General features: G+C 42.5%; 6 protein-coding genes and 1 long non-coding RNA gene across 17 annotated transcripts in view; 3 read left to right on the top strand and 4 right to left on the bottom strand.

Annotated features, from left to right (window-relative positions):
* Positions 1 to 1,353: 1,353 nt before the first annotated feature.
* On the bottom strand, positions 1,354 to 102,104 carry LOC111595977. 7 transcript variants are annotated; one of them, XM_030224839.1, is made up of 20 exons: positions 68,970 to 70,348; positions 57,232 to 57,646; positions 30,074 to 30,196; positions 23,278 to 23,448; positions 22,986 to 23,133; positions 21,735 to 21,862; positions 19,390 to 20,020; positions 18,332 to 18,432; positions 14,017 to 14,355; positions 11,072 to 11,127; positions 10,692 to 10,876; positions 10,394 to 10,606; positions 8,468 to 8,673; positions 8,180 to 8,388; positions 7,086 to 7,542; positions 5,384 to 5,448; positions 4,390 to 4,612; positions 3,878 to 4,005; positions 3,688 to 3,798; positions 1,354 to 3,588 (listed from the first exon to the last, which is right to left on the bottom strand). In XM_030224839.1, exons 2-20 carry the CDS (start codon positions 57,479 to 57,481, stop codon positions 3,331 to 3,333), a joined length of 4,002 nt encoding a protein of 1,333 aa, XP_030080699.1. In that variant the 5' UTR covers positions 57,482 to 57,646; positions 68,970 to 70,348; the 3' UTR covers positions 1,354 to 3,330. The 7 variants fall into 7 exon arrangements, with proteins under 7 accessions (XP_030080699.1, XP_030080697.1, XP_030080695.1 ...); XM_030224837.1 differs by lacking the exons at positions 14,017 to 14,355; positions 57,232 to 57,646; positions 68,970 to 70,348 and adding exons at positions 86,145 to 86,247; positions 101,480 to 102,104; XM_030224835.1 differs by lacking the exon at positions 14,017 to 14,355.
* LOC111595978 (trimethyllysine dioxygenase, mitochondrial) lies at positions 26,195 to 27,417 on the bottom strand. The gene is made up of 2 exons (XM_023309962.2): positions 27,181 to 27,417; positions 26,195 to 27,121 (listed from the first exon to the last, which is right to left on the bottom strand). The coding sequence occupies exons 1-2, from the start codon at positions 27,371 to 27,373 to the stop codon at positions 26,211 to 26,213; spliced, it is 1,104 nt and encodes a 367-aa protein (XP_023165730.2). The 5' UTR covers positions 27,374 to 27,417; the 3' UTR covers positions 26,195 to 26,210.
* On the top strand, positions 27,765 to 28,950 carry LOC111595025 (eukaryotic translation initiation factor 3 subunit G-2). Of its 2 annotated transcripts, none has more exons than XM_030224840.1 (2): positions 27,765 to 27,842; positions 27,902 to 28,950. In XM_030224840.1, the coding sequence occupies exon 2, from the start codon at positions 27,912 to 27,914 to the stop codon at positions 28,689 to 28,691; it is 780 nt and encodes a 259-aa protein (XP_030080700.1). In that variant the 5' UTR covers positions 27,765 to 27,842; positions 27,902 to 27,911; the 3' UTR covers positions 28,692 to 28,950. The 2 variants fall into 2 exon arrangements, with proteins under 2 accessions (XP_030080700.1, XP_030080701.1); XM_030224841.1 differs by having other exon boundaries at positions 27,899 to 28,950.
* LOC111595020 (serine/threonine-protein phosphatase 2A regulatory subunit B'' subunit gamma-like) lies at positions 30,316 to 32,475 on the top strand. Of its 2 annotated transcripts, XM_023308529.2 has the most exons (3): positions 30,320 to 31,413; positions 31,525 to 31,739; positions 31,823 to 32,475. In XM_023308529.2, the coding sequence occupies exons 1-3, from the start codon at positions 30,400 to 30,402 to the stop codon at positions 31,911 to 31,913; spliced, it is 1,320 nt and encodes a 439-aa protein (XP_023164297.1). In that variant the 5' UTR covers positions 30,320 to 30,399; the 3' UTR covers positions 31,914 to 32,475. The 2 variants fall into 2 exon arrangements, with proteins under 2 accessions (XP_023164298.1, XP_023164297.1); XM_023308530.2 differs by lacking the exon at positions 31,823 to 32,475 and having other exon boundaries at positions 30,316 to 31,415; positions 31,525 to 31,666.
* On the top strand, positions 65,465 to 67,257 carry LOC111595022. 2 transcript variants are annotated; one of them, XR_002751165.2, is made up of 3 exons: positions 65,465 to 65,612; positions 66,661 to 66,847; positions 66,904 to 67,257. It is a non-coding gene; the product is annotated as an uncharacterized LOC111595022 (long non-coding RNA). The 2 variants fall into 2 exon arrangements; XR_002751164.2 differs by lacking the exon at positions 65,465 to 65,612 and adding an exon at positions 65,756 to 66,588.
* Positions 102,105 to 118,373: 16,269 nt separating the features above from the next.
* Positions 118,374 to 119,017, bottom strand: LOC111595026. Of its 2 annotated transcripts, none has more exons than XR_002751166.2 (3): positions 118,817 to 119,017; positions 118,557 to 118,780; positions 118,374 to 118,498 (listed from the first exon to the last, which is right to left on the bottom strand). XR_002751166.2 is itself a non-coding variant. In XM_023308545.2 (3 exons), the coding sequence occupies exons 1-3, from the start codon at positions 118,896 to 118,898 to the stop codon at positions 118,460 to 118,462; spliced, it is 324 nt and encodes a 107-aa protein (XP_023164313.2). In that variant the 5' UTR covers positions 118,899 to 119,015; the 3' UTR covers positions 118,374 to 118,459. The 2 variants fall into 2 exon arrangements, 1 of the variants encoding a protein (XP_023164313.2); XM_023308545.2 differs by having other exon boundaries at positions 118,557 to 118,759; positions 118,817 to 119,015.
* Positions 119,018 to 120,959: 1,942 nt separating this feature from the next.
* Positions 120,960 to 121,896, bottom strand: part of LOC111595023 (sialin) — a 4,919-nt gene continuing 3,982 nt past the window's right edge. Inside the window, exons 5-6 of the mRNA XM_023308535.2 lie at positions 121,615 to 121,891; positions 120,960 to 121,551 (exon numbers count right to left, since the gene is read on the bottom strand). Of these exons, the coding sequence (XP_023164303.1) occupies positions 121,224 to 121,551; positions 121,615 to 121,891 (605 nt within the window). The 3' untranslated portion in view covers positions 120,960 to 121,223. The remainder of the gene's footprint in view (positions 121,552 to 121,614; positions 121,892 to 121,896) is intronic.

Genomic DNA, 121,896 nt, shown 5'->3' with positions numbered 1-121,896 from the left:
TGTCTTTTACAATGCTTTTTCATTATTCATTATAAATATGCCACGATGCGGTCTGCATAGCTGCTGGTTGCCTCACGGACTTCGGTTCACATAGTCTTATGTAAAGCCCGTGACATAGTAATACATCTATCTCTTACTTAAGTACTACATACCATAGCATATTTATCTATATTCTATATTGTGTTCCGTTTAGTTTGCTGTCGCTAGGCTTAACTTGAATTCCTCAACTTATTTGATATTCCTCATGCATATTTTATGTACTTTTTCCATTTATTTTATTTTCATTTTCTGTTCTCTTCTTCTTTTTTTCTTTTTGCTATTATTTAACATAGGGTTCTGCTACGTTTATCTATGTAGCTTCTTCCTTAACAGTATTGATCTAGCTGCGGTTTTCTAGACATTTTCTTTTCCATTGAACGGTACTTTACATTGTAGCTGCGCCTCGTGCTGTGCTGCCCCGAGAGCACAATGACAAAGTAAAAGGGACATAAACAATAATCGAATTGTTAAAGCGGTTAGATTTACATATATGCAGATATCAGAGGCTGCAATGCAGATTGGTTGTCTAAGTACTCTTTCTGCGACATTCGAAGTGGGCAAACAACTTCCTTAGAGATTGCAGCTAGGTACTTAGGATACTTATGCGAAAACTGTCTGACAACGGCTTTAAGCATTCTCTGCTTTGGGATTGATAATTAACTTTAAATTCGTCTAATATTAAATAGCTACAAGCTGTTCTATAAGCAGGTTCTCTCTTTAAAGGTCGCTTGCAATTTGGTGGCCTAGGGAACTATTCGAGTGCATTGTAATTTCCCGATAAATATATATATAGTGTATATATATCTATTTATTTAGGTATATTTATTTAGGATATATAATTCTCTCATATGTATCGTAATGTATTTGCATTTAATTGCTGCTTTTAGGTATTTAATTTTTGCTATAATAGTGTCAACAGTGGTATAACTAGTAAGCTAATCGATATTCGGTAATCGATAATCGATAATCGTTAATCGATAATCATATGAATTACCCAAGGTTGGTTTTATTTGTATTTGTTTTTTTTTTTTTTTGTGACTAGTATTCACTAACTGAAGCGTAGGCTAGGGTGCACCAATAGCGTTATAACATATAGTATAGTATAGGTATACGAGTATATTTAGGTATATCAAGTTAGCATGTACTATATATATATATGTAATATGTATATATATATATATATATATATGTATATATATAAATATGAATATGTAACACATACGTTATCTATATGCATTAAGGAAGACATTTTTTCATGATTGTGACCATTTCTTCAGCGCACTTTACACTCTACACTTGACACGTTCACGCTCATCAGATGCATATGTATTCGGGTGTGTGTGTCTGTGTGTGTGTTTGAAATAGCTTAACGTTTTGCTGCAATGGTCAAGCTTAGACTTTAAGTGTGTATGTTTGTGTGTGAGTGTGTTTGTGTGTATTACTGAGTGTCTCAGAAACACTCACTTAATATTCATAGAATTTACGCATTTATAATTTTCTATACGTACATATTCACAAAATCGAATAGTTTTTACATAGTTTATTAAGGCGCAACTGAAGTTCGGTTCAATGTACAATTATTTTCTTTATACTGTTGTTGCTGCTAGGGTAGATCATAATAGTTATTATTTATATATTTTTATTATTATTTCCTTTTAGTTTCGATTAGTTTTCATACTTAGACATATCGTTGTGTACATATGTATATAGAGGTATGTACAAAGGGTTAGTTTATACGACATTCTGTGTATATTTAGGTGTTCACATTGATATGTACTGTTAGTATTTGATAGAACGTAATTTATTCTTGATTTATTTACAGCTTGGGGAAGAGCCAACTCAAAGGATTGCATGATATGAAACCTCTTTAAATGAAGACACAGAACAAAATATCAGAGCAAACACATTTAATGTGCAGTAAGAATTAAGAACAATTACTTAAATACTCAGCCATGCAAAGTATAATTGGTAATGAAACCGTAATTCTCTTCATGCCACGAAACGCTGCATATTGTGTGGAAAAGTTTGAAATAAATTATCAATTATATTTCACATGTCCAAATTTAATTATCAGAAGCGGAAACGTATGTGCGCAAAAGATGTTCGCACCTCGAAAAAAGAAGAAAATAATTAAATAATAAAAAAGTGGAAAGCCCGTTTATTGTGTATACCCTAGCAATGAATGCTACGTCTGCTATCAGGAGATTGAAAAAATTGCCAAAAAAAGTTAAAGATATCCCTTTGAAATTGAATAAATCGAGGATAAGTCTGAAAGAATAGCTTAAAATATTTCAAAGATATTAAATATATTTTAGTATGATCAGTTACTATTCTCGAGCGAGTTGAGCAAGGGTATTTCAACTGCAGCATGCCAATGACAATATTTTGTGCTTGTTTTTAATTGTGTCAACAATAAAACAATAATGGGACATAAAGTGTAAAACTGCAATTAACTCTGGGCTGTGTGCTGTAGAGATGATAATGAATGTTGAATGCAAGTAAATATACAAATATATATATATATATATGTATATTATATACTCTTTATCGTATAAAACACTAGCTACGTCAAGTGTGCTCTCCATATATATGTGCCTTAAGCACATATCAAGTCTATTTACAAGTTTCTGTCAGATGTCTTTCATTATCATTGTGTATATAGTTTAAACTCTAGCATTAGTAATTGTAGATAATTTCCATTAATTTTAAGATAATTATTATTTAGACAGCAGTTTCATTCCCTCACTTTTTTGAGTATGTAAAGTTAATCGTTATCGTTATCGTTATCGTTAGTCGAATGGTGTATCAAGTACTTAATGCCTCACAGATGTAAGTACGTATCAAAAAGTAAGATCGCATCTTCAAGTTAACAACAAAGCGCACAAAATATCTGCTAACCCCTAAAAGTATACAACACATTTCGCTAATTCAATATATCATATGTATATGTATATGTATATGTTTATGATTATGTATATGTATTTGTAGATGCCTAACACTAAACTAACTCACATTTAATGCTGCTGAATATTTGAGTATTATGCTCGTATAGGTTTCACTTTTTCTTCTTTTTAATTTTGTAGACATTTAGACATCGCACAGACACATACATTCTTGTTCCTATGTAGTACTCTCTAAATATATTTATATATATGTTTTAGTATAGTATCGTATTTGGTGAGCACTGCTCATAGCTAGACCCCAGCCCTTCGCCCCTTCGCTCCTTACACCAGCTTACAAATAAACTACATACAGTTCGTGAGCGCTGCAGCTGCTGCTTTAACTGCCGTGTCATGTTGAGGCAGTGTGCCAGCTGCGCGCATCGGTCATACGCAGCGTGCCACGGACGGTTATTGCCAGCGAGAGCAGCAACAGGGAGAACAGGCGGCTGGCCGCTGTCTGGCCACTGCGAGCGGCGCTCGTGCTTTCCGGCCAGACGACATCGACTTCGGACATTTTAAAAATGCTCAATAGTCGGTGGGATTGTAGCTCATTGTGCTCGGTGTTGATATGATGACTGATGGTCTTCAGTATCGAGGTGCATTCGTCCTGCAAGTGGCCAGATAAGCAAAGGTATACGTTTGAGTATAAGTAGCACTCGTTCACACCTGTGGCTGCTTAATGGAATTATAAAATTGAGCTACAAACCTTTTCACGTCGCAGCAGATCGATGTCCTTCAATTTGCCATCGTGCGGCAGCCGCGCTGCTATGATGATGTTCTCCTCGGTCATATTGAACAGCGTCAAAGTGCAATGTGTCTGCGGGTCAACAGCAACAACATATTGCAATTACCATGCATGGAAGTTAAAGACTTAGACAGGTGTGCTGCAAGCTTACCTGATTGTTAATGTAGGTTGTCACGTATTGTTGCAAAGCGCGCACAGCATCCTGCACCCCTAGATTAGTATGGGGTCGCAGCAGTGCCTCATCTGCGGCACTATAGCCCAGCAGCAAGAAGACGCCTCCTGCAAGTAGCAGCATGCCATAAATCTCAAAAAATTATGGAACACTATTGATTTACACAAATGCGAGTGAGAAAGAGAAAGAGAGAGCGAGGCAAGCTTTTACGTGTCTCTCGACTCAAAGAGGAAACAAAGTGCAGCTGGCTGAGCATACGAGTAATGTCTTATATTTTCCTTTCTTAAAGGTATTGTTAAGGGTTACCGCCACAGGCACTGGCTGCAGAATGAAACATACTTGTCAGCCGCGCAGCGTCATTGCCTGTCGCGGACGATAATCGTAAAGTGCTCAAGAGGAAACAGAGACAACGCGAGTAGCAGCAATGGAAGTAGTGCAGAAGCCAAGTGGAAATGACGACGGATCAAGCGCAGTGGGCGGACTCTACTAACCTGGCAGAATGTAGTCCCCAAGCGGTGGCTTCATGCAGATGAAGCGTCCCGAGTAGCAGAGGCAACGGCCGCGGAACGCCTGATAAGCCGGCGAGGCGTGACTGTAGAATGCCAGCGCGGTCCGGCAGGGCGCAAAGGGCACGCAGAGAGCGTGGCAGGTGAGTGTAAGCGATTCGCCGCAGCTGCACAGCTCGCTGCACTCGGCATCGTCCAACGAGTAGATCTGTAAGTAAAGCCGACATCCTATGAAATCCGAGAAATATCTTGGCCCAGACCTGAACCTAATTAGGCAACAAGCATTACATTAAGCATACGCCCCGCATGCAGCTGCAAGTTGAAACAATGCGAACACTAATTGCATTGCCGCTTGCCATAAAATTGTTGTTGCTGCCGGCACGTAGAGGCCAAGTGAAAAGAAAAGTGGCCAAAGTGCATTCACGTCGCAATGTTGTTGTCTTTGTTTTTGTTTTTGTTGTTTTGTAAATTGTTTTCGTTATTTTTTCGATGTCGTACATGTTGTTGTTCGGTATGCGCTACCATTTTCATGGCGTTGTTAAATGTGGTAATATCTTTTCGTTGGGCACGTGCCGGCACGTAAGCCATCCACACACACACATACATACACACACACACACAGCTTCAACTTGTTGTGTGCTTGCAACAAAAAGTTGCTTCGTTTGTTTTGTTTCGTTGGCTGCCGCTTTGCAAACTTTTAGTTATGCAAATGCATTTTAATAACACTTTCTGAACTTCCGTTGTGTGTAAAAAAAAAGCAATACATAAATAAAACAAAATAAAAAGAAACGGAAGGTTATATAAATTTCGCGGTCGTCCTAGAAAAAAGCTTACGGCATATTTTATTCAAATGAAAAAATGTTAATTGCCGCAAATTGTTGACGATTTGTGGCAGATACATAAACGTGCTGTCATTTACATAAAATATTGACTTTATACTATTAAATTGATATTTTGAATTTCGGTGCATTTGACTTACCCGCTTACTGCTGCCCTCGCGTATGAGTTGATCGCTCTGATGGGGCCGCTGCACCACACAGTTTCCTAAACAAGAAAGTAAAAGGAGAAAATTGAATGAGCACAATAACATTTGATGACACAAGCCTTTGGGCTTTAGCAATAGAATGTTCGAGAGGTGCAAATACCCTCCGATGACTGTCGCTTGCTTTATTCATCCATTCATCATGTGGTTTCATTAAAAGGAGGTGAGCCGTTTGCTCGGAAACGTGCCAGAAAGTTGTGTGTGTCCCCTGACTGCTGCTGCAGAGTGTTATCTGTTGTTGGAGAGTGTGCTAATTGCTGTGCTGTAGGCAAGTGTGAAAGGTTGGCCAACAATAAAAACTAACGAACCAGAGCCAGAGCACATTTAGTAGCACCCAGGGCATTGCTCACCTGGTCCGAAAATCATTTAGAAAACTTTCTTAATAAATCAGCCAGAAAATCTTATTTACATTTTTAATTTTTAATAAACATGTGGCTCAAGTGGTGCACTTGATGGCATTAAATAAATATTTGAGCAGTGTTAACAAAACAATTTATTTCACTGAATACTTTAATGCGGAAGCTTCAAATTGTTAAATGCTGATGTCAAGCGATTGAAGGACTGACACGACCGTCGGCCCGTCTGCCCTCCCGCACGATTTAAATCAATTATGAATGAGACATGCAAGCTGCACAGCCCGACGCTGTCCGGTGACTAAACAACAACAATTCATACAAAATGCACACGCAAATGTCCCAACGGTCTGAATAATTACAGCTTATACACATGGCTTCTATCTGTCCATCTGTGTTTGTGCATGTGTGTGAATTATTTCGGCGATAGACGTGTGGCAAGCAAACAAACTCATTTACATATTTAATGCAATTTGCAGACAGGTTTGCCGCCCAGCTGGACAATATAACGGAAGCATTTCATAAATGCGTACAAAAGAATCTGAGCTGAGCCGAGCATATCAGAGCACTTTATACCTAAGCTACAGTAGTATTTTGTAAATCACAGAAAATATTTTTTATATATATCGAGCTCTTAATCTGATTTAATATAGTCGCTTTATAATTATAGCAAATATTTTCAAACTTACAAATAATTGTCATGCGAGCATACTCATTTCCGGTTACACACACAGAAACACACACAACCTGATATTCATGCCAAGCTATATTTAAAGTGAAACACAGACACTATATCGAAATTCACAAATATATATAATTCGTGCTGCAAAGAGCTTCCGTTTCAATTAGCCGCAGAGCCTCATTAACCACATCAATTAAATTGCAAATTAAAAGCGAAAAAAATAATATTAGGGACCACATTATGAGGTTTGGTCGAGTTGGTTGTCTGCTCCCTTGGCACACGAGCTAATTGTGACAAAGCTGCCAAAACTTGAAATGACAATGCATTAACCAAATTTGTGGAGCGAACAGTTGGATGTAAAAAAAACTCTTGAAAGGCTCTGCTCATAAATGTAATAGGCATTCAAGCCGGAAGCCTGCTTACATGGCCAATAATCTCATTCCTGTTGCTGTATTGGCCGAGTTATCAGCACTCAACAGTCTGCGGTAATACGCATAATAGGGAGCCACGCCCACACCCACGCTCCACACCCTCCACAGACACACGCACACGCACACGCACACGCACACGCACACAAAGGGATCGCCCACATGCATTTACTTACTTGGCGGCTGCGTTGTTGTTGTGGTTGCCATTGTTGTGGTCGCTGTGGTTGCCGGCTCTGTGTGGCTGATGCTGTGCACCAGCTCTGTTGTTTCCATTTGGTCAACAAAAATTACCGGATCATCGAAATCTACGCCCTGCCTGCCAAGGCCAGCGTTTTGACCATTGCCATTCTTCTTGCCCTGTCGCCGGTGGTCGCCCTTGCCATTTCCGTTACCATTCCCATTCCCATTCCCGTTGCCATTGCCATTGCCGTTGGTGTTGCCGTTACCATTACCGTTGCCATGCCCGTGGCCGTGTGTATGCCCCTTGCCGTGATTGTTGTCGTGTTCATTGCCGCCATGATAATCGTTATTTCCGCCATTTCCGCTGGCATCGTTTCCGCTGTGCAGCGGCACTGAGTCGGGCGGATCGAGATAATTGTGTTCCACCGATGCCGGCTCCGATTTCTCCTTTGCCTGTTCGGGTTGTCAAGCGATTGGGTTGTTATTTTATTTATATTTTTTGCGTGCGATTTATTATTTATTTTTATTTTTTAATTTTGTTGCACAGTTATTCGGGTTTTTTCATTTTTTATTTATTTGCAGTTGTTTTTTATTGTGGTTTTGCGATTGTTGTTCACAATTGTTGTTGTTCGTATGGTTGGCAACATGAAAAGAAAATGTTTTTAAAGGTTTCAATGCAAACTCGAATATTTTTGTGCACTGCATTTAATCTGTTAGCTGCAGCTGCAGCTGCAGCAGCTGCAGCAGCAGCAACATCAGCAGAAGGGCAGAAATTGATTGCTTTGTCGGTTTGAATTCATAGTCGATACTCCGATACTCGAACGCTGGGTTTATATTGTGCGCTTGGCTTTTCAACTCTGTGCAGCCACTGATTGAGTGCTGATTGGAAAACAGACGGATTGAAGGATAACTGAATGAAGGGACGGTGGCCAGGCGACTGTTGTTGAAGCTTGTTAATCGGATTGGCTACCAGATTGGCCCGGTGCGCCTGACCACTGCACAGTTGTTGCACCACAATTAGTGCCGTTAATGCTTTGACCCCTAACGTAAGCATCCGGTGCTGGTGCACTCATAGGCGCACGCTACTTACCTTGAAGATATGCGTTGCGGGCTTTCTTGGCGTTTGCTTCGGCTGTAAACTGGTTGTTGTTGTCGTAGTGGTCGGTGGCGGCGGCGGTGGGGGCGGCGGTGCACGAGTAGTAGTCGTCGTAGTTGTCGTGGTTGTCGTCGTCGTTGTAGTCGTCGTCAGAAAGCCCAATTCAGCCAGCCGCTTCATATGAAAGTCCTTTTGTGCCTCGACTGCAAAGTGCATAAGATTTTTGTTGCATTCCCCCATGCAATTATCCAGTAGTCGCAGTCGCACTCGCAGTCTACTCACCCACACATGGATTCATCCAGAGCAGACGACGCCAGCCTACGCACTGGTATAGATGCTGTGGATCTGTGCCCTGACAGGCGCATGTGGTTCGCAACATGGTGCCAAGGATGCCAATCATTGCTGTGCGACAACCACTTGGCCGGCCGGCACACTTCTTGGTCACGCTGTCCACGGCACAGGCCTGCTCATAATACTCCAGCTTGAGTCTGTCAAGGTTTGGGTTGAGGAATAAAAAAACAGACATCAGAGTATTAACATGTGTGTGCCGGCAGCAAGCTCGGCAGCTCGTCAGCTCGTCACCTCGTCAGTTTGTAGCTGCAGTTAAAGTCTGTCTAGCTGTCTGAATACCTGCCTGCCTGTTCGTAAGTGTCCCGTTACATGCAACCACTGTAGCTAGCTTCAGTCTGAGATTGATGTCTAGCCATTTATGTTGGAATTACACTTGGTATTCTGCTGCATTTGATGGTTCTGCAGTTGTTTCTACCACCACAAATTTGCTACACAATTTATTGCAGCAGGTTTACGACACTGCCGTAAAATCCGAGCTCACTTGCTGCAGCTTTATGTGCCATGTGGCGTATGCGTGAGAGGCAAACAGCGCAGACAAGTGTAGACTACTCTCTTGCCGTCGGCATTTCAATCATTTCAATCAGCTGCAACTTTACCGCCAAATAGTAGCCAAATGAGCCCGATTAGACATGCATTCAATCTCAACATCTACTTAGCATTTATGGCGTCTTGAGGCAATGAGGTGTACACTTCTGCAGCTGAACTATAATTCAACCAAAACAGCTAACAATTGCATAATTTGCAGCATTTATTGTTCATTCAATTGATAATAGATAATCATGTTGATTGCATAAATTAAGCCTGACTTTGTTTGTGCCCCTTGGCCGGTTTTGGTTATATAAGGGCAGGCATTGCAATTGAGAGGCTGTGGCACGTGGCACATGGAAGCAGCCATCTAAGAGTTAATAAAACAATCTGCCACCCCGAGGGCCAGGCAGCCAAACAAATGCACCACGCCTGACGTCTAACAATGTACAATGCACGTGCTTGAATGCAACGCGTCGTATACGTAATAAGTCAACATAAGCACTCGAATAGCAAGACGCAAACTCCGAGCGCACAGACACACGCTCGAAGAGTTGTGTGTAGGCAGCGCAGCATAGAAAATGAGCGTCATTAGTCCAATTTAGTTGTTTACTAAAGCAAGTGAGATTCACTTAAAAGGCAATTAATTTTCACAGCCACAACTAGAGCCACGTTCGCCGCGGTTGTTCAGCTGTAACGTGACAACAAACACACCACACCCTCCCTCCTCGCACACACAAACACACCCACACACACAGGCTGACATACACGCGCTGCAAGCAAGCCATGGCTGCATCGTATTTATCACTTAACTTTGTGTTTGACACATTCGCGGCCTGGCTTGAAGTCTACCAGCCGAGTAAAGTGCAGCCTGGCTCTGCGGTATGCTACCCGCTGCCGTGTTTAATGAAGAACAGCGCACAAAGTGGTAATTTAACGCCCGGTTTGACAGTGACGCGGATTTTTGGCATCAAAGCCAAACAACTTGAGCTGTTGCCTGTCGGCTATGAATTTGGCCTGTTGTCAGCTTAATGACTTTGGCAAAAATGCCATCAAAGTTGTGGCCGTCTTAGGATCGAGCTAAACATGTGTAATTCAATAAGCACATGAAATTCAATTTGCTTTAATTGAATTTTAGTTCAAAAACACTTGCTCCGCACACACACACACACACACACACACACACACACGGAGAGGGAGTTTAAAACGAGCTGCGGATTTACATGCGATGCGCATATTTCCGCTTCCGCTTAGCAAGCATTTGAATTATGGACAGAACGCGTCGCCCTGGGTCATGGGGACATGGCTGCCATGGCTACATATTTAACCCACCTGCACTCGCGAAACTCTTTGCAGCTGTCGGCCACAACATGGCAAGCGGGCGGCGGATGGTAGTAAATGCCATTGGAGCTGCCTGGATTATTGTTATCGGGCGGCCTCTGAGCGCAGACGGGATGCAGTTTTTCCTGTGCAATCATGCACATGTCGGGGCGATTGCCGTTCTGCTGGCTGGGACTGTTGTTGCTGTTGCTGTTGCCCGATTTTCTGTTGGGCCAGGAGAGAAGGAGCAGATGGAGTGGTATTTGTAGTTTGCTGTTGCAGTAGTTGACCAACAACTGCTGCCACTTACTTGCATAGACAAAAGGCAATGTCCAGATTCAAGTCCTCGTGCGGTCCTTTGTAGAAGGACTGCAATGATGTCATGCACGCATTGCGATTGCACCGATGCAGCTCGCAATGCGTCAGCATTGGCTGCAGCGATGATGAGCAGGCTGGATCCTCCCGGCAACTATCCAGTGCTGTGTGGCAGGTACTCTGCACAGTTGAAAGGCGAAAGGAGAGAAGAAAAAGTGCATTGTTGTACACGCAAAATGTAAAAGGTGCTGCAACATATTCAGAATACTTTTTGCATTTGTCGTTTCCCCCGGGAGACGGGAGGAGGTGGGAGCAACTGCAGTGCGGTGCAAATGATGCATAGCCCTAACCACGCCCACTCCAGGTCGAACTTACCTGAAAATGTTGCTTGATTATTTCCGTTGAGAGGTCAACTTCAACGTCCTGACCACCTGCAACCGGAGCAGCAGCAGCAGCAGGAGCATCAGCAGACGTGCCCAAGTGACCATCGCATTGGCGTCGAGTTACAGTTGAGTTTTGCCGAACGAAATCACGAGAGTATTCAGTGCCGGGGCAACATCGTTTGTCATAATTGTGAACGTAGTAGAAGTGTAGAAGAATGTTGTAAATGTGTCCATTAGTTATCGGCTTAGATAATTGTGTAACACTTGAAAATATTTCAGAGCACTTCAAAGCACTTTCGATAGCTACGCAGAGTGCGTCCGCCAACATGAACGAATCACTTCGGAGGGGACAGGTTTCTAATTCAATGCATATGAAATTGTTTAATAAACATTTTTGAAATGCTTTCATTAATTGAAATTGTATTGCGCTTTTTTTGTCTGCGCAAAAAATGTTGCATATTTGGCGGAATGTAATAAATGCATTACTTTTTTACCTCTGCATATTTATTCATTGCATTTATTGCTAACTAATTAACAAATGAATATGCATATTTCATATTTGTAGCTCGAGCTTATCACAAAAGCTTCCATAACTCGATTACGTCGAGGGATTGATGGCAAATAATCCTAATTAGAAATGATTATCAACGCGCGCTCCCTGCTGAGCGCGCGTTTGGTGATGGGGACGGGGCGGGGCGGGGCGTCTATTTCGCATCATGTTGGGGAGCGACAACAGCTGGTGCCTATTATAGATTACATTTTAATTAACCAACTTGTTGTTGGTTCTCGTTTCTATCCAATGCCATGGTTAAGTCCATTGTGACCCGGCACAGATCCACCCATAAATAATCCAAAATAATCGAATAATAAAAACGAAAGGCATAAATAATGAAATTAAAAGCAAATATATTTATATATATATATTTATATATAAATTTATATTTTATTCCAAATTTGTTGCCTATAACTTGAAATGGGGGGTTGGGCACGTTCAATGGGGAATCGATTCTCAACTGCGGGAGGAGCAGGGAGGGAGCGTAGACTTTTTGTTGATATATTTGAGTGAGCAGCAGGGCTACGGGTGCAGCGGGGCTGCGGGGGCGTATCAAACACAACTAAATACTATGTATATAGTCTTACGCATAAAGTATAGATTAAATATTTCAATAGACTTGTCGGCCTTTTAAACTACAACCTACTCATCAAAATACTTATTTCGGGTAGCGCCAGGAGCGACGCTTAACTAACAATGAAATTCTGTTTAATGTGTCTTCAGATGTGTGTGTGTCTGCTTGTGTGTGTATGTGTGGGTGTCTATGCTCTGATTTGGCAACACTTGTGCGCCCGAGTCAATGGAAATGTTGTTTTATATGAGAACTGAGTGTAGTTTAATCTGACTATTAAATATTTCATGTTGTTTGTCTTGTATTAAAAGAAAATGAATTTAAAAACCTTTGAATGCACGTAGTAAAGTAAATTAAAATAATATAAATTATTTGAAATGTTCCTGAAGTGGAGAAAACAGAAAAGCAATTTCAAATCGGAACTGAAAGCATAAATCAACTCTAAGCAGCTGCAATGCAAAATGAACAATTTTATAGTATAATTGTTTTTCTTTTGTGTGTTTTGATTAGAGCTGAATCTTCAAAATATCAAAATGATTTTCCAGTTGAGCTGAGTCTGTTGAGTAATGGTTGGGCTTGTATGAAATGTTGTTCGTTCTAAGACTTTAGCTTTTCATATGTTTATGTAAAATTTGTAATCAATACCAATTTCGGTATGGATGGCAAAGTGAGTGAATGTTTCAACTGCTTGATTTTTATTTTCGAGTATATATTCAGTTTTCTTGTTGGCATGATAGTGTTGTTGTTGTTGTTGTTATGGTTGTTGTTGTTATTTAACTTGAACACGCAACATATGAAACATATTGGTAAAAAAATTTGCATTTGAACAAAATGTTTGAGTTGAAAAAGAAATGTATGTAACGCATGTTGTTTGTACTTAGTATTTGAATTATTTGTGATCGTAACTGTTTATTGTTCTTGTTTCAAAAAACGGGTGCATCGAAGAATTTTGTAAAAAAGTGTGCTTGAATTAAATGTAACAAAAATGTATTTTTAGCTTTTTTGTTTTTAATGAATTTTGTTTAAAAGTTGTAGCACAAATTTTACAATTATATTTGTTTTTATATTAATGTCGTTATTAACAATTTTTACAGCTCTCTCATCCGTCATTATACTTTTCGGCTTTGGTATATAAACAAAATGGCAAACAAAATTCATTATTAGAAATTTTCATAACGAAGTTGAAGCAATTTGTTTCTTAAAAATTTTTAGAAAATTTCCAAAACATTTGAAAAACAAGTGGCAAGCTACATAAGGAAAAAGAAATTTAACTAAAAAGAAATAGTAAAATATTACAGTATTCATATAATATATATTTTGAGATATATGTATATATATACGAGTATGTCGGCAGTTTTTGTTGTTACTGTTTGATATTTATAAAAGTTGAGCGAATGCTAAAAATTATGCACAAAGCCAAGACGAGCTCGGGGCGCGCCAGTATTTATTTATTTTGTTTTCTTTGTTTTGCTTTGTTGCTTGTCAACATTTAAATCAAAAGTCGAACAGTAAAAATTTGTTACTTAAAAACTGACCTGCAACGGGGTGTGTTAGTTACAGGGGACGACACAACACGCGCAATAATATTTGTTTATTCAAACGAAAAGAAGGTAAACAAGGTATATAAATAATTACAAGAAAGCGCTACCTGTCGGGTGAAAAGAAACAGAAACCGTGTGCCTAGCAGCTTGTTCTCTTCTCTGTTTTATTCTGCTGATCATATTTATTATATTTGTTTGCTATTTTGGCTTGCCTAGTTTGTGGTCTGTTATTTATTTATTGATTACGTTCATGCTAATACATGTACACATACTTTGATAGTAAACACCGGCATTTCCGTTTCCGTTGCCGTTGCCATTGCCATTGCCATTGCCATTGCCATTGCCGGCGTAGCCATAGCCCGTATCAACAATATCGAATGGCGATTCATTTCCGGCGCCTGTCGCCGATGCACCCGCTGCCATGTGGCGCTGATGAAAGCCGCTTATATTGAACGGATAGCTGAGCACGCCGTGCAGCGAGTTGGACACCGAGCCCGGATAATTATAGCTGCTCGCCGAGCCGCCCGTCGCTATTAACGGCGTATCAATAACCGCCAAATTATCATCGAAGATTCTCTGATGCAATTTCTCGTCCATGCCCAATATTCTTACTGGAATTTTAAGTAGCAAGAAGAGAGAGGGTAGAATGGTTGTTGTAGTTGTACAGTGGCTGTTACGTATGTTGTTGTTGTTGTTGTTGTTATTGTTGTAGATACGAGTAGCTGTTGTTGTTGTTGTTGTTTAACTATAACTGTTGCAGTTGCTGGCAACTTGCAACACATCAACATTTTGGCCATCCAATCAATTTGCACAATTTATAATCAGTTCAGTATTTTTTTTAAATCTTGGCGTAAATTTTTTTATATTGTGTAAAAGAAAATTAGGTTTATATATGTATGTGTGTGCCCATTGAATAGCATGGGTTAATACTTTTTGAAAGTCTTTTCTATAAACTCAACTTAGATTAATTAAACCAAAACAAGTTAAGACCTTAGAAAATAAGAAAACTTTAAATATACATGGACAGTTTGGGAAAATTGTGCATTCTATAGGTGCTGCTAGTACACAACATTTCAGGGCGTGAGTGTGTGCGTGTGTTTGGATTGGTGAAACAGAGCTTAAATAGTCATACTTAATATAATAGTTTAGCTTATGTGCAGATTAAACAAAGCAAGTTTTGAACGGTAACAACAGCAATCGGCTATAAAAGCAATCGAATACATTTAGCCTGTGGCCGTAATGTGCTTGAAAGCTTAACAGCATTGCGTATACTCAAATAAATATATGGAAATAAGCAAAAAAAAAAGCAATCGAGTGTTTAGCTTAGATGCACACCTAGCGAAGAACTAAGAACATTTACAACGTTTCGATGAATCGATGAATCGAATACTTAAGCGCACCTTGAAGCAAGTGTCATTGCTACTATAGCGACATGGCTCGGGCTCGGATATTCAGTGTGATTTAGCCAATTGCTTATTGTGTGGCTCGCCACGCACCAATTGCCACTGCAGAGCTGCCGTTGCCGTTTCCGCTATCAATGTCAATAGCAGGGCAAAAGCACAAACACAAGCTCAATGCTAACAGAGACGTGCTGTGCGCCAGTAGTCTGTGTGTGTGTGCGTGTGTGTTTGTGTGTGGGTGTTTGTGTCTAACTTTGTGTATCTTTCAAATGTCATGCGCTGTTAGAGCGAGCAAATGGTAAACGATTCAATGGAGACGCTTCGCAACCACAGCAGCATTTGCTTATCTCGCCCAGCGCACGCCAAAGTGCGCTTCATTTGAGGCGTCTGCTCAAAGGATGCGAGACCCCTCTGAGCTTAAGCTTCGCCTTCGCCTTCAGCTCCAGCACCAGCACCAGCACCAGCACTAGCACCAGCTTCCGTAGCAGGCAGACGGTCAATGCGGGGCGCCAAATGGCAGGAAAATGCCATGGATTTGCCATGCCTGCCGCTTGCCACTTGCCGCTTGCTGGCAGCTGCCTGCCGCCTGCGAAACGTATTTATGCTTGTCGCTTATTTTGCCAAACAAATATTTGCACAACAAACTGTTGGGGGCAACAGAATTGGCGGAATTCGAAACGGAATCGGAATCGCAATCGTAATCCCAACTGCCTGTACAGCGAGGGGCGGCTAGCACTGAGATTAGCGCTGTTTGCCAAGTGTTATCGCCCATGTAAACAGTTGTCGACGAGTGGATCTGTCGCCGTCAAAGTCTGGCAATTGTTGCGTATACGCCAAGGAGTCAGCATCAGCTCAGAATAACTTTAATTATTGAAGCACAATTGCATTTGGGGCAGTTAATGCTTGCTAGAAAACTACATTAGCACAGTGCGTATCAGCTGCATACGTGTGCTGTCTAAATTGAAACACACACGAACAGGCATTGGTGGCATGCAACACAAAGCGGATTTTACAATACTGCAATAATATTTATTGCACGCAAACCAAACGCCAGGCCCATATACCTGGCGCAAGCATGGTCTATGGGCTCAATTTGTTGTTGGCGCATTGCTGAAAAATCGCTTTAATTGTTTTACTCGTGCTTAATTAAATTTGCAACGAAAGGCGCACATATCATTATGACTCTAACTGCGCAACTTTGTAATTGGCCTAAAAATGTGTTATGAGCCAAATGCTAAGCAATTGGCTTACGAATATTATTATTATTCAAATTGTGGGTTATTGGGTTACCAGTTTAACTCACATTAATTATCAGTATCGGATAAATTACTAATGTTGTTATTGCCGTTGTTGTGTGCTGTCTTGCAACAGCGTGTGATTACAATTTGTTATTGCTGCCGCCGAATTGGCTGCAAATAATTCGATGTGTGTGTGAGTCAATGCATGTGACATGCATAAATATCTGCCAATATTTGCGCAAATTCACAATAGCTGCATGTCTGTGTGTGTGTGTGTGTGCGTGTCCCATAGCTGCACTGGCAAATGAAGTCGCCGAGCCCTGAGCACAATGCGAACAGATTCAAATTTATAACCATCAGCAGATGGCCAACGGGTGCCGCAGCGCATGCAAAAACAACAACAAAAGGATCAGCATCGATGATAGTAATGATGATGATATTGTTGATGATGATGATGATGATGATGATGATGATGGACGACCAATGACAATGGCTAATGAAATTTGTGGCAATGTGCACGAGAGGCAAGTGCATAAAATGCGTAACAATCAAAATGCCAAGCATTCGGTGCGAGGGGCGATCGATCGATTAACATAATGCGTCATGCAGCAAGTGTGTGTGTGTGTGTGAGTGAGTGATAGAGATGAAGAGTGTTTAAGCGGGAGCTAAAGATAAGGCCGCATGTGCCGCTGACTGTGTTATTGTATGTGTGTGTGTGCGTGTGTGTGAGCATGTGTAGGTCTCTGTCTGTGTGTGAGTGAGACTGAGAGCTGTAAATAAGCAGCAACCGAATATAATACACATAATGGATGCCAATTCAAGCCAAGGGCCACTGCAAGGGGGAGGGAGCATTGTGCACTTCATATCAATAATTTACTTAGTTAAGTTTGTTTGGCGCAGATCTGGTTTGGGGGCTGGTTCGGTATTTGGCGCTGGGGCACAGAGCTAACAAACAAAATGCTTATTTATGGCACTTCTGTGCATTCCAAGTGAACGAGCGTGTCTGAGTGTGTGCGTGCGAGTGTGCGTGTGTGCGAGTGTGCGTGTGTGGCATTACTTTAACTGCAAGTGATTGCAGTGGCAGATAGCCATAACTATACCCCAATAGCCAAATGCCAAGTATAGTACAAGACAGCAAGTGGCAAGCAGACGGCCGGGCAACAACAAGGCGCAGGATACACAGGATTCAGGATATAGTTGCACTCAACGCTATTTGCCCGCCGCTTGTTTGTCTAATACAGTGCCACAAAAGGATGCAATTATTGGGAGCGCAAGAGATAGATAGCTAAATAGAGCGGGACGCTGTGAGTTACTGTCAGCGAGTGCCTTTGGTGCAGTGGTGCAGTGGTGCGGTGGTTCAGTGGTGCAATGTGTGTGCTTCAATTGTCTAATGTGCTCTTACATTACCGCGAAGCTCGCATGGCTTAATTTATTACCTGAACTTGTTCACAGTTCTACCTAAGTTTATTTACACAGCTTAGACTATGGACAACACTGAGAAAAATAAGTTTGTCCTTAAGTAAAATAATAGAATAAAGTGTTTTAGCTTCGCTTTCCTTTTAGATGAAAAAAAAAACCCAATGTAAATAAAAATACCACAAATCTTAGCGATTTCAACAGATTGAATATAAATCTTATAAAGTTCCCCCATCCTTATTTATATCCTCATATTTTAGCAGAATAAAATTAAATAAAAATATACAAAATAATAAAAATATATATATATATTTAAAATAAATAAATATATATTTAAATAAATTGAAAATAAGTATTTCAATCCCATGTAGATAATTTCATCTCCAATACTCAATAACATAACATAAGAGAGAGAGAGAGAGAAAGAGATGAGAGACAAGTAAAGAAGGCGCTTCAATTGAAGCCCATTTAATTGAGTGCTGAATTTAAGTGCATTTGATTTATTGAATTAAATAAATAATTTATTTACTTACCCCTTTCGTCCATGCTGCCAGCGGAGTGGGTGCGGTGGGTAATATCGCTACCGGCGACTAAATCGCCCAGATGTGCTGTTTTGTGAATGTTGGTGCCGGTGCTAAATGAAGTTGCGAGCATTTGGAAAATTGCAAGTATTTGGAAATTAAGTGCAAGAAGTTATACAATACGAATTGTGAGGTGTTTGGGGTGAGGTGAATGGGCTAATTAGTTTGGCTCTGCATGGCACTGCCATGCATCGAGCCTGCAAGTCGAAATTCAAGTGCAGGTGCAGGTGCAGGTGCAGGTGCTGTTGCTGGTGCAGTTGTATGTGTGTGCTGTATGAGTTTGTTGCTGTGGTGTTGCATAAGGACGTTGTGCAAAGGACATCTGCAGCCGCTGTTCATTAATTTGGAAAATGACTTAATACGGCTACAAATCGGCTTAAAGTATTAACGGTCCAGGCCGGTTGACTTTTCACTTCCGCTGACAATTGTCAAAGCAGCCGGCATTATAAATGAATATTTAAGCAGACGCCAGGGAGCCAAAAACATAGAAATAGGCCTCGTTTCGGACGTCTCGCAAATCTATTTATGCTTGTTGCAGGCAACATTTGAATATTCAATAAGATGGCATGCATTAGGAGTCGATTAAGTATTTAAATGGCCTACAAGCGTACAGAGAGCGGCCCAGGAGCAATTGAAACCGACATGTTTCTATTTATTTCCTAGTTGCCCTATGCGTTTCTTGCTTTTGTTGCTGTTGTTGTTGTTAGCCTCATTCATTAGTTGACTACTGTTGGCTGTTAACCGGAAATTGTGGTATACCCAAGTGAGTCAATTATTTTAAAAGCTTTGCTGCATAAAGTTTTGAGCTGCAACCCCGTTGATGTGGTTAAAAGAGTTTTTGGTTGAGTTAATGAAAGACTTGATCCACCAGACGGAGAGCTGGGCTCAGAGAGGCACTGCAGCAGGCACTGCCCACTCGAGCAATCGTATGTGAAAGTTTGAACAAAGTTGGCGGCTTAAAGATGCCAACTTTAGCTCGGCCAGGCCGAGTCACACTCGCAACTGCATACTTAGGCGATATTGTTGAGCTGAAGCTGTTGCCTGCAATGGTTCCAGCGGTGGTCGGTGGCTCCATGCCATGCGCATAGTACGTGTGCGTGTGTGGATGCGTGTGCATATGCTGATGTGGCCCTGGGCCAGTATCGACCACGACCACAACATCGTCGACAACACTGCGCTCTAGGTCGTCCACATGGGGTGGTGGCGACTGTGGCTGCTTCTTGTGGCTATGGTGCGTAGTGGTGGGCACCTCGACGACCACATCGTCGTCCTCGGAGGTGTGCGGACTATGGGAAGCCAGCACCAACGGATTGTTAATGCCCCACGAGGGCGGATGCAAATAGTGCGGATAGTTTGAATAGATTTCAGCGCGTATGCGATCATCGTAGTCATCATCGTCGGAGTCCTCGTCATCTTCCGCCGGCTCCTCCCCAGCCTCATCCTCCTCCAACGGATGTTCCCGACCGGTGTTTGGCTCGTCGTGATAGTGGTACTCAATGTTGTTCGACAAGAGCTCCGTGCCATTAAAGGCGTGGCCGATGCGTTGGCCGAGCTTTTGTTTCTGCTTTCGCGTTGGTTTCGGCTTCGTTTTTGGCTTTGGTTTCAGCTTTGGCAAACCGTTGGGGAAAAATATTATTCTATCTGCAAAGAGCCAAAGAGTGGGAAAGCGGGACAAAGGGATCGCCGGGAAGTGGACGATGCGCAGGCATGCGTGAGGTGCAAATACAGTTTAGTGCCAAAAATGGTGCAAATTCGTTTCAGATGTGTGCGTGGGTGTTGCTGTGGGTGTGTGCTTGAGTGTAGTAGTGCGGGTACGCTTATTTAATTAGTGCTATTAGTGCCTGGGGTGCATTTAATCCAAAGGTGCGAACAGTGCTGTGGCTGGTGCAGCTGCTAGCGTGGTACGACTGTGACCCCACAGCGCCAGGTGAACGTGTACAGGGCTTGGCCCAAATTGAGTTGAGCTTGAGGTAGAATTTTAGCTGGAGAGTTTTACGGTTTTGCTTTTGGATGGGTTGAAAATGTGAAGATAATGGAGTTATTTTGGTATAGCGTTAACAAAAGCACGAACTAAGCTGACAGTCTATGTGATAGAGAAATTTAGGTGAAACCTAAGCAAGTGGCCCCGCTAAGCCTGGCCTAAGTCTCGTAAATTAATAGAGCTGTACAAATAGCTTACAGTAGAGAGACAGAAGCGAGAGCTAGATAATACAGCAACGATAACGATTACGATAACGATTACGATTACGATTAAATCAAAACTATATTTATTACAGTTACCAGCGTTTAATAGCATTAGTTGATAATAGTTCCAAAGGTGTTGTGTTTTGTACTTTGTGCAATCAATCAATCAATCAATCAATCATCAATCAATGGTAATGTCAATATAAGTCTATATGTAAAGCACAGTAACAGAACCGGTTAGCGTGTGACATATCAATTTGAATCGGCTAGCAGTTTGTGAGGGTATTCGGGTAACTCTTACTGCTAATTGTAATATATTGGATAGATAGTAAGGTCAATTGTACAGTACTTTGATAGTTGAATGGTGTGTGTGTGTGAGCGAGAGAGAAATATATAGAGAGAATAGGAATAGAGAGAGAGAAAGGGAGAGAGAGCGAGGGAGATAGAGCGGTGACAGTAAACACGGCAGCTTTACATATATATATTTATATATATAGTAGTTGTACGTATACGTGATATTTACGATATTACTGAGCATTGCTAATACGTATAGTATAACCATATATTCATAGACTGATATAGGCATTTAAATGCTAATAGGTTTACTGTTTACTGATCGCATGTCACGCAAATGTGGATATTTTTGTTTTTTTTTTTTACTAATTTGTTTATAAATTTTTATTGTTTTGGTTTTGATGCAAAAGCGTGCGATTTTAGTTTCAGGTTTTTTCATTGGTATTTAGATTACTTAAATTATTAGGCTAGTTTCAGTTTTGAGCGGTTCACAAAGTACCAAAAAGGAAAACAACAAAAGTACAAAATGGAAATCGAACTTGAAACGAAAAGTAGACAGAACTGAGGAGAACTTCATTTGTGTTGAGATAAGAACGTATAACATATAACAAGATAATAGGATAGGTACTCAGCATGGTTTAGCTGCTTTGCTCAACCACAAATAGAAGAAAGAAATTCACATTTAATGTTTCCAGAGATGAAATAAAAAAGTAATTTCCTTGCATTTCGACGAATGTTTCAGCACTTCAACGCGTTCTTTTTTTTCTTTTTTGTTTTTTTTTTTTCTTTGTCAGGATTTTGTGTTCTTGTTGTTGGCTGTTGTTGTAGTTGTAGCTGTTGTTGTGGTTTTGGCATCAGCTGTTGCTGGGAAACTTACCCACACACGGATTGTGATTAACAATATTAAAAATACGATCACAGCGCTTTTTCATATGATTATTCGGACAGATGCACCCGAACATGGGCGACAAGCGCAGGTTAGTCCAGGCATCATGACAGGCATCCCTGAAATGAAAATGTTCGCATTTAGCCAGTAGCAGGAGCAGCGGCACCTAAGCCGACCCACAAGCACCACAGCTAATTGAAATTATATTAAACCCAAGTGCCGACCCTTTACAAAAACGGTAAAGGCGAAACTCAGCGAACTAAACCCCTTAAACCCGACCCAAGACTCGACTTCCGCTCGACGCAGCAAACTTTAAAATTGGCAATTGCATCAAAAATGCATACATACGGCAGTTCAATTAATATTTTATCGCATAGGTGGCAGCAGTTGGGCTTTTCGTGGGGCAAGCGGCCCTTTGCCGCATGGGCTGTGCGTGTTCAAAGTTTAGACGGCGGCAGTGAAACTTTAAGCCAGGCCAAAGACCGCGCCGGGGCCGCCGCAAAAAGTCATTTCGAGTTATTAAAACATTCAGAACGTTTGTATTCGAGGGTATTGAGCCAGACGCCGCAAGCAACTGGCGTCAGCAAGGATATGTGAAGGCTGCAGGAAGCAGCAAGAACTCAACTAGCAGGAAATTTCATTTCGCTACTCTTAGTTGAAGTTGGGCGAACAGGCCACCCCCTCCTCGCTTCCTCTGGCCCTCACTCTATATCGAATATCGAAATTAAATGTTGCTTCTGCAGTTTGCGCAGCGTCGAAGTTTTTGTGGCAGCAAGCTAGGATACTCAAGTAAAATGCCATCACCAGCAACTAAATCCATTTTCTCATTAAGCCAAACAGTTTAATTGAATGATTTTATTATCCGCCCCATTTTTGCCAAGTTCGCAGACACTGTTGGTGCACTTTTTGTGCCGCTGCTCTAATTAGCATTCGTTTCACAATTTCCTCCAATTTGCAACATTTTGCGGCTATCGACAGGATGGAAGCGGCAAAGCGTAGAATATTAAGCGCGCTTGTTGCTTAATATGCAAACTGAATAATCAATAATTATAATTGATACGGTGGACGTTGCTCTTTTCACTTATCGATGGCGAAGCTGTTGAGTTGGCGGAATTCTAGGCAGGTTGAAAAAATTGCTGCTGGCTTCCTCAATTCTCTTCCTCAATAGTTCTCAGGTATCCCCGAGCTGCTTATCTGTACTTAACAGAGATTTCCCTTTTCTAATTTGCGCTATTCACTCACCTGTTTTCCATTTTGCACTTATTATCGCGCACCTTGCAGTGCGTCTTGAAGTCTTCAAAGAGCTTTAGGCATTTGCGTTCCTGCTGGCACACGGACAGCGCATGATTGCACGTGGGCAGAGCGTCAATCGGATAGGGATCCTTTTCGGCTGTGGGAAAGGATTAGTAAAAACAAAAAAAAAGGAAAAGGAAGCAAACGATTTAAGTAAGGTTATCACAAGTTTAAAGTGCCATCATAGCCCGTGGCATGCCGCACGCATTCCGTGTCACTGGCAGGTGGCACTTGCACTTACCTTTTTTGAGCACAAATCCGCACGGATGATCGAACAGAAAATCCCGAAAATGATTGCAATCGGGATCCATGCCGGGCTCCTTGCACAGGCAGGTGGGGCGAAAGAATTGAAATGCCTGCAGCGTGCGAAGTGCCGCTTGGCATTTTGTGACCGTCACAGTGCTGCAGGACACTGCAAGGACAATGAAAGAGACAAGCAGGCTATAAAAACGGCAAGCGACAGTTATGCTTAATGATCTCTAAATGGCAGCAGCGCTTAAGCTTTGACATTGCGCTGGACGTGTCCACGTCCGTGTAGCTGTCCAATTTGGAATCGCTGCTCACATCGATTATCCAAGTTGTAGCCAGTTGACAGTTGTTATAAATGGCAGGCAGGCGAGCAAGCAGGCGTCGCGTCGGCCCAAAAACAGACAACTACAAACCAAACACATGTCATAATACCCAACAATAAACAACGACACGAGCAACAACAACAGCAATAAGAACAACAACATTAACAACTATAGCTGCAGCAATATGAATAATTGAGTCCCCAACAAAATGGTCGATTTAAGCGGCCAATGAAGCGAGCAGGCAGCGTGCAGCCAGCGCTCGTGCTTGTTGCGAGAGAGATCCGATAATATTTTATAACATAATAAATTATGTTTCATATATGACAGCTTATTCGAGCATATGACAACTACTGCTATATATACGCCCGCACACACACGCACACACGCACACACACTCATTCGCACTCGGTGAATGAGTGGGGCGTGCGGGCTGTCGAAACAAACAAAAGGCCAACAAACATCTGTTGGCCATCCATTGTCCCTTTGACCATAAAACATAAGCCCTACTAATAAACTCGACTACGACTACACTTCACATACACACACACATACACACATCGAGGCGACTGTGGCTGGCCATAAGCCGTAAAATCGCCAAAAAAGCAAAGCGAACCAACTGCCGCAACGTCCGGACAATGGCCAATGGCCAGCATATGAGCTGGACGGCCCATTGCTCATGTCACTCATACGACCCGTTGGCCGCTCGACCCCGGACATGATTATTTGCTACTCGAACATAAAGTTGACCGCCCAGCCCCAGCCTCAGCCCGAGCCCCAGCCCCAGCCCCAGCCCTCGTGCAATTTGTGTGTGGGGCGTGATGCTCGAACTACGCAACAAGTGACATTTTTCGCAGGCATTCATCATATTTATGACATGGCCAACAGTTGACATGGCCGCATTTGTTGCTGTTGGCCAAAGCTCTGTGCTGTTTGGGCCACAGCCCCAATTAGAAGCCATTGGCAGCTTAAAGAGTAGGTGTTGGGGCCACATCTTTCGACTTGGCTTAAACGGGCTGCAACTCTTAAGCACTTTTAGTTTTGTGGCCTTTGATTTCATATGTGTGTGAGCTCATAAAAGTGGCGAGTGGGCTTTATGCCTCAACTGACGCCATTTGCAGTAACTGTTAAGCTCGCATTGCTGCTCGTTTTGTCGCTCTTTAACCGTCAACGTTAAGTCCTCAATTCGTTTTTATACGAAACGCGTTTCCGGTTGTTGAGTTGGTCGCTGAATTGGTTCAATGATTTCTTTGTTGTTTCCAATATGACCAAAAAGCGTGCACATGCACGTGTGTGTGTGTGTACAGTATATAATCATATTTTTGCTTGTCGCTTTGCTGCCACGAATTTGTGCGCTGGCTGAAATTTATATGGCATTTATTTAGTTTGCAATCGGACGGAAATTTGAACATGTTATAGAGCTGACGCTGTGCTGGCTCGCTGCGCATAAAATGTAATGGTTCTTATTTGCACAGCATCGGCGTGCAATTAATTAAATTAAGTAAACTTTTGTCTTTGCCTTGGCGCCTTTGTGGATGAAATTTTTACAATATTGATTGAGCGGCATGAGGGAGCCCGTGCAACACATGTCCTTTTGTCATCTGAAACGGGCGTGCCTTGAGTAAAAAGTGCGTGAGTGTGTGCGTGTGTAAGTGGGTGTAGGGGTGTGTGGGTAGCGCGTGGTTGTTTGCCTTGTGCGCAGTTGGCTGCTTGCTGATTTCATTGAACCATCGGCAATTGCACAAAGCGAACGCAAAAATGCGAGAGCAACCCACACACACGCATACTCGCACACACCACAAAAGCACACACACACACGCACACTCACAAACGCAAGCAAGCAGCTGGAGTTGGAGCGCATGAAAAGAACGTCAAAAAGTATGCTGCGACTGCAGCAGCTGAAAGCTGGACCCGCACCACAACGCGCCGTTGCTTGTCAAAATATTTATTGCCGTCAGAGAGATAGAGCAAAACAAGAGAGAGGGCGAATTGAATAGAGAGAGAGAGAGAGCGAGATGCTTTTAAAGGCTTCAATGCGGTCATGTCGCCGCATAAAGGCGGCAAGAGAAAAGGCAACAGACACGCTGCATAAAATGCAATTATCATAAATATTCAGGCCGCCTTGGAGCGTGTTGGCTTAAAGTGTTTTTTTCTTGCGTCGCTTTCACGTGTGCAATATATGTACATATTTTTTGAGGACATTTAAAGGACAATACGGCAGCCATTAAACTGCCCCGTCCCCTGGCCCGGCAACAACCAAAAAGTAATTTCAGTTTTTAAATGAAAAAGTTGAAAGTGCGTTTTACGTTTGTTTTGCTGACGCCAAATGCCATTTTGTTGGCTCTAAACACACACACAGACTGGCACACACACGTGCGCACACATACAAATCTACAGAGAGCAAGGTCTTATGAGACATTTGCCATAAAAACAAATGCCAAATAATATTTGTTGGCTTCTTGTTTCGACTTCGAATTAGACGTTGTCCAGCAATTGTAATCGTAATTTTTTATTACCATGTTCATTCACGACGCAATTGCAATTGTCCATTGGCTATTGGCCATTGGCTATTGGCATTTGACACTTGGGATCAGAGTGGCTGCAGCTATTCGATGAGGCCAAGTGTGCGTGCCTTGCTCTGAAAGTCGGTGCGCTGCACATAGGCGCCACTCATTGTGCGGCGACCCGTGTAGGCGTGGCGGCCATGCAGCACGCGCCAATTGTCAAAGATCACCAGGCTGCCCGGCTGCAACTTCAGCTGCCACTGCTGCTCCTCATCACGCACCAGCTGCAGCAGCTGACGGAAACTGCCATAGAAGCTGGCCATCTCACGCTGGGGCAGAGTGTTGAAGACAGCTCGATCGTAGACATTGAGGCGCAGCTGAACCAGCTCGCCGGTCAGCGGATCGATGCGTATAATAGGCGCTGTGTGGCAATGGTGCTCGCCCTGTTCGATGTACTCGGCGGGAACTGGCACACGGCAAAGCAGCTCGTAGGCAGCGGGAAAACGGCGTCGCAGCTCCTGCACCACGTGCAGCCCATCCACAAAGAAGTTCTCGCCGCCAGTGCCGTCGGCGGAGTGCTCGATGCAGTGCAGTGCCTGCAGGCCGGCTGCGTCGCAGAAGTAGGTGTTATCCGTATGTGAGCCTATATATAGCTGTGTATACGCCGTGTCCGCATGGTCCTGCTTGTCGCTGAATGTCCACATCTCACCGAAGAAGGTCTTCATCAGTGGAAAGCAGCGGCGCAGCGCCAGCTCAGTCATTGTGGGCGTGGCCGCCACGTCATCTATAAAGACAATGCCATAGCGCACGAGAGCGGCTATCAGCAGCTTGACCTGCCCATCGCTGGCAACAAGAGCGGGCAGCGAGAAGCGCAAGTGCCGCTCGTTCTGTAGCGCGATGCTGCGGTTCCAGGGCGTCAGCGAGGTGGACTTTGTACGCCGGCTTATCAGCTGCTCCAGCTGCGAGTCATAGATGAAAGCCCAGTCGTATGTCGAACGATGCCCATCGCTCCCTTCACGTAATGTAAACACGTATAAGCTTTGCAATTGACTGACATCCAGTGGTACTTACATTCCACCAAGAGCTGCTCCGCTGATTCCCAGCTGTGCCTTAGCGCGCGCACATCGGCTGGTAGCTCTAAGAGATCGTAACGCCGTTGATTTGTCTCCGTGTTGAGGCACTGCCCGCAGCGACAATGATCACGTAGCCAGAACTCATTCAGCTCTACCACTTGGCCACTCACAGCATGCTTCAGCCGTAACATCTTGATTATTGAGCAGACGAATACTCGACTGATTCTCAATGAAGTGAGTCGATCAACTGACTGCGTTACTGATAGATTAGCATTTGCTCCCTAACAAATAGAATGTTCTTATCAGTGCGAAGTGCTTGGTACGGCCTACACTTAAAAAAAAACTATCAATCTTAAAGGTTTTCTGTTGAGCTGCTCTTGAAACTATTGATGTCAAATCTTAAAGTTGTTCATGAAATCCATGCAATCTTTAAGCATATTTAGATTATTAATTTAACCATTGAGTACTTTTTGTCCATCTGCATGCATTTAGTCGAGCCGTATTTAGTTTAAAATAATAAATCCAAGTCATAGTAGCAGTGGAAAAGTATGCTAAGTGACCGTAAACAGAGGGCCAAAAATGTATTCACTAAGCAGAACTGGAGCAGTTCAAAGCTTAGATTTATTTGAGAGAATTTCAGAAACTTGATCAAATTTATAGGTGGGTAAAAGGCAATAGCATAACTTGTAGTCCGCTTTATTAATTTATGGACACAGCAGGAATTTAAGAATGAAAACCACAATCACATCATGGGCCGATGAGGTGGAGGCGGACTATGTGGATGGACTGCCGCCATCCAAGGAGCATTTGGATGGGGACTACAAACACGTAACCGAGTACAAGTTCAACGATGAGGGGAAGAAGGTCAAGGTGGTGCGCAGCTTTAAGATAGAGAAGAAGATTGTTTCGAGGGCAGTGGCAAAGCGCCGCAATTGGACCAAGTTTGGCGACTCCAAGCTAGACAAGCCCGGTCCCAATTCATACACCACCAAGGTGGCCGATGAGATCCTGATGAACTACATGGGCTCCAAGGACTTTGAGCACACACAGGATCCACTGGACGCCGGCAAACCCATTGCCAAGTGCCGCATATGCAACGGCGAGCATTGGTCAGTCAAATGTCCTTACAAGGGCACGTCCATGGACATTGAGAGCAAGGCGATTGCAGCGGCAACTGCAGCTGTAGGCGAAACCAGCAAGACGGGCAAGTATGTGCCGCCTTTCCTGAAGGAAGGCGCCAAAGGTCGTGAGCGCGACGATTCATCGGCTGTGCGCATTTCCAACCTATCCGAGTCGATGACAGAGGACGACCTCGAGGAGTTGGTCAAGAAAATTGGCCCGCACACCAAGATGTATTTGGCGCGCGAGAAGAACTCGGGCTTGTGTAAGGGATTCGCCTATGTGCACTTCAAATATCGCAAAGACGCAGCCGAAGCAATTGAAATACTCAACGGACATGGCTATGATCACTTAATCCTCAGCGTGGAGTGGTCCAAGCCGCAAAACTAAACACACATCTTGTCCGGTACCCTGCCGCATATGTGCGTTAAATGTGGCGAGTGCAAAGTTGCGAAAGAATTGAGGCAAAGTTAAAACAAACTAAAAAGTTTGAGTAAATCCGATAATGCCACGTTTTAAATGCGAATTTTTTACACGTGACAGCACAAAGAAATTCCCACACAAATGTACATACGTAAGCAGATACACACACACACAAACAGATACCCTCACATACGGACGTGAATACGGAAAGGAAAAGCCACTTAAATGAAAGACAGACGTGAAGAAGAAAAGCTGGCGAAACACCACTAGACTTTGGCTGACTGGAACATTAATAATTAAATTGAAGAAAAGAAAAGTCTTATGCACGGGCTCACAAGCCAGCTGAAAACTCCGCCCACACCATGCCCCACCACGCCCATTTAGCTCAATAGTGATGTGGCCTCTGGACAGCCCTGGCCTGCTGATGTTGGCGTTGGAATAGTGCACGGTGAAGTGAAGTTAAATACACTTTTAAATGCCTTGGCTTGGCTGTGCATGTGGATGCGGGGCATGCGGGGACAGATCAAAGTGAAACCCACATACATAAGAAATGTATACCTGCAGCTACGAGCTTTGTTCCTGTTGTGTGTGTGTGTGTGTGTTTATCGGGCTATGGGGTAGGGGCTGGCGACGAAAGCAAATTCTCAAACAAATTACTGAATAATTTATAAATTAACTTTTTCTTGGACTCGCTCGTTCATTCGCCTTTGTGCGCGACGACAATGGTGAAGGGAAGTTCGGGTCAGGCGGTCGGTGGGTCGGTGTGTGGTAGAATGGAGAACCTGCTGGCCGTTTGTTTGCTTTTTCTTGCACCTCCCACTTCAGTCTAACTATGTATGTATTCATAGTGGTGCGGCTGGCACGCACATTCGCCCGCTGGGCAGTAACCACAATGGCAGTTGGCTGCGCGGCTGGCGGCTGGCGGCTAGCGGCTAGCGGGTGGGTCAGTTCTCAGGGGCATTTGAATATTCAAATGGTATTTCGTGGCATTTGCTGATGTTGCTCCTGCTGCTGTTGCTATTGTTGTTTCTATATTGCGCTTTAAGCATATGACCGTTATTTACTGTTTTATTGCACGCGGGCGCACACAAAAATTGCTAAAATAATTACACAGTTGTCGGCACAGCAAATGGTTGGCGGGCGGGAGGCGTTCAGCCAGCCAGCGACCACGAAAGCAGCAACTAAATAAAATTAATCCTCAAATGGCCTCGAGCCCTCGCCCCAGCCAAAAAAGCCATACTTTATGAGCGCGTATTTGGCCAGCAGACTCATACGAACTATTGCTAAAAAGTTGGCCAACAAAACAAAACCACGTTTTAGCCATTAATTCGCTAAGCTCTAACGTTTACCTGGTATGGGTCCGCAGACGCGTGGTATTATTTCCAAAATAGCCGAGCACGAGGGATCCTCGAAGCATAGTTGACGAGCCAATATGCAATTCAATATCGCAACGGCTCCTTTAATGGTCGAACCTGCAAGGAGAGAAAGGGAAAAACATGGATTAGATTCTGATTGCAATAGTGCAACGTAAATGTTTAGTTGATATTTAAGACCAAATTTCCCTCTACAAACAATCGAATACATAGATCGTTTCATTCACATTCATGTTTTATATGTCGCTGTGATTTCAAAATATTCAGAATCAAATTATATTGGAAACATTCCAAGCGTTAACATGGAGTTGGATCCTGACTTTGTCAAAGAATTCGCTTGCCTCAAGATCTCCACACGCGACATAAGTGCCGAGGAGCTGGCCAAGTTCGATGCGAGTGTGCCAATTAAGCCACGCGCCCAGGTGAAGCATTCATCGTTTAAGCATGTGCCACAATTCTTTTATGTGCCGCCGCCACCGGATGATAAGCTGCGGCATTTGTTGCGACGGGAAGCGCAATCGCTATTCCTGCAGCAGAAGTCCGAGGAGCTGCTGGACAACAATGAGCTGCAGGAACTGTGGAGCCGCTTGGAGCAACACGTCACAGAGACAACCGCCAAGAAGCAGCAGCTGATCAGCTACGACGACTACTGCAAGCTGAGGGCTACGCTTAGCAAGAAGTGCCGCAAGTATCTCTCGACCCGTCTCTTTGCACAGCTGCTCAGTGATTCCCCTTACCTGGGCAGCGTGGAGATTGCCTCCGTGTTCAATTACACCATGCGCAAGGTGTGGCTAACGCAGTGTCGCATTGGACTCTCCTTTTACGATGACGTCGGCCAGGGCTACTTGCGTGAGTTCGACTTGGAGAACTACATTACGGACCTGATACCAACACTGGTGCAGATCCGCGATGGCATGGAGCCTGCATTCGAGAGGTTTTATGTGTGCACGGTGGTTAAGAGGTTTTACTTCTTCCTCGACCATTTGCGCACGGGGCGTATACGCATTCGCGATATGCTAGTCTCGGGCATGATTCACAAGTTGATGGAACTGCGCGACGAGCTAAAGCCCTCTGAGTCAGAGCCCATGCAGCTCAACTACTTTTCCATGCCCGCCGTTCTTGCGGTGTATGGCAACTACCTCAAGCTGGACCTGGATCACAATGGCCTGCTCAGCAAACAGGAGCTGAGAAGATATGGCTCAGGCACGCTTACATCAGCCTTTATGGATCGTGTCTTCGAGGAGTGCCACACATACGATGGCGAAATGGACTACAAAACATATTTGGGTTTTGTCCTTGCCCTGGAGAATCGACAGGTGTGAGTTTAAGCTGAATGTTTTTCTTTTCAAGAGACTTGGCTCCAGCAGCTGCCTTTGCATAGCAATTTGTAGCTTGTTTATTAATACCATTATCTGCCTCTCGCATAGACATCCTCCTCGTTGCACTACTTATTCCGAATGCTGGACGTGCAGCACGCTGGCTACCTGACGATGCAGACGCTTAATTACTTTTTCAAAGGGTTGGAAGAGCAGTTGGTGCTAAGTATCGATGCAGTCAGGTTCGAGGATTTCAGCAATGAGATATTCGACATGGTTAAGCCCAAGGATCCGTGCAAGATAACGCTAAAGGATCTGAGCAATTGGTAGGCTGAGCGCATTTCATTTTCTCTTTCTTTGTGTTTTTCACAAAAATTACCGTTTAACCGGCTACGTCCTTCGTGCGCAGCGGCCAGGCAGAGACTGTGGTATCCATATTAATTGAATTTCATAAATTCTTGGCTTACGAGAACCGCGACGACAATCCGCAGAATGCTTAATGGGCGCATGCCACACAGCGGTAGCGGTAGCAGCATCACCAGCACCAGCAACAGCAACCAAAGTAAATGCGGCAACAACATTAAGCGAAATTTAATTAAAATCCCGAACAGACAAATAACATCAGCATGCATACTCCTACGAAAGAGGCGTCAACCCTTTGTGTCTGGCCCCGACTTTGACTACAGAAAGACCCATCCAGACTAACTAAAATTGATGTGAAACTTCTTGTCCACTTTTTGATTCAGCCTTTGAGTAGTGCTCAACAGTGTTGCTCTCTTACTTCAGTCTTGCAGAATGATTCTTACCCATTATCAGCAAGCACTTTGGACCAGACATTTTAATTAACCCATCATATTTTTACTTTATAATTTTCTACAAAGTCCAGCAAAGTAAAAAAAAATTATCTTCATTTAGAGCACATTCTACAGCACTGCGGCTGAGTTGTGCAAATTTTTTATTTCCGTACCAAGACATTTACAGTATCAAACAACAATCATTTAATTATACACGTTCAGCTGATAATATAAATTATTTGTGCATTGACAGTTTGCGCTCATTAAATTCTCAGCAAACGAAAATATTTACTGAATTTGGCTGGGCTTTAAAGTAAAGTGATATTTGTTGCATCTGCCGTAATCTGGTGGTGGCAGAGAGGCAGCATGCGGTTGCTGCTGCCCCAGAGATTATAATAATTTTATGACTCTTGGCAGTTGTTAGAGCGGATATAATGCAGAAGCTCCTACTCTCTAACCGGGCAACGGTTTATAAAACATTCATTTCAATTTCATTTCATTACGTAGAAATAAACCAAGTCATTCAGGCAAGCAGGCAGCCTGGCAGGCAGCCTGGCAGGCAGGCAGTCAGGCAGTCTGACTGTGGGACAACCACATAGTTGAATAAAAGTCAGCGTGGGTGCATTGCTTGGCTGCTGTCCATCTCTATAGGATGCGCTGCGACCAGCGAACAGCCCATCCGGCGAATGCTCAGTAAAAGTTGTAGCTACTTCTGACCTGACTCCCTCTTGCTGCTGGGCGCTCATTAACGAAATGACCGCTTGCATATTGCAAGCAGATGCGGCTGTTTGAAGGCGTGGGGCAGGCACGAGAAATGCCTTCAAAAATTCAGGAATTGCATGCATCCCCGTTCGCAGGAAGTGGCCTACTGCCACTGGTAACTGTAACAACAATGGCTGCTAACTGTAGCAGTCAGTGGCAGTGGCAGTGGAAGTTGCACTTGCAGTTTGCAGTTTGCACCACCAGCACCACCAACACTACCGTCACCAACCGTGCCAAATGCCGCACAGTCAAAAGTTTTGTGGCAGTCGCGGCACTCGAATTGTTTGCGGAAATACAAATAAATAAAATGCTGAACGAAAATTGCGGCAACTGGCAACTTGCAACTAGCAACTTGCAACTTGCAACTTGCAACTTGCGACTTGGGGCGAAGTTGCCCAGTACCTAGAGTTTCGCCACGTGTGCGGGCGGTCTCTCCCTCTCTCTCTCTCTCTCTCTCGGCTTTGGTATGCAAAGTGTTTTATGGTTATTGGTCGCTTAGCAAAAGTAGTTCTACACAGCCATGCATCTGGACTGCCCAGGCTGTCCCGATGACAGCCTAGAAATTATCAACGCCAGCTAGCTGACTGGCTGCCCTGCACCTACCCAGCCACGCACACACAAACGAATAGTCGCCGACGGCCCGATTACCGAGCCCCATGCGACCCATTCGAAATCACTTAAAAACACAAATCAAGCAAAAGTTGAAAACACACAATAACAATTGTTTCGGGACACACCATAAATTTACATGCCAACTGCGGGGGCAGTCACCAGACGCTCACTGCTACGGCTACATAGAAAAAAAATAGGTACATAAATATAGCAGCTACTGCCGCTGCCGCTGCTGTGGCCGACGCCTACGCCTCCACCTCGAAAGACAGGACCAGCGACCAGCAACCAGAACAATTCGTTTCTGTCACAATCAGATTCGGATTGGGCACAAAAATTTGGAGTTCGCGTTCCCATTTCGTATTTCGTATTTCGCGTTTCACATTCGCGTTTCGCGTTCGCATGTTGCCGCCATGTTTCATGAATTATTTTCCTAGCCAAAAACTTTTCCAAACTTTTCACTGCACATAAACAGACCGAGAGGGACGGAGGGAGGGAGAGAGAGAGCGAGCGAGAGCGGACAACATAAGAAGTAGTAGGCAAGACATTCACTGCCTGCTGTCCCTTAGCCCGGCTCTCAGCTGCGTTTCTTTGGCTTGGCGCATATTTCGATTACCATTTTGCCGGCTCCCGGCTAGCGATCGAACTGCAGAAGGAGCTGAAAGTCTGTGCCAATGTTTCACATTTTCTGCAACTGCTGCTTAAATTTCAATTGTGTGGCATGGGCCATGGGCCATGGGCCGCTCGAGTCGAGAGCACTCTGGTGCAGGCTTTAATAAATTATGGCTACATTCCCACCAGTGGGGCGAGATGGGCTGTTTGGGTGGGCCGCTGCTACGACTAGCGCCTTGCCGTGCGCTGGCCGGTGCCATTCACGTCACTTGGAAAAAGTTAATACAACAAATGCGCTTCGCAACAACAGCAGCAACAACAATAACACTCAACGGGGCCAATAACAACGACAACAGCAGCAACAACAACGACAACAATGCTGTAAAACGACCGCATTACGAGCTCGCGAATTGTTGGCGCTTCACATTGGCCGTAAGCTAAAAGAGTCCGGCACTGAGTTGGGGAGTCAGACCAACCGCTGGCAGTGGCAACAGCAACAGTAACAGCAATAGTAACATCAACAACAACAACAACAAAAACGTGGCCAAGAAATGGCAGCTTTACAACTTCCGCCAAGCGACTGTGGCGAGCAGACATGGACGATGAGGACGATGAAGAAGAGAACTGGAACAGAAGTAGGAGTGCAGGCAGGAGACGTAGCTGGTAACTGTAAAATGTATGTTATAGTATTCCGCTTTACTTTTTTTTTGTTTTGGTGGTGAATGGTGGACTCATCTTATGTCATTCGGGATTATTTTGTGGGTTAAAAACTAATTTGCGGTCATGAAGTGGATTTGGTTGTTCGTGTGGGTCCTTTTCGTCCTTTTTGCTGTTGCCTGTTGGCTGTTGGCTGTTGGCTGTTGGCTGCTGTTGACATTGCGCCCAGTCCATTAATATGCAACAAAACTGGAAACTAACTAGCTTTGCCTCATGTTCGCCCGGCCCGTTGACAATTGGCCGCATTCGCCATGCACTTCATTAGCATACAAAAGCCGGTTAGATTTAAGGTACTTATCTTGTATATACACACACCCAAACAGTTTCAATTTGAAAGCTAATGTTTGGGTTCAAGTTCAGCAGAAACAATATTTACCCAGCTGCAGGGAGGCGAGGCAGTTGACCTGTTGAAAGTTCATGAGCAAATTACATTTGATTTCGTTTATGGGTCAGCATCTCGTGCTGGCAGTCGTGCGTTGACATTTCAATTTTAATGGTCGCATATAAATTGACACGAGGTGGCTGGAAAGCCTTCGATTCCGAGCAATCAACAACAGCAACAACGATAACAACGGCAAATTGTCGCCATGGGCATTTTAAATGTGAGATCCCTTGAATCGGATGCTGAGGCTGAGGCTGAGGCTGAAGCGCACTTGCCAGAAATCGAATGAAGGAGGAGGAGGCGAACTGTTGTTGCTGTGGATTATGGTCAATTAAGTGAAAATGGCATTATTGTTATTATCGTCACGACTGTTGTTGCTGTTGTCGTTGTCGTTGTCGTTGTTGTTATGCCTGTCCTTGTTATTGTGTTACTTAATTTTATTGGTTTCAATTCACTTTGCTGAGTGTTCTGAGAATTATTGATTGAATAATTTGCATATGCCAGTAAATTGATCCTAAAACAAACTATTCTGACTGAATCTTTATTAATTTGCTTTTTATTTGTTGTTTTTCAAAATTCTTTAATTTAATCTAAGCCAAGACAAACAAAAAGTAAATATAGTTATTCCATGACATATTTTGGAGTACTCACAGTAAAAGTGATTGTCAAAGAGGATGCCTAAAATTGTTAATTAATAAGCAAGTAATGAATTTTACAGAGCTCGTACCTTTGATCTTCACATTTAGCAGTACGGAAAGCTAAAACATTCTGAAGGCAGTACATTTTTTTAAAGTGTATATTTTTTCCTTTCAGTGAGATGTAGAATATTTATATTAAAAAGGCAAGCAAATAAACGTAATAAGAGAAATACATTGACAACTGTTCAATGTTGTTTGAGGCAATTATCGAAGGCAGAGCAGAATAAACACGTCAATAAACAGAGTTCACAATGATTTGATTACATTATTATAAAACAATTTGCATTCGATAAAAGCCAAAGACAGCAGCAGACGAAGTCATAAAAGTCGCGCCATGAAAATTGAGCGAGTTTTTCCCGTTGCCCCGCCACGGCTTGATGGGCCATTTTTGCTGGCTTTGAAAGCCTCACAAAGAAAATATGCAAAACGTGCATAAATCTCGCCGTTTGATGGGTGAAAATTCGAAGGGGACGAGGGCACAAGGCAAGGGGAAGCGAAGGCAGTCGGAAATCACAGAGTCCGCATTCAGAAAGTCTGCCGAAATCGAAACGCGTTAGTGGGGAAACAATTTGCAGAGCGCGCGGCAGCTGTCAGAGACGAGGCTCCGAGGCTGTGAGGCTGCGAGGCTGCGCATGCAGAATAAATGATTTTCTATTTGTTAAGTCAAAGTGAAAATTCTTGGCCTATGCGAGTGTGTGTGCGTGTGTCTGCGTGTGTCTGCGTGTGTGTTTGTAGGCTTTGAGTGTTGACATTTCTTTGAGCCGCCATCACTCACTGCAAATACAGACGAATCCGTTGCGAATGCAAAGAAAACATTTGAGCTTTTACATTTTCTCACTCGTCTGCCGAAATTGTGTTTTGGACTCGTCGCACCCCCGTGCCCAGCTATGAGTCCTATTGCGTCTCATTTACGAGCCGCACATATCATAGGCGTGTCGGGCTGACACTCCTGCACATCCCGAAAGAGGTCAAAAGCCGGCACATATGTCAAGTGTTGGCAGAGAACCGAACTGAGCTGAAAAGAGGCCAACATTTTGTGACCGTCCGTGCGACCAGGCGACCAGGCGACCAGGCGACCCTGTCGCATGCTGCACGCCTTGCCCCTGGCTGGCGTGCTTAGGAAATATAAATTTTTATTCTTATCTTTTGCATTCTTGCTCTCACTTTTGTTCCATTTTTATGCGATGCGATGCTGCTGCTGCTGCTGCTGCCTTATCCTTTTTTCTCTCGTCTTTTTTACGTGTGTTTCGTTCATTGTTGTAAATTATTTATGCCTGCGTAAAATATTCAAAGCTCGGCGCACTGACGCGAAATGTGAAAGAGAAAACGCACTACAGCAACTGGCAACTGGCAACTGGCGGCGGCGCAACGCGGGGGCAGCAGCAACAAAAAGCAGTCCAAGTTATTATTCATAACACAGCAGCATTAAAGTGTAAGGGAGTATGCGACAATTCCCACAACCATTTGTCCAACCGTACCGACTGCCGCCTACAGCCTACCGCCTACCGCCTACCGCCTACCGCCTGCCGCCTGCCGAGGACGGGTATGGAAATGGGCGGCTGCTGAGCTGAATGACTGGCTGGCAAGTCACTGGCATAAATCATTTACAAGCTTCACGGCGCCAGCAACAACAACAACAGAAAGAAAAACAAAATTTGACAATAATACCGAACCATCTAATTCCGGACTTTGTTTGCCGTTTCGATTTCCCGACCCGGTTGGTGCGAGAGCCGAAAAAGGATTTGTTGCGTTCGCTGTTTATTTTGACAACTTTTCAGGGACGTTTTTTAATTAATTAAAGTGCTTTGCTCGGCTTATTTTCGGGCAGTTTGTACACCTTGCAATTAGCATTGCGTCAGCGAATATTGTTTCTGGGCCCCGTTATCAACCAGGCAGCAGGCCGTAATGCTGATTTAATCAAATTTTCAGCCTGGCAGCTGGCTTAAAGTCCAGCCTAAAGTCTTAAAGAACGCGGCTCCAGTTGCTCGAGTTGCTCTCACCTTAAAAATATCAAGCGAAATAGGTCATTAGAGCAGGGCGCAGAGTTGTCCGTACAAAAACTTACATTACAAATTGAAAAATTCTACACGTGCGCAAAACCTTTCGCCACTGCAATGGCAACTGTTGAAAGTTAAAAGTCGACACCAAAGTCAGGTCTTTGTATTAACTTAACATTTTGACACCCGGCGCACAGCCCGCAACACCCACGCAGCCACACTCGAAGATACACTCGCCCACACAAGTGGTGCCTGGTTCAAGAGCGTAGCCATAAGGTTTTAAGTGGCAATCGGTTTCGGCTTGGGCTATCAAGCGTACCTCCACAGCTACATACACACACACACGCACAAACACACAAATACATCTACAACTGGCGTTTCTTGTAGCATTTCTCAGTTTTTGTTCCGCAACAATGGGAGCAAGCGCTTTGCTTTTCTTTTACCGTTGCCAAAGGTGTTCGCGTTGAATTCAACACCGAGCATCCATCCAGAGGCAGCATTGAGTTGGCAGTCGGCAGTCGGCAGTCGGCAGTCGGCCACATTATGCTCCATGCTGTTACCGGGTATATTAGCTGTATACAATTAACTTGATTTCTATTCAAATAATTAGGTAACAATAGCCATTATATTCCTGTAAATATTAAGTTGTAAAACATTTATTTACACTCCACTAAATTCAGTTTTAATCAAAGAATAGACTCATCTTATACAGAGTAGAAATTGCAGAGTGTCTCGGCGTGAGTGGATGCTGCGTTAGTAGCTACTGTTGCCGTTGCCTACTTACAAGTGTTGGCTGCCTCAAGAGCGACTGCCAGGGGCGACTGGCGGGCTGTGGGTGGGGCAAGTAGCTGAAAAATATTGTCGCGCATTTGTTCGCAGCTTACGAAAACATTTTTCTTAACACGCTCAGACATTTTTTGCACGCTGCTTGTAGTTTTTCGCAACTTTTGTTTGCCGCCCGCTTTAAGCGACGCGTTTTTCTTGCTCAACTTCAATTTGGACCGCAGAGTGCACAATTTAAAGCATTTACGAGCGCAATTTGTCTGCGGCGCCAAAGTCGCAGACCGCAGTCGCAGTCGCAGTCGCAGTCGCATCCAACTCTAGTTCCAGTTGAGTTTACATATATATATAATTTTCCCTCTTTTTTTTTACTTCTGCCCCGGTTACGTGTCCTGTGCAGGATGCAGGTCGGATAGCCGGGCTGACTCTCTGGCTGACATTTTTCTTGGCGTAAATCTGGCAGCAGCAACTTTAGCTGCTTTTTGCAGCTCATTGAATTTCGTGTACTTTTGTCTGCCATTGCCATAAAGGTATATGCACTAGCCCCAACTTCCCGGGCCGTTGCTTTGAGCCAACTTCGATGCAACTAAATGCCAAACAGAAACTGTTTTGCAGCATTTCCCTCGTCTGCAACCTGCGGGCTTTATCTGAAGTCCTCGAGTACTCTGCATATGCCTGACTCTATTTGGGAAGCAGTGCCAAACACTTTGCATTCCTCCCTCAGCCTTGCATCGCTCTGCTCGCTGCTGCAGCTTGCTGGCATTTATTGTCAATACGAAAGTTTTACACATTTTACCAACTTCTTTTCTTCCTAGCTTGTGCGTAAAATTGTGTAAGCGGATTTTTGCTGCATATCCTGCGGGCACGACTTGGCATGGGTTTGAGCATGTGTGGTGTCTGGTGTGTGGTTAGACAGAAGTCGAAGTCATCTGCAGCTTGTGCCACACGTGTGTGGGCTGTACTCCGATTTAAACGAGTTTAACAAAACGCTTGAGCGTTTAGTTTGTGTTAAAGTTTCATGGAACTGGTGTTGGCTGTGGCACTGGACCACGATTCCACACCCTCGCGCCCTCACGCCCACACGCTCAATCGCCTGACTCGGTGGCGTGTAATTTATGGCCCGTTGCCACACACAACTTTGTATGCAGCGCTAATCGCAGGTCAATTTCATAAACAAATAACACAGCTGCTATCTGACCATAAGTGCCACTCGTATACCCTTGCCCCATGCCGCTTGCACCCGCTCATGGTTTGTCTACGAGCCATGGTCATAATGTGAAGTTGCGGTGCACACACCGACTGTATCTTATCTTAATTATAGATCGATACACAAAGCTCTCATGTCCAGAGGTGTCTGCCCGTGTCTACCGGCGGTCGCCCGCCCACCTCGCTGCGTGTCAAAACTAATTCCTGCTGCCAAAGCCGTGTGGGCCGTCTGACTGCGGCTCGGTGCAGGGCCAGCAGTTCCCGTCCTGTCAAGAGCTGACATAATAATTTATACCGATTGTCTAGCTCCAGAGCTCCACTTATTGAGTGACTCCGTCTCTGCCTGTCTGTCTGCTCTTGTCAGTGCCCAAAGTATGACTCAATTTAAGCTCGCCAAGGCATTAGGCAAAATGTCAATGTCACCCAGATTGTGTATGTTTCTGTGTGTACTCAAGCAGATGTGAATCTGAACTAGGGCTCTACCAGCTGTCATACCAGTGCCAGAGATTTTTACCTTGAGGCAGTTCAATCTGCCGACAGTCAGCTGCCGAAGGCCAACAGTTTCATCAGCAGCCACTTTTCTAGCCCTCAACCAGCTTCTCTCTCTCTCGCTCTTCCTCCTCACTCTCACCTTCTCTCAAGTTATCCATCACCGTAATTGAGTGTAATTCCATGGTAATCAGAGCAAACATCTATAAGTGCAAGGTACGAAATATACAAATAGACCCAAAGCATACTCAATTGATTTTCCGAGTCACAAAATTATATCTGCTTAAGAGTTGGTCTAACATTCCATCCTTCCTCTTCTGCTCAATTGAATGCATGCACTTTGCATTTTATTACCGCTCTAATTAGAGTCTGACAGCAGCTAAGGTAGGGACTGAAATGATATTCGTAGCATTGATGTGTGCAAGGTGGAGCAGCACTCATTTGCTGGTATTTTCTCATGTGTGCGACAAGCTCAGACTGTTTGCCAGCTGCGTTGGATAGTTTCGGTATTATGGCAACGGCAACGACAACGACACCAAAACAAGGTGAGCCAAAATGTATGCAAGAGCCAGCAACGACCTAGTGGAACACAAAACACAAATGCCAACAGCAACTGCAACAACAACACGACCAACAATCGAGGTGGCAAGTCGACAGGAACCAACTGTTTTATAGTCAGCGGCTATGCAATGCTAAAGGCAACAAAAACTCACACTGAAAGAAAAAAGTGCCTATTCACTAGGAATTTCCAGCTGTAAAATGTTCTGTTGTCTATAAAGAAGCGAAATTGTATAGTAATAATAATAATAGTTTGGCAGTTAAATACTCAAAAGGCAGGCAATGTACACACCCCATATAATTTCTCTTTTCAGTTGTAAAGCGTGAAGTTAACTTGTTTTCCGTAAAGTGCAGGACCAAATCGCTAAAATTGCCCATAATCAAACCAAGCGGCAAGGTCCTTATTCATTGTATGTGTATTGGTTGGCTTGTTGGTATATGTATGTGTGCATGTGCGTATAGAATTCTTTACAAACCGAAACCCGAAAGCCACATTGAAACAATGCTGTAGAGAAATTGTCATGTAAGGTATCTGACTCTCTCTCTCTATCTCTCTTTCTCTCTCTCTCTCTCTCTTTTTCTCCGCCTCGCAATTGTGTTGTGGCAAGTGAAGCAAGACATTGAACGTTACTCATACGCATCGTGTCCGCTGATGAGTTGACCGATTGACCAAGGAGCGTCGCTAACGTCATCATTGCGAGTGTGGCGCCACTCGGTGGCACCATGACACATATCCAATGGCATTGGCCCCACTTTCGAAGTTGGTAAGCACGCATCGCCTGTCTGACAAGCCCAGTGCTGTTGTGCTTGAAGTTGACATGGTTTCTTTAAGCCAGTAAGCCGATTTGTAATTGCTTTAGCTGCACAGAAGTAGACGGATATAGCAAGCTAAACGCAGCTTAATATAGTTCAAGGCAGACTCAATACGTATATATATATTTACCTGGACTATCTAATCAACTGATAAATCAATCATAATTGTGGCATATCTGACAATCACCGCAAGGCAAACAATAGCCACAAGATAAACAATTAAATTAAGCCCAAACGAAGGCGAATTGCCAAAGGACTGTGTTCTGGATAATGATAGCCAAATCGCCAATGAGTCCCATTGCTTCGTCTGTATTCTGCTTGCCCAGCAGATTCATAGTCGCACTCACCCGAACGGCACAGGCAATGAATTTTTTTCGTACTCAATAAACGACGACTTCGAAGCCAAAATGGCAATAAAAACGGCAATTGATAAGCGCAGGCCCGCCAAATAAGCAAACAATCAAGTGAACTGCGAACGGCCAGGACAGCCAGAAAGCCGAAACCGAGACCCACACCGAAAGCGACCATGAAGGAGTGCACGAAGCATGGATTGGTGGGGGAGCTGGGCTGCTACGGCGGAGCCAACAAGCCAACAGGCAAACAAACAATCAAACGATAAACGGATGCCAAGTGGCAAGGGATAGGGGCCGAAGCAGGCCGAAAGCATTTCAACCTCAATTTGGCAAATTCTATTACGATAATAAGAGAATTGTGGGGGGAGGGTGGACAACGCCACCAATTCGTAGTGTATGGGTGGCAGCAAATAGCCGGAAAATGTTTTATGTGCTGGCAACAATAACAAGAACAACAAGAGCAGCAACAACAATAGCAACAAGAGGCAGTTAAAAGCAAAACAATGCATTGGCCACTTGAAGTGTATACAAAAATGAGTGAGATCCAATTTCAGTTCGATTGTTATCCAATTTCTGAGCAAATAAGTGAAAATGTTTTCATTCTCATGCCTTCGAGGCATATAACAATGAATTTACTGAGAGCTCGTTGCTGAGTTTCGGCTTCTATGTGTGTGTGAGTTAAGCATGTCAATAATTTGTCCGGAGCTCTGTCGCCAGAATAACCGAAGCCGAAGCCAAGTGTAAATAACAGGCGAGTCGAAATAGAAATGGTGCAAATATCAGCACATGAAATAAATGAAGCCAGCACAAAAGGATTGCGATACAGCTGCTGTGGAGGAGCAAGGAGCGCGGAGCGTTAAGCGGCTTACTAGCTAAGCTCTATGTCTATCTCAATCTCAAGCTCTATTGCTATCTTTATCGCTCTGCCTGTGTGTCTGTCTGTCGCCACACAGCATTGACGAAATCTAAGTCGAGACCATTTTCTGGCTCGTGCTTTTTTGTTGTTTTATTTGGCTTGTGAGCGTTAAGCATCTTTTGATTTTAAGCCCGATTAGGAGCATTAAAGCGACGCTTATCCAAGTGGAAAAGGCAACAACAATAAACAGCCACCAGTCGGAGCTATAAAAGTGGCAGCGTCTGATTTTCCACCCCCTTCCAGCCAAGTGCAAAGCATAAAATGCAAATCTGCGATTTGGTTTGTTAAACATTTGCTTAACCACAAAAATGAAAGCCAAGAAAAAAGGAAAAGAAAAACACACAAAAAGTGGCTCAAACACAAGTCGCTCGTTCTTGTCACACAGGGGGAGTGACAAAGTCATGACAACAACAACAACAACAATAATAACACCAGCAACAGTGGGAGAAAAACAAAAGCGGAAAAGCACATGGCGGAGGGAAATATGCCAGATTATGAGACAAGAGCAACATATGCCAAGCTGCAAAAGTCTTGAGAGAAATATATAGAGGAAGAGCAGGAAGGAAGTGAGGGGGGAGAGAGACACAAGGAGGAAAAATAAACTGGCCAGCAGGCGAGTCCATATTTGGCTGAGAAGTGCGTGGGGCGGGGCGGGGAGGAGCTAACGCAAATGAAGGCAAATTACGTTAAATAGAAAAGAAAACTTTTCCACTTTTTAACTTTGGCGTACGACTCGGAACTGGCAACCGGCAAGCGGCAACCAGCAAGTGGCAAGTGGCATATGGCAGCCAACGTGCAGCGTTGCGCGGTTGTTGAACATTTTACAAACAATTTAAGCGTCGCATTAAATTATTGTTACGCTTAGGCTTTAAGGCAGCTGCCAGTGCCAGGTCCAAATGTTTTCCATTTGCCTGATGCCTTGACTTTTATGGCCCAAGTCGCGCGCATTCTCTGCCTTTTCTCTAGCTAGCCAGCTCGCTCCGTCTTTGTCTAGCGCAGAGATGTGCGATAAGAGTGAAAAATGGTAAATTAAGCTAAAGAAAAGCGGCTTCATCTTGGAAACAAAACCAAAAGACTTTGTTGTTGTTGCCTTTGTTGCTTGTGTTGCGGCGTGCGTCAGACTAAATTAGAGCAAAAACTTAATTTGCCTTTTGGCTGCGCCCAAAAGCAGGCAACAGCAACAGCAACAGCAAGAGCAACGGCAATAGCAACGCGAACGCCGAATCAAAAGGGAAAATGGCGCAAAATAACAATTATGTTTTAAGGCAATTGTATTGCTTTGTTTTCTTGTTTTTTACCGCCCAGATTGCTGCTGTTGTTGTTGTTATTTCCTTTTTGGTTTTTTTACACTTGTAATTGAGAATGAAATAAGGTTAATTAGAGTAATGGCCACTTTGCTGCTACGACTCTTGCCTGCTCTGTTGCCCCCAGACTCGTAGTCGCCGAGTCAATGAAGACATTTCAATTTTGAAGCTGGCTTTTGGTCAAGGCTGCTGATTGTTGCACAAGGCATTTAAGCTAGTTCACTTATTTATGCCAGAAACTTTCGACCCACTCAGTTTGTTGACTTGCCGTCAGCCAACCGGAGCTATTCATGCGTAGAAGTTAGTTCTCTCTGGAGTAAGTAGCTTCACATAGTATTTAGGCAAACACTTTTGAACTATCAAACACTTGAACCCATTTACTCTACTGGTACCAGCTTCAAGCTCCAGTCTCCAGGCAGTTGATGTGAGTGAAACACGTGTCTCTTATACATACATGTTAAATGACTTTTAATTGGTGTTAGTGCATTATATCGTCAGAGCACTGCTTCCTTCTAGTTGTTGTTGTTGTTGTTGTGGTTAGTGCTGTTGTCGTCAACGTGTTAGCTTGTTGTGCAATAGTTTGCATGGCAATTCGGCCCAAAAACTTTGTGAGCAGTAAGTTTTTTGTTTTTACCTATTACATATGTAACCACACCACATGCCCAGCCTGGCAAAGAGTACGGCAAGAGACTCGGCGTCTCTTTTTTGAAGCAGCCCGTAAACTTTTCATACAATAATAATCACTTTGTGAAAGTTTTGCGTAAGCCGTCATAGCTACCAATTCGGTGACACCCAAACTTTGGCTCTAAGGCTGAAATTACGGTGCTCCTTCCACCCGAAGTCTAAGGGCAAACTTTTTGCCGACTATCTGTCGACCAGCAGCCAGGCAGTTTGCAGGCCAGTTAACAGAACTGACACGCGGCCCAGCCCATTCTCCATTCTCCCCATCCCCCATCCCCCATCGACCAGCACCAATTAATACATGTGTCGTAAAGTTGGCTGAGATTTTCGCATATGTCGCCTGCCAAATGTTTGTGTTTATTATGTCATATGCGACCCTAAGAGCTACATGAGAATGTCACTCCGCATAAATGGCTATATGAATGATTAAGGCTTACAATTTGTATACCCTAGCTGTTAGCCACGCACAATATAATTTGGACGCAAACTCACGAATTATTAAGCTTAGAAAATATCTTTTGTTAATATGAAGTTCTATTAGAATATCAACTATACAAGTTTTCCGTCAGATTTATTTCTTTAAGAATTATTATGACTTATATTTGTCTAGGGTATAAGCCCTTTTGTCAGCCTTTCTTTGAGCGGTAAAAAATTACATTTGCTTTACATGGCTGCGTCAATTGTCATTTGAGCATTTATTTATACGATTTTTACCCAGTTATTTTTTTGTTATTTATTTTGGCATGTTTAAAAATTTATGTACAAATTTGATGTGCAAATTTAAATTAAATTTTTGCTGTGTATGCTCACACACACATACATGCCATGACTTTGCGACAATTGAAAGGCACACACACACACACACAAATTCAAAGCCATGTGGCTGTGTTCATATGGCAAAAATAAAGCTACATATTTCATGGCGAACGGAAGCTCAAAAAACAAAGAAAAAAACAGGCAACAAAAGTCGACAAAAAAGGGTTGGCAACTACAACGCGAACATTTGGATGATGTGTAGACCTATTCAGAGGCAAAATGAAAAAATATGTTATATAAACAAACAAAAAAAAAAAGAGAAAAAAATAAAATAAACAGCAACACGCAATTTGTTGTAGTTGTTTTTGACATTTTCATTTCGAGAATGTGCATATGTGTGTGTGTGTGTTGTGCCTACGCACACATGCAATAGCGCTCATTACACACACACACACATACACCAGCGCACGTGTAGGATACGCCACTACTACAGAACGCACTCAATCATAAATGAACACACACACCCAACAGCACACACACACACACAGCAGCACACGCATGTGATAAGCCGGTCGAGTAGCATGTGACCAACCGTTGAACATTTACACAAAAAGGAAGTTGTTATTTCGGCTTCCGGTTAAGCGGAATTGTTATTATTTATAAGCGCACATGACTCAGGTATATAAACATGCTTGTGTGTGCTCACATATGTACAAGTATACAGTAGCAAGTGATTCACTTCAATTTCGTCAAAACCACTTCCTGTTTAATTATACCCAAAGCGCAACGCAAATACTGCAACTTATGTGCCTAGTCGATATTCTATCATAGATATTTAGCTAAGCTTACTAATTATTATATTACGGGGTATCAATTTTCTGATAAAGCTATATCGAAGCTAATCATAGCTCACATGGATATATACTAATCCAAGATCACTCTGTAGTCCTGTAACTATTTTTGTATAATGTAGCAATAATGTAAGCCCAAGTGTGTTGTCATTCAAGCTTTACTCAACACAATTTACTATTGTTACATTTGACATTTGCAACTATTGGCAATTTGCATTGAGAATCAATGACTTAGGCAGGCATTGGTCATTTTAGCCAGCTACCGAACAGGCCTAAATTGACTGCTACAGAGTAATTTGGGCTCTCATTGTCAGCTTATTTGTGGGACGCTGCTCTGGCAGCAATTGATGCTGGTATTTATTGGCTTGTTAACTGAAAGTTCCTGATGGGAGGGGAGCGGAAGGAAAGTACAATTACCTGAATATTAAATTCAATTTTTGCTTGTGTTGACCTGTCCAAATATTCAGCTGTTCACGTGTTCAGCAATTTGTTTATCAATTTGGCAATTGTTTGGTTATTTATGTGATTTTGTTGTTTGGCAATTGTGCGAAAGTATTCGGAATAAAAATAATTAAACTTTTATATGATAATAAGTGCATAGCGCATTTAAAAGTGTGCTTTAATTAACCGAATACTCAAAAACCAACAATAAAATATGTCAACAATGTCAATTACTGATCGGCTGGCAAATGGGCAAATGGGCGAAAGGGAGTTATGGCAAAATGAATGGGTTAAAAAAGGGAATATGCGATGTTAACACGTGTATTTAAATGACAAATAATTGCTTAAAAATAACTGCAAATAAATGGGAAATTTTGTAAGAGAAACATTTAAATTACAACAAACAGCGTTGGGTTTAAGAAATCATTATAGCATGCACATGAGGAAATGCTATGGGAATCAATGTTAAATCTGTTTTCACCAAATTGGCTTAAAAGTTCTGTGTGTGTTTGAAGATAGAATGCATCACAAAGATTACTTTGATGTGTCAACAAAGCGCTGAATGGAAAATGTGAACGCATCAAGCGGAAAAATGGCATAAAAATAGGATGCGACATGTCTGCAGAAATAAATGTTGCAAAATGTTTTCCCAACTCCAGAGACACGCGACTGGAGCAAAAATATGCAAAGCAGCTGCGCTGATTGCTCCACACGCAGCGGCAAGTGGCATGAGCCAGGCGGATGCAACCCAACAAGATGTCAACAAAAATCATCGACTTGCATGGCGCGGAAATGAAGCTGGAAACGAGTTCGAGCAACAGAAGCACAAGCAGCAGCAGCAGCAGCAGCCACTACAGTTGCATTGGCAAAATGAAGCAATAGGAAACTATCAGCTAACTCAGCAGATTTTCCATTAAAAAGCAGCACAGATTGTGCGAAAATTGAATGTTACCACCTGGTATAGCCACTGTCGCACTGTGGGGCTGAATGCATTCATTCTACAAGAAAACATAAATCTTTAGTTCTTTGTTTTATAAGCAAAGACACGCAGGTTTAATTAATACAAAATTTATATTCAACTTAAGATCTCTTGAGTAGATTCATAGATAAAGTGGAGTATTCAATAATTGCAAATAGGCTCTGCTCTTTTATTGCTTATTCGCCAGTTTCATGTTGAGTGCGAGAGCTTCAGTATTAGCTTTGACAAGGGAATTGTTAAATATTCTATGCTTTAACGCCTTGGGCGCTGCTCTGCTCAGCAATTAGTCACTCATTACAAACACTAGAGGAAATTGAATTTTTACAGTGGAATTAGCCGATGCTGATGCACTGTAAGTTGCCTGCCTGTAGATCGTTAGTGGCTCAAGCAATAAAAATGCGCTCAAGTGTCGCCTGCTTAAACGAATTGTGTTCATTTCGGTTGTTGTTGTTGTTGTTGTAGTTTGGCTTTTGCTGCTTTGTCATTACAAGAAATCCGTGCAATATTCAGCGAGGAGAATGCAGCACACACAACAAACAGCAACACAAGCCAGCAGCAGCAACAACAACTTATATATAAAGTTGCGCGCACGGAACACTTCCGCAGGCGAAGAGCTTTCCGCTTCCGGTTGTGTATGGCGTATGACGTGGTGTGGTAGCTGCTGTTGCTTCCTCTTCCTTCTGGCACAGCTGCAACTTTAAATATTAACAGCTAAGTGGCGTGTGTCGCGACTCGTAGGTGTTTGTCGAGTATGTGTGAGTGTTTGTGTTGGTGTTTGTGTTTGTGAGCGGTGGAGTCCTGCTTCGATTTTTCTTGCGCTTATCGCTGCCCGTCATCGACTGCGTGCAGTAACGGGAACAACCCGAACTATGAGACCAGCCAGGTAAGGACCCGCCCCCGCCCCGCCCCCGCCTTCGTCTATTGGCCCTGCCCTATGTCGCTATCGTAACCCACTGCCGTGCCCCTGTCAAAGTGTCATTTAGATCGTAATGGTTTGATAAGAGTGCGCGCAAACACATTAAAACTCTTGCGTTACACCAGCAACAATCAGGAGTATCGATATTTGGCATCGGTTGGCATAAGCTACTCATAAGCTGATTGCCAGCCATTTGTCCTACGCCACAAATTCACTTACTTATTGTACATCCGCATTGTTGTGCGAGTGTGTGCTCTGAAAATAGCTAGCAATTAATTGAAATCAACAAAAGGCTCATTGAAGTCAGGTTACGTATACGCAGTGTGCGCCACTTCATGAACATGATTCAGTAATTACATAAATAAGCCGCTTGGCCCCAGACATCATCGGTGAAATTGGGGTGTAGCTCTTACAGCTAAACAAAGCGCAAAAAATTGAGATAATTAATTGGATAAGGTATTCAAATTTGTGTCTCATACACGTGCGCTTTCAAAACCAGCGCCATATAAATAAAATAATAATGTAAGAGAAAGGAAAATCAAATGCCAAGCCGAAAGTTGGATGCGCAACAATTTTTTAATTTTATGCCCAACGATTCTGCAGCTTTGAGGCGGGCAACCAAAGTGACTTTCTAATTAGTTTGGTTTGTCAAGCGAGCAACCCCAAGACGAAGATGACACACTTGACTCAATTTACACACACACACGCACACATGCCTGTGCGTATGTGTGCATCAAAACTCATATTTGCCTTAGCTTTTGAATTTAAAGAATGCTTAGGAGAAATACACACGAAAATGTATAAAAGCAGAGCAATGGGAGGACATAAAAATATGTTACAATGCTTCATCGTTACCATATGAAAGAAATTATAAGGAAAAATTTGCCCTGTCTGTCTGAGTAGATATGTGTTTGTCCCTGTATGTGTGTGTATCTGTGTGAGATGGCAACGCGATGCCGCAATTTCCGCAATTAAATAAAAACGCAAACTTAAGCCGCGGGCGGCGAGTGGTGGCAAAATGAATGTCGAGGATGTCGCTGTGGCGAAATATTTACATATGTTGTTGCTGGCTGCGGTTGCTGTTGCTCACACAAACACAACCCAACACACCCACACACACCTACACACACACTGAGAGCGAAACACACCTACGCAACGACACGCAACGCGTTGACGCTTTTTGATTTGAGCCTCAGCACCTACCATCAAATTTGCCCTGTGCGTGTGTGTGTGCGCCTTTAGTTCATTTGAATATCACACACATGCAATGGGGGTGTAGATACACACGCATGTTAATAGCTATCAACACCGTTGGCCTCTGTTTATTTCTGGCACGTATATTTAATATTTCTTGCTGGCTTTTTGCCATTTGAAGTTAACTTTTTGCCGTTTGTCTTGCTGGCAGGGCTGAAGGCAAACAGCTAAGAAACGGATATTTTTGGCAGTCAAGCAACCAGCCCAAAAAATCAAATAACAGCACAAAAACGAAACTTTGCTCATTTGTTGCTAACTGCGTATGAAAGAGAAATGAAAGAGAGAGCGAGAGTCTGTGTGAGAGAGAGAGAGTTATAGAAGCAACGTAGGTTGTATCTTTGTACCTTTATACCCTGAACCCATTGAAAATGTTAAATCGAGGTATAATGGTTTCGTTCAAATGTATGTAACAGGCAGAAGAAGGCGTGGCAGACCCCATAAAGAATAATTCTTGATCAGGACGACAATCCGAGTCGATTTAAACCTGTCCGTCTGACAGAAAGAAAAAGCACATTTTGTTCACATATATATACATTATGTATAGCCTATATATTTTGGCGATCAGAATGACAAGTTGTGTGTATATAGCTAGCTCTGTCTGCTCGCCCTTCCTTCTGCTTCTAACTCACTTCAAAATGAGTGTAAGCTGTCACTCAAAAAGGCCCCAAGAGCTCTGGCGTTGTCTTTTGAGAGACTTTTGGGTATAAAAGGGCGCAGCAGCAGCTGTGGACGATCAGTCATGACCTGGACTAGGTCAGTCGCTGTGCAGTTCAGTGCAAATGGTGAATAACTTTAAGTTTTTTTTTTTGTTAAATTGTTTAAGTTAAATAATTTGTATTTCTTTAATAAATATATTGCTGTTTCTTTTGTTTAATAAGTATTTCAATATATATTTAAGTTTTTTTTTTTGTTTTTTAACATTGTCTATTTGTTTAATAAATATTTATTGCTTAAATGTTAAAAATATATAATAACTTTTAATTATTATTAATATATATCAATTGTTATTACAATAATGAAGTTCGTAGTAATGTTCGGTAATGATCATTCACAATAATAACCATTTATGTGAATGATTATTACTGGTAATTATCATTAGTGGTAAAGATCATTAGCAATGCTTTTTCATAAGTTTCGTATGCTAATTAAGTTAACAGTTGAATGCCCATGCTGCCTTGTTCTCTTCAACTCTCTTTAACGGTTAATTACTAAATTTGCTTGTCTTCTAAATTTAATCATATAAATAATATTTAATAGCATTTTATGTTATTTACCTCCTTGTGATATAGTTAATTTATTTGTAAAGTGTGCGTAGTGTTTGTCATAAGCAATATCTTCGGTTAATTTTCTAATGTATTAAATGTTTACAAAAACATATATTTATATAATATATTTATAAATAAAAAAAATTTAAAAACGAGAATATGTATATATATATATATATATATATATATATATATATATATATATATATATATTATATACAAACCTTTTTAATATATTAAATAACAATGGAAATAATAGTGACATATTTTTGCTAAATAATCTTTTTATGTATTACAAAATATTTATGACAATTTTCTATCTTTACAGTTTTTTTAGAAAAAAATTTCTAAAATAAATAAAAAAGCCAGAAAAAAATTGTAAAACAATTAATGTATTAATATTTATACCTGTACTTACTATGTAAATATATATAATATATATCTATATATGCATTTATATCTATATTTATATCTATATGTATACCTATATTTAATTTTCTACAATAATTATTTATTTATTTGGCAAAGCAGACGTGCATTGTGATGGCAATGTTTTTAAAGTTAGATACAAGCTATTGAAAATATTAAAAAACGCTGATAGGACTGGGATCAGGGTATCTCCTAGTCGGACTCCCAGACTAGAGTTTTGTTATTTGTCTTATCTTTGGGAGCTACCGCTGCCGCTGCCTCTGCTGTTGCTGGCAGTTAAAAGAAGTACAAATTACAAATATCAACAACAGCAGCAGCAACAATCTAAAGTAAACTCGTTGCCTTGCCGTTTGCCGCCTCAAAATATGCTTTTAATTTTATATGCATAACAAATTTACGCAAAGTGCGCTCTGCCAGCGATCGCCAGGTGTCTTCTCTGTAAGTGTGTGTGTGAAGGGGAGGGATGACAGCCTCATGAAATTATATAAAGATGCTTACTAGGTCGTTGATATGCCTTGTAACAAGAGGCGCCAAGAGGCGACAAGAGGGTCGGCCTATGCTTAGCCTGCCATTATATTAAAATTGCGACTACGTGCGGGTTAAAATTGATGCCAAACTGTTAGACTGTCAGGCTGTCAGACTGCCAGACTACCAGACTATCTGACAGTGTGCCAGACAGCTGAGTACTGCCTAGCCTAACTGCCGTCTGCTATGAAAAGTGAATTTTGATAGATGATGTGCGCTGTGCTCTTCATATGTGTAGTCCATAAATATGCTGCTTGCCACTGAGCGCTTTAAAATGTTGACTCCTGATTTATTTGGCGATGCGAGATGTGCAATTATTTTACAGTGCACACCAGTTACACTTTGCTGGCGCCTTTTTTAATTAAACGAAATGTGCTTACGGGTTACAGCTTACACGCCGTTGCCTGCCCGAGTGGCGACGTGATTACATATGTGCCACAAAACACGACCACAACGCACTTTGGTGGCCAAATAAAAACCATAAATCCCTCAAAAATTGATGCTAAGCTCAGGACTTAAAACGACACACGAAAACACACATACACACACAGACACACACATACATGCAGACAGACAGACACGCACGCATAAAGCACTTTTAAGCTCGCTTAATGTGATGCACAGCAGACGAAATCTGTGGTAGTCACCTCTACGCCGATATACGTGTTTAACCCAAAAGAAAAATAATAATATATGTTTACATATGTATGTTTTAGTATGCATATTTATAAAGAAATAAGAATAAAAATATAGCACTTAATTAGCAACCTTGACTTTCGCCGCTGACACGTCGTCGCTGCGTGCTGTTAAATTTAAAGCTGCTTCGAAACTGGCAGCTGGCTTTAAAGTGGCAACTGGCAACTGGCAACTGGCAACTGGCAACTGGCAGCTGTGGCAAGCGAGCTAGTTACCTCGGGCATGCCACCCGCTGCTTGGTGGCAGGTATTTTGCCTTTTGCTGCGCTGGAATTTTGTGCAAATAAACACACACAATTTTTAATTTACCTTTTGCGCGCTTCGCTTGGCGCATTTTTTCTCATTTGAAGCGAAATCGAGACAGCTAGAGACCCATAAGCAGCGGTTGCCCCACAGTTTTCGTGGTGCTACTGCTTGCTGACTGTGGCTACGACTGTAAATGTGGCTCCGTCTTCATCTCCCACTTCGTCTCTGGCTGAGGCTGCGGCTGCGGCTGCGGCTACTGCTAGCAGTCATTGGCATCGCTGCAGCTCTTTGTCTTGTGCTGAATTTTTAATTTGCCTGGCAACCATCGAAAGAACACGGCAGCAGCTACGAGTTACGAGCTTGGGTTAAGTGTCTGCTTTTACCTTTTCTACATTTGATGAAGGTCAGGCCCATGTGATTCAACAGCATCACCATCAACAGTAGCCGAAGGTTAAGTGCTCAGCTCTTCTACTTTGCTGCCTTATATGTATCTTGGCTCGAGTGCGCTACAAATTGAAATATTACGTTCTGCTACAGCGGCCGCTGCTGCATTTGTGCTCAGCCAAATGTGGCACATTCGTATGGACACACATGTGGCATAAAATTTACATTTACTTTTTCTTTGTGAAGCGTCGCATTGAATTTAATTACAATTTTAACAGCTATAAACGCACAATGCTCAACTATTGACACTGCCTGAGAAAATGGCATGCGATGAGCGCATGGCCAACGGCACGTATACGCAATAACGCGAAAGTGGCATACGCGCAGCACAAATATATGGCAACATTCAGTGGTGCACCAAACGTGTGGCAACGAGTGGAGCGAAGGAGTGGGCGCAGAGTTCACCAATGCAGGGGCAAGAAATGCTGACCCAGTTTGACTTTGGCTTCATAACTAATTCACATACACACACAAATACCCCCACTCACACACACACGTGCGCAGATCAGGAGCAGTACATAAAGCATCCCTGTAACACGGACCTTCTAGCACCTGTGCGCGTTGTGTACACACATCTGTCCAGGACTTGCAGTGGCGGGAGAGTGTGTTGGAGAGTCTGACCGGGTGTTGCAATATAATTAAGCTGAAATAACATAAGAGCATTGTGCGTGGAGACTCCACACAAGTCAGTGTGTCTGAAAAGTTTAAAACTGATGCGACTTATCCGCTAACGAACACTTTAAGATGAACTCAAATGTAAGTGAAAAAAAATGAGAAATTCTTAGATAAATATCACAAGACAAATACTCAAAGATGAGACTGACAAAAGGATATGAGGAAAAAATTAAGCATAAGTTTATTCTAGCCCCTGCCACAATCCCTCGATCAATTTTGCATCGAGCCAAGTGGACAAGTGCAAACGTAGAATGAAAATTTTATTCTGATTAAAATCATGCAGACCTGTACATATGTCATGCATAGTTCGACTGTCACAAGAAGCACAGGCAAACACTTGGGGTCAAAGGCTCCTTTTCTTGGCCACTAAAAGAAATTCCAATTCAAATGCGAATGCGAATGCGAATACGAATGCGAATGTGAATCCAAGCTAGTCATACATGTACATGTGTGCAAACTCAATCTAAATGCTATAAACTGCAAGACGTACTCAACGTTGTAGACGTCGTCTACGTCGTCGTTGAGCTTGTCATGTGACAGGACCAAGGACTTAGCCGGACTACGTTGTTGTACACTATGCCATATGTCGATAAAAAGGCATACGGAAATTTTTATGTCCCTCAACGTCAACCTCATTGCAAATTGTTATGTATGTCGCCCGCTCTCTGCAAGGGTGTGTGGCTGTGTGCTTGTGTGTAAAGTAATTGTTGTGTGTGTGTGTCCTTTTACGGCTTTGGCAATTTTCTTACCGGCTAAAACCAATCGATTTTATAGTGCCTGTCCAACAACGTCTTCGGGCCGAGCATTGAGTTCATTTTTTAATGACTAATTTTGCCAGCAAATTTAATTGGCCAGTGTCCGTTTGGCCTGGTCCCAATCAATCAATCAATCCATCAGTCAATCAATCACATGTATTTGTAGCCCACTAGTTGCAAGCATTTTGCATTTCTGATGACCATTTGATATTTTTATAGCGACATCGCGTACCGCATCGAAGCGGCCCGAGCAAACTGAGCTCGAGCCCCAAACGCAACGTAACGAATCGAATCGATATTTATGATTATTTAATAAACTCAATTATATGGCCAGCCGCTGCCATTGCGTGTCACCTCCTACCACTTCCACTCTCTCTCCCTCTGTCTGTGTAAGAGAGGTTATTGCGCTCGAAGTTTCTTTTGAATGATAGGCAGGTTGTAGACTCATTCAACTTGCAGGCAACTGGCATTTTTAATTTGTTGCTAATTTGACATTTAAATGTATACGAAAATGCAATGAAAGCCCCATTAACAGTGGCCACTCAATAAAATATTCACAATTCCATTTGCGTCCATTTTGTTTTTGTTTTTTTCCAGTTTTTTTTTTGAAGTTTCATTTCCTTTTTGCGTCTCAGAATTTTATGCACTTTAGCCAAACTTTTACAGTTTGCCATTTGGCATGGATAAATGGATAGCCTTTGGTTGAGCAGAGAGGGGTAATTTGGGGGATCATAGGTTGAGCGGAGATGGTAAATTGAAAAGGGAACAAGGAAGAGGCAAGGGCCAACTCCATGCCAATACATAGCTATTCGTTATGTGTGTGTGTGTAGTTGACCAGTTATTATCGATGATTTTCAAGATGAATTTTTAATTTGAATTTCGATGGTTGTTTGGCTTTTACTTTTTTATTTTTTCGTTGAAGTCTCGATGGACATGAAAAGCTCGTTAGCCGCTTAGAATTCATTTTCAATCCCACAATGCCACACAAATGTTCCAGCAAGTGCAACAAACCCAATGGAGTGGCATGTTTATTTACTGTGTCCCCGTGGCCAATTCTCAAAAAAAGAATTGCTGTTGTTCGCTATATCTATTCCTGTTTACGGCACGTAGCAACGCTCAGCAAACATTTAAAACAAGTCAAGCTGCCGTGCCAAGATAACAAACTTATTCACACAAACACATGCACACATAGACGCAGAGAGACACACCCACACATACACACCTCCGTGCTGTCTGCAACAGAATAAAATACAAAACAAAACCTCAATTCAAAGTGAATAAAAATTGTTTTACAGCTGACGTTTGCTTTGCATTTCAAATAGTTCAGAGACTCCGAGTCGACTCAGACAGCCATGCAGTCAATCCGAACCGCTCCTTCGAAATGGTATTCAGTGCATGTCAAACCTCTTGCAGGAAAACTTGTCCCCGACCCGATTCTTTATCCAGCTGCTCTTAACTAATTCCCGTCGCTGGTTTGAAAGGTCATTGTGTTAATTGGAGCGTAAGTGATGGCAACTGTCGCTATCTCCGTTCCACCCGATACATACGTATAGCCTGTGCATAGCCACATGTGGGCGCAGGCTGCTTGTGCAGCCAGTGAAGCGTTAAGTGTTGTTAACCAATACTGCATTCACTTAGCTGCAACTAATATATATTTAGATATACCCACTGTAAATAGCAAAGGTGTCCAAGACTCAGCTTTGAAAATGAAATCGAAGCATAACACAAATAGCTTTAAGTTTGCAGTTTAATTAATTAGGTAAGCTCACAATAAATCTGAAATAATTAATTATTTAATATGCTTATTAATTTCTGTCATGTTAGTTGACATCAAAGAGTGCTAGAGGCATTCGCGATTCATACAATTTAAGTTCACCCCAAGCTTTGGCTTTGGCTTTGGCTTTGGCTTTACTTACCCGAACGGCCAATGGTTAGATTCAGGTCTGTCTCCACTGCAGTTGTGGCCGAGGATAACGACTTGTCGGTGGGCAGGGCCGGCGGCGGCAATGGCAGCGGGCCCACTGTCGAGGTGGTTGTCAAATCGCAGCATTCGCGCTCCGGAAATTCACTGCAGCGTGCCAGATGAAGGGCGCCGCCAAAGAGCGTGACCCAAACACTGAGGCAGCAAGACAGAATTTTTAGATTTTTTATGCGAAAGCGGGTCATGTTGGCCGGTTTGTCGGGTCTCGCTTTGTTCCCGTGGACGGTGCTGGAGACGCAGGCGTTGCGCCCGACAGGTTGCTGATTTTAATATTTCTCCTACTTTTGCCAACACTTTGTGTTCTTCCTTTAATTTTGTTGCTCGCGAATCCCTTCGCACTTTATAAACATCTGTTTGTAAATGTATGAGTGCTTTTAATGTTCCATTTGTGTCAGCAATGGCATTATTGTTGCAATTTTTGCTGCTGCTGTAGCTGTTGCTGCTGACAACATTGACTTAATCCAGAACTGAGCTCGCTTCATTATGTATATTGTTTTGCTTTAGTTTGCACAGTGCTTAACATAAAAACGCTTTGTATTACACCTGCTTACAATATATTTTACTATGTTGTGTAATCAAGAGATCGCCATAAAATGGAAAGCATAAAAAATGAATATTTCAAGGTTCGTTTTCTGTTTTTTTTTCCATTGACTTTAAAGCATTGTCTAAATTGTTGAAAACGAAAATATCTTGAAATAGACAGCAACCAGAACGAGATAGAGCGACAGGCAGCCAGCCAGCCAGCCAGGCAGGCAGACAGACCGACTATGAACAGCATTTACAATTACTTTCGACAAAACTTCTATAGACAACAATAGACATAATGCAGCAATAAGGACAACAACACAAATACTCGTATCCATAGGCGGCCTTAAAACGGAAACGCACACACACAGCACGAGGCTCCAGAGACAGCGGGGCAGTAGGAGATAGAGGGAAGGGCGCCATGATGGAAGAGTCGCCCACAGCAAACGCTGAATAACATAAAAAACTTTTTCATTTACAATTTGCTCACTGGGTCTATGGCAATGCAGCCAAAGTAGCAGCAATCGCTACAACCACAATAACAGCAACAAAAACAACGACAACGACAACGACAACGGCAACAACTAACAAGAAATGTTGAAAAGTTTTAGCGAATGCGAAAAGTTGTTGTTGCTTCTGTTGCTGTTGCTGTTGCTGTTGCTGTTACTGTTGTCGCGACTTACTGCGGTTTTTGTGTTGTACCAACGTTTTAAAATTGTTGCTGCTGTTGTCGGCCCAGTCAGCTGACTGGGCAATGTAACTAGGATCGGGGACCATGGCGTATACGCAATATGCAACTGCGTTCAAGCTCAACTCACTTAAATTAATTCAGTTTGCTGCGCTTTTTATCGAAGAAATCGCTAGCAAATGTTGACAGAATCAATAAAAATATAATTTGCTGTGATTTGGCTCAAAGGAAAATGCCAACTCCTCCCGCCTGCCAAGCGCTAATGCACTCACAAGTGCCGGAAATCGTCAGCAGGGGAAAGCAAACACTTCTGTGCACAATCATGTAAACAAACAGGCGACAGCGCAGGGACGGACAGACAGCAGGCAAATGCCGCGTGCGTCTGCTAGAGCGTTAAAAAATTATTGCCAAACAACAACGACAACAACAACAACAACGTTGACAACAAACAGCGATGAACATACAGATACAGACATGTTGCAGTCAATCACCAGCGGGCGCGAGTGCACAGGCGACGAAAGTTGCTAGTCAACGAAGCGAACGTAGTCAAATACAGTGACACACACACATGCACACACACGCACACACACACATACATTAACAGCACATAGTTGAGAGGAAGGAAACTGCAAGGCGCGAAGGCGTTTTCTGCATTTCCCTTGTTGTTTCTGCTTGAAATGATTTTTTCGCTACTGCTGCTGTTGCTGCTGCCTGTCTATGCTGCCTCATGGAACATAACGAGCCGCACACCACGCAATAACATTTTTTTTTTAGTTTTTTATTCTTGCGTTTTTTTTTACATTTTGCAGCGCGTCGGCCGTTTGAGTTGTGCACGTTGTCAGCGTCAGCGTCGTTTGCTTTTGAGCCAAAAGTGTTGCCATAACGAGCGTAAAATGGCGGCAAAAGGACGATGACGAAGAGGAGGCTGCCAAAGACAACAAGCGGCGTGTTCTAAAACAAACACAGTGTGTGTAAGAGTATATATATATATATATGTAACTGTGTATGTTCATGAAAAAATAACGAAGTAAAAATTGAAACTAAAATAAAGCCATGTTTGCTTCACAAATTGTTACGTGTGCCTGCCTCTGCCTCTGCCCAGCTGCAGCAGCCACCACCTTTGGCTCGACTTTTGGATCGCACTGAAAATGTATTTATTTAAAGTTGCAAGTTGCAAGTTGTTGCATAAGTTAATGCAAGGCTGCAGCACCTGAACTGAAAGTCATTGCCAGAGCTCTGTTCGTTGTGGCCAGCAAATTTGTTGCTAAAACGTTATAAGCATATTAAAATATATATATATATATATATTTGATCCAGCTGGAAAATTGGCCAACACAAACTAAACTCCACTCAGCAGCTGTGCAAATAAGTGTGTCAATGGTCATGCTTTGAGTCTGGTCGGCTTAACAGCCCAACAATTCGAGCTCCAGCTGTAAATTTAAATAGTTCTGCCATGCTCTCTCTGTGCTTGTAGTTCAGCTGTCTCTGAATGTGTGTGTGGGTGTGTGTATGTAACTGACCAAACAAGCCAATAAATATACCACAAATTGTATGCAGCCAGTGTCAGACAGAGAATTAGCTCTGCATGAGACATTGTATTGACTTGGGCAAGTTTTTGGTGCAAAGATAAAATGCCCAACCGCATGCCATTCACATGCTGGCCAAAAGGCAATTTAAATTGAAATTCTTCAGTTGAAAATTCAATACTAATAAAGACACAAAGCAGACAAATCAACTCTGCCACAAGCACACTCGCACATTGACACACACACACAACAGAAGTACAATTCCATTCTCCATGCCACAGGAAGCTACTTAAGTGCATTTTCCATATAATTTACTAAGGTGTTTCATGTCGCTTGTAGTTTGTAGTTGGTAGATCTAATTAGGCCTCTGTCAACGTCTCATGAATGTTGCATTCTCGTTGACTGACTGCCGACAAATTGCAACAGACTTGGGAAGCTCAGATTGCACTGACTTTTATGTAATTAAGTGTGGTCTGCCAAACAGCCGCTGCCCCCCCGAACAACGACGGCAACTCCCGCGTGAATATGACTTGTTCTGGAGCTTACTTCAGTAACAATTGTCGTCTGTGCATTACAAATGCAATTTGACGACTCACAATTGCATTACAACAAACAATTAATGACCTTAAATTACATAATTTTATTATGTTCATGGCATTTATTATTTTAAATATAATAAAAGCATATTTCAGTTACATACAATGTGCGTCTTTAATTGATGCTGCTTTAATTGTAGCTTATTTAGGCAAATTAGGACTTCAACATGAGACTAAAACATTTGAGAGAATTGTAAACACTTCTTCAATTCAATTCAATCAATTAATCAATTTTCGTTATACTTAACTCTTCTTTAAGTATTTAAAGTATTTAAAGACGAAATGTGAAATAATAAAAAAACTGGAAATCATTTTAATAACTGCATAATTCTAGCTGAGCAACTACAGATTCAGAACATTTTATTTAGGACTCTTAGGAGCTTATATGTTGACTTTGGCTTAGGTAATGACACTTTTCAAAGGGATTTAATTACATTCGCAAACTCTAATGAATTCGTAATAATCTCCAAGTAAAACAAAAATATTTGCGTACTTCAGCTGCTGCTGCTGTCAGTATTTGGCTGTGAGTCGCCTCTGAAATTAAAGTGAATTGTGCGTACTTTTTGATAACAACAACAACATCAACAGTCACTGTAAGATTGTTGAACACGAGTTACTGGCAGGCAATGTTTCTGGCTGTCTGTCAAGGGGTCGGAAAATCTGTCTCATATATTATGCAGTGCGAGCTTTATTGTTTCTGAAAGTTGCAATGAGTCGGCTCATCCGATCGTGTTTCTCTGTGACCTTGTCCGATTGCTGTCAAGTGCTGGCATCCACCTGCCAGTCTCAGTCAGTATCTTAGCCTGTATGTCGTTTATTGCATCTGCTTACTTTAATGGAAATACACATCACAATTATAAGGCAGACAGACAGCAAAACCCCCTTCACCAAGCAGACTTATGTGGCGTATACGCAACGTGGAAATTGCTTGATTACTTTTGTGTCGTTTGTGTCGCTGTATTTAAAGAAATTCAAATTGAAATCTGTAAGCCTCGATACAGCCGCTGGTGAAATCTGTAATTCATGTGGCTCACAGCGTTTAATCCGCTTCGAATCACTCATGAATCTCACGCTGAATAGCTTTTCTGTCAGTTGAAAGTCCATACGCATATATTTGACTCTTCTGGGTTCCGAGTATTTTGCCATTTTATGGCCCAATTTTACGAGTATCGATTACAGGAGCTATGATTAGACTGTGTGTGTGTGGGCGAGTGTGTGAATTAGAGCAGCTGACAAATATAAGTCAATCGATAGAACTCTAAACTAAATAAACCATTTTAATTGCATGGCTGTTGATATTCGTGGGGGCGGTCCACAACAAAGCCGAAGCACTCGAGTTGAAAACAGCAATAACCTTTTGGATTTTACAGTTTGAACTTTTCATTATCGATTTGAGCAAATGCCAAGAGGCATGGGCCAATTAATATGATTTCGAGCTGCGATTACGCAAATCGTTTTTAGGTTGCCTCTGAAAATGTGCGTCTATTTGTGTAAGTATATATATATATATATGGCTGTATTTGTATTTGTGTGTGTGTGTGTGCTAAGAATTTCGGTCGCATCATTAATAAATGTCGCAGGAAGGCGACCAGGTCAGGCCAACTCTAGCAGTAGTCTCTAGTCCCACTGCCTGGCTTGAAGGTTCTGCAGGTTGTAGCATAATCCAATAGACGACCCACGACCCACACACACCCACTCACTCACACACACACATCCATGGTCACTCTCTTGGGGCTTGGGTTGTACTGGGCAGGGACATGCTTGGCATTAGGATAATGGATGATTACTGGCAAACGTGTGGCATGCGGCGTGGTGCCCATTTACATGCAGCAGCAACGTTAGTCAAAGTCATGTTTCGGTTTACGGTTGCACCAACTACACACACTCACACACACACACACATACTCCCAAAGTCAATTTCATGTACAATTTTATTTGCATACGAGTACACAACGCACACACACATGGAGGAAGAGACACAGACAGACGGCACTTAGACACACATTTCGGTTCGTCTTATTGCATGCCTTGCAATTTATTTGTCTGTTGCCTCGGCCAAGAAAAATAGTTGCTAACATCACAGAATAAATTTTATGCATTGACATTCATTCGAGCGCCCCGCCCACCATCAACTGCAAGTCGCCTGCCACCTGCCACCTGCCGCTACTCGTTTGTTGTTGCCCCATTGCCGAATGTTACAACGAGGCGGACGTCAGGAGTTGCTGCGACAACTACATATCAAATTGACCCAGTTATGTACCCCTATCCTGCCGCCCATCAGTTGTCCGCTCTTGCGCTCATTTTTGCGGTGTGTCTGCATGAAAATTTGGTCAATAATTTGTAGTGCTGCACCACGGCCATGGCGGCCCACAGTGGTGCGGGCCACCCACCTCACAAGCAGAGCCCCAAACCGTCAGACTCGTCCATCAATCATGTTTTCTGTTATTGTTCAGGCTACTCTCGGCTATTGTTGTTGCCGCTGTTCGTGTTGTTTAACGTCTGCAATTGCATTGATTTTCAATTTTTTACCATGCATTATTTGTGTTTACATTTGGTTAACAGCATTTACCGCCACACACTCATTGTTTATTTGCCGGCAATGTTTTAATAATTGCTTATTAAAATACATATGTTTCAATTTGCTTCATTTTATTGTACAAATGATTTAAGCAAACTTAAATGCAGCTGTTAAGTGGAGATGTACAGAGTAAATAGGGAAGTAAATAGTGAGAGCTGAGAAGGAATTTGGCCTTTGTATAAGTGAATGTCAACCATATTTTCCCTTTCATACAGAATCTAAATTTTGCAATTTAAGCTTGGAATAAACACTTTGAACTCTTATAGTAAACACAGATATTTATTTAATGTTTCTCTGAAGAAGAGTTTAGCTGGAACTCAGCTAGTGATACACATGCATCACTTTTGTTAATTTAATTAAAATTTATGTGAAATTTTTAAAATGATATGTATACTCAGCATCTATTGCTGGATCCAAATGCACTTACATACGGAAACAGCGATTCGCTCTATGTGCAATGTCGTAAATTGTTGATTACGTGACACAACAGTGAGATGAATGGGTGGATTTGGCGGTTACCTGACGTAGTAAACGCTAATAAATAAGCCTCATACAATTCCATTTCAGCAGCGGCCACGCATTAATAATGCAAATTGCCCACTGACGTGTGAGTAAATAGGTTGGCTAGCAGTGCAGTCTGCTAGTGCATTAAGTTGCGGGGACAGGCAGGTGTCAGGTGTTTAAGCCATTTACCATTTATCAACTGATTGGGTCAACAAACTGCTGCACTTTGCTACAAAATCAATTCGTTCATAATTAAGGCAGAAACACGTACACATATGCGTCCTCTCACCCTCTCGCTTTTGGACAGACAAGCAATTTGCATTTGAGTTAACAGCCAACTGAAAACAATTTTTAAAATAAAACAAAATAGTTTTAAATATAAGTAAAATAACTAAAAGTCCAGTGAAGCACACAGTCTGGCCAAACAGACCGCATCAAACTGTTGGCTGCATCGGTCCGACGGTGCGTATGAGGAATATGCGAGCAGCGAGCGAAGCTTCTCCAAATTTCATACAGTTTTTCGTTCATGTTTCGTCTTGACACGATGCTACTACACGCATACAAACACAGTCCCAGCAATACATGTACATATATAAAGTAATTCAGTGTTGTTCCAATAAAGTGCTTCATAAATATTTATTGGATTATCGAACGTATCGGACGCACACACGACCATACAAAAGCAGTCTGAAGCGTTGCTCCTGCCAAGACTCCTGTTCCCTGTCCTGGCTGTCCGAACGCAACGAGTGCCATTGCCGTAATGAATATAAAGCAATGAACATTGCAATAAGCGCACGTATGAATAAATGAGTGCAGTATTGAATGCCACTGACCAAGTGGATGCGTTGGATGGGAGAGACAGACACACGGCGATAGAGAGAGAGAGAGTGAGAGAGGCGAATAAATGTAATACCCTTGTCTAAGCGGCTGTCTGACTAAATTCCATTCGCCATGAATGAATGAGTGAATTAATATGAGTTTGAATGAATTCATGACTGCCACAAATCAACTAATAGCCAAAGTACTGTCTAGTCTGGACCCTGCCACTCACTTTGCCACCATCAAATGGTTGGTTACTGCAACTGCAGCTTCTTCTGAAGTACCCAACTAGGCAGATTGCGACAAAAGTGTAATGGCCAATTAATTAACTGGATAAATGGCGAATCACGGCTAATTGAACTATCAATTAACACTCCTGAGCCCCAATTATAATATCAATAGCATAAAATGTCAACGCAATCGACTTTACCCTAGTTATGAGAGCATTAAATGGATATTCAATTATTGCTTATTAAAACTCATCAAAACCTTTCACAGACCCACCAAACTCATTTTTTTTAATTTAATAATAAGATATTGTATTTATTATTTAGTTTGACACCTGATATCTGCCAGGTAGGAGCCTTATATGAACTATTTCGGGTGCATATTTTATATTATTTCATTCACACACATGTGCACATACATTTGACTGTGTGTGTTTCTTTTTCTTATTGTGAGTTCATTTACACATTTTACAAAAACATTGAAGCGTGTAATTCGAAAAGGGAGCTGCTGTTGCTACAGAACTCAAATAAAACTGATGGCAGCGGTGCAGCTCAAACGTGAAACACACACACATACATAGATATTCGCTGTGCCCATACATATATAGTATATATGTGTAATGTATTCATAGAAAATGACAACTGACAAGAGAATCAGACAAATGGAAAATCTGACTTGCTGAGCTTCATTTTGCTTAAATTTTTAGTTCATTTTGTTTTGTCATATTTTGTTATTTTTTCCCGGTCATGAGACTAAAGAGACAACGCGACAGTTGGACAGCTGGCGGAAAAAGTAACAGCACAAATCACATAAATATCCAAATAACTGACATTGGCTGCAACTGTGAAAATAGTATGTGCTTCAGCACGAACAACACGCTAGCTAAATGATGAGCAACATTTGAATATATTTAAGTCTAACACTGCTAACTACTTAGATCTGACAATCTAAATGCTAAATGCATTAGTCGATTTTGAGATTTATCAGTTTCTCAAGAATCAATTTTTTCTTTTACACGATCGTTTGAGTTCATTTGTCGCTAGGTCTTCAAAAAATAAATTTAATGCATATATCTCGCAGTGTATAGAATCGTCTACACTCCAAATAAATCGCTTAGACTTGGAAATTGAACTATGCGAGTCTCAGTTGTCTGCAGTTCATAAAGCATTCGGGGGCAGGGACACAAATTACAAGCGCTCTATGTTCAGCATTATGCATAGTCAGCAACTTTTCAGGAACTTTGCTGTGCAAACTGTTGGCAAGGCCTGCTGCCGTCTATCCGTAACCCACTGCCCGCGTCCTGCTAGCTGGCACATGCCAAATAGCAGGACTCGTATACCACCTGCGTGCTGCCTCCATTGTAAGTGATGCAAGCGACGATAAAAAGGCAGCAACGAGTATCCAATACAATGCGCTTAGTGGCGTCAATATGGCCGCACAATTCATACATTGTAATATCGATTACGAAGCACTCGAACTCGAAACACGTTACCCACATGACTCACACAGACACACAGGCACACACACAATATACATATAGAACAGTTACGAGGCAACTTCTGTCCCTCCTGCAGTTGAACTCAGCCACTTGAGCCCAAATGCCGTGTGGCTTGTAGCTGGGCCACGCTGGGTATGCGTATACGTATTAATAAAGTGCTGGAGGTGGCGGCGCACATAATTGCAGTCATGAAAAGCATTATAATACACATCCACCCACTTTGCACACCTTCATGAGGACATTGTGGGGAAACTGAGGGCTGACAAACCACAGTCTGGGCGTCTGGGTGCGCGCATTGATTGATTATATCATTGCCGATTGATCGCTTGAGTAATTGTTGTTGATTTAATAATTTATTGTGGTCGCAATTATTTAAACTGTTTAACAAAGCGCAATTTGCAGGTGCCGGAATCAACTTTAAGCTGGCAGTAGTTTTGCAATGACATCATTTGCTTGCGAGCAGCCCATCGATCGGAGGTGAAAAACGAGTAGAGCTGCAAATGGAATTCATTGTGGGGCGACTTATCTACATATTGCTTTGTTAAATCTGCTTAGCAAGGAGAAATAGGAGAGCGAACAGGAGTGCAAGGTGGGTAGTCACAAAGCTGCATTAAACCTAACTAACAATCGCACACGCTGAAGTAGGTGCAGCAGAAATGATTCATGATTCATTCGTAGCCAGACGAAGGAATGCAAAGTGGAAGGACCCGGCCAACAAAAGCTGTGAAGGATATGAACGGTTTGCTCGAGCAGAAAAGCAAATATTGTTAGACTTGTGTTGCAAAATGTAAAAAAGAAAAAGCAAAACAAGCATAAAAACACAGAGGAAAGCAAAGAAAAAACGCGCAGGTAACTAAGCAAAGAGCTGCAGAACAACAACAACATAAAGCTGGGGAAGTAACAGTTAAAGCAGCAGAAAAAAATGTCAAGGTAAAACTAAAAAAACTAGCGTCGTTCTAGCCGCCGTAACACCGGAAACGGAAATGGCAACGCCGTACAAACGCCTTATATATATATAAACGCCTTATATATATATATATATATATATATATAAAGTGGAAAATAGCAACAACTGCTGCGAGTGACTTTAATGCAGGTGCTCTGCAATAGTTTTCATTGATAAGCAGCGCAAAGTCAAATAAAAATAAATAAAAAAATATAATTAAACAGGTTCGCTATAAACGGGTTGTAATTAGAGTGTAAAAGAGCGACAGGCGCAAAGTTCGAATTGTCGTTCAAAAGTAATTAAAAAGTTCGCAGCACGGCAAAAAGAATGAGGCGACATTTTGCGATTGCGCGAAAATAAAGTTTTCCACAGATTTCCTCAAGTTTTGCCAGCACCAAAAGTTGAATGCATTTAAGCCTTTATTTCATTTAGCAGAGCGGCAAATGCGCATTCCAAATGAAAATGTTGATTGTCAACCCGAATGGCAATTTAGTCTAGCAACTGCATTGCTTAGCGTATTTATGTTTAGCACTAGTTTATGCCACAAATATCACAAATTGTGACAACAGCTACAGAACAACAAAGCCAATGCGTCCACGACCAAATCTGACAGCCAAACAGGGCGGAGCGCGGCTTGGCGTGTGCAATGGAACGCAATATTTAGTGTTGCCATTTAGCCAACAGAAAACTGCCAGCCTATGTGTATGTAGTTCTATAAATATATGTATATATATATTTGTGTATGTGTGTGTATTTTGGGCCTGTGTGCTGCCTGGGTAATCACGTCATTATCACGTGAAATTTCGGCATTAACGTAAATTTACGATTTGCACATGAGCACGAGCGCAAGCAAGAGCCGCTAAAAAAAGCACCAAAAAAGGCAACGTAAAAAATAAAAATAAAAATAAAAATATATGGGTATAAAACTACTAACGTGGCAGCCTGAGTCTCAGTTTCAAACTCAGTTTCCGTCTAGCTGCCTGGCTGCCAGCGACGCACATAAACTCACATTAAATGCGATTGCCAATTTATTTACTAAGTGAACAGGCAACATAGCGAGGCGCGTCAAGGTGGTGCTGCAGGTCGGGACGGCCAGGTGGCAGCCCCAAAAAATAAAAAAAAAGTAGAGAAGAAGCGCACGTGGTGGAACGAGCGCAGCTGGCTCAAAACTTGGCTCAAATTTTAGAGCGGAAATAGTGCTGTTGTTCTTGGGCTCGTTGTTATTACTGTTGTTGCTGGCTGGCAGTAATTGAAGCAGCGCCCAAAAAGTTGTTGCAAAAGCTGTGCCACAAAACACAACAACACACGCACGCACACACACACGAACACACATTTGGTTTGGCAAGTTTTATGCATACAATTAACGAATGTAGCACGCCTACTATGTTACATAGTCAACTCTATACACACTAAAGAGACGAAAACAATGTTTGGCTTAGCACTCAGCTGGCAGGGAGCAAGTGGGGAACCACATTAACCCATTAGGCTTAAGCTGTAAGTAGCAGCAATCTTTGCTGATGGCGGGGTAAATGCTGAGGAGTTGGTTGCCTTTTCTTTTGCTCCAGTGGCTCTCAGTCCCAGTGTCTCATTTGTTGGCGTTGCGCTTTTTCGCTTTGCTCTACAATTTTCCAACACATTTGCCAAATTAAATTATATAGCATATGCAGCAACAGCAACAGCAACAGCAGCACAAATCTCTGTGTTTTTTGCGATTTTTTCGGGTTGTTTTCTGGCTTAAATCATATGAAAATCACACTCGACTGACTCTGCTGACACTCAGTGATTTACACGCTGAGCGCTGACTGCCTGGCTGGCTGCCTGGCTGGTTGTTGTTTGTTGATTCACTTGGCACTTGGCAGCACGATCATGCCACGTTCCATGTTCACGTTCACGTTCACGTTTTCTTTTACGCTTAGGTTTACGTTCGCTTCTTGGACTTTGACACGCACACGGCTCTTTGAGTTGAAGTTGGGCATTGCCTGTGACACGCACGGAGCACCAATCAGTGTTAGTGGGGTCCGAGCCGGGTCACAATTCATTTGCATCAATTGTCGTCTAAGGACACTCACACATATGCTGGACGAGTTGTCGAGTATTCGTAATTCTATTCGCACGCGTACGCAGCACGCTTGCGATTGGCCGCGCGTCCGTTCCACACGAGTCTTAGTCGCAAACTGTTTTGTCCTTACGCCTGTGGCCTTCGTGTATCCTGCCAGCCGACCATTCGGCTCACGTCGGCAGTGTGTCGCTCGTGTCGGCTATTCGACACGAACTGTGCGCTCGTGCTTTGAGCGGAGAGCCTGTCGCGTTTGGCGCCAAAATCTGTTGTGTGTAGAGTTGCCCGCAGTGGCTCTCAAACTGTGCCTGCCGCAGGAGACTACAGCAAATGCCGACACACAACTTGACATCCATATTTATAAAGTAAGTAACACAATTATGTTAAGCATGCTTAGCATGCAAAACTGACAATTCTTTCCATAAATACACGATGCGTTGCGCTGCACTTGAATGCAATGCGAATTCAATTGAGATTCGATTTCCCGGCTTATGTCAAATCCAATCAATTACGAGGCGCTTTGGAAATGGCCAGAGCCAAGTGGAACTGAGCAGCGAGTGCGCTAATTTGCAATGCTCATGAATCAATTACAATTACGAGTCGCTGCTCTCGAATGTGTGTCAAGTGGTGCAATCAACAAATCCCCAACCTGCCGCACACACACACACACACCCACCCATCGACACAGGTGGCAAAGTGGAGACTATGCAACCGGAGTGAGTACGGAAGAGAGTGAGAGCGAGAGAGAGAGAAAGCGGCACTGCAATTATCCGTTTTGTTTTGATATCGCATTCGTAGCGTAGGCCGCAAAGTTAGGAAGAAAGCTTTTCATGTTGGCCTAGGACTTTGCCTTTACAGAGTAAAGTGAGTAAGGCGAGTAAAGCTCACGACGGCCGCAGCGATGCGTGGCAGTGTCCAATAAAAATTACGTATACAACGCGACCGCCCGCAGCGCTTGACTTGTGCGGCACAAGCCTTGCGGTAATTGGACAAAAATGTGTGAGCCGCAATGTTGTAGGTGCTGAGCGCCTTTGGCGCCTGCCACCTTCCACGTGCAACCTGCAGCCGTTTTATGCCCATCGTAGAGCTGCTCAGGTTTGAACAGCAGCGACCCATAAAACAATGAGCTCGAGTCTGCCTTTAGGCGCACGGGGGCACAGGGCCGCCTTTTAGAAACGGACTCAAGACTTGAGGACACTGGCACGCGGCATGTCAACGTGTCGCCAACGCAATAAATCCATAAAGTCCGGCCGTTGAACGCACGACTGAGCAACCCGCGCTGACCTACCCACACCGCCCCACCGGCCACAACCCACTCGAGTTTCATAATGACGCATAGTTGCACGTAGCAGTCGGATTTGCTTTTCGGGTGGCGCATGAGGGCACGCAATTATTATCGCACGAAATCAAAGTATTGCCTGGCCCCCAGTCATCCCCTCTTCAAGCTGACCCAACCCTATGCCAGGAGCCGAAGGCATGCCAACGACTGAGGCATTAACGACTTCCTTTCGAATACGATTTGCCCATTTGTGAATCTGAATTCGGCCACAATATCAGTTATAATTATTTTAATACAATAATAATAAAGACATAATTAGCCAGCGAGCCAGCCGGCTCGCTAATGCCAATGCAGAAGTACTCACGATATTTTTGGCAAGGTGCGCATGAATAAAAGTGGCCAGACTTACCTGCAAGGAAACAATAAAATATGAATTTAATTTAGAAACTTCGTAAGTTTATATGAATATAAAATATACATATAAAATGAATACTTCTTTTAACTCTTAAGCTCATTAGAGAAACTAATATTTTATAAATACTGCCAAAGACCTTGGTATAAGCTATGTGCACTATACTCATGCGTGTGATCAAAGATCCCAGCCGAATATGCCCGCAATAAGCAAGTGACAGCGATAAGAATATAAACCTCTGTTTTAGCGGCGAACATCAAAGACACGGCAGCAAAATAAGAATCACACACGCTCACACACATGCCTAGTAGGTAGAACAGCGGGAGCAGATAAAACTTCAATTGATTGTGTGGAAAAATAAAACAAATTTTGTAATAAAAAAAAGGGAACAAAGTGAATGCAGAGACACATTGCAAAATAAGAACTGAACACACACACATACAGAGACTACAAGCAAGTGACTGCAAAATTTGGATGCTTTGAAGTACAAAGCATTTTGGTGTGTTCTGTGTGGTGCAGGTGGCACCGCAGCCACCCTATGGCAACGCGGGCCAAACAGCTGCTGAAATTGAATTTGGAGCCAGGCTGGAAGACACAACAGGACGTCAAGCCACAGATGAATACGTGAGAATTGCTTATTTTGCGCGAAATTAAAAAACATCTGAGGCAAGCAACACTCACACACTGAGAACGCTGCAGACACGTACCACATACATACACATACATATACAAATAGGCAGCCGCATTTCTTGGCGCTTGAAGCAGAAATCTCAACGCAACTGTGACAGTTGCAGGCACTTGAGCGCCCACTTGCCCCGCGCTCCAATGGGCAGCGGTTTGTTGCCCCGCAGAAGGCGCATAATTAGAAGCAGCGTGGAGACAAGCAGCCAGTCAGGCAGTCAGACAGTCAACTAGGCAGGCACTTGGAGTGTGGCGGGCGCGAACAACCAGGAAGCCGTGACAACAATGCGTATCCATGTCAGCGCCAGTCAAGACAATTGTACTCAGTCACTCAGTCACTTAGTCAAGTGAAGCAAAACTTTAACGTTTGCCAAGCCATCCGGTGCTCAGCTAATTGACGCGTAGCCAACCCAAAGTCCACAGCCCATGCCCAAGCCCCAACACAACATCAAAATCCGAACACATTTAAGACCTTTTCTTTGGGTGATGCATCAAATTATGTGTATGTGTGTGTGTGTGTGTGTGGCCTATGGTGAAAATGTTAATTTCCAGCAATAAACACTCACAGACACACACACACACACACACACACACAGCCACACACAAGGAGTACCTTATGAAAAGGACATACGAGTCAAATTGTGTGCACTTGGGCCAGGTACAAGTCGAGCGGTTCATATGAACACCTTTCAATAAGGGCAACTCATCAGAAGCTAGTCAGAGTCAACCAGCTGAAAGGTAACATTGGGCAATTTCTTTCGGAACTTTGCAGCGAATGGCTACGGTCAGAGGACACGTATAATGGAGCGCCTGTTAGTTGCCTCAAAAAGGCGCCCACGTTGTACAGTTAACAACAGCTGCAAAATACAACCCTTTGCGTATACGCTATATAAACACATTCAAAAGCACGCATACACACACTCAGGCACACACTCACACACACACATGGTTTAGGGACATGCGACCGGAAGGAAGCCTAAGCACAAAATTCATTTAAATAAAATTTTAATCGCATTGTTCAAGGAGCCCGGGCAAGTGAAATTGTTGCTAAAAAGGTTCAATTCACTGGGGGCAAATGGTCTATTGAATAATTTTGATAGACTAATGAGTTGCCGGTCTATTCAAGTGTAAGCACACGTTCGCAATTATGCGAACAAACTTTTCAAAAGCATGCCAATGATACTTGTTGAAAATGTACCTTAATTACTGAATGGAAAGTATTGAGTTGAGAGCTTTGCAAAATAAAATAAAAACCAATAACTTTAAAGCAAAAATTCATTCACATTGCTACATGAATATAATTGATATACAGATTTAAAAGCACATTAAAGCTAAGTATGAATGGTAGAGTAACTTGTAAGCTCTTTTCAACTTGCCCATACATTTGTATAGTACAGAGTTTCTATAACAAATATTATTTGTATATTATATTATATTTGTTAATCTTAAGGCACATTAAAACTTTTTAAAACCTTTCAATAATTTTTGTTTACAATAAAATATGAATATTATTTGAAAAGCTCATGAAAGCTTAATTACTGCACTTGACTTCCCCACTAGCAGTTTAAGCTTTTCAAAGCGTTATTTGCAATGCTTTTTTAACAGATTAATGCGCTTTACGAGCCAATGCCATTGGTAAGCCCTCGTTTGCATTGGCCAATAAAGCTGTATTGTGTGTTGCTCAAATTGCACCAGGCAGGTTGATGAGAAAAGGTAGAAAAACAGTTATTTGTACACTTCACACATTCATCCGGGCAGATGCACACACGGACGTACACACAGAGGAGCAGCCATTCAGCCAGGCAGCCAGGCAGTCAGCCACTTGGGTCGGGTCTGTGGATCGCGCTTGGGGTAAATTACTTGACAGAACGCATGAATTCAAAACATTTGCCTACACCAAAAGCCGTCAGTTCCAGGCCAGGCCATACCCAGGCCATGACAGAGCAACTCTAGCATACACACACACACACGCAAGCACTCGCACACACACAAAAGAGTTGGGCGTCAGAGTTGTCTAGTCGCATTGTCTGTAACTGTGACTGTGACGAAGTGTTGTCTGTGTGTCTATTTTTGTGTGTGTGTGCGTGTGTGTGTGTATGCGTGTATATGTGTATATGTGTCTTGTCTGCTTCCGTTCATAACTTGACTCGACTCGACTCGACTCGACTCGACTCGACTCGCCTCGACTCTTGTCGCCTCAAGTTGACTTGACGGACGTGGCTTATTGTTTCATTTCGGGCTGCCGTCTGCGTTTATGACTGAAAACGCATACAATAGCAATTTATCATGACTTAATTGTGTGTGTGCGTATCAGTCTTCGTGTGAATGTGTGTTCAGTGTACTTGTCAGTGGCGTGTCAAGAAAACTTAGATGTACTTAGTTTGTTGCACGTTCAAGTTGAGGCCAATTCAGCTTTCGCTTTTCATCTGCCAGCTGCTGTGTCCCTACCTCTTTGTCACTCTCCTTAAGCCTATTGCAATTTACTTGCGGCTGACAATTGACAAAAACTTGGATTGACACTTTCCATATTCTCTCGGCTCTATTTCACATTTTAGCGGCATATTTCATGCACGCGGATAAAAAGCTATTAGGGCTGAACAGAAAAAAAAGAGAGCACCAGCAAACGACAGCTGTCTTCAGCTGCAGACCCAGTGCATAAATCTTGTGCCTGAAATGTCAGCCAAGGCACAAGGACACTGAAAAGGACGAGCGGGTCACAAAAAGCTAACAAAAAAAATAAAAAAGAAGAAAAGTCGCGCTGTGATAAAATGTCGCCGCATGCAGCTTTTATGTGGAACTGTAACTGTAACGCTCTCCGCTGGCAACTGTCTGGCATTTCTTAAGCCCGCAGATTAACTCGGGCTCGTCGCGGGGTCTCTTCAATTGTTGGTGGCGCCACGCTTCGCCTCGCCTCGCCTCGCCACGCCTCGGCTCGTCTCGCGGTTTTTGGCCTCGTCAAGTCAAATTGCAAATTGCATATTCAAATGCGCGCGGCTTTTTCTAGTCAGCGGCTGTCTCTTGTACAAATAGCAAAGATTTGCGCATGCAGCGCAAAAATAAATGCAAATGGAAAATGGGAGAAGGGAGGCGGGAGGCGGCAGGAGGCAGGAGGCAGGCGGGAGATGGGAAACGGGAAACGGGCAAATGGAAAATGGCAAATGGAAAATGCTTGACAGGCGCAGCGCAAATGTTTTGGTCCTAAATTGAAATTAAATTCGCTTCGTTGTACCCCCGAAGGCAGGCAGCGCTGCACAATCATATGCAACTGCTTACATGTCTCATATCTGAGATCTGACCCCAAAAACACAAATGCAAATGTCTCGCAAGCGCCCTTTGTTGCTGGCTAACGTCTTGGCTGCTCAGAAAGAAATGTGCCCAAAAAGCAGGAAAGCCGACAGCCCAGCCACAGCCGAAGGCGACCAACAGACAGCAGACAGCAGACAGCCGACACTAATGCTGATATGACTTCATCTTCAAAAGGCGACATGGCAGCCGCAGCAGCAGCAGGAGCCGGATTAAGAGCTGAAGCAGCACGAGCAGGAGCAGGTGGAGCGGGCATAGATGCAGCAGCGTTTGCGCAATATGTGGGCGCTGTTCCTAGGACGTGGTGTTTGTGCGGCTGCTGCATGGAGTGTACGCTAATGATTCTACTCATTTTCTTGCTCCCAGTCAATTTAATATTCTCAGCGCAACAACAACAACAGCAACAACAAAAGCCACTACGGCAAGGATAACAAGTTCGGCTAGCTAAGGAGGCTGGCAACAGCAAAAGGCAATGCCAGCACCTATTTAAGTTCCAGTTTTCGGGTGCGGATGCAGTTCGCCGAGTCGACTCGCGTGAAGTCGAGTCGAGTCGAGTCGAGTCCCGTCGAGTCGACTCCTGGGCTGCCAACCACTAAACCACTGATGACAACTTAAGAATGTCATTAAATTCTCATACAGCACACAAAAGCTGCATGTGCTTCATGGTAAAAGAATTGCCACGAGGATTTTAGGGACAATTTAAGTAGCACGGATTTAGAGACAGCATCAGCGCCCGCAACTACAACAACAAATTACAGCAGCAGCAGCAGCAGCAGCAACAACATCAACATCAGCTGCAACAGCAGCAACGGCAACGTTGACAACATGAAGACGCGGCCCACTAACAACACGAACAACAACAACAGCAGCAAGGGGAACAACTACAAATGCAACCCAAAGAGAACAAAAGCAACCACAGAAGAAGGATGCGGCATGTTGCATGTGGAATAGCAAGCAGTTGTCTGAGGCCGAGTCTATGCTGCCCCCGCCCCAATGGGGCCGTAAGTACAATAAAAAAACAAGCACGTGTACCCTACTGCATAGTGCTCGACTCAGAGATACCCTGTACTTAGCGTCAAGCGGCATTTACTAACTCTCGAGGTGGTTTCCCAGGTGCAAGCTTACAACTCTAGAAACTAGAGAAAGAGAGAGAGAGGGGGGTGGTCCTTCCCACCTGTACATGCCGTGCGTAATAGTCTAATAGAATCTCAGATAAGATCAAATTTATTTGTATACAATTATAGATTTCGTGGAAAGTGAGTTGGGTATGCGCTGTGCGGACAGTGGGAAGCAAATGCCTAACTGACGGATAGACGGACATAGAGACATGGCTTCATGAAGATTATGGCATACAGCCAATATAGCGCTTTTTAGTTAGCTGTAATGCGTACAGGGTATATGAGAAAAAAGCAACTGCAAAGTAAAAGCAAAAAGACAAAAAAACAGAGTTGCTCGCACCAAGCAGGGAAGAAGAAATGAAAATAAAAAGAAGAAGAAAACAAACGTATTGCTGCGGGATTCTTTCTTTACGCTTGCGTTTCTGATGCAACTTTTTCTAAGCGTCTTCCTTACGATATGTGCAACGCATTCGCATTCGCATTCGCATTCGCATTCGCATTCAAAAAGTCTATTTCCCGTGCAATTGCAACAATGCTGTACGGCCGTAATTGCATGTGTCTGACTGTGTGCGGCTCTCTCTATGTGTGTGTGTGTGTGTGTGTGCGGGTGTGACTGAACATATCCTAGCTTCAGCTTCTTCTTATTCCGCTGCTGCTTGTGCTTCTTGTTGTCGCTCGCCTTTGGGCGCAAAGGAAAACAAATGAGTGGCGGCTGCCTGCTGCAAATGGGGAATGCATGAGGCCTCATACGACGCGACGCCCAGCCAGCTTATTTAGTATGCAGGTTTGTGGGCGACATCAACTAACCAAAATTACACACACACACACACGCACACATAAGGCATTCAAACATTTACACACGCTTTGCCTGCTTCATTTAAATTCTTTATGTTTTCATTCAGTTTTGGACTCACGAGTCTTAAATGTTGTCAGCAATTTAATAATTTGCTCCATATGTAAAGTAAGTTAAGTCATTTGAAATAAGCTCAGGCACTTCATGAGATAAATAAGATAAATAATCTAATTTCTGATATGGACAATACAATTTGTGGCTGAGTGCAAAAAGAATTAAGATTAATTCTTACAAATGAATAAATGTGAACTCATAAATCAAGTTTAATTGCAAGCTTCAACTATTCACAACAATTCAGTCTAGTTTTATGGGCTCATTGGAGATAGCAAAAAGTTGACAATAAGATACACTTACTGTAAAGGTTGTTAGTAATTCTGGTTTGTATTCAAATATTCAAATAGGACATAAATACACGTATTGATGGCAAACACACACAAAGGGAATGTGGTCCGGACGACTGACAGGATGTGGTTAGAGTCGCCGTTGCAATCGAAAGACATTAGTTGGTAATTTCTATTTGCTTATGCGATAAGTGTAAGTCGGCAATAGCAATCGCCAAGCAACGCATGTCAAATGCAATACAAGCCAGAGGAAAGCTCCTGTCACAGGACTTGCACATATCGAACGCTTATTGACGACAGCCCACAAAGTCAATGCGTGACAGCGGGCATTTATATTAGACATTAAAAGGAAACTCTGCAACACATTTCAAATGCTCAGCATGTCGCCCAGCAGCAGCAGGAGCAGCAGCAGCTGCTGAAAGACGGACCTGTTACTGCCTCCAGCAGCTGGAGCAGCGGAAGCTGGATTTCTAACCGACGGCTGCCATTGTTGATTGCGCATAAAAATATTTATAAAATGCAGATTGCAAATGTGAAATGTGATGCATCCCAGAGAGCTTCGGATAATGCCATGTGGCTAACGCTGCTCCTGTTTCAGCTACTGCCTTGGCTTGGAGGAGCCTCCCTCTCCTCCAGCTGCTGCTCCTGCTACTGCTGTTCGTTATTTGTAAACGTTTATTTATTTATGCATATTGATTAGATGTGCCTGGAATGGACGCAACGAGTTGTTAGCCACGCCTCGGGTCTAACGATACATTCCGGTGTTGTTACCGCAGCGATTGCCAATGTAATTGAAGGCATACACACGCACACACACACACACGCACACACACACACTTGCAGACACTTGAAGATAAATGCTTGTATAGGCCCTGTGGCAGTGGCAGTGGCAGCGGCCGCGTCAATGGCCATGTTTTTGTTTTTGTTTTGCCTGTTCGCAACGCGATTTTCATTTTATTTCGTAACAGAATTTTCTTCATTTTTTCTTCTTCTTCATTTCACACATGATTTCTGATTGCCAGCCTAATGCGCTCGACAACGACAACAGCGAGAGGAAAAGCAGGCGGCTGCGGCTGAAACTCAGTAAAAGCGAAAAGCTCAAGAAATACGTGAAACCAGATAAACGAAAGTGAAAGCAGCGAAAAAAATTGCATGTAATGAATAAATTTGGAGCCAAACAGGTGAGTGGGAGCGGCAATTGGGGGCGTGGCAAACGCGGTGAAAATGAGCCAGGAAAAACGTGTAATGGAATTGCTGTTGCGTTGAATTTTTCAATTTCATTCAATTTAGAGTCAACGGCGCTGATGCCACAGCAGCACACGCAGGAAATTTTTAAAGTACTGCTTGAGTGCTGCGGTTTGGTGTCTGGTGGTGCATGCTGCCCCGGATGAGAAGCTGGGAGAGGCGGCTCAAAGTTTTCGACGGAAATGTAGCAATTTGTATGCCGCGCCTAAACGAATTTTAACGATATGTGAAATGATATTCGACTGGGGCACTGATCAAAATTGTATGTTCGCATTGTGAGGCAGAGAGGGTGAAGAGCAGTGAAGTCCGAGGCGCGCCCCCCAACCCCCCAACCAACACACACACGCAGACGCTTACACACATTCATGTACACACGTGTATCTATGTACGTTTGCGGTTCTTTACGTAATTTCACCTTTCGGCAAATTGCCCGACCGAAAGCTCATTAAAAAGTCAACGTATGGCGTTGAGGCTCTTAAACTTGTAATGCCATAGAGCTGCGGGACGATGGGCGGGTGTGGCAGAAGAGCGGGCAGGCAGGTGGGCAGAGCATTGCCATAGTATGACCAGCCAATTCACACCACATACTCTGGCAACGCTGCTGCGTGACAGCCACAAACAAGCTGGCAGCTCAAATGGGCTTAAGACGAGCACAAGGACGAGCCGAGCCCAGCAGCGGGACAAATGCGACAGCATGTTGCCCATGGACACAGCACCCAGCAGTGGGTGGCTGGGGGAACTTTGCTTTTGCTTTGAGTTGTCGCCACAAACTGCAAAGTGTCAACAACTTGTAATCACCAGAGCAGGTTGGCAGGCAGCCGTAGGCAGACGGGTGGGGCGCGGCCCTGCAGCCTACACTTGGTCACATTTTAACACCTGCTCGTTATCAACTTTTGCTCGCTGTGTAAAAACAAAAACCAGAGCTGCATAGTGAAAAAAACCAGTTGCAATAGCAGAAACTTTGCTCTCTGACTATGCCATACATATTATATATATAAATATATATATAAATATATATATATATATATTCTATATATATGTTTTTTGGTTACTTTCTGGCTTTGGCCCAAAACCTGTCAGGCCCGTCCAGAATTATGTCAAAGTTTGTGGCACACGAAAAATGAGCAGAAACCGAAGGCCATGTAAAAACTGCATAAAACAAATGCCATAAAGTTATAGTGCGGGGGGCGAGGGGCAATGGCTGTGGGCGGCAGTCGGCGGTGGTAGACGGGCTCATTAGTGTTGTCAGCTGTGCCTGCTAAAAAGGCAAACGTGCTACCCCTGTCATTGGCATGCGGTCTGGGCCCAACTCACACACAATTTTCACACGTTTGCGCAACGAGCTACGAAACACAAATTTGAAGCTCCCTGCTGACAGCAACTGTAAGAATATTCGAATATTCAATCACATTCCATTGCAAAATTTCAATCTGAATTCATTTGACTTTCCACAGTCACATTTCGACTATTTCAGAAAAGAAATCGAGCAAGAACGAATATGCAATAATTTCTTAATATTAAATGTACGCATGTGGGAATGTAAGTATGCATAGGTATAGTGTATGTATGTCAATATGAATTGGCATTTCACTATTTAATTTATGTTTGTAAGTGTCAAAACGCACGCCAAGTGCCTTTTGCGACTCTCAGGAATTGCAATAAGTGCAGCAAATATTTTTGCATTTCATAAAAGTATTCGACTTATGAAACGTGTTGAGGGCTAAGGAACTGGGTTTTAGAATGTGTGTGTCCCTATCTCTTTCTCTCTGATTCTCTCTCACACGCTCTCCCTTCTCTCACTTTCTCTCACTATAATTCTTCCTCTCTCTCTGTTTCCGCTCTTTTCCTGACTATCGTTATCTGCCCTTATAACGTGCCTACGCTTCCCTCTCACAATCTTTCACTCCACTACACTTTTTCTCTATCTCTCTCTTTTTTCCAGTTTGTCTCGCATTCCATCTCTGTTTCCTTCACTCTCCTCTCTCTCTCTCTCTCTCTTCTCGGTCTCTCTCTCACTCCTCTCTTTCTCTCTCCTGTCTTTCGGTCTCTCTCTCTCTCTTTCTTCCTCTCCATTTACCTATCTCTCCGCCCCTCTCTGTCTTTAGCCATATCTTACCTTATCTAATTAGCTCCACTTTTCTCTTCCTGAATTTCTTCCATAACAACTTTTCACTTGAAATATGTCTGTTGTGGAGTTTATATACCAGGAACCTCTTATAATTGCCGGGAATTAAGTAATCAAAAATGTGAGTAGAATATATTGATACCATTCATTTAAGTGTCTCTATAGTTATAGCCAAACAAACACTGAATATCTGATATGTTCTGGGAAAAACTCCTCTGTACTATTATTAGCAACTAGCATAAGTAAAACCACTCTTTGATTTTAATGGCTCCTCTGGGTGGTTAGACTTATTTTGCATTACGATCGATCGATTTCGAGCCTGGCAATAGTTTTCCAGTCCACAACGGTTCACAAATTGATGATAAAAGGAATTGTGTAATCTAAAGAAATTATTTGCAAGTAAAGAATGTGTGAAGTGGCAGGGGACATAGATAAATTAAGTAGGCCAGGCTGCAGCCGCAGCCCTTCCACTTCTTTGCTGTACATTTTCGAGTGTAAAGTGAATGCTGAATTTCGAAAACGAAGACGAAACGAAACAAAATCGAATCGAATTTTATCTGCTTAGCATATTTGGCGGTGGCAACAACAAAGGCGCAAACGACTGTCGAGGGATGCCCCCGACGAAAGGCATAAAACAATTTAGATTCAATGCGAAGGATATGCGTTTGGCTACAGCCAAGGATACATCGAAGGATATACAATATACGAAATTCGATATGCATACGCCGCGGAGGCCGAAGCGGCGATAAATGTGCAAATTTCCTCAAGGCTCGACTGATTAAATGCCACTGAAAACATAAATTGCCACTGGAAACAACATTAGCCAAGGGAGGCACACGCACACACACACACACAGACACAACCTCGCACACACAAACATGTAGCTGCCTTTGACCTTAATTTGAATAAATACTCAAACATATTCGTACACGCAGAGATTAGGCGTCTGGCAAACTACATCGTGAATAGCAAGTCGGCTCTTGGTGGCTTTTTGGGCTCGTAGTTTGGCAGGAAGCGACTTCAAAGCAATTATTATTACCATATTTGACGTGGCACCGTCTCTGTCCCTCTCGCTGTTGGTAGCACCTTCACCGTTGCCGTTGCCGTCGACACTAATTACTTGGCACACAAAACGCAAAAGTCGACTTAACAATGCGTTACGCATACGCCGTGGGTTGCAGCCATCGACTCGAAATATCTTCATAATACAATTAATGGGAAAATGAAAAATGCAAACGAAACTGACGAAAAAAGGCCAAGCCACGCCCACTTAGCTCCTCGGCCACGACCGCCACAGCGACCTCAGCCACCTCTGTTATCTGCTTTGATTAATGAACGTCCATTTCAAGAATCGAGAGCTGGCGTCAGGTCATGTCCTGCACGGACAGACGTCAAACGTCGAACGTTTTATTCGCTGAAAGTCGAGCCGAAGTGTCGAAAAGTGAGCAATCACTGCGAGTGTGACGCGTCCAGCGACGAGCACGCAATTTACTTATTACCCATTAATGGCCAAACAGCAACAACAAGAGGACCACACCAGCTGGTTGAGAATGTCAGAAAACGTGTTGAGCAATCGATCAAAGCCGCACTGAAGCGAGCTGAAGGCCGCATCGGCCAAGTCGGGCGCTTCATTAAAGGCGACGGAGGATGACAAATCATGTCGCTGACAATGCTCGCCCAGGACAACAGTCAACAATGACGCAAGGACATTGAAATAAAGTGTCGCCTGGCTGCTTACCTGCTCACCTGCCTAGCCGACTAACCGCCGAGTGACGGAGCAGCTCAGAAGCGCAGTAAATAATATTTTAAGTGCGTAACTCCAGACGAATTTCAAGTCACAATCTCATGCACAACCGAGTCGAGTCGACTCGAGCCAGCCAGCAATTGTTGGGCCACACGCAAATATAATTAAGCACAACACAAACGCACAAGTAATAAAAAAATACAGAAGGCCCCGCACGCCAAACCAAACCAATCCGAGCGCTTGCAGCCCACTTCCGGCCGCCGCAGACGACAGCTGGGCGGAGTCGACATTTATTGCTTGAGTCGAGTGACACTCGGCTAAAATTTAAGTAACAGATTAGATTAATCAAGGCCAATAAATGCAACCAAGTGAGCTTTTTGTTGGTTGCTATGCAAGCATCTATGGAAGAGCAAAATTGTAGCTGCTGAAGTCGTGAATACTTTATTTAGCAGGCTTTAGCGTCGACTGAATCTTGTACTTTGTAATTCAGAACTATATTTTCATAATACTCTGACTCCTCAAGGCAACATAAAGCATTCAAACACTACTCTTAGTTCATAGTTAAATTGTACTTAAGCTGAATCCAAAGTCTTTCAGCTAATGTCATTGGACTCGTCGACACTTGCATTAGCAGCGTTGACTTCAAATCGCGTGGGTTTCGTGTATTATTCAAGTGCGGCTGCAATTGTCGCACAAACTGCCTGCTGCACTTAAGTGCACTTTCGAATATTTCACTGCGCTGCAATCGAAATGCTGCCCCGTCAAAGAAACGCGCAATTAAAAGACTTGTGTGCCTCAGCGAAATCGTGTCATAAACATCAATGGGCCAGAGCCAGCGCAAAGGGTTAACTCATAGAAGAGAGTGCATTGAACTGCAGCTTGGGCTAAGGCCTGAGCCTGCTTTAAGAATCCGACAACTTTACGAACATTGACCAGCCCCGAGCAGCAAACAAATGTTGCGTATCATTATATTTTATGAACTTTGGCGGCGCAATGTGCGCGAAATGGCCTTCGCGAGGGCCAAAGAAGCCGCCAAAGTGTGCCGCGTTTTTCAATGCGTAGGCTTTAAAGATGCCCTCACACACACCCACACACACACAGAATGAGAGAGCAAAAGAGACAAGCTCCAACTTTGCCAAGGGCTACCCCTTTAGAGGGTAGGGCTGCAGCTCACAAGCTTAAGCAAATTGCCATAATGAACCCTTTTTTCAGTCTCTTGGCTGGCTGGCTTGACGCCTTGCCAATTTGATGTAGGCATGCCAGCTATGCCAGCTTGCCAAAGAAAATGTAGCCCTCCTACTACACACATATATATATAGATATATATGGACACGGCAGGCGGGCGGACTTGATGCGTTTGCCTTTTCGGCGTTAAAATGAAATCTATAAAAATAAGTGTGGCATGTTCTACGCCATTTCTCTTTTTTTTGTGTTTTTTTCTTTTTTTTTGAGGCAGGGGGGCTCAAGCTGTTGTGGGCCGTTGTAAGTATGTGCGTTGGGGTTTAGCATTGGTTGTTTTTGGGGCCAACAGCCGGGGCTGCCTCGGCATTTAACCAGCTCACTTTTGGGTTATTAAATGATGAAGCAGTTTGCCGTTAATGACTGCCAACGCTCGCATCGAGCCTTTTTGTCGACGAAGGAGTATCTGCTCGGTCGATGGGGTCGGCCAGCTCGTTGGGGTTTATTGAGCCTCTAAAACGTTACCAGTTGCCAGTTAAGAGCACGGCGAGAGAGAGAGTGTGCCGCTGCTGTCTTGGCCTCAACTTGTCTGCCATGTCAGTTTGTTTAATGAGGGTAAAATTAGCGCTGTCTCAAGCTTATTAGCCCCACTTGAGACTTTGGTTAATGCCGTTCAGTTTATTGCACGGCTTGCCTTCGATACGGTCTCAATTTAAAGCGACTTAATTATTTTGATTTATCTTCGCAGCTACTGCGGCTGCGGCTGCGGTAGCGTTTGCTACAACTATTGCCAATTGCACAAGGCTGAGCAATTGATTTGGCTTTTGGCTAACATAAATGAAATGGATCAAGCGCGCGCTCAAGGGATTGCCAGCTAGCTGGACATTATTTGCATTCGATAAGCTTTGCCAATCAATTTCTGCCACTTGAATCAGCGCGGTCTCCGTCTCTAGTTCGGCTCGGCTCAAGGTAATGACGTGCACTTTGATTTGCGTGAGCCATAAGGGTCAGTAAGTTGGCTTTGCATTGCGCATACGCCCGGGCAGCCGAGCAGCCGAGCAACCAAGCAGCCAAGCAGCCAGCACGCAAATGTGACGAATGTGCTTAATTTCTTGGCATACCTTTTGGGAACAGCGAGGCGCAAGAAATCACAAAAACAAACTAAGCAGTGGCTGCCCTGTGTCCTCGCGTCTTCTAGTTCTCGCTTGGCGCCAACACACGCTTTATATGCAAATAAAGCTAAGGACGAAGGCGCCACTTGACCACTTTCTGGCGACTTGCCGGAGCGTGCTGTGATTCCCGCATGCGACGCCGACTCCAACTCCGACTGCGATTGCGACTCCCGGAGGTGTGTTTGCAAAGACTGAATGCGGCTAGGTGGTTTAGTGGCTCTGTGCTTGAGTGGGTGCCCAGGCTCTTCGTATATTGTAATAATTCTGCAAGGGCTTTCACGAATGTGTATAAATGTATGTTGTGTATGTACGTGTTTGTGTGTGTGTGTGTAGCTCGCTTGATTGTTGTGGCAGGTGACTCTGTGACTCGGCGAATTTGTTGCTGTTGCTATTGCTGTTGTTGCTTAATAAGAAACTAACGTCACGCAATATAATTAAGATAAACATAATTATAGTTTGCTGTTTGCTGTTGGTTTTTTGTATTTTTCCACCCCTTGTGTGACGTTCTTTTCTAATTTTTAATGGCAGCGCCGTAAAAGTTATGTTGCTGACAATAATATCGTATTCTGAGGCACTAACTTCCATTCAAATGTGCCAATTAATTGGATTTAATGTTTAACTTATGAGAAGAAATTCTGCGACTATTTGAATTCCAAATATAATGGCGACGGAGACATAGTTATATTCATTAACAATTATATATAATTTGTTGGTACTCTTAATGTGATCAAAGATGCTTTCCAGCAATATTTGCATCGTAATATTTGAATTTCCTATATACGGTAGATAACTGAGAAAGCTCCGTCGATAACTTCTGACGTGTCATCGATAAGTTGACTTCAATTGCAAAAGTTTCGTTAAATATGAACCCAAATTTCCTTAAGCCAAGACACAAACCAAAAGGAAATTACTGAAACGGTTAAGTTCGTTAAAAACAAATACTATTCGTTAAATACTTTTATGCGTCAAGTATCTGAACTTCGTTTACTTAAGCTTTTATGCGTTTAGCAAATCTTACAACCGAAGGCTACTGAAAGTTGAAAGCTTTTGGCGTATTAGATTTGGTTGATAGCCTTGCTCAGAAAGCTTTACTTGGTGGCTACCCTTGCTAAATAAACAACTTTACAGCCACACGTCGCACAGTGCATCTGCAACCTGGCCCACTAATTAAATTTCGAATTGCAATCTGCAAATGGAATAATTTCGAATAAAACAAAAAACCTCAAAGTGAATTTCACAATCATCAATACAATTAAAAACCGCTTGTCACAGATTTCATTCAGCTTAATAAGCAAAAACGTTTCGCGTCCGAAACGTTTTTCTGCAAATTTGATTAATTAATTGGTCGCACATTTCGCATGCCGATTTTCGATTAAGAACTGTCATTAATAATGCAAATGGATTGGATACAGAAAACGAATATGCAACTTACCTAAATAAAAAATGCCAATAATGAAAGTAATCGGCTTCAACATCTTGTCATCGGTTGTTGCGCAATCGGCGTCCAGTAGACAGGTACAGGTACTTCCCCTCACCTGCAAACAGATAGAGAAACACCAGATGAGCATAATTTTATTAATTAAGTAAATTAACATGTATGGAACGCCAGTAGCAGCTGCTGCTGCTGCTGTCCGCATAATTTACAACAACAATTTACAAAATAAATATTTACAATTTGCATTTGTTCAGTCAAATGGAAGGAGATGAAAAAAAAAACAGAACAAAATCTATTTTATTCGCTTTTTTGTTATTTAAGTCAATTGCAAAGCCAAAGAGTCAAAATGACAAATGCATCGGAAATTATGCGCATTTTAAGCAGACAAATGCCAAACAGTCGAGTTGCACGAGCCACTTCTAAGTGCTGCACAGCAAATGACTATGCAACATCTCATCAAAATGTGAGTAGCTCTCCTTCAGTTGCCTTTTTTTTCATAAATTTATTTTTCAAAAAATAACTGAAATTAAATAAAAATATTTGGTTATCAAATGGAATCTTATTTTATTATTTTGCGAATAAACAAATCAAACTCAAATATTTCATAAAGTTTCTGAAATTAAGCGTTGAGCAAGTTTGGCAAATATAGATAAGTATATCAGTATATCAGTATATCTCTTTTGACTTGCCTCTCGTATATACAATGTAATAATATATATAATATACTTTCTATATATACATATGTATAATATAATCTGGTAAGAAGTGAATCTGTGACAGTTTAACAGCTAACCAGAATCGTGGCCTTTGGCATATGGCTCGCTGCCGTGCCCTAAAGATAGACTAAGCAGAGTGATATATACACGAGAAAAATCTATATCTGTCATATTTATAGCATCTAGTGATTCACTAAATTTGCAGTGGGCCTTTGGAACGTGGCTTATCGATTAGCTGTGTTTCAAAAAGGAAATTGTTGTATTTATAAGGGATTTGGGAGTAAATAATAAGCTTAACAATTCAATTTATTCGATTTACAGATACTCAGCAACTAGGAATGAAAATTTTTAAACAATAAAAAAGTATGTATAGTATTATCCATTCTTAATAATAGCCTTGTGAAGAAGAAGGTGCGGCAGATCAAATATAAGCGAAGCTTAAGAGTTTACGTGCGAGAAACATGGACTGATTGATAGCTGAGCGCAGAGTGCAGGCTATCTCCCAGTCGTGAACGTGCGACTACATCACTCATCCCTGTGCTAGACTAGAGGAGACTTTAAAGTTGGCTTGATTTATATAAATCAATATCGCAAGCAGCCCATTAGAGGCCCGCATACCTTTGGGATGTTCCATCAAATTCTTTGGAAATTAAATCATTTGCATAATTAATTCTCAGCTTGCATGGCATGTCTTATTTATATAACTTGTGCGGCCGCTTTATTGATTATTGAGTCCTTGAAATCGCATTAATTAATGCTAATGAATACATTAAATCGCCCCAGCCACACTCAGCCTCACTCCGTCGAAATGCGATCCCAGCGAGCGGCAGCAAAATATGCAATTTGGCCATAATTAATGCACATTCGCCATGCACTAATGCAGAATATTTAGTTACAATAAACAGGGTCAAATTTATGGCGTAAAAGGAATGTCTCGAAGCGAGTCAATATTAAATTGTGCGCTGCAAAAACTTAATATAATTTTAAAGTATGCGAGTCTAGAGTACATTACAGTTGTACCCCAATTCTTCACAATGGGCCATCGCATGCCCTGGGGCTGTGCATCTTTGAGTGCGTAAGAGCTTTCCACACAGCCGAGCACATTAATTTGGGCGAGGCCAAGCCCTGCGTTCCACGCACCCGACTCGGCCATAATAACACCCAATTAATCTTGCCTTTTCTCACATTTACAGCCAGCTCAACTCGACTCAACTCTTTCCTTGCTCCAGCTTATTGTTGATGGACCGCACTAAAACTGCAAAGAAAAAAATCACATTTTCATGTAGCAAAGAGAGCGCCTCATTGGCGTCTCATAAATTATCATTTAACACCCGCATAGCCAGAAGCTAATTCCCACTCTTCAGGCAGGCACCATAATGGGGCCTGCAGCCCAGACAAGCTGCTTGCCATAGACAATAATAAATAAGTTTTACATAAATCTGTTCTTAGAGCTAACACCAAGAGCCAGAGCAAAAGCAACAATAGCCGCATGCCACAAGTGGAGCCAAACTCAAGTGGAAAACAAAAAATATCTCACATTCGCTAGGCATGAGGACAACAACGGGACACATCGCACGCTCTGTGCGGGCAGTTGAAGCACCTGCAAGGTGTACAAATTCGAAAGGAGTTCGTAAATCAAATTACCTCACACACAGTGGAACCAAATCAGATATAAGAGTTTGAATAAGAGAAGCTGTATGTGGCATTCTATGGAGTATCATATTGATCTTATCTTACTCAAATTGAGAGTCTACAAAATGAGATTAGCTTTTGACTTCATTTCATAAACATTGTTTGCTCTATGCATAAATTGAACTGACTTAAAAAACTTCAAGTTCAAGCAATATTCTAATAGTTTTATTACTCAACTATCAAACATCTCTTTTTCTGTTTCAAAGGCACCAGCTGCTGTAGTAGTGAAATACTTTTAAAAGAAATCCAATCATTTTTAGAATACTATGAAAGCTGGTGGCAAAACAGAAAGTCTCTCTATGTTAGTTCAAATAAATGTTTCAGAAAATACCTTTTGAATTTGGGCACTTCTTGCGTGTATTTTAATCGCCGTGATGCAGCAAAAAGGTGTCAAGGTAGCCCAGTGGCCCAGGAGGAATACGAAAGTAGCTTTGCGCACACACACACACACACTCACTCACACACACACTCACACTCACATAGATACACACAAACAAATGCGCCGTGCTGTGCGCTCGACTTTATTGAATTATCACGCTCGGTTTGCACTTTGGTTTTCGCCAAATTCAAATGAGCGCAAATTGATTTGAAATTGTCCTTGCATGAATGCATAGCATGTGTGTAAGAGTGTGAGTGTATGAGTATTCATGAGTGTCCGAATGTCTGTCTGTGTTTATTCAATCAAATCGAAATGCATTTATGGCACTGCGTAAATCAATTTGGCTGTAAGCGCTGCCTAATGCATAAACCATGTTAGCAAACGTTTAAAATTTAGACCAACAGCAACAAAAACTAAATATTCTGAGTTCCAATAAAACGATGTGAGCGCCGGACTGATTTCTATATCGAAAATATAACAGCTAGTTTGTGAATCATCATAGTGGAGCCTGGCTGGCTATCGACAGTTAACTATTTCGGTCCAATTTGCGGTTCTATTACCAAAAACCATTGGCACATGTTCGGGTCCTGCCAGAAGCAAGTCGTAGCCATCAAAGACCCGTTGTGTGTGGGTGTGTGTGACCGCTCGTACCGCACGCATCAGTGGCGCACTCACGTAGCCAATGCCATTTTTGGCTGGCCGAAAATACGCCCCCATTTGCCAATTTGGGTAGCGTTATTTGAGGGACGAGGTGAGGAGTGGGATAGTTGGGTGTATGTCGCTTGGCGGCTACGTGCGGAGTACACGCTCAGTCCACTGGAATGCATACAGGCCGTCAAGCAGAAAAACTATCTATGCCGCAGACAGAGTCCTTTTGCCACAACCTATGCAACCTCCGCTGGAATGATGGGGATGAGGATGTGGATATGGATGTGGATGTGGCTGTGGCTTGTATTAGGTATACAGAGTCTACGTGCTACTAGCCGAGCAGCTGCGTCGGCACTTGGATTCAGCGGTGACAACGTGCCCCGCCTGTTGTGGTTATGGCCTGGCAACAGCAGCAACAATCCGACCATCACGTATACGCGGAGTTGGCACTCACATGGCTGCTAAATGAACTCAAGCATTTAAATTCAACATTAATTGGATTAAGTCTGCAGTCGGCTTTGCTCTGCCAAAAGGCAGTCAGGGTGCACGACACTTGACTTGGATACCAGCAAACCCACAAAATCACACACACACACACACATTCATATAGAATCTATTTATTTGGTTAACATTATTGCATATGTGCTTATTCAATTAGCAACTAAATAGGAGCGACGAGCTCTGTTTGATTTCTGCTTTTCCATATCTTCATTAAACTGTAATTAAACGCCAACTGCTCTTAATTAGCCAAAAATCTAATTAATAGTTGAAAACAACAATAATTTCGAAGGAACACTCCGCAGAAGCCCTTCAATACCTCTTCAGGTTCAAAATCCGAGTGGGCGAGTGCGAGAAGTGGAAAATTCTTGCCGCTCCAATCTAGGCAAATGGTATGCGTACAATGTGCCTGACTTTACTCCAAAATCAAATAATCAGAAATTTTCAATAGCTACAGCTTCGTAGGCGACGGAAGAGGCAGCCTAGCAAGAATGATATATGGCTGCACGACAAAGAAATACTCTGTGAGAGAAATACAAATTAAATTAGTTATTATTAATATTGAAAATAAAACAAAAATGAAAATGGAGTAAATAAATATTTCCAAACTTATTACTTTAATTATTTTTTAAAATAATTTCCAAGTTGACTTTATTAAAAAGAATTTTTATTGATATGATTGATTCCTCCAAGCCCTGCTCTAAGATAAATTTCTTATATATCAACAAGGAACAGTAAGAAATTAAATGAAATTTTAGGAGCAGTCTGATCAGCACTCCTTCTATCTCCTTCTATCAGCACTGCTTGGATAGTTGTCAATTCTATCAGCACTGCTTACAAAATTCTGTTCTTCTAGTAGCACTGCTTGCAGACTCGTCTCCTTCAGTCACACAATTTTGCACATTTTTAACACATATACAGGGTATATGAAACTAGGCCAACAACTTTTATGAGAATTGTGGCAAAAATTAGCTTGCCAAAATACCAGCAAGCAGCTCACGTATGTGTGCGTGTGTCTCTGTGTGTGTGTGTGCTCCCAAATAACAGCACGTAAACAACAGGGCGTATGATGAACCGCCCCCTGATCCCGCTCTGTACAACTGACAGAAACTTTACAACTTGTTGTTTTTTTCGATTTTCTTTTCCTTTTTTTCGTTTTTGTTGCTCTTTGGCACGCTCCTTTGCCGTGTTGATTCGATTAAAACGTCAACAGCAGCAGTAGTGGCAACAACGACAACAGCAAAAGCAGCAGCAGCAGCAAATGACAGCAGAAACAATTCACAGACGCCCCCAATTCGACTTTATTATCACAGCATATAAGGACGTGCGTGTATCTATGTGTGTGTGGGTGTGTGTGTGCTTTTGGCCTTGTCATATCCATCTCGATGCCTCGCAAAGTTGTCACACCACATTTTATTTGACTTGTATTTTGCCATCATTTGCTGCATGTTGTTGTTTTTGTGTTTTCAACGCACTGTTAGGCCCAAAACGAAGCACTACCGGCAGCACCACACTCCGTTTACCATGTGGCTGGGTTATGCATGTGTATGACAGCCTTTTTGACATTTTGCTGTAGCCGCAGGGCAAAGGTTGACGCAGGGCAGGACAATGTTCTCGTCCTGTCATGTCGTTTGATCTTTTATTGCGTTTGTTTTACGAGCCGCCGTAAATCCCCTTTAAATTGCAAATTCTTTATGCTCGAGTTTTCAGCTACCCTCGCAGCTCCTAATCCATTCGCACTTTGTGTCTGTGTCCCTGTGCGTGTGAGTGTGCTGTATTTGTATTTGTATTTGTTTTGCGCTTTCATCGAAAGTGAAAGCTTAATTTTGCCCATTACGGGCGCCCTTCATAGCTGCCACGCCCATATGATGCCCCAGCCCCGCTGGCTTTATGGGCATGCGTTCGCATTGAAGAATTTGTCACTCTGACGGATGCGTGATAAAAATTTATTGAATCGAAAACAATAAATATTTGATTTGATTCATTTCACAGTGTGGCACTCCATTGTACACGCTCTGCCTGTGTGTTTGTGTGTGTGCCACTTATCATTGATTTCAATTGATTTCGAGCCGTGTCCACTGAGGTAATTGAAAAATAAGAATTTTATGGGCTCAGACTGAGCCATAAGCCTCAAAAATAAATAATATAATAAAAACAAATTAATTAAAATGGGACAAGATAACTGTCTTCTTTAAGACAATAAATAAACACCCCTGCAGATACATTTATATTTAAGAATTTAATATAATTCAAGAGAAAATTGTATTTTCTGTACGTTATGTAGGTAGAACGGCAACATTTTAAGAATCAATCAAGAAACATTTTAAGAATCCCTGTGCATCATCGACAGAAACCACTTTGCTATACCGCTCGCAGTTGCATTGCGACTACTAGCATGGACGCAGTTAACAGTTGAACTAACTCTCAAACTTAAACTTAATCTCACGTCATCCACAGAGCATGCTCTATCTATCTCGATCAAACTCAGCAATTACAATGGAAAGTATCCGCATTTTCAGTTTCCTCTCTCGTTCACACCAATGGTGCTGCTCAGTCTTTGCTTTTGCTGACAGCCCACAAGTCTAACGGGACTTACCATAGGAATGAGATCCACACATTCCGTGTTCTCTCTCGCTCATGCTATTTACGCTGCTCGCTCTATGCTGTAGATGATTCACAGTTTCAGTTTTCTTTCCCGCTCTCTCTATACACGAATTATTCATTTAGCACATAATAAAATCCACATTTTAAAAACGATTCTCTCTGCTCGCTCTCTGCTGTAGATGTAGTGCCCAACGGGATCAAAAACAACAAATCATGTGTAAGCAGCAGACAAATTATTAATTTACCACTGTAATAAAATCCACATTCCCAATTTCTTCTCCCTTTCATTGTCTATCCAGCATGCTCGCTATTTGCTATAGCTATCGCTCGCAGTGCACAATCGGATCAGAAGTAACAAATCATGTGTAACCAGTGAACGAATTAATCATTTATCAGAATCCACAATGTCCACTCACCGGATAACAGTTGTGGTGCTCGTGTGGTGAAAAGAAAAGATATCAAACAAAAACTGTGCGCATTTGGTATTTAATATTAAAGAGTTTTCGGTTGAGGCTGCCGATGGTATTTTTGGATGGCTTCTTAAATTACGACTTGTCGTTAGCTTAATTTGCAGCTCATAAATGAGGCTCCGGCCAGCCGAGTAAAGGATGTGAAAACATCGCAATGAAGAGGCTAAATCCCTGACATTCCGACGCCCATTACAACTGCAAATGAACCCGTAAGCCCATTTAGGCAATGCCCGCAACACGAAAACTTCCGCGACAACTTTGTGGGCGAGCAAGCGTCCAGCCTTTCTGATTATTGCTCAACACTTGAAAACTTTGTTTTTTTGTTGCCCTTTTGCGGAAGGTGGGCAGCCGGGCAGCATGGGGATAGGGATTGGAATAGGGAGTTTAATTTGGTATGGCTTACTTGCTACTGACTTTTTAAGCACACGGCATAAGGGGCAAGGACATCGGGCATAGCAACAAAAACGGTTGGGCGCAACTTTGAATAACAGATAAAAATGTTACGTGCCCGGGCGCACGCTTCCTACCAAGTATTTCGCTTTCAGCTCGTGTTGTTGTCAAGTTGAATGAAGAAATATTTCTGTTATCGCAGTAAAAAGATGTTTCGTGCTCTGCGTGTTTACCTTTCCCATGGTTATTGTTGTTGTTGTTGTTGCTTTTGTTGTGCTCGTTGTTGGTTGCTTTTGACGGGCAACGTCAAAGAAGCAATAGCTGAAATTTAGGTTGAAAGCAACAACCTTGGCGAATTCTATGGCATCCGACTGCAAAAGCATTGTGCGCTTTAAAGCTAAATGAAATTTTCACTTTGTATAAGATGTGCCAGCAGAGGCAGCTGCTCAGAAGCGAGAAGCCACATACAGATAGTTGCATAGTGAGTCCTCTGTCCAGCTCGGCCACCAACGCCCACTCGAGCTCTAAACAAAAGCAGACTGAGTGCTTGGATTCGTCTGATTTCCATGCGCATTGCCTTTGTGGCGTTTGCCCTTTGTCTGCCGCACGTGTCTCTTCAACAAGCCTTTGTGGCAACATCATCAACAAATCGTCAATAACACTTGACACTCGTTTCGGTTTCGTCTCTCTGGCTGCCGCAGCGACCACTCTTCCTCCAGAAACACTATGAGCTTTCTCAGAAATTACTTTTCGGTTGCAGATAAGCGCCGGGCTCTCCGCTTGTCCGTTTGTCTGTTTGTCTGCTTCTCTCTCCGGCGGTTTCTCTGTCTGTGGTGCTGCTGTAAGCTCTTTTGTGGGTTTTGTTGGCTGTCAACTTGCCACACGCACTGAGCTCAACATCCAAGCATTGAGGCAACTGTCACTAACTGAGGCACAGACCACGGTTAACCGAAACCTGACCTAAACAGTCGAAACCGTAACCGTGACGAACCCAAAGTAGTGTCAACATCTTTGGCCTTGAGCAAATTCTGGGTCTTGGCCTATAAAATGGATGGGGCACTGTCTCAGAGCAACGTGCAACGAATCGAGAAACCAAGAAACACAAAGATATTAAATGTAATCAAAATCGGAAAACGTCAAGTTTTTTTTTCCTTTTTTTGACTTTAATTATTTGTTGCTTAAAGTTTTTTCTCTTTTGCTTCATCATTTTTATCTCTTGCCTCCTCGCCATTCGTTTGTTTGCTTTGTTGATTTCACTGTTGGTTATTTTTCCTGTCGTTGGCAGCATTTTCCATTTAACATTTTTCATTTGCCAAGAAGCAACAGTCTAACAATGTTTGAAATTCTGCAAGCGTTTTTCACGTATTTCTCACTTTTATTAGTGTGTGTGTGTATGCCAGTATGTGTGTGTGTATGGGTATGAAATGAATGAGTTGCTTGACTGGTTGCTTTTCTTTGTCGTATTTGTATTGGCGCCGTGGCTTGGGCACACATTATATCCTGGCAGTGGCGCATGTATGTTAATGTCTATTGCCCCTGTTTCGAATCGTGCTCCGACTGCTGCTGATCCTATCCGTGGCCCTGTCTGCGTTTCGATAGTGACACTCATATCCGTGAAATGCAAATGTATGCGTGCCTCTTGAACATTATGAATAATTCCGGCTAAGATTCCATTCCAGCCATTTGCCGTTTATTTCCATTCTCATTTCCATTGTCTGCTCTGCGCCTTCCACCTGTGCATAAGTAGTTGTTCTTTCTTGTTACATTGTTGTTGTTGTCGTTGTTGTTATTGTCGTTGTTGTGCTTCTTCTTAATTTCTGTTGCTGTTCCGCTCTTGTTGTGCACACTTTCATTGCCATTGTAGTTCATTCTCGTTACTTGACGTGAGCTCCCTGCATTTATTATGCAAAACGTGGAAGAACACAAACAGTACAAACAGTCCTGACAGCCACGCCCACAGTCTGCTTGTGATTGAGCCAGCTAAAGCAAGGTGGAGCGGAATAAATGCATTTTTTATTATTTCCGCAATATTTTGAATGCTAATGAACGGATGCTGATAAAAGCCATTTGTGCACTTGACTGATGACCAACTGGGCCAATTTGACCCAGTTGCTCGACTCAAGTGGAGCACTTCAAAGCATAAAATTAATGACCAGCCATTAACTGACACTCACAGCCCAGCACAGCACACTCACACACACACGCACAACAAATGACAAAAACTAAATCCAATAGCGTGACCAATGGTCTATCAACCACTTGGCAAGGCTGTCACACCACAGCAAACATTGATGGCATATGTATATGGTGTGCGTGTGTGTATTAAGATGATGATGTATGTGCCACAGGTAACACTGGCCAACATCGTTTGATGGATACTATTGTTCATAAAGGTATGAGTTAATGGATTTGAATACTTAATTAGGCGCTCTTATGTATTTAACGATATTTGTACACATCGAGGTAATTTGTTAATAAGAATAAGACTTTAAGACTGAGAAGACAACTATTTACTTGACAGCTCAATTATTTCCCAATTTTTATTATACTTTAAGCAAATAACAATATTACTAAATATATCATTATGCCGAATAATAAAGTATTTAAATTATGTGTAGTCGAAGCTCCATTGTTCTAAGAGTGAACTCCCTCTCAAGAGCTTCAGTACCATCCTATGACATAGGGAAACTGGTCAAATATTGCAAGCTTAAAATTTGAGAATCGCTAGCAAAGCTCGATAAATCCCTAGTCATCACTATTTTGTTGGCGAGTGTAGCAGTTGTCACTGGGCGTGTCTGGGACATGCACTAACCAGACATGAAAAATAATGGCAGGCGATGAATATTTGGACGATTCATTTATCAGCATCATTACAATCATCAGAAACAGTATTTCAACAGTCTCAGTCGAATGTTTGTGAATTAAATTCTATCAAAGGGCGCTTAATTATACTAAGTGACGCCAGAGCGACAATGACGACGCTGATGGCTACCTAGACTACAATTAATAATAATGCCATACGCCTCATTGTAGCTCGATTGAGGGCCTGCGTGTGTGTATCGAATGTCACATGGATAATTGAAAATTAATTATGTTGACATATTTGGGAAGTGATTGTTAAGATGGTGCCACGTTGATGATGCCGCACAGTATAATTTTGGAATCAGTCCAAAGGGCTTCCCATCCCCAAGCAGGCTGACGAACTGGCCTAGCCCAACAGCAAACTGCCTGGCTCTACGGCGCTGTAATAGACGCCTGTCAGGTGGTCATTTGTTTGGCCAGCGTCGTCGCTGAAGGGAATCAGACTGGCGGCTGTTCCACCTTTTGGGCGTTTTTATTAAGGCAGCGCACGAGAGAAAACATTTTGCTTTAATTAGTTGACGGTGCCGACGTCAAAGGCTTGTTTTGATCAATTCGATAGGCTGCGAGCGCCACAGAATTAATATTAACTTGGGCCTTACAGCTGAGCTACTTAATACAAAAGGCTGAACGATGCAAATGCTAAATTGCACAGCAACACAAGTCGGAAGGATGCTGGGCAAATGCTACAACCGCTGCGGCATGTGTGTGCCAGTGAGCAAACATAAAGGCGGAAATGTAGACGTAACTGCAAGAGTTTCCAGCAGCAGTTGCAGTTGCAGTTGCAGCAACAGCAGCAGCAACGACAACATCAACAAACATTAAGACAAATGGCAGCATTAAAAAAAGTTAAAACATTGCGTCAAGTGTAGACGACTATGCTATACTCTGTTCACAACGCAAGACTATAAAAACTATAAAAAAGTTAATAAGTAGCGATGAGTGCGACCTGGTTATGAGCTGACTCGAACAATTTTAATAACCTGCAAGATAATTTATGGCTCTTAAATGATGAGAGTTTATAGGACGTTGTAGACAAATCCGTTTTACTTCAAGCTTTAGGAGTCAGCGAAGCCAAAAACAAGCCAATATACTCTCAAAATTTCCATTTAAATAGAGTAGTAAAAGTGCCGCTGGAATATGGAATAGGCGAATGCTAAAGGCGAAATAATACAAAATTTGTAAAGAGCAGAAGTTACGTTTGCATAAACAATGGCAGTTGTGTGCCCATTCTGTGCGCATACTAAATGCATTTTAGCCTTTTAAGACAAGTCATTTTAAGAGGCGCGCAGCAAAAAAGAGCAAAAAAAATGGGAGTAAACGCAAATGTTACGTGGAAAATGCAAAGCGGAAAAAACTGTTGCCTACTTCCAGGATGACGTGACTTTAATTGCTGCAGATTTACGCTTGCTGCGGTCGCACACTTGAAAATTCTACAAAATGCTTAAATTCAACAAACAGCTAGACAAACAAGTAATCAAGCGTTGCAAACAAATGATAGCAGAATATAAATGAACATGATACAAAAATGAGAATGAAAAACAAGTCTTAATAACCCGTTTCAGTTTGGCCGTCTCTTAAAGCACCGCATTTTGGCACTAACGTGCAAATGTCACGCGAACGTTGTTTTTGGTGCGGTGCAATGTGCTGGCACTTAAACCACACAGACAGCCACCACACACACATCAACACCCACACACACGCACGCACACACATCTGTACACACCTATATTCGCAGCGATACCCACTCGATCCGGATACGGATCCATGGCGGTGACGCTATCAGGCGGAAGTGGCACATGTCACGCTCCATGCTGCCTGCTCATTCAATTGCGATGTGCCGGTGAAGGCGAAAGACTAAAAAGAATTCACATCCTTTGGGCAATAGCGCGGCAATTATGGTTGAATAGTTTTCAGTGCTGCATGTGCGGTTGTAATGTAAGTGCAATTAACATTTATGATTACACATCAGCAATAACAGCAAATGTTGAGGGCCCAGCGCTGTCTATAAATATTTAACAATTATTTACAGCTTCGACTTGCAGCACCACGCATTATTTTCTAGGTGTGTTCGCATCGTAATAATTATGTGGGCTAAACGGTTCCCCAATGACAGAGGCTTCATGTGTGCTCTACCAGAAGCAGCAGTCAGCCCACACACACACTTACACGCACACACACATTCATACATAGTATATGGAAGCATGAGCCTCACTTGTGTTTTTCTTTTAAAGTGTAATTCCATTTCAGGCTGTCGGCCTGACTATTATATAGGCGCTGGCTGTCATTCACCGAGTCGCTGACTATCTGACGTCATCAGCAGATAGCATGTAAAAGGGTTAAGTGCCAGCCGCTTCTTCTTTATGTTCAGTTTTCATTAGTAAATAAAAATCAATAAGCAACTAAGGCGAAAGGCGGTAAACAAAGCAGCCAGCTCGCAGGCCAAGTTGCTTGGCATAGCCAAGCCAAGCATTTATTATTATTTGATCCTATATAAATAGATGAAATATTCTAAATTTATCTATCTCCAAATAGATAAAAAAATGTGGGCGACGATTTAATACTCTGGCACATGAAGGGAAGGGCTTAAAGAATTATTTCTAAGCCACCTGAGAGGACATCAATTATTTAGTGTTCAGATTTCATTAAAGTTCAAGTGAAATAAATGAAACTTTAAGCCAACAATTTAGATGCAAGAAATGTGCTAAGCCACGCCACAGCTGAACTGCCTTTGGCTTGGGAATTGTTTCTGCATGCGCTGAGAGTATTATCCTCTGCTAATGTCCTGACTGTTGATATTGTTCTTATGTTTCATATTGGCTACCAAAAGCCTTGCGCCACAGGCACTCAATAAATGTATAAAGGAATTTCAATTGAATTTCAGCAGGCTGGCCCCAGTTGTTCAACTGTTGATTTTTCAAATTTAATTTGCTGCATGGCTACGCTGCGTATGCGCAATATCAAATGGCAAAAAGCCGTGTAAACATTTACATTTATCGCAGCGCATGGCAAATAATTGCATTTTGTTGCACAACAACATTAATTAATTATGTTTTCGCAACTTCGCTGTCAACCCAACTGTGTGCCACGCTGCGTATACGCGACGCGCTCAACTTGGGCAAGTTAATAAAACTGCACAAGGGCAATGCTAATAGAAAGCGCTAGTCAACTGATAGTGACCGACCGGCCACGCCCACAGACGAAGCACGCCTTCTATGTGGACTGCAAACATTGCGCATTTATTTTGCAGCTGCGTTTTTACTTTTCTCTTCGGTTTTTTCCTTTTTGCCCAACTGCCTTTGGGGTATTGCTTCAAGCCCGGAATTTCGACGCGCATAATGTGCCGCAATGCGGTTTTTCCCGAACGCCAGCAAAAGTCGCGCTGAAGACAACGCCAAGCCGCAGGACACACACTCACACACTCGAAGAGCAAGACTCAGATACATTTGGCTCAAGTGAAATTTCAACTTTGCGCGCTAGTCACCAACACATAGAAAAACTGTGTGTGTGTGTGTGTATGGCCCATGTTGAGCTGAATTTTGAGCATAAACGGCATAAAATATGTGTGCAATAAAACACACGATTGAAATGCTCAAGTCAGAAACTTTGCAAAATGCCTTTAAGCGCCATTGGCTTGTGCTTGTTTGTGGTTGTGTGTGAGTGTGTGCTGTGTGTGTTGTGTGGCCTCCATGGGCTTGATTTATGCCACATATTCGCATATGCTGCCTTACTTAGTGTGTGTATTTAAGCCGCTCAATGGCTGCCATCGCCATTGAATCAAGCCGCGCGCCTATGAAATTGCCTGCTTTTCAAGCTTAGCCCGGCTCTCAACGCTCGTCTCTCGGGCTTGTTTTCACATTTTATTTCACCGGTCTTTTGAAAGGCGTGTGTGCGGATTTCGGTTGAACGCAAAGCGTGTGAATTGAGCTAAAATTAGATGAGTTTGCTAAGATTTTTTCCCTTTCAACTTATTTGTTTTGGCTGTCCAATTTTTTGGTAAACAACATGACAGCCCTCAGCTGCCAGCATTGAGCTTGCCACAAATGTGGACCTTGGTTGCTCCACTTGTCTATGCATGGCTCAGCTAACATCACAAGCATTTCGCATCCAACAATTGACAGGCGCCAGCATCAGCAGCTCTCACATCGAACACATTTTGAGAGGTAATGCAGCCTCCCGGCAAATGGCTCCAATCCAATTTCAAACCCAATTACATACATATCATAAATGTATGAACGTTCATAATTTTGCATAAAATTTGCGTTTGTAATTTTTAAAAAGCTTCAAAATTCCTAAGCTAAATTTAAGCCTTAAAGAATTATTTGACCTATTTTTAAGAAAAACTTTGGAGTGGTTGTTGTGGGAAAAATGGCAACGGCTATAGTCTGCTATGTAATACTCATTCATGGTCGAATGGATAACAAGCTGCCAGCTAAGTCAACTAAAATATATGTTATAATATTAAATCCAGCTCTTAACTTGTGGAAGTTATGGTTCCTCTGGCCTTCATGCTAATGGAGTGTATATATACTCTACGAACTAACCAGTAATAAAACACAAGCTAATATACTCCCCTTGCTTTGTGGGCTCGAAGAAATGGAGCTTCAATAAATTAATTACTTAACTTAACTAGCTAACTAGCACTTAAGTTATGCAAACTATGTTTATATAGCTCCTCAAAAATAATTATATTTACAAGTCGAACAAATAAAACCTGAGCCAAATGCAATTAAATGCTGCTGTATTAAATGGAAATTGGTATTTAATTGATTTGTCTAAATGATATTATCATTTTAAGTTATTCGCATCAATTATCTGGATTGCCTCTCACATATGCATCAAGCTGTTCAAACTTATGGCAAACACTTTAATGTCTTAAGTAAGACGAGCTGTAATCAGCTCAACTGAAGCCAAATCTCAAACTGTTGGCAATCTGATAAATAATTGAAAACCCATTTCAATGGCAGTTTAATGCCTTCCGAATTCGGTCAGAGTATAACAAGTAAGATAGTTGCGAAAAGCTAAAGGGAAAATTCCATAAAAAAAACACATACGCAAAGAGACGCAGCAACTTACTTGAAATTAATCAGCAACATTTACCACGGCTGCACGGGTCGCTCTTTGCTTATAGATCGCTCGCTGTCTGTGTGTCTGTGTAAGCAGCTCTTAAGTGCACATACATCGTTAACAGCTTAATTGCTTGGCCATTGGCTGTGCGTTGACGTCATGACAGGTGGCAGAGCGTGCACGAGGCTAAGTCGCAGCTGGGAGGCTGCCTCTGTCTTCTTCTTTTTCTTTTCAATATGTTTGTTAGTGTATTCTTTTTTGTCTGGCTTGTCTTGGTTTTTTCTTTTATATGTTGCAGCTAATCCGTTTGCGTGTACGCGGCTAAACTTCTGCGGCTTCTACAACGCCTCGCCGTTCAGCATGTGGCTGGAGCATGCGTGTGCTCGCCTTTATGCACATAAATCCATGGGAGGCTTTTACTTAGCGTTTAAGCACTTGATCCGTTGCGCGACATAAAGATATTACATGACAAAGCGATTTTGCCGCTTAGTGCTCACAAAAACACATGTATAAACGCACGCACATATACATACACACACACACACACTCGTACACTCGCGAAATTTCACGTTTAATGGTTTTTACGACTAATTTCGATTCGCTTTGGAATTTAATTAACGTTTTATTTGCTTAATTTGTGTTTGGTTCAATTTACCGGAAATATATTTATAAAACGTTTTAGTTGATAGAAAAAACTGCTATAAATATTTGATATTTGATACTGTCTATTTTTAGCTTACACTAATTAGTTGTTGATCTATTTATAAATCAAAACTCAGACCAAAATTGATATGTATCGTTAGAAGTTAAATTGTTATTAAATTATATTATCATTTGTAATTTTGTTTTGCTTGATTTTCTTGAAGTTCGTTTTACATTACAGCCGCATCAAAATTTCTATATTGTTAGGCTGCAAAGAGAAGAAAGAAATGCGTATATCAATTATCGGCTAATGCATAAAATGTGAGTGGAAATTTCAAATACTTAAAACTTATTTAATTGTCATTCGTGAGGCGTTCCACTTGGAGCAACTTTTATCTGCGAGCGTCTGCAAAGTTTTTATCTGCCGCTCAGGTGAGCAACTAAAATTAAAGCCTTTGGCCCGCCTACCACCCGAGCCTCTCCACTGCGCGTTGTAATTATATCAGCTCTGAGATTTTTATTGCCACACACACACACACTCGCAAGCACTCTCAGAGGTACTCCACACATATATACACAGAGTGGGCATATAATTAGAGCATAATTACGGCTCGACTAATACTCGAGTATCAAGTAAGAGTAGCAGAAAAAGAATTAGCTGCCAGAAGGGAAGCTTCAGTCGGTCATCTATTAACTATAATCAACGCCAAGGCAAGCGGAAATAGACAGATTTCCGGCTATTAAACACTCAGCAGCGCGGCAAAAGCCGCCAGGACGGGAATCTCAGACGAATACACTTGAAGAAAAACACAGTTGGCTGAGTTTGAGAGACAACTAAGTGGTCTCTAAGTTGTCATATATCTATATAATTAATATTAATTATAATCTGAAAGGGGATCATTGCTCAAAGCGAATCAGTAAAATTCCACTGAAATTGCATAATTAATATGTTATATTTTTTACAGTGTAATTTTGCTTGGTGTACGGCAAATTGTGCGGTATAAATTGAAAAAAATGTTAATTAGCCGTAATTTGCCTGCAGCGCGTAGGCGCCGGGTAGCTCTTTTGTGTGTGCCTCTTTTGACATTGAGACACACACACGCTGGCAGGCAGGCAAACACACACACATACACGCACGCAGCAGGTGTTGCCAGCATGCTTAATTTAGTAATGAGACCATTCCCCCCAACTGCCACACTACCTGTGCCCCATCCAATTGGCTATCTTGCCAGTGGGCTCATATATTAGCATAAACAGTTCATTTATATCAAACTGAATTTAGACTGTTGGCTGCCAAATGGGGCGTGGCCTATCGAATGCGTACACAGAGAAAGAGGCAGAGGGGGTGGGAGACCGATGAACGACAACAAGGTTCGATTAGCCCAAAGTACACATTACACATGGCAAATGGCAAATGGCAAATGGCAAAGCGATGGCAGCTATCAAATGTTGCAATAGCGAAAGCAGAAAACAAACAATTCCATAAACGAAACTAAACTCTGGCTGAGTAGCGCATAAAACGCTATCAAATTTCTTGTTAGCAACAATTTACACATTTTGTACGGCCCCAGTCGCAAAATATGAAACAAGAATATATTTTTCGATTCAGTAGCCTCAAATTCCTGTACTCTATATTTTTGTTGTTATATTTTTCTTGTTGTTTGGCTCATTCGCTTTTTGCAATATTTGGCGCGGCTGAGCACGCGATACGGCAATTGATAAAACGTTGGGTATTCGATACTTCCTATTACTCGCTTGCTCCTTGGCGCTGGCAACGACTCTGGCAGGAAATAATAACCAATCCTCGGCACCCAATGAGGGGGACATTACCAAGACAAAAACAAAAAGAAAAGCAAAATAAATCTATAAAATTTCTTTGTTTTTGCCATACTCCAAGGTATTTGAGTATTTTTATATTTCTTTATTCTGGTAAACGATTAGCAACGACATGTTATTTGCCTTTTGCTAATGATGAGCTACAGCGGGCATTGATTTATTAGGAGCCTAGTGAAACGAAAAGTAATGGCACCAATTAACCTGCTGCTCACGCCCAGAAGTAGGCAACGAAAACTGAACGTTACCTGTTACCGTTAAGCAAACTGTCGCTGATTCTCTTAGTCACAGTCTAACTAAGACTACTACTGTTAACCATGTTCAGATCAGTTAACTTGTTCACTTGCTAATAATGTTACTATGCTAATGTTACTTCTACTTGTTCTTTGATCTAAATGGCTTTCGTGTATATGCTGTTACCCCGACCACTCTACATACAGTTCCTGTTTCAGTTCATGCTTCAATTATTTTTAATCGCCAAGTTCACTGCGACTTTAACTACTCATATTACTGTTACTGATAGTATCAATTAGCTTCTTTTTTGTTATTTACTCTTTGTGCCAGCTTAATATATCTAATTTCAATTTTTGGCCCTAATATTATAGTAGATTGAGAACTAACGAGCCGTACCGCTTGGCCATGGCTTCAAGCGAGTACATTGCAAAAAAAAGCTTAAAAGCTGAAAAAAGAGAATAAAAGAAAACAATAATATCAGATGTGCGTCCGGCGGTGGGCCATATGATGCATGGGCTCCACATACATAAATCATGTCTGCCTTTTGTACGTTCTAATGGAGTTTGACTTAGTTTTTGCCAATTTTTCAACAAGCAGACCGAGAACTCGGCCCGCGGCTACAATCGACATGGCCAACCGTCGCAAGAGTTTGTTATTATTGGACAAAAAGATTGAACAGAAACATTATGGAGCCGGATCGAATGATGTAAGCCCTAACGAAACAAGGCAGAACTCGCAGCAGCAGCCACAGCCAGAAACCGTGTCGAAAATTTTGATAAAACATCTGAAATTTAATTAAGGTTGGTCAGCCGAACGTCCATTGCAGCTACAGCTGCAGCTGCCGGACCCTGTCACTGACGTTAGTATGCGCACAGCCAGGTAATTTATATTGTGGCACAGTGCGTTGCCCGTGGCACAGATTGCAGCAAGTAGCAGGCAGCAGGCAGCAGGCAGCCGAAACTAAATATCTCTATAGTTAAATGTGCACTGGCATATCACTTACACAGCCAACGCGACTGACGACTCGTGGGAGCTGCGGTGGAGCATGCAGGCAAGCATATACGCATATCTCGTGCACACACACACGCGAACACACACAGGTGCACGGATAATAGCATAACTAAACCGACTTTTTGGCGGATCGGGCGACGCGACGCGAAAAGCTAGTGGAGTAGGCGTAGAGCCACGTATGCTTATGTAGGTGTCAGGGCTCTATTTTGCGGCTGCTGCGACACGTTGCAAGTGGCACGTTGTGAATATTGCAGCTGGACGTTGAATTTGCGGTTTTAACACCAGATCCTATTCGACCGGAATGTGAACGTTGTCGTTGCGGCGTAGAATGATACCGAATTTGTCGCTGTGGCGAATGTAACGCCTGTTCGCGACTAAAGTTGCGTGGGTCATAGTTGGTCAACGAGCGAGATAGCGAGAGAAAGAGAGTGAGTGAGAGAGCATTAATCACACACGCACACCAAGAGTAACACACATGCAGGCTTAATGCATGTCCTTGTATATTTTACGGCAAACTTTTGTTTGACGCCTTTGGCGGCAACTCAACAAAATTACGTCAAGTCGAGTTGGCGATTCGAGAATATGTTAACAGCTCACTGTATACGGCTCACTTAAAACTTATCCTGAATATCCGCGTGCTGCGCGTTCATTGCTGGACTGCGGCAAACTGACAAAGGCGCCCAAAACGTCGCTGGCGTTAACCCAGCTTGTGTTGTGGCATGAACACGAGCGGCACATGCAGTCCGGATAAAAGTGCGAAGGCAAAGAGAGCAACGCTCGTTGAAGAGAGTGCTTTCAGCTCTTTGCTTGCGGTCGGTTCTTGGTGAGGCACGCTACTTATAGGGCTTGAGCTGGTCACACATCACAATCGGTGGCAGAGGCTGAGGTTGAGGCTGTGGCGTGGACTGCGGCTTGGACTGTGGCATGGACATGGCCTTGTTTTTTGGTTTGTCGTGCTTAAGATTCAATTTGGCAGCAGGGCACACACACAGCTTGCTGCTGCACCCACGCACGCCTCCACTAGCCAACTCTTGCGCCGCCTCCCACTCGAACACCTTAGCGCATGCAAACCATTTGGCGGAAACAATTGGGTCAATTGGTCATGGCTGTCAAGGTCTTAAACTTTGGTATTTATGGCATGGCATGCATTGTAATTTTTACAATTTTCCCCTCTATTTTCTTTTATTTTTTTGCTTTATAATTTGTTAAAAACTCATTCCAGGACATTCCGCTGCATGCTGTTGTCGAGCCACAGAGAGCGTGACTGGGAACGGCGGGTTGCTGGCTGCGGGTTGCGTATGTTGCATGTGCCGACAATTTCCGCCAGAGTCGCGTGCTTCCGCTTACAAGCCGCACACACGCAGGGGCCGCTCTGTGGCACTTAAGTATCTGTTGGCGCTGCCAAAGCTAGTGACACCCCTCTGATAATATCCGCAATTTGCCTGCCATCCAAAGGGGATGCATAACAAATGCCTGCAACGGTGTCTCGACAACGGCTGCCGCTGTCACAGCAGCAATTCATGAAGACCATTCAGTCTCTCAAACAATACTAAACAAAGGCTTCACAGTATTTGGCATGCCATTCAGCCCGGCGCCCGCGGCACTGTACAGCTATAAGCACTTTGGCTGCTGCCCTCAAAACTATTTCAAGAATGCTTTGTCACTCTTAGTGCAGATGTCTTGCAGCTCTCTTAAAGGCTAAATTTATTGAGAATTGGTAATTATAAGACAATTTCAAGTTCAGCAACAACTCAAATGTGCAAATTGATAATCTATCACAAGCATATCTCTTAACCCAACATCTATATAGAAATGTTACTTCGTTGCCTTCATAAATCTAGCTTAAAGTTAGTTTAACGTTGTGGATGAACGATTAGGATGCGACTGGTGGGTTGTGGTGTGGTGCTAAATGTTATTTATTATTTAACTTTTAGCAGCCACAACTTTTCTTCTTCTTTATGCTGGCTACATATTTCGCCTGTCAATAAAGCGAGCAACTCGCTTTTTTACTTTCGGACGTATTGCGGGCTGCTCGCGCTGTTCGAGGGTCATAAATGGCTGACAGTAAATTAATTTACGTGCGTCACAAGTGCGCTTAATGGCTGCATTGTGGGCGGTGAGAAATGTGGCCATGTCATATACACTCAACAGCCGCCTGCCAAACTGTTTACAAATCTCTAACTCTTGTCATATGTTGACTGGTGGCCGGCTGTTTACCCATTCTTTCGGCATGTGAAATGAGTGTTTGCTCGCATCCTGGGAACCGGATCGAGTATGCTTCATATGCCTTGAACATTTTTGTACCACATCCCTGGGTTGAGCTTCGCTGACAGTTTAATTGCATTCGGAGAACGCTGCAGCTTCAGTGAAGAGCGATGATTAGTGACAGCCAACAGTCAACCAGTCAACCAGCCAGTCAAAAGGGCTGGCAATTTAGCTGCAAAGCTGGCTGCACGGGCCAGACAGATGGCATAATCCGGGCCATTTGAGAGCGCAGCTGAAGAGCAGCTACTAAATATTTCATTGGCGTATCGTGCAATTGGCACAGCCACACAGCTGCACAGACATACAGAAACTCAGACACACACACATACACACATATATGAAATACGTAGTCGAATGACCATTAGGCGTACATTTTCTTTTCTGAAGTTGCGCTTTTGCCTCACTTTTTGTGACTGCTGCCCCTGGTGCATGAGCTATTTCTCTAACTGGCCCCTAAGCCCCATTGACCTCCATGAACCCAGCGCCTGGCCCGGCCAGACAATGCAGTTAATCTTTAATAAGCGCAAGTGCAGCTGCGCCGACAAAGTCTGCCTCGCAGAAAAGATGTAGCACCGAATCGAAAGGCAGCATTTGGGCATATAAATAAATAATGTCTTACAGAGGATAAGAAATGCAATTGAAACACGAAAGAATCGTCCAGCCGGAAGCTTCGACTGCGAAACACTCTATTCCCAAGTGACTTGCACGAGCCTCAACTAAACACTCTAGTTGATTTTTATACTCTTTACGGAAGTTACTTTTTATACATTTTTATTTTTATATTAAACTAATTATGGCTATTGCCTGCAACTAATATACTCATTTCCTATAAGGAAAATAGTGTAAAAACAAAGGGCTCATCATTTTTCATTCCCATATAAGTATTTACATTTACAGAAAACATTCTCGGTAAAACGCGTCACGAAGGGCTGACTTCAGTTGACTGCCAGTTGGCAGCTCATCTGCCAGGCAGTTCAAAAATTGAAGAGATAAATCTATAGCTAAGTGCTTTAGTCATTTTGGAAATTGAACAATGAATATCCGCCCTCGACTTAGAGGCCACTGAGTGAGTCTATAATCCAGTTAGTAAGAAGCTAGATTGGTACTCTATATACAAGCTTTAAGTATGAAGCCAGCTCGAATAATGAAAAGAAGCGGATGCTAGTTCAATGACCAGTTCAGAGGTCAAGCACCCTTAAGCCGAACATTGGTTCTTGGCTCGTTGGCTGGTGTTGCTATAAAATGCTGTCACGTATTTCGTCCATCACAATGTAAGGAAAGTTTTCAACTGGCGCAACTGGAGGCTCAGGTTTCTAATTTAATTGAAAGTCCTGTTGAAAATAGTTGAAAGCCAAGTGCCGCAACTTGTGGGTGTCCAATTTGGGACACTTAAAACGTAACACATGTTACTTTAGTCAATTTCCAGCTGACCCACGTCTGAGTTGACCTTTTCATTTTGGTGCCAAGTTGCCAATTGTGCTCGTCCAGCCGTGGCCACATCGATTGCTTCAACTAATTTCAGCTCATTACCAACTCGAACCAAATTAAGGTACACTCATTGAACCACAAAGGCACAGAGCAGAGTCCCATGCTAACAAGGTATACAGCCACAAACTAGGTATGTATATTTATATAGCTAAATTAAGTTTCAATTTGCTTTAATTAAATACAAAAATAGTTAGTTGTTCGTGTAACTAAAAATTAGTTTGCAAATGCTTTGAATTTTTGAAAGGAAATACACAAAGCAATTTACACTTGGCCGCGTTTTGTTCTTGTTTAGGCATTACTTCCACAGACTTCATGCAATTTCTTAAAATACCCTATATTTGACTGGATCGATGACGGTTAGCACAGGCTAACATTTGGTGCTTGTTATTAATGCTATTAAATATGTATATATATATATATATATTACAAATGGATTTATTTTATAATGACTATACATAAATATGAGGAAATAATATATCAGCTGGTATTCCAGAAATACAGGGTATACAATAGTCTCCGAGCAATGCCAATGGTCAGCATACATCTGTCCATTGTTCTGCAGAATTTAAAGGGCTAAATTAGAGAGTGCACAGCAGAGGGCAAGGAAGGTACTCTGCTCTATGCACAAGAGCAGGTGCCATACAGAGCACACCTGCACACCTTTTGTTTCTTCAATTTGTGTGCTTTGCGCTGTCCAGCTAACAACAAAATTGGTACACAATGAGCCAAGTCACAAAACGGTCGAGAGCTGCCGCTATGCGTCGACAATGGGTCCCCAAAGTGAGCTCATTCAGTTGAAGCATTCATTTTTTTCGGCGGCAGTCTTGGGTGGACAGTTATTGGTGTTTGTCATGTCCGTTTCCCGTTCAGGATGTCTCAATTGACAATTTAATTACGAATTGCTTTTCGCTGCGTGCTCTACTTTTGCCCGAAGCGAGTTCCTTAAATACTTATGGCAATTATTCTGCGAGCAGCAACACCAAATGTTGGCGCAATCGATTGGACGTAGATTGGTTAAGCGCTGGCTGCCCTTTACCCTGTGCATCATTTAATATTTACTTTGGCCATTTGCTTAATTAGTTTGTGAGCATTGGCAGGGCAAGGTCGTGGTTATGCATTGCGCTGCATTAATGAGGCAGGTGCATTACGTGGCTTATGCGCGGCAATGTGCGCACACTCAAGGAGACTACGATACCTTGACAGTGTGCTCAGAAAAAAGGAATTTTTGGTGTGTGTCCCTCACTCTGCTTAAGCTTTAATCGCAAGATAAGACGCGGGTGCAAGCCTTAAAGTAAACACGTCAATAACAAATTAAACACCTGCGCCCGAGCTTGAATATAATCGTTTAATTGCCAGCTGAAAGTTTAATGCCCAAGGCTCTGCCTTTGGCAACGCGCCAGGGGAGCCAAAAAAAAAAATCCAAGAAAAAAAGAACTTGGCTCAACAAATTGGCTCGCGCTTCGGCTGCATTTTGAGTGGCACTTTAAGCGGCAAGGAAATCAGCGCACTTTTTCTCCTCTCTGTCTCTCTTGCTCTCGCTATCTCTCTTTAGCTATCTGTTGTATGGCTCATACATTTTTGTGTTTTGCTTCTGCAATTTAAATAGTTACACCCCCGGCCACTCTTCCCCCAAGTGGCCCCCAGCCAAGCAGCTCTTCAACGGAATATGAAATTTGAATGCCGCAGCCGGCTTCAGTTACTTGCTGCGGCGGTGTTTGTGTTGCGATTTCGCTTCGCATTTGAGCCAAGTGAATGGGCGTAAAAACTTTAATTAAAATGGAAACCTTACAATTGCATTGTGGCTATGACGCTGCCCGTCGCGACTTTTTAATTTAATTAAAAATGGCGCAGCTTAAAAGCAAGCATGGCCCGGCGCTCTGGGGCTGTCTTTAAGCTATCTCTAACATTTCAATTGAGTCGTAACTCATATTTTGCAGTTGCGTGGCTTTCCTTTAAAAAGTAAATAGAAGCACGGGCGAGTTAAGCAAACAGGCTGAAACTGATTGGCAAACTGTCCATGTAATCGGAGATACAAATGAAAATCAATAATTCAGCCACACAATGGGCCAACGCGGCATGGACGGACGACGGGGGCTCTTAAAGTGACTTTCACAACAATAACAGCAGCAGCAACAGCAACAGCAGCAGCAACAACAGTCAAGTCTCTTCAAGGCATAAATAAAGCAAAGCATGGGCCAATGAGCCGAGGCACCTTCTGTGCCTTAAGCTGGCAGGCAGCCGACCTGCTTATTGTGTTGTACCGGCTGCTGTTCCTTTGTGCCACAACAATGCCCAGCCCCAGCACAGCGAGTGAGTGCGAGTGGTAGGCCAATAAATGGTATAGAGCATTAATACAGTGGTGAGCGGGTGCAGTCGTAGGCGTGTCTATGACAGACAATAAGCGGTTCAAAGGCTATGCCAATGCCGGCATTTTAATTGGTGCGTTTGCTTTTATCTGGCCCCGACTTAAAGCCGTTGAAGAGCAGCTCAGAGCCAAGGCTGCCAGCTGAAAGTTGGCTAGCATGCCTGGTGTGTTAAATAATTGAGCATATGAAATTGTAGCCGAGTAGAGTATTCCCCACACACGCGTCCCCACACACACTCAAAAAGAGCAGCGCTGACAGAATTTGTAGCATACTTTCATGCGCGCTGCTTGAACTTTTCAGCAAGTTATAAATAACATTAAATGTTTGATAAACAAAATAAATCAAGCCCAAAATGAAAACAACAAACACAATGACAAGACTGCCACAGCAGTGCATTAAATTTACCCAACAGCAACGGCAACAACAACGTGCAACACCCTGCAACTAGACATTGCAACGTTCTGTTGCGCATATAATTTTCCTTTGCCACATTCAGTGCCCAGCGTCCCCACCCGCCAAACATTGTTTCACACCTTGTGGCAGCAGAAAGAGAGCAAAAAGGTGGCAGCTCGAATGACATGCAAACTTTTGGCCCAGCACACACAATTTAGCCGCCAGCCCGCCCCAGGGCAGCTCAGCGAGCGAAAGCACATGAGTAACTGGGTGTTGGAGTGTGTGTGCGTATTTGTGTGTGGGTGCAAGTGCTAGCCATTAGCATTTGTCAAGTTGCCAATAAAATGCCTTCGAATGGAGTAAATTGACTTTGGCATGACAAACAATTCCATGAACGTTGTCCTGCCGGCTTCAGTCTTGACTATTGTATTAAAATATTTTCCTCGCATGACATGCACTATCATACGGATGCCATCCGTGTGTGTAGCTATCAGTGAGTTACCGAGTTACTTAGGAGTAATTTATGAACAGACAATAATTCCTAAAAATACAAGGTGCAGCTCGCTGCAATACCCAACTCTGTTAGGGTATCTCAGTTCTACACAGTCAGAGAAGTCAGAGCTAGATAAATATAATCTTAATTATTCCACTCAATGGCAAGTCTTATATTGATTTTCAGATTTAGAGTATTAAATGATATTTGGTGTAACTTAATTACTGTTTGTTATCTTTTACTCAAATGAGCTAGAGGATGCTCTAGTTGCGGTGCCTTATGAATAACTAATCCTTCCTCTCAACTTGCCAAATTAGTTTCACTTCAGTTGAGCTTAACTCGTTGTGAAAGTCATGTAGCAAGCGAAAGTGCCATTAGAGACATTTCTTATTTAGCTCTCACTTAACTGGAAATGAGTCGCAAATTAATGATACGCAATTGATATGCGTGTACTTCATGTACAATGACAGCAACAAATGTGAAGTGAAGCTATCAATTTGTCAAGAGCTTGGACAACGCTGCTCCGGTATTGTACAAATGTTTACGGGCGTTATCGTTATTGTTTACACGAACATCAACAATAAATCCATACAGAAAACCAATTAAATTTGCCGCCCACATCACGCCTGGGAGCACTCCCATGCCAAGCGAGCGTGTCCGTATATCTGTGATAAATGGCTGGCCATATTTTTACACTGCCAACAATTAGTGCAAACGAAATCAAATTTAAGCAGCGATACTCCAGCTCCAAATTTAGCAAATCATTGTATAATATACTCGAAATACAAACGACAAAGCTCTGCCACTCGGAGTCCTGGAGGGCTATCGGAGCTGAGAGGCGAGTAGTGGCAGCGTGCCTGACCAACGGGCGGTCCCTGATATTAGACTTGGTAAAAGGAATACATAATAATGACGTTTAGGGCCGTCAGGCATGTTGCGGGCCTCACATAGTTGCCATTTTATTTATGACACTTGCACGTAACGCCCAGCAGCAAAGATAATAACACACAGCAACACCAACATCAACACGAATGAACACACACTCACACTCACACACAAATTACACTCGCACAACTAGTCTCCTGGGCACAACTTGCCAACAGGCGCAAGGAGCATAAAGCGCTGAGACATGAAAGTAAAAGTAGATGCGGATGTGGATATGTAAATGGAAATGGTAGGCAACGACCACTTCAGAGAGCACACCAGACCAGCCCAGGCCAGCTCAGGCCAGCCCAGGCCAGGCCAGGCTACACCAGAGCCAAATAATTATCTTGGAGCATAATCTCGATCTGATGTTTTTGGCTAACCAGCAGCAGGCAACCAGCCCCGGCCGGATCTTGCCTTGGACATGCTGGCTTTTGTCTAAATGTCTCGAACTCGACACGAAAATCTCAGCCGCACATTCTGTATCTCACGCGTGTGTGTCTGAACGAGGGTGTGAGTAAATAGCAGCCGCATATTTGCTTTGCCTTTACTTGAAAGAACATGAAAATTATGCTGATTATGAGATTGGCCTTTGACGGGCCTCCAGTTGTGGCTGACACGCCCACGGGGCGTTCACGCAAAAATCGCATAATCAGCGCTGTGTGTCGCGTATGCGAAAGTGTCAAGGTCCAAGGAGCCCAATAAACCTAATGTGCCTAATAGATTAATTAAAACCCAAGCACACAACGCACAGAACGTCCACCCATAAATGGCTCACAAATGAATAATTCGAATGGCGAATTCACTCCCAGCTGAGCGACTAAGTGCCCATCAAGTCGACAAGCCTGCGAGCTGTGTCTGCGTGTGTGCACGCTGCACTCGAATGAAGACCACTTTTGAGGTGCTAAATTAGCGCACGCATTAAAAGCGCATTACTCATACGCGGCGTTGCTCTCTTGAATCCATAAGCAGCGCACACGCGCTGCCACTCAAACTGAAAGGCTTAATAGAGCCATCGATACACATACATTTCTATATATATAAAAACATATAAATATATGTGTGCAGTTTTTATAAGCATGTACATTTGGAGCCAAAATCATATACAAATGCCCATAAATCCAAAACGTAAACTACATAAATTAGAAATTTGTATTTATGCGAACGTTTTCGCATACGAAATGCGAATCACGTACGCGGCTTTATAACCGCAACTAGGCGAACCTTTTGCTGATTACGACGTGACCAGCAACCGAGCCATACAAATAAATATAAAAATATATAAACACACAGCCAAAACTGTTTTGTGTGTGTTTGTGTTTTGCTGTGAAATTATTTTAAATTATTTTTGATAATTGAATGAAACAGACGAGCATGAAAATGATTTACTGCCATATTTCATAGTTTGAAAACGGCAAAGGCATAACGGATTGTTAACACGCTCTTTAAATATTATCCGCGCATGCGTCAATGCCACAAAGCCAAAGGCTGTCATGGAGGGAACGGCGAATAGGAGCAAGCAGCAGTTGCTGTGACAATGGGCACGTGTCTTTATTTACACAAAGTAATGAAATTTGAACAGCAAACAGCATCCAAAACTGTACGCATTCTAGACATTATGTGTGTGAGTGTGGGTGTGTGTCTTTGCGTCTGTATGGGCCGGAAATTGCGCATAAATGCGACTAATTTCATTAAGCAACAATGCGGCCAATAAACATTTCCGAAGCATCAAAGTGCCATCCAAACTTTGGACAGCCACAATAACAACCAGATTTCAAATTTCAATGCATATTAATGAGTTCTCCGATAATTGTATTGAAAACTCGCATAAATTGTGGCCAATTTTGTCAGTGTTGGCTCAGAGAGATAGAGGCAGGCTAGCATCCTTAAGCAATATCTTTTCAAATATCCTTCAGCGTATAACTATCAACCTTGGCCGTATTTTTTCGGTTTTTTCTTTTTTTATACCTTAACTCGAAATCTATTTGGCGGGCTTTCATAAGTTTTTAGCTTCTCTTTGTATGAGGCAACATAAATTACTGCCGCCTCCAACAGTGGCATCCATTTATTTTGGCCATATTTTTTCTCCGCCAGCCTTGAGTGCTGCAAAATGCAAAATATCACGTCGAAACAAAGCAGCTGCAGCTAAGATAGCAATGCAAACCTTGTTGGTTAAAATATGCAGCTTAACTCACGCTTTACAGCAGCTGGGACTATAGCCAAGGGGACAAGGTCAGCCGGTAAAGGCCAGTAGCCACAGCAGGCTTAAAGCAATTGCCATTTAAGATTTCAAGCAATTAAATGGCCATTTAAAATGTACGCAACTCCTAAAATAGAAGTACGGGCAGTCACTAACGGTTCATTGCCAAAGTTTTCACTGTAAAATACATACAAAATACTTTTAATCCCAATTTACATAAATATTTATGCTGATGGTGCTGAAATCTGCCACAGTCCGACCCTCTCCCTCTCACTCTCTCTCTTCCTATCTCTCACACCATTGGCGCTAATGTGCCTTAATCTTTAATGAGCCAAGTTTTGCTTGTCAGACAATCTGCTAGTCAGGCAAGCAGGCAGTCAGCCAGTCAGGCAGTCAACTAGTCGCGGCTGGGCTTTGGTTTTAGATTTTGGTTTCCGGATTGGTTCCAGCTCTACTTTGGTTTTGCTTATGCAGTACGTGTTGCCATTTGGCGAGCCGATGTGCCGCTAGCGTTGACTGAAAGTTGGCATTGTAAACTACTTTCGAGGCACTTTACAGCGCTCCCATCAACGGCTTGTCGGCTGAAAGATACAGTTGCCAAGATCTAATTATAAAGATAAACCGTTATGCTCGCCCCCACATGTGGGCGTGTCTGTGTGATTGGCATTTAAATGTCAGAGCAATTGCCGTAAATGCATTGCCAACAGGAGCTGAGAAAGGCATTGAAAAATGTATACACTAAATAAAAACCAAACTGACTACCAATACAAAAACCTATTCAATCTTCGAAATGAGCCAAAACTGCTTAGAACGATTGAGGTGGAGCTGCCAATAGACATTTAGGCAGAGAGAAATTGTTGTATATATATATGGATATATGTGGGGATGCAGTGTTTCTTCTAATCAACTCATAGGCATATAAAGTAAAAGTATCAATACGAAATCACTTTTAATATTGACAGTAACTTTAAAATGAAAGTAAGATTTCATACAATCCTGATGAACTCTTTTTAATGTGTATTCATATTTGACTATATTTATACATATGCATTTATAGTTGTTGCTGATATGGTTAAACTTATGTCTTAGTCGTGCAACGGTCTCTGGCTGTTATTTGCAATCTCTTTCGTCTTCATTTTCATTAGAGAAGCGCTCGCTGCACTTTGCTGACAGCAAAATCCACACGAAGGCAGGACTTCAGCTCTTTTTCATTTGCCTTTGGCCCCCAAGTGGTGTGCTCGCTACTTATTTTAATTGCTCAACATTTTTCACAACTCTTGTTTCGTCTGTGTGGGTGTGCGTGCGTGTGTATACGAAGCAAGCTTTTAGGGGTATTCGCATTGTTCGCAACTCTCAACTCGCAGCTTAATCGACTGATTTAGAAGTTTATTGCATTTCCCATGCTCAGCCCGGCAAGGGAAATGGCGCCGGACACGAAGGTATTTAAACGTTGTGCGAACTGTGAACTGCGAATTGTGAGCTGGGAACTGGGATCTGCAGCCGGGGTCTTCTGTCGGCCACTTTATTGTCTCGCATCCTGGCCAATATAAATGGGCTTCCGTGCATAAAGCGTATAATGTTGGCTGGCAAAATGGGCGCCTGGACATAAAAGCGCCAGTTAAAAATGTGCTTCAATTTATTGGCCTGCATTTAAATCGCCAGCAATTGCACCCACTTCGAGTTACTTCAACCATGTTTGTCGAGTTGAAAGCTCAATTTTGTCATAAATATTTACTCATTTTCACAACACAATATTTTGGTGCGTGCGTTTGTGTGTTTCTGTCCGCGAGCGTATTTATTTGTCCTTGACCGTTGCGTAAATAATTATGCGGACAAGCTATTGTCCTTTATCCCTCGTCTTGTGTCCTTTATCATTGTCAACGCCCCTGCAGCAGCGATGCGTACAATTAAGTCAAGCCGCCCGAAATCCTTCGATTTATGCCGCAAACATCGCACATTAATGGCTGCTTATAGAAGCGACGGCACATAATGCCACAAATAATCCATAAATATATATTGACTGCAGTGGCACATGACAAATTTACATAAATTTTTTGCGCATCCTAATGGCTATTATGATAATAATTTAATACGCGACGCGTACACATTTTAATTAATTTTAATTCAATTTTCAAAGGCTGCCAACATTTATTATTTATCAGTTGCTATTAACAGCAATTTTTAATTGTTTTCGTATGACTCATTAAAATGTTGCCTGTGTTGTTTTGTTCTGTAATGAAACAAATACAATGCAGCTCAACACTTGTCTATGAGTCATGACAGCCATTAGCCAATAAATTAAAGAAAAATGCACAAAAAACTGAAGAGCTGCACTTAAAACTGTGACACACGGGGCGTATGATTGACTTTAAACTCTGCATCGCACGTCTGTCTGAAAATAAGAATTAGAGAGCGAACTGATTCGCAGTCTAATAATTTAGAATCTACTAGTTAAGTTAAGAAGTTAATTCCATATTTAATAAATATCTATTTTATGAATAAACTGCTTAACTTAAATATATAAATATAATTCTACGCCTGTCTTTCGGGTAAATAGCCAAATGTGGCCTTAACTTGGACTAGACGTTAGTAAAACATACCTATGATGCCAACGCATTTTGGCCACATCAATTGGCTAGGTAAGAAGTGTTGCTTTAACCACTGATACTATTGACATTGAGCCAGTTGGAAAGCCAATAAAATTCTCATTCATATTTTAAGTATTCGTGTTGAACATAAGAGAAACTAATTTATATTGCAATATTCAAATGACGCAAATCGCAAGGCAAGCTGACGTCATTGCCGCAATGAAAAATTGCCACATTGTTTCGTCAATGAGTTCTTACGCTCCTTTGCGTGAGTCAAGCCGGCTGAGCAAGCCACGTCTAACAGGTGGAATTGTTTTATGCTAAAGTATTAGAATTGAAGATATAAAGTATTTTTATTTCCACAAAAATAAGAGATTTTGTCAATTGAGAAAAATGTATCAAGAACCAAGAAAGAGTCAAATATCAGAAAGTCAAATATTAAATTTTATTTAAATAGTTATGGCAGTTTTAAAACTTAAATTAATTTTGATTAGCTAAGAGTCATGCCAGATAGATATTTAAGTACATAAATTTGTAAAGAAAATAATGAATCTAAATGTAGTAAAAGCGGGGATTGTTCCGTGACGCATCCTGTTGATAAGGTTGTTTGTAAGTTAAAATTTGAATTTAAATCATGATGTCAGTTTACCCCCAGTCCGTGCATTACGATCATGATGACAACACCAGTCAGGCTACAAATCCAATTACCTATTTCAACCCTCTTCTTATCTTCTAGAGTTCTTACATACTTGTAAATTAGAAAGCCGAAACATAGCAAGCACACGTTGAACAGAAATATAACTGTTGCACCTCTGATAAAGGAACGCGCGGCGACGACTGGAACTTGATCTCCTAGAAGGAAATTCCCTCAACCTGGGCATGGCAATGAATTCGTATAGAAAAACTTACTTTTGACTGAGGGATCCAATTTCGCATAGCTGATGTCTCCTTGTTCACACGTATTTAATGAAGGCTGCTTTAAAACGTTCATTTTTTCGCTTAACAATCATTTACTTCTCAACCTCTCAACTTTTACTTAAATTTAATATTAGAACTCTATACTTTTTGAATGAGAACTCAAGGCACGCAATAATTCGATTAGTCTGTGCTCAGCCCAAGCACCTGAATGCCAAATCATTTACACCTGATTTAGCAAACAGCGCAAGATCCAATATCAGACCCTCTCCGTCCCCTCAGGAGCAGCACAAAAACAAAATGTCGAGCAAAATGATTGCGACACGCAACCGACCCAAGTGCCAAACACAAAGCACGCACATTTTGATTATGCTAATGATGGTTATTGTTGTTCCTGTTGATGTTGTTAATGTTGTTGTTGCTCCCTTTTTATTGTTGCTGGTCAGTTCATAAATATTTTGACAGCGCGTAGAGCAAGTAGAAGCGGACGTGGATGCGGATGCAAATGTCTGCCATGCCCTTCACCTGCCACAGTCTCTACAAGTGGTCCCTCTTAATTTCTTACTTTGACAAGTGCTGTTTTGCGACGGGCAAAATAAATGTCCAAATGACTATTAAAAGCAGTTGAAATAAAATAAAACAGCAAATTTGATTAGCAATCTTAATATATATATATATATATTTGTCATATGTATTTATATATAAATATTTATGCGACAGCAGAGAAATTGCTTTACTGTTGCTTTATTGGATTCAATGAAATACCCCAAAAATGTCAAGCTTAGCATAAAAGTGTCACTAAATTATTTTGCTATGCAAGCAAAGTCTCGTTTATGTCGAGATTTGCAATTTTCTCTTAATTTAAATGGAAAAAAAACTTTTATATACGCTGCTAGTTTGTGTTTGTCAACTGCAAGATTTTCATTTCGTCCCGGCAAGTGGCAACACTGTTATATTGACTTACATTTGAAAATGAAAAATAAATTATTATTTTAAAGACAGCTCTTGCGATGCAGTACTTCCTTGACCTAATTAAATCTTAAAGTGCAATATTTTTAAGGAGCAAAAGTCAAACTTCATGTTCTTATCATTTTTATTAAATCATACGAAAATGGCGAAGCCGAAATGCATTTGAAAACTTTATGCGCAGTTCATGATAATCTTGATTATTTGCTGCTGCAGCACTGCTCCTTGGGTCCAGACTTGTACACGCAGCTGCAGTCCTTATGGCAGGCACACTTGCTGCCACACTGTTGTGCCGAGCACTGGCATGCTGTATGAATTAAGTTAGTTAGTTTCCAGTTTGTTATCGGTTTAGCATATAGTATGATACTTACTAGACACACAATTCTTGCAGCCCATTCTGTTGGTTTTATAAATTTGATTTGATTTGCTTTGGTTATGAAAATCGTTTAGTTAGTGCAAAGCTTTTCACTCGTAGTTAACTATTGTTGGCTTCACTAAATACCCATAATATATATATTGTAATTCTAAGCTCAACGACGGGTGCAAAATCGAACAGCAAGCTGAGAGAGCGGAAAGGGCCAGTGTTATCAGCAATTCGTGCGCAAAATGCGTAATGTTTCGCGCCTATCAGTTGTTAGCATTACACAAACAAATTGTGCGCCAAACGATTGCCTCGACCAACGCTTTGGGCCGTGCTGCACACGGCGCTTTTATCAGTTTATCAGTGTGCACTGCATAGACACACACAGAACAACGGCCGAGTGTGCCAAATACGAAGGCAGGGATAAGCCCTGATTAAATATTTATGTGCGCATGTACATAGTCCGTAAACTTTATCCTGCAGGCCCGGTTTGCACCAGTCGAGTAAGATATCTAGCAAGTCCGCTGCAATTCGCCAAACAAATAAAACTTCAATCAATTTAATGGTATCCTTTCGATTTCCTTGCACTTTTTCAAACTGCCGAAAAGACGGAATGGTTATCCAAATCGATTTAAAAATGGAAAATGCTTAAGTGATTCACACATTCAATTCCGACATAACTTATTTAATGATTTAAACATTGCATTAAAGTGTAGCATACTTTGCGGGTTGCGTTTAATAAGTCCACCAAGTGTAAGCAGCTGCGTAAAAATGTTGCATACTTTGCGGCTTGAAAGAAAATATATAGAAATTAATCGCCTGGTTTGAGTAAATATACTTTGTTTATTCGCGATGCACTCGCTGCGAGTGCACAAACAGGTCTAAAAATAGTCAATCGGCCAGAATGAGCAACGTCCAATTGCTGGCATCACATAACAAAGAAGAAATTCTAGGGCATACAATATGGTACTGTGAATGAATACGAGTATAAACTAAGCTAAAGTGTGTCTCTGCCAGCGGCTGCAGCTGGGCTAAGAGTTGAACACATCGATTGTGTTGGGCGGGCTGGGTGCGCTATTCCTTTAGGTCTGCCGCCGTGTTAATGAATCCAGTTGTCTGTGTCAGCTGCAGTTGTTTCTCTTCGGCTTCTGCTGCCTTTTGCTCCGGCGTCTTGGCCCACTCCTGCAGCTCGCCGGACGCATAAAACCAGTAGATGACGCAGCCAACAAGATAAATGCCAGCTGAGATAAAGAACACCAGTCGCCATTCATAACGGTCTCCGCTATCGCCCACAATGTAGCCGGTCAGCAACGGACTGACGATGCCGGGAATGGTGGCGAACGTGTTGCCAATGCCCATGAGCACACTGGCGTGCTGCGGAGCAATATCCAAGTGATTGACACTGCAAGTGTTGCAAGAATTAAGTCGCTGCACAGCTGAAGGCTACACTGACGTGGCAACTTACGCGAATCCGGACCAGGCAAAGGCGCCCAAGCCGACAGCAATTGTAATGAACACCACTGACCAAGTGGGATCCATAATGTAAGCCGTAAGCATCATAAAGACCGTCTGGGCCAGGAAAGCACCGCAGTTGAAGTTACGACGCACTTGCGTTGTTGTCCAGATGCCCTTCACCTGCAGCCAATCGGCCAGATAACCAGAGACGGCCAGCAATATGCCCATGGCCAGGTAGGGCACAGCCGAAATGAAACCCGTTTTTCCCAGATCAAAGTTAAGCGTATCTGCA

Source organism: Drosophila hydei, unplaced genomic scaffold (genome assembly GCF_003285905.1).
Source record: "Drosophila hydei strain 15085-1641.00,03,60 unplaced genomic scaffold, DhydRS2 tig00008119-arrow-pilon, whole genome shotgun sequence".
Lineage (NCBI taxonomy): Eukaryota > Metazoa > Arthropoda > Insecta > Diptera > Drosophilidae > Drosophila > Drosophila hydei.
The sequence above is the reverse complement of the archived record's forward strand: the minus strand, read 5'-3'. Positions and strand labels throughout refer to the sequence as shown.

What these genes read in the sequence shown, in the direction of transcription:
- LOC111595978 (XM_023309962.2), bottom strand. Translation starts at nt 27,373, where the DNA reads ATGTTACGGCTGAAGCATGCTGTGAGTGGCCAAGTGGTAGAGCTGAAT. An exon ending in GGAGCAGCTCTTGGTGGAAT is followed by an intron (nt 27,122 to 27,180) that starts GTAAGTACCACT and finishes CATTACGTGAAG; the next exon opens with GGAGCGATGGGCATCGTTCG.
- LOC111595025 (XM_030224840.1), top strand. Translation starts at nt 27,912, where the DNA reads ATGAAAACCACAATCACATCATGGGCCGATGAGGTGGAGGCGGACTAT.
- LOC111595020 (XM_023308529.2), top strand. Translation starts at nt 30,400, where the DNA reads ATGGAGTTGGATCCTGACTTTGTCAAAGAATTCGCTTGCCTCAAGATC. An exon ending in TTGCCCTGGAGAATCGACAG is followed by an intron (nt 31,414 to 31,524) that starts GTGTGAGTTTAA and finishes CCTCTCGCATAG; the next exon opens with ACATCCTCCTCGTTGCACTA. An exon ending in CTAAAGGATCTGAGCAATTG is followed by an intron (nt 31,740 to 31,822) that starts GTAGGCTGAGCG and finishes CTTCGTGCGCAG; the next exon opens with CGGCCAGGCAGAGACTGTGG.
- LOC111595977 (XM_030224839.1), bottom strand. Translation starts at nt 57,481, where the DNA reads ATGACCCGCTTTCGCATAAAAAATCTAAAAATTCTGTCTTGCTGCCTC. An exon ending in TCTAACCATTGGCCGTTCGG is followed by an intron (nt 30,197 to 57,231) that starts GTAAGTAAAGCC and finishes CTCTCCTTGCAG; the next exon opens with GTTCGACCATTAAAGGAGCC. An exon ending in CGTCTGCGGACCCATACCAG is followed by an intron (nt 23,449 to 30,073) that starts GTAAACGTTAGA and finishes TTGTCCTTGCAG; the next exon opens with TGTCCTGCAGCACTGTGACG.
- LOC111595026 (XM_023308545.2), bottom strand. Translation starts at nt 118,898, where the DNA reads ATGAACGTTTTAAAGCAGCCTTCATTAAATACGTGTGAACAAGGAGAC. An exon ending in ATTGGATCCCTCAGTCAAAA is followed by an intron (nt 118,760 to 118,816) that starts GTAAGTTTTTCT and finishes ATTTCCTTCTAG; the next exon opens with GAGATCAAGTTCCAGTCGTC. An exon ending in TCGTAATGCACGGACTGGGG is followed by an intron (nt 118,499 to 118,556) that starts GTAAACTGACAT and finishes CCTTATCAACAG; the next exon opens with GATGCGTCACGGAACAATCC.